Source organism: Ostrea edulis, chromosome 7 (genome assembly GCF_947568905.1).
Source record: "Ostrea edulis chromosome 7, xbOstEdul1.1, whole genome shotgun sequence".
Lineage (NCBI taxonomy): Eukaryota > Metazoa > Mollusca > Bivalvia > Ostreida > Ostreidae > Ostrea > Ostrea edulis.
The window spans coordinates 62,883,951-63,026,450 of NC_079170.1; the positions used below are offsets into that span (position 1 = coordinate 62,883,951).

General features: G+C 35.1%; 10 protein-coding genes and 1 long non-coding RNA gene across 27 annotated transcripts in view; 5 read left to right on the plus strand and 6 right to left on the minus strand.

Annotated features, from left to right (window-relative positions):
• LOC130048361 (inter-alpha-trypsin inhibitor heavy chain H3-like) overlaps window positions 1-10,512 on the plus strand; it is a 51,193-nt gene extending 40,681 nt beyond the window's left edge. The window contains exons 9-12 of the mRNA XM_056145002.1: window positions 947-1,042; window positions 1,976-2,089; window positions 6,024-6,434; window positions 9,040-10,512. Of these exons, the coding sequence (XP_056000977.1) occupies window positions 947-1,042; window positions 1,976-2,089; window positions 6,024-6,434; window positions 9,040-9,314 (896 nt within the window). The 3' untranslated portion in view covers window positions 9,315-10,512. The remainder of the gene's footprint in view (window positions 1-946; window positions 1,043-1,975; window positions 2,090-6,023; window positions 6,435-9,039) is intronic.
• A 1,842-nt stretch (window positions 10,513-12,354) lies between these two features.
• On the minus strand, window positions 12,355-17,085 carry LOC130048369 (uncharacterized). Of its 2 annotated transcripts, XM_056145016.1 has the most exons (7): window positions 16,862-17,085; window positions 15,918-16,569; window positions 15,448-15,810; window positions 14,418-14,818; window positions 14,108-14,207; window positions 13,906-13,991; window positions 12,355-13,751 (listed from the first exon to the last, which is right to left on the minus strand). In XM_056145016.1, the coding sequence occupies exons 2-7, from the start codon at window positions 16,564-16,566 to the stop codon at window positions 13,689-13,691; spliced, it is 1,662 nt and encodes a 553-aa protein (XP_056000991.1). In that variant the 5' UTR covers window positions 16,567-16,569; window positions 16,862-17,085; the 3' UTR covers window positions 12,355-13,688. The 2 variants fall into 2 exon arrangements, with proteins under 2 accessions (XP_056000991.1, XP_056000989.1); XM_056145014.1 differs by lacking the exon at window positions 16,862-17,085 and having other exon boundaries at window positions 15,918-16,805.
• Window positions 17,086-36,205: 19,120 nt separating this feature from the next.
• On the minus strand, window positions 36,206-98,932 carry LOC130048360 (IQ motif and SEC7 domain-containing protein 2-like). 14 transcript variants are annotated; one of them, XM_056144996.1, is made up of 14 exons: window positions 86,824-89,085; window positions 86,387-86,431; window positions 54,090-55,601; window positions 52,413-52,574; window positions 46,964-47,045; window positions 45,645-45,677; window positions 44,948-45,122; window positions 43,438-43,577; window positions 42,403-42,528; window positions 42,156-42,255; window positions 41,549-41,670; window positions 40,800-41,016; window positions 39,659-39,708; window positions 36,206-38,036 (listed from the first exon to the last, which is right to left on the minus strand). In XM_056144996.1, exons 2-14 carry the CDS (start codon window positions 86,404-86,406, stop codon window positions 37,821-37,823), a joined length of 2,955 nt encoding a protein of 984 aa, XP_056000971.1. In that variant the 5' UTR covers window positions 86,407-86,431; window positions 86,824-89,085; the 3' UTR covers window positions 36,206-37,820. The 14 variants fall into 14 exon arrangements, with proteins under 14 accessions (XP_056000971.1, XP_056000970.1, XP_056000962.1 ...); XM_056144995.1 differs by having other exon boundaries at window positions 86,387-86,527; XM_056144987.1 differs by lacking the exons at window positions 86,387-86,431; window positions 86,824-89,085 and adding an exon at window positions 98,420-98,932.
• On the plus strand, window positions 64,428-85,506 carry LOC130048417 (uncharacterized). Its single transcript, XR_008797201.1, has 3 exons — window positions 64,428-64,617; window positions 68,142-68,364; window positions 83,371-85,506. It is a non-coding gene; the product is annotated as an uncharacterized LOC130048417 (long non-coding RNA).
• A 9,920-nt stretch (window positions 98,933-108,852) lies between the features above and the next one.
• Window positions 108,853-125,954, plus strand: LOC130048367 (uncharacterized). Its single transcript, XM_056145012.1, has 3 exons — window positions 108,853-109,396; window positions 109,620-109,708; window positions 122,893-125,954. The coding sequence occupies exon 3, from the start codon at window positions 122,932-122,934 to the stop codon at window positions 124,939-124,941; it is 2,010 nt and encodes a 669-aa protein (XP_056000987.1). The 5' UTR covers window positions 108,853-109,396; window positions 109,620-109,708; window positions 122,893-122,931; the 3' UTR covers window positions 124,942-125,954.
• LOC130048388 (uncharacterized) lies at window positions 109,841-117,558 on the minus strand. The gene is made up of 2 exons (XM_056145044.1): window positions 117,349-117,558; window positions 109,841-115,830 (listed from the first exon to the last, which is right to left on the minus strand). The coding sequence occupies exon 2, from the start codon at window positions 115,806-115,808 to the stop codon at window positions 114,939-114,941; it is 870 nt and encodes a 289-aa protein (XP_056001019.1). The 5' UTR covers window positions 115,809-115,830; window positions 117,349-117,558; the 3' UTR covers window positions 109,841-114,938.
• Window positions 120,022-121,199, minus strand: LOC130048383 (tripartite motif-containing protein 45-like). Its single transcript, XM_056145039.1, has one exon. The coding sequence runs from the start codon at window positions 121,169-121,171 to the stop codon at window positions 120,062-120,064; it is 1,110 nt and encodes a 369-aa protein (XP_056001014.1). The 5' UTR covers window positions 121,172-121,199; the 3' UTR covers window positions 120,022-120,061.
• A 214-nt stretch (window positions 125,955-126,168) lies between the features above and the next one.
• Window positions 126,169-137,244, minus strand: LOC130048381 (uncharacterized). Its single transcript, XM_056145033.1, has 2 exons — window positions 137,153-137,244; window positions 126,169-127,957 (listed from the first exon to the last, which is right to left on the minus strand). Exon 2 carries the CDS (start codon window positions 127,702-127,704, stop codon window positions 126,514-126,516), a length of 1,191 nt encoding a protein of 396 aa, XP_056001008.1. The 5' UTR covers window positions 127,705-127,957; window positions 137,153-137,244; the 3' UTR covers window positions 126,169-126,513.
• On the minus strand, window positions 134,021-135,320 carry LOC130048384 (tripartite motif-containing protein 45-like). Its single transcript, XM_056145040.1, has one exon. It carries the CDS (start codon window positions 135,221-135,223, stop codon window positions 134,123-134,125), a length of 1,101 nt encoding a protein of 366 aa, XP_056001015.1. The 5' UTR covers window positions 135,224-135,320; the 3' UTR covers window positions 134,021-134,122.
• The window catches only part of LOC130048365 (uncharacterized), a 20,326-nt gene continuing 13,398 nt past the window's right edge, over window positions 135,573-142,500 (plus strand). The window contains exons 1-2 of one of the 3 annotated variants that reach the window (XM_056145008.1): window positions 135,587-136,139; window positions 136,975-139,089. In XM_056145008.1, the coding sequence (XP_056000983.1) occupies window positions 136,058-136,139; window positions 136,975-138,962 (2,070 nt within the window). In that variant the 5' untranslated portion in view covers window positions 135,587-136,057 and the 3' untranslated portion in view covers window positions 138,963-139,089. Of the gene's footprint in view, window positions 136,140-136,974; window positions 139,090-142,500 lie in introns of those variants that run through there. The other 2 variants (XM_056145009.1, XM_056145011.1) reach the window with 2 other exon arrangements.
• Window positions 139,904-142,500, plus strand: part of LOC130048364 (uncharacterized) — a 2,911-nt gene continuing 314 nt past the window's right edge. Inside the window, exon 1 of the mRNA XM_056145007.1 lies at window positions 139,904-142,500. This exon is cut by the window's right edge and continues 314 nt beyond it. Within this exon, the coding sequence (XP_056000982.1) occupies window positions 140,410-142,500 (2,091 nt within the window). The 5' untranslated portion in view covers window positions 139,904-140,409.

Below are 142,500 nucleotides of genomic sequence, written 5' to 3' on the forward strand. Positions count from 1 at the left end.
GGCCTCCAGGGGTATGTTGGGACCATAATAGGGACTACGGTTTTACATGCAAATATATATGGAAAGTCTTCTGATATGGACCAAGGTGACTCAGGTGAACGATGTGGCCCATGGACCTCTTGTTTTTTATCTTACATGTATAATGTTGGTGCTCCTTTTTTCTGCGTTATTCGATAATGTAGACAATACAACATAAACAAACAAATCTTAACTTAAATGAAATAATACAATGTACGTGGATCTCAATTCAATATGGAAATAGTCATAGCAAGTGGTGTCTGAAGCCTGAATATAGCTCTGCATTTAAACACCATACATTCCTAACTGTCGTGGAACGTGGTCAAAGGAGATAAGTAATTACTCAAATAATTTATTACTTGGTCCTACTGGTGTAAGGCGTTAAAATTAAAAGTATAATCGTTTCTTCGTAAGAGATACTCTATGTAAATAAAATTTATTTAGAATGGTGCGAGATATGACCGTTTTTATGTTAATGTCCTAGTGGCTTAGGGAATAGAATGTGGTAGCGAGACGCCAGTCATTATGCCATTCTTTGAATATGTCATCTAATTTATCTATTTTGCAAAAATACATGTTGTTTAAAGGCCAGGTTTTCTTTTATCATCGGAGAATTAAAAGATAATCTGTTCTTGTTGTCAATTCATTACACCTGATCGTCCAATCTCCCTCACTTGTGAATCTGTTTGAGACAGCGATATAGTTTCTACTCTGTATAACGTCTTATTTACACCACAGTTTAGTGTTCGCTATTTTCACTGAGGGCTGTAAGCGTGAAAATAGAACTGCAGAAAGTATAATGTAACTAAAACATACACGCAACAACACCGTGAAAATTATTTAGAACGACTTCAGAGCTGTGTACAATCATTCATTGTATATTTAACGCTTCTAAATGTTAAAAATGTTGTTCTCTGCATATTTTCAGCTGACTATGGGCTAAATGATAGCCCCCATTCTGTGTGGGGAAGCGCTCTAACGGGGAGCAAAGGTTTAGCTTTAGCTGGAAATTCCCCTACTTACGGTAATATCAAGTCAATGCATGCCGTAATTTACACGTAGCAATATCGTATTAAAAATCTATGCATGTGAGTTAATTAAACCTGCAAAGAAAAGTTTACATATACAAATGAGATAATCAGTATATACCAACATATATGTACAATAAAACTATCTTGAACGTGGTTTGAACATATTTTTTGCATATGAAACATACTGCTTAGTTTTGACTATGACGTCATGATACAATGTTTATTATGTCAGATACTGCTGAGGAAACGAACTATACCAACAAAATAGATAAGGTGCAGGCGCACCAGAAACGTAAATGTTTCACGTTTTTGCATACACTATATTATTTGAAACAATTTCGGGTAAAAAAGAAAAAGAATGATAATTTTGTACCCAATATCGCTATCGCTGTTCACATACCGATCCGTAACATTAAATGAACGATCGAACACTCTTGCACGGGATTTGCACAGCAATAACACCGATATGATAATGTATAATGTCATGAAAGAGTTGTCGAAATTGTAACATACCACGCGCATACAATGTACCATTGTACTAGATCGATATAGTGTAATTGATATGATAGCATGCGCTGTCCTATGACGTTATGTAGTGCACTTGCGTAATTAAAGCGCTAGGTGAACCAGCTAGTTTCGCTTTGTAATAGCTGAGAATGAGATTGTCAAAGTTATTGGTTCTATATATTTTGTATATTCTTATTCTTGCATAGAAACACCTACACCTGAGCTTCACCCACATACATAAGATGATATTTATAAACTTGTATGATACATTAATACCATTGACGATAAAAAAAAGAGAGTTTTCATAAACCTTTTGACGCAAACTCGGCATTGAATAAGTGTATTTCCTATGCGATTAGGTTACTAGACAACTATAAAGACATATCTTACTATCAGTAAACTAGACATTCTCGTTATAGTTGATAGTGATCCTCATTTCATCGTACGAGTGAAAGGGCTGAAGGATTCCGTTTGTTTTGACGTAATGGGGAACTCGGGAGATGTATACAACTTGGTGAAAGATGAGATATCAGGTACGTATTACTCATATTCAACCGAATGTAACCTGTGATGTATCGGATATATTCCACCCATACACAACCGAATGTAACCTGTGAGATATCAGATATATTCCACTCATACACAACCTAAGGTAACCTGTGAGATATCAGATATATTCCACTCATACACAACCTAAGGTAACCTGTGAGATATCAGATATATTCCACTCATACACAACCCAATGTAACCTGTGAGATATCAGATATATTCTACTCATACACAACCAAAGGTAACCTGTGAGATATCAGATATATTCCACTCGTACACAACCCACTGTAACCTGTTGCAATTATAATTTGATCACAATACATCTTGTATCATTACGTCATTATAATCATATTCTAAGAGAATGAGGGTAACAGTAATATAAGCGGTAATTGTTAACAATATCGTTTGAAATTCATTACGCGGAGTTTTTTGTTGTCCTGTATGTACTGAAAACACTGTATTCTCTAAAGCAATTATGTACTGATTCGCTGAAGAAACGTCGCACATAGAACACGCTGAAATGATTCAAATATCAATATGTGAACCATAAAGCTTACCTTAACACCTGAACCAACGACCCTGGAACCATGATTTTCGCAGTTTTGGTAGAGGTCTCCTTGTTCATTCTAAAAGTGCTAATTTTTCTCATAAACTTCTGTAATATTTATGGAAATTGAAATTTACATTCATGGACTTTCTTATATACATGGATCAATGTTATATTTTCACTTTTATGATTTCATGATAAAGTTTTTTTTAATACATGTATAGCAGCATCTGCCAGGTTTCTACTGCGATTCATGATAGTTGGCTTTTATAATTCCTTTACATCGACCAATTTGGTTTTTTGCACAGTGTTATGATTAATGATCTTTATAGATTTGTTATTTGCACATTGAAATTTCAAGTAAGTACATGGATGCTTGAAGAAGTTCAAAGTGTTTCATAAGTAGAATTATTTAGGAAAAGTATACTTGTTTTGGCAAAGTTGACGCAATTTCAATATAATGTAGGAAAATGGTATTACATACATGTATATTATATGTGACGTAGTTACGTTGCAACGTCACAAAAGAATGTACAAAATGGACAGTAATTGAAAACTATCAAAATAACATCTAGATCAAACACTACTCATTGTTAATTTTCAAGAACAAGCACATGTTTTATATTGCCTATAACACAAATTATCTTCACTGAAATTCTGTCTCATAAATAAATATTTAAGAATTTAATTAGATTTAATCATATACTGTGACATCTAATTACGACTTTGTACAGACAGATATAATTGTGTTGTACTTAGTTGGCACATATTTGAAACGTTCTGCTTAAAAAGCTGATAGAATGACTCACATTCAATTTTATTAATAATTCCTGTCTGTGGTACGTAACTTTTGATCATAACGCTGTTGTATAACAATAAAATAATCAATATGAGGATTAATCGATCACCATTCCTTAAATTCAAATAAATAAGGAAATAGATTTCAGACATGAATTTAGAATGATAAATGCTTCTTTTGCTTTCTTGGTTTTTATGTCAATTTGTATGGGTTTTTTTTTTCTTTTGTGTTAATCTACATGTATTACATTAGTTGAATACTGCGTCTCATTTAACGAAATAAATACGAATACATTCAACATATTTAGAAACTATACATTTAATGATACTCGTTAAAGATTAGCATCGTTTACAGCTTATTTTAATTAGAGATTTATTCGTTTGTTAAACGGAATATGAACGTTTTCAATAGGTACAATGAATTTATGAACAATCAGTACACTGTCTATAAGACTCTCTCCACGTTCCCTTATAGATAAGCTTTTCGCCTACGTGAGTGCAAAGTTCTTGCACTAAATGATATTCAAATTGTAGCTATTGAAACGTCATATTTAATTCAGAAATTTGGTGTGATATGAAGTACACATGCTTGATATTGCATAAGAATTCCTATCAAGATTTTCAATCAACTTGATTGCTCTTGAAACTTGACATAATACTTCTTCAGATACGTATATTGGACATGCTCATTACACCAGAATACTGCTGTGTTTAATGGCTAGTTACGTTAGCTGTGTGTACACGTACTAGGGGAATACTTTACGTTAAGGAGAACCTGATTTGATAATTACAATACACGAGCCTTTTAGTATACACCGTCAGTTCTCATTTAATTTAAACAGGGTTTTTTTTCCATATAAAAATATCTTTAATACAGTCAAAATTCTAAATCTGTTGCCAATGAAACGTGATAACAATTTTAATTTTTGATTAAATAAAACATAGTTCAATTTAGGAAGAATTTGATCAGTGTAAAGCAGCTAATCAGTACAAATTCGTTTGCATTTGTTAGTAAGCGTCGAAAGGACTAGATAGGACAAGAGGCATTTATGGCCCCCTCTTCAAATTTACTCATTCCTATTACAGTAGTAGTGCACATTGTGTATGAATAAAAAAATATATGATTTACTTTGATATCTTTAATATTGGTTGCCTAGCAACGCATTAAACATATCAACAATGAAATTGTTCATTTCCATAAATTTTTCAAATGCAAAACTGAAAGTTCAAATTTTAAAACTAGAATGATAACATTTTATCAATTTCAAATTCCATCACCTTGTATTTGAACAAAATTTAACATTTGTACATTTTTTTTAAAGTGTTGAATGCTCATATTTCCTTAGTTACCACACAAATATTCCTTAGCAACAGTTTAGATTGTGAATATATACATCTAACACATGCCATGAAATAAATTCGAAATTAATTAAAACTGATTTATTACATTTTCAACAGTGAAATGCAATGATTTATCCATTGAATAAAAATAAAATGGTATTTTATATTTTCACTAGTGAAAATAACAACTTATTGTGACGTCAGGTTAACTGAATAGCCTTTTTTAATGTAGAATGAAGTTTAGGTATGAAAGGGGCTACGGTGTAATTCAAAGGTGTGCGAACGTTTATCGGTATTCAGTATGCTACGATATACGTGTAGTGTTTATTAAAGTTTGACCAGTACATCATTGAAATTACGATGAGGATTATAAACTTTTTATTCCAATTAAGAAGAAAAGTGGAGATGGTTAAGTGAGTGATGTGACCAGTCGGCCTCGTGTTGTACGTCATGGTTTTCAGATTGCAGTTGCAAATTTAAACGTCTCTAGATTTCCATGAACCACCATGTAGACCTCGTTCAGCATTTCATGACTTTCATAGTTTGAGGAATATCTTAAAATAACCCAACTGTATTTGATTTGATAGAATCTATTTAAATATTTTAACACATTCAATCAATGACACAAATAAAGCCAAAACTTTCATTCAAGCATTTCATTCATACACTCACAGATATTTTTATTAGTACAACATTCCTGTTATTTCAATCAATGACGAATATTTATCGACAGTTCATCCTGGTACGCGTCATGATATACTAGTATTACACGCAACCTGAACCAGTGGTATATGAATTTTGTATTCTAATGAACAACCCTCACACTTTTTAGTGACTAAGCGTAGATATTTTACATTACTGTGTTCTAAAATTAATATTTGCAAGCCGATATGTTATGCATAAATCTGTGTTATTCAAGTTGTTATGAAAAATTCACAGCGTTTTGGTTTTAATTCATCATGAGATAATTAAAATTACGCATGCACACTGAATAAATCTTCTCAATGCAACAATATTTCTGAACAAAAATGAATTTTGTGCAATTATAGAAAAAGATACTCACCAAATTTATGCATTATATTGTTTTATTAGCATGCCCTAAATGGGGTATTAAAAACCATAACCAATAGAAATGTCAAAGGAATTATTCAGGATGTATATATATGTATATATTCTTCATGGTTTTTACCATAGATACTGATTTTTAAAAAAAATATTTTCTAATATTTTAGGGATTATTGTAAATGCTGAAGTTGCTGTAACGGGACATGGCACAGATAAGAATTCAACCATCACCAACCATCAAAACGGAACTCAAAAAAGGGCATCAGCGGTTAAAACCTACTTTGGAGAAATATCAATTTCTGGAGACCGTTCCGTTATAAATGTATCTCCAAGTCGTTGGAAAGTAAATGGACACATTTACAAATGGCAGCCAGCACAGACCATCACTGTTCACAAAACCAAGCTGGTCACAGACGGAACAGGGAAAATGATAGCTATAATGTTTCCTCACAAGATCACTCTGTTGATTGTTCGTCACATGAGAACAATGAAGCAGTTGAATATGGGGCAGATTCATTTCCTCGGTTTCTACATTGTCGATGACAGGGGATTTTCTTGGTATACCCATGGATTGCTAGGTACACGTATATAGATAAGTCACTCTTTGTGTTCAGTGTTTATCTAAGTTGGAAAAGTATGAGATTTTCGTTTTATCAAAATAACCAGAGTTGTGGAATCCCCCCAGTGAAATTGTTACGTATGTCATTAAAAATGGTGTAATTAGGTCAATCAAATTACACAGTAATATTTATATTCAGGACCTATGTATACTAATTCGATATAGAATGTGATTAATCAGAAACAATCATCCTTTGAAGATACGTATAAAGACTTATTCATTCTATCTACATGTATATTCGACGGTGCCCTCGTTATTTTGACAATATACAATTCCCAAAGTATAACCAATTAGTAATCTGAAAAGGTGTTAAATATTGCCTTATACCAGACAATGTTATATGACTAAAGGTTAAACCCTATTCACCAATATGTCTCACGGTTTTAAGTATATTAAAAGCATATTACCATGATAGAAAATTTGCAAAACCAAGTTATACATGTATTTTTGAGGATAGATCATGCTAGACTGCATCTTGCGTTTGTGGGAATCCATACCTAGCTAGCATTATTTTTTGGGTGTTTGGTTTGTTTGGTGTTTTTTTTGGGGGGGGGGGTCTGTTGACAAAAAAGGGTCGGTACCTATCGCCAAATTTTTCAGTGAAGCTAAAATAGGTTCTGGTGACTTTGAATTATAAGGCACTATTTTTTTGTTGAATTAACAGTGTAGTAAAATATCACTTTAAGTTTATTCCCTCATTTGTAAAATTTTAAAGCAGTGGCTGTCGTTTTACAGTAGAACAAACTCAAAGCAAGAAAAGATCTTTGAACTATAAACTATGGGCATAAGTCGTAACTTACAAAAGTAAAAAAAAAGTAACAGGGTGTAGTGAAATGGTATATCCTGAACTTCCTGCCCTGAGGAATACTCTAAATGTCCTACATCTAATCCTTTCCTAAGGAAAAAACGAGAGAGTCATTGATCCGGTACCCCACTTTATCTAATGTAAAACTTATACGGTACCAATTTTGATGCACCAGATGCACATTTCCACAAATTACGTCTCTTCAGTGATGCTCAACCGAAATGTTTGAAATCCGAAATAACAATGATGTTTTAGAGCTATTATAGGCAAAAACAGTGTGCCAAAAAAGTGGAGTCAAATTCGTTCAAGGATAAGAGCTATGCGTGAGGGAGATAATCCTTAATTTTGAAATGAATTTCTAAATGTCATTATGTATCTTTTACGCTTGTGTTATTAAAAATTTCCAATCTAGGAAGCAGGAATATGACAGAAATAACGATTAAAGAATAAAAAAATCTTCAATTATCAGAGGAAATTCTGTTTACCCTATATAGCTGATTGATTAATTGATTGGATATTGTTTAAAGTCCCTCTCGAGAATTTTTCACTCATATGGAGACGTCATCATTGCTAGTGAAGGGTTGCAAATTTTAGGCCTATACTCGGCGCTTACGGTCTTTGAGCAGGGATCAGGGATCTTTATCGTGACACGGGACCTCGGTTTTTGCAGTCTCATCCAATGGACCGCCCCATTAGTTGCCTCTTACGACAAGCAAGAGGTACTGAGGACCTATTCTAACCTGGATCCCAACGGAATTATATATCTTATTGAGTTTGCTGGTGTTCATTAGTTCTGCTCTGCGAACAAGTGAATATGCAAATATGTTCATATATAATGATTATGCTGTAAATTCAGGGCCGTAAATTAACCTTCAATTTGGAGGAGGCAGGAAATTAGGCGGGGGTTTGGGGGCCGCCCAGGCCCCCAGACGCTGAGCACATTTTGTGCACACTGAACACGTTTCGTGCAAAATCCTTGATTCTAGGGCCTTCTAAGATGTTACTTGACTAACTCATTCTAAAAGAAAGATTTGGAATGCTTATTAAGGGAGGTATCATGTTCTTAGTTATTGGAAACAATATAAATTCTAATGAACTTTAAATTTTAATTTTTTTTGGCTCAAAAGTTGGAGGAGGCAGCTACCTCCTCCGCCTCCATGTAATTTACGGCCCTGAAATTAACCTACTTTTGTGTATGCCAAAAGAATGTACGTGTATAATAGTTGGATAGAAAATGTAACGTCCCAATGCATACAATGTATATGAGAAGATTTCATCCTTAAAATGATGATGATCCTGATCGGTAATGATTTGTACCTTGTCAAATCTGCACGTTCACGGCCTTCGAGACTCCAAATTGATGCGTTATACTGGGGTATGTATGTCACGTGTTTCTGCAGGCACATATTGGACGTAACGTTACACAAGGTGATATCACAGGGCATTCATCAGTTTCGTTTAAAGTCAGTATTTCGTAAATCAGAAAAAATATGGTCGATATAACGATCTAGTTTGCCAATACGACCTGTCATTGGGTGTTTGATACCAATTGTTAGGCCGTTCTTGGCACACTGATTCTGATTACTGATTACTCCGTTTACCTGATCAAGATACGCAGGTGTGAACGGTCGACAATGGATATCTACTCCTCCTAGATACTTAATCCTACCTCTGGTATTGCCAGGGGTCTCTATTTTGTATTCCTTGTAGAAGTTGATTGTCTTCACCTTTTCACAATATTAACTGTTTCTATTTTTAGGTCAATTCATCTACAGACGAATATCTTTAGAAAAGAAGAAAAGGTCGAAGAATGGTAAAACAAGAGGCAAACTTAAAGTAGAGGGAAACACAAAGCGCATGCGCCGAGTCTCAGCTTTACTGGGCAGAAGGGTAAATTTAGCAACGAATTCATACGTGTCGTGTTGGATGGTGCAGAAGAACGGTCGCCGGCTTATTGACGGTGTGTTCACAGACTATCTTGTCAGGAATTCAACAGCTCCACAGCGAAAAAAGCGGAAACGAAGTAAAACATAGGGAAACCTCCCATTTAAATCCAGGAAATGATCCTGTGGTCACGTGATCCTAATTATATCCAGGAAATTATCCTGTGGTCACGTGTCTATTGATATGAAATGAGAAATCGGAATATTTTCAAATTTGATCCAAATTCGCAATATTCTGTACAGAGTGAAATAATAGTATTTTGAGTCAGTTTTCATAATACCAAAATTGAAACAGCTTACTAGCTATGAATGGAAAATAATACAAAATACATTTACACGTGTACATAGATATAGGGTTGATATTTTGTTAAGAGTTGAGATATATGCAGAATGTGATATACTGAATCGCATTGACTGGATCAATAGAACGAGGGAAACGCAATGCAGCAAATATCAACTATATTCATTTGTTGTATACAAGTCATTGATTTGTTTTATAAATCATATTAATGTATGTCTAATTCAAGGATTGGGAACACCTGGGGTGGTCTCCAATACGGCAACATTGTACAACATATACGTATTTAATATGATAGATTTTACCTGATAAATAATCATCCTGATGCAACAGCATGAGATGAAGATACGCATTCATTGACCATTCTCGATAACAATTCATCAACGTGTTGCATTTTCAAGGCAGACTATGCATTAATTACGAGAGTACGCTGTCATTGATTTCTGAATTTGATATCCACATAAACCTTGATTTGGAAACCACCTGTATTTTGAAAAAGAATATTTTCATACATATCATAAATTATTTGTTACTCTGCACACGTTCGTACATAGCGGAAATCGATATCATAGCATGCTCATTATGACAGTGAAAAATGTAGATATTTGTTCAATGCCCAGTCACAAAAGCTTGAGAAATATGCCTGAATCATTTAATTATGTCTTTATTCTTTACATGTTCGTTACATATGACTGTAAAGGAAACATTTGACAAATTGCTTTAATCGATGGCTCCGATTCATCGGTAGTACAAGACTTTTATCAACCTGTTCAATTAGTTTTTGCAATTTATGATGTAAAAATGTCTTCTAAGTTGGATGTGTCATATATCTGTGCAGCGAATATCAACTAGATTAAAATGATTCACATTTGATGTAAACATTTTCTACATGAGAATTTACTGAATAACGGTTCATAAAAATCACCTCATTATGCACGTCTTTGGAATTTAATGAATATCTGGAAATAAACTTTCATCATGTCATCCTTTACCTCTTCATGTTTGTGATATTTTGTGTATGAGAGTCACAAAAGATGTGCGCTGAACAACATCTAAACTGTAAACAAGTATGAGGAGGCAGTCTTCTTCTCTCTAGTCGGATTCAATGATTGAAAAAAGCCCAGTCACGTTCAAGAGCCACAAAACTATATTTATATCTACGATAATTATATCCACAAATTTGTCCCAAAAATGGAAACAAGAACTCATTTCTGTAATCCGCAGCATGGTTTTGATGTACATTCCATATGAAAGAATTAAGAAAGAAAACCATTGTGTGAATTTGTCATTTAATAAAACTAACAAATAAGTAGAAACTAAAATGGCATATTACATAATGTTACATAACATTTGGCTGGGATTAAATCACATTTACTAATACTTACAATGTACAGGTTGATAGTTGCAGTTTAAATCAGGCTGTCTAGTCTTGTGACGCACAGTAGCCCAGCCAATAAAACAGGTAAAAATGTTTAAAACACTAAATATAGCAAAAACTTTCGTGAATATAATGGTTGGTAATGTACTTTCAAAATAGAACACCTTATTTACCTTAAATCCGCACCTTTACACCTTTACCATGATGTCCATGTAATCATTGAACACAAAAAACTAGAGATGGATATAGAATGTCTCGAATGTAGGGTGTGTTGCTATCTATGCTTATAAATGACTTGCGTGTACTTGTTAACCTCAGTTTCATGAATATACTAGAACTTACAATGTTTCTCTCATAATGAGTATCACGATACCTTTGATGATGATATGCTTCATTGTTGATATTCTTCAAAATATCTACGATTCTGAACGCTGAATATAACTTCTAGAGTGTTATTGTATTATGTATTTTAGATTATCAATAATCTTACCATAATTATTATACTTTTCAACGATTTAGTCCGTCCAATTGATTAAGACCCCAATTGATTAAGTCCTTCCTGTTGATTAAGTCCTTCCAATATTGAATGTATATTCCATCGCACGTAATTTGCAGTGCAAACTTTTACAATTCCGAGTGTTTTGCGCCGTACAACTAACCGATGTTGATGTTTTATGAAACCTGCACGAAAATTACGTACTTCTTAGAATATTTGATATTTGCAAATTCCATACAAAATACGCTATGTATATCTAACGAAATTTATAATATAGAAATTTTGCCGATGAAGCAAAAATATAAATACTTCTATTTATCCATTATCAAATACAGGAAAAGTATTGAATCACGATTACACAAAATAAGACATCAGATACGATGGTGCCAATTCTGAAATAACTGAATCACGATTACACCAAATAAGACATCAGATACGATGGTGCCAATTCTGAAATAACTGCACATACAGTACTTTATAATTTTTTCCCTTGCTATAGATGATCGTTTTCTTTACAGTAGATAAATGATAACCTATTCCAATAATTTATTCTTCAAATACATCACCTTCACACTTTTATTCAGAAGCCAATGAAAAGGTGAAGATAAGAAACGGTGATCAATGTTATAACTCGTATAAGGAATATGAAATACATAGTTGGTCAAACACGGACCCCTGGACACACCGGAGGTGGGATCAGGTGCCTAAGAGCAGTAAGTATCCCCTGTCGACCGGTCACACCCGCCGTGAGCTCTACATCTTGATCAGGTATAAATGGATTAATTCGTAATTAAAATCAGTGAGCCCAGAGCGGCCTAACTATTGATATGAAACAAGTCAGACAACATTTGACCCAATAACAGATAGATTAAGGACAATTAATCACCACGCGTTCTTCCTTTGGCGATATGGCGAAGACTATGCGTTATCAATCTTAATACACAAAGACGAATATAAAATACTTGGAACAATCAATTTATTTGCTATGTTATCTAAGTGTATCACAGAAGTGTGTATGAACTATATTTACACATGATAGAACTTGGACGAGCATGACAGACGCTGTAAGTTGATAGTTTGCTAAAACCAATACTGCACATAGTACTACATGGCACTTCAACATTCATGGACATTAATTTACACATGGCTCCATGGCGTTTATGTACAGAACAGTGCCTATGTCACAAACAATGTTTTATAATTGAATAAGGATGATTTAAACATGTATAACGTGTTATGAAAATCTGTGCTATTCTAATGACTACTCTCTCCCTCTCTCTGTCTTATATACAAAATCTCCAGATACATTAACTTGTTGACAAATATAGAACAGCTTTAATACCGTACATGTTGTGGCCTGTCAAGGCTCAGAATGTAAATCACTATACAAATATGTCACAAAGACACAAAGTAGAAATCTGTTCTTTATAAAGGGTCAAGGGAATAGAAAAACGCCTTGTCTAAATATATTTTCTCAACTGACAAACATACATGATTGAGACATGAAAAATAAAAATGGATTTGGTATGTTGTATAGCAGAGTGTCAAAGATTGCAGTGGCTTCAATATTGAGTACATGTCACAATACACCAAAGGCCATTCTTGAAAATCAGACATTTTGGGAATATTGACCGATTGTGTATGTTACTCTATGGGTAATCAATCATAACAATTAGAGAAAAGAAAATTAATTGATCATAGGTTGCCAATAATGTCTTAATATATTAACCTTTTATTCTAATGATATCGTGTTCTGGTTGAGGTTTTGTCAGATAAAAACATATGGCATTTTTGATTTATAGCAATGGCCATCAGCTCGCAGAGATTGAAGTTTTTCTACTGGAGAGAAATATACTAAAAATTCAAGTATTATATAACACGTTAAACAATGAATAATTAAGCGACTATCACAGTGCAAATGTATGCAAATATTAAAACATTCAGATATGATGACATATATTAGATTAATTTACAAATTATTTACAAAAGTTATATGGATTTCTTAAATGTCACAAATTCCTCACTGCATAGTGGCTACATTTGCACTTCAGGTTTGAAATCATTTCAAATTTCTGCAGAATTGGGCCCTGGTACAGTAAATGCACGCAAACCAGAAAGCGATGGTTGCTTATAAACGTATTTCTGATCCGGTCACCAGAAATATGAAAAAGAGACAGAACTTGGCAATTGAAAAACCTCTCATTAAAAGCCAGAGGTATGAAATTCTGTGACAACCACAGCAAAATGGTATCAAATGGGAGCTTGATATCGTTCTCGTTGTCCAGGTAGTCACTCAGCCAGTCTGCGGTCCCAGGTTGTTTATTTTGGCATATGGACATTGCTTCACTATCAATATCTGGAAGAAGAAAATATTTTTATAAACACTGAACACAAGGCGTCGTAATACACTTCGAAGTAACAAACACATTCAATTGTGTTAAGAAGCAGAATGAAAGTGACATCATGTGTCATCAGGATAATGAAATTAATCAATTAATTAATTCTCATACCTCATCCATGTATCCCATATATTTCTGGTCATTGGTAAATGGGGATCCTCCGACTATTAAGTTACAGTTTGTGGTTATGATTTTACCTGCAAAATGATAAAACTAAACTTGTAAAACCCCACAAAAAGCAGTACATCTATTCCAACATAGTAACAGAAACAACGGAGACTGTACGCTATGAAATGACAGCATAACAACATACCATTTAATCCATTTGACTGGTAAAGAACCTCGTTGTTGACGATAATTGTCAGCACTTTATCTTGTAGATACATTCTTACTCTATACCAATCATAGGGGTCCTGCAAGGAGATAAGATGATATCATTATTATCAGTGTTAAGCTTGACAGTAAAAATTTCAATAAGATATATTGGTATTATGGCAAATAGATTTAACACAGAGTATTGTTTACGACAATCCTTTGTGCGGCACGAATAAAGCGTTCAATGTTATCAAAAGTACAAAAACTGCTGTTTTATAAACAATTTGAATATACACGGTATCACCTACCCTCATCGGCTTTCTATAGATATCCAATGATTTTGATTCCGTCCTGAATGTAAACTGCATGGTCTCATTGTGTGGAAAGAAATTGATTTCAATGGAGGGTGGGTGTAGCTCTTCTCTCGCTGCATGTGATTCACAACCGTTCGAAAACAGAGTGACTTTCTTTTTATTCTGAATGACTGGTTTAAAGTTGAAACTTATATAAATATTCCTTTCCAAACTATTTCCTTTAAATGACTGTAGTTCAAACGGGGTGTACACAAACAGCATGGCCTTGTTCACAGCCCCCTTGGTGTACTTAAATCGCCTGCTGTGGATTTTCCTGCCAGATATATGTTTCCCGTCTTCATCTTTCAATTCTTTATCAAGGGTCATGTTCAAAAGAGTAACACATCGTTCGTTATCTGAGAAGAAAGAATAAAACTTTAGGTTAACAATACATTTAAAACAGGTCAGTGAAGTATAAGAATACATTCAACAGTGGTAAGTCACAATGCATTGGATGAAGAGTCTAGTTAGAATCTTAACCTACTTTTGAATATAAAATATTGAAATAAATGACACAAGTGTCAATCTATTGGTGCAAATGCTGACCGCACCTGTCAGATCGCAAAACGGTGCATACATTTACTTACAAAAATAGCGAATGTCTCTTCGAGAAGAATTGTATTGACAACTTAAACTGATTTACAATCTAATACGTGAATGATAATGAATTTGAACAATCAAGTATAGAGTTTTGAAATTGACCTTAATTTCCCGTTTGGTTAGGTTAACAGCCAATTCTGTAAACCAATATATACATCTCTTAAGAAACGTGTATCACTCGGCAATACTTCTATTTATAGCTAGATCCATTCGTTTTTTACGTGGAGATTTGGACTATTCTATTTGCGATAAATTTCATAGAATTAGAATAAAAAGAGGATACACAAAATTATTTAAAGACAATTTTTGTCTTCATTTCAACGTACAAAGAAATTCAAACAGAAAAATGCGTAATCGAAACAGAAAGCAAGAAAGCAATACTCACATCGAAGAAAGCTTTTGGATGGTTTATTAACGGTTAAAATATCCTTCATGGGTTTGTTTGCATCCCAAACACATTTGCACTCTTTATCATCCCAAACCATTGACTGCGACACACATGAATCGTCCACCCAAACGCCATTTATCAAACGTTTGAACATGTTTTTGTGTTTCTCATGTTTCATCACACCAGATTTGCAACAGGAGCAATTTTCAACAGCTTCCATCACAGGCCAGTCACAACGACACCTATCCTCCCGGAAGTGAAGACCAGCTGGACATTTTATGTAGTATCCGGAGAAAGCTCCAGTCAGATAATGATACTCGTTTCTGTTTACAGGATTCGCCCGAATGTTAGCTGAACACGCTGTAATAAGAAACAACCATGATTTTAGTACGGTGACATTATTTATAATCTACAACGATCAAAGGATGGTCACCTTGTCAATAGAAAATACTTAGAAAATAACTTACGAGTGAATGTGGTTGTTGGTGGGCCATTTCCCTCTGATCCTACCGGGTCCGGTGAAGAGGAAAAAAACTGTAGGTCAGTGACTACGGACATTTCCGTTGTAGTTGTGAAAAAATCAAAACCGTCAGAAAATGGATCCTGTGTAGACACCAGCACGGGAGACATTGGTGTGGTCGTGTACTTCTCCTGGAGCGTGTTGTCTGAAGCCGCTACCTGGTTATTTTCTGATTTTAGAAATTTTCCTTTTCCAGATTTCTTTGACTTGATTGATTTCTTGCTTATAGTTTTCATTGCCTTAGAAGTTGGTTGTATTTCGTTAAAAGATGGACTTGTTTGGTCAAAGGAATTTTTGCCGGTATCCTTAGAAGTGATGGTATTAGTAACAGCAAAGTCCTCACTGCCTGTACCGGAAACACGTGTTACATCTGATTGTCCTCCTTTTGTTTTAACCACGAGGTTGTTCCCGGTAGTGTGCACGGATGGAGAGGCGCTTCCCACACTAGTGTAGATGCTGTTTCCGATGCTGTTGGTGAGAGACTGGACCGATTCATCGGCTGATATAACACCTTCCAGCTTGGACAATGACGGCGCCGAGTCACCAAGCCATATGCATAACTGACACAGGAATATGTTTAGCAATTTTAATTGCATTTTCTGTAAAATAATAATATTGATAATAATAATGGAAATAAGAATAAAATCCCTTTGGTACTGAGACAGTATATGTCTCATAGTTATATATTTGAAAAAGTTTCTGTTTGACTACAATAATAATACATTGCATAACATTTTTGGTGTATGTTTATCTTGGAGATTGTCTCTTGCATAAAACAATGCAACCAAAAATCCAAAATTTTTAAGATTTAACGCATTCAAATACATAACCTCAAAGCCCATTTAGAACGAATCGGTTTCAAGGAAAACAAACCTTTAAATCAAATCTTACCTTTTATGTTGTGCAGCGATCCAAATTCTTAGCCAATGTAAGAGGAATGCTTCTATAAGAATAAGACAGACTAGATTTGGCAATGTTCAACCTCGCAGATTAGGTAGATATATTAATCAAGAAGCAAGTCGCGGATGTTTTATATGTGTCTGAGTTGACAGCTAACGGTCATATCGCACGCTTGACTTCTTTCTCAATTTGCTCAGGTGTGACTTTTTTCGATTTTCGCACCGATCTTTGTTGTTTACCTGTCTTGATATTATTTAATCTTAATTATTCACAGGGGATATGATTCGGACTATTTTGCATTTTTGATGTAATTTTTGTATTGACGCATTATGGACAGTTTTAGGATGATGTCTTGGAGGTTCGGTGATACCTATCTATTATGTTTGGGCGTGACAATCACGATTTCATTACCAGATAGGAAATTTTCAACTTGGTCAAAATGCAACATTCCCAAAAATTAACATTTTATTTAAAACGCCTTTACATCCTGTAAAATATCTGAAATTGTTTTCAACCTCCAGTTGAACAAGTAAACACATACAAATGTAAATCTGATTTTTAAAACATTACATGTATATTACGATGTTGCTAGAAGTGGACGAATGCAGAATTTACACCAAAATAATGATTTAAAAAGTTTTATTTGGCATATCATTTGCTTATAAAATCATCACTTACACTGGAAACATTTAAAGACTTATAGAAGAGTGGAAAGAGGTTCCCCACGCATGGCGATAATTCATTGCTATAAGAACATCTGCAGTCCTTAAGATCAAAGCCTATCCATGCCGATCTTTAAGATTTAGAAGGATGCAATTTGAATAACTTGTCATCCAATAACCAATAGATAACATGTAAATATCGAATGATCGACACGATGAACGTATCCTATCCTGAGACACGCATGCATCTGTAGTTAGAAATGAATACGAAGAGAATGCACAAGTATCGTCCGATCGAAAATGAAACCAGGATTCCGTGTGATCTAGTACGATGCCAATGCAGGCGCATCAATTTTGTTTGGTGGTCCATGGAATTTTACTGCAAATACTAGCATTTCTGTTATAGCATATGAACATATTTCATCTTTGTTTTCTTTTCTTTTTAAATGTAATTTCAAACATTAACGTGCATACGAATTACTGTATAAAAATATGCTAATGTCGACTATTGTTGGTGTTTAAGAGATGAATACAAAAATCATCATTTTTTGATATAATAATTGGCATTTTCAAACTTGCATCTTAAGGGCGTGTCACAATAAAATGTTGAAGAACTTTGTGAATTCCATCATATATGCAAATGAATTTAGCAAAAAATGACCAGCAAATAGAAAATAATTAATCTTAGAAAACGCACATCGGACAAATCGCATGATGCGCACCTAATGCTCTATGCATATATCAGAAATTCGGTATGTTTCTTCAAAAATCTACATAATTTTTAAATGTAAATATCTATAAAATTACTTTGATTGACAGTCCTTCGTTATTGTTTATATTCGTTTTTCCCAATTTGGTTGGAGGTCTTAGTATTTTTAAAAACAGAAATTAAGCCAATCATGCATTGGTCAAAAAGTGAAAGAAGAGGCATTTCTCAGTCTGAGTGACGTATCACAAACGTCATTTCTGAACAATCCTTTTTGTGCAGTTTCACATGAAATAAATGATTCTACGTAATATGCATTGAAAGAATAGAGATGACTGTGAATACATTAACTTCTTGATTATATTTCTCGTGATCTAATTGATGGCGTATACACTACATACAAAACAGTCGTAAATTCGAAGTATCGATTTACTCGTTCTGTGATTTCCAGTTTAAAACAAAATTTTATTTCATAGAAACGTGTCTCGGTTTGCAATTTATCAAGCTACTGTTTAAAAAAAAAAAAACCCACTATCAACACAGAATATAATGCATGGTTATCTATAAAAAGGTTAACTATATATTCATTAGCATAACATATATGATGCAAAAGAATAGCAAGATAATGATCCCTATTTCTATTGCTTTACACAAATACACTACATCCATAATATATGTAAAAAGGATTTTTCTTTTTGGTTCATTGGTGAAAATTTGGGAAATGAATCAGAAATCAATCCATACGTCATGAAGGAGACCATGATGAATGTATGTATTTCAATGATTCCTTGTAATACGAGAATGAATGTAAGTTTAGTATTTGTAACCGTGTAACAAAACTCTGTTAACCGCTGTTTATTCATTTTATTCCACAAACTACAGAGCATCCTTGGCTTACAGCCTCACCTTGTCTGACGTACAACAAGTACGCCATGAAAGTAAATTCTTGATACTTTCGTAATTGATCTTGTTTTAAAGTCCTCACACTGCATTTGATGAAATGCAAAAGAACTGCCAATTTTACAAGGAACGTTTTCTAAAATTAGAATTGTTTCAGCATTATGAAAATGACATTTCTATACGGATTTGGAATCTAAAAATATCAGTGTTAACAATCTCCACCGAGATGGAGCGGGCAGTGCAATCACGACTTGTAGACAATCTCGATTGTCAGAACACTTCATCATCACATGTCTTTATGACCATACTGGCGAATTTGAGGTTTTCGTTAATTATTAACCCATTGCCATTAAATGATAATGCGCATGAATAATTAATTAGCGTATACACGCTGGGGTCATCCATGTCAACCGTTTTGTTTATTAAATTATACTTTCTTTTTGTCGCTTTGAATTAATAATTGTGTTCTATTTGACAGTTTTGTACTGACTTTGGGAACATCATTTTTTCTCTCTCTCTCTCTCTCTCTCTCTCTCTCTCTCTCTCTCTCTCTCTCTCTGCACAATAATTGATTAATAATTAATCCTATATCGAAAGAAAATCTTTTATGTTAACGTACTTTTTATAGTGCAAAAATCACATTATTGTGATTATTTTCAAAACAGGTCGCATTTTACATTCAGAAATTTTTTGGATCTGTTGAGTTGTGATTCGTAAAACACTTAATTATTCGTCTATCGACATGTATTTTACAGAGCACAGAGCGGTATAAACCGGCGTTACTTTACATGTGAGGAATATCCATGAGATACGCAGACACCCTTTTTCTGCCAATAGTAGTCATAATAAGTCATTTTGTTTATAAAGAAGGTGGAATCAAGGTGTGGCAAGTTCTCGTCATAATTGTGTTTCTCATCCGTAATTCGCAAACTAAAGGAGTAGCGAATATTACACATGCACAAAAATGTTTAATATTATATAACACGCGCGCCTATTCTGTAAATTCGTTTTCATTGTCTTTGCTCTTGGTGGAGTTTATTCACTGAGATTAAAACTGTTCTGAAATTTCTTCATTCGAAAAAAGGTATCCCCAAAATCTAAAAATAACTTTCGATGTTCCTATTTTGAGTTGTGTTTTTTTTTTTAAATCTAATAAATGAAGGTAAAATTGCAATTACTTTGTATTGTCCTGACTTAATTGTGACTTGTGACAGTCGACATCAATGTCAGGGAGGGACTAGTAGAACACACATCATCAGGATTTAATTTAATTCACTGATGTTGAAACTAAAACCAATTAATTTAACTTTACTGATATCTTGGGATTTCTTGGTGAGAAGAAAATCCCATAAAAGTCAGAAAAACTGGCATTTCCTATTTCATGGTAATTTAAAACAAGGACAATCCATGACCCGATTTGAGACTACTGCGAGCCTTACTAACAGTGTTTAATAGCTCTAAGAAAAATGTAATTTGTTTCTAAATGTAGAGTAGTCGTTGGTGAATTAAATCTGATTCCAATTGTTGAGATGCGGCAACCCGACAGGAAGGGAAACCTGTGTTTTATCTTTGTGGTTTACCGTTGGTATTACCACGGCTTCTCAAGGGGAAAATATGAAAATCACCATCTATTTCAGCTCTACCTTTGTTGTACGCATTGGAACTGGTATCAGCTGTGCAGTTCCCGGTGATTAGTTACCCCTCGAAGGTTGAACTTGGACGTCGATAATTAATGAATCGGTTGTCTTTTGTTTCTAGAGGGTCACTTTAATTACTATGCGACGAGAATTCAAATTAAAACAGATTTCGAAGCCCCCATGGGAAGTATCGACCGACGAACAAAATCTACCTATGACAATATCATTCATCAGAAACAATAGACTTATGGTTTCTGAACAATGAATTCTATATCAAATTTGACGTAATTATAGATTCATCGGAATTAAAGTGACGTCGTTGACAGTTGGTGTACTGAGAACACGTAGATAGATTTGTGAGATATGCATCTTTAAAATGTCATTTCTGAACAATTTTCTTTTTCATCAAACGAAAATCTCTACACGACATATATCGACGGAATGATTAGATACGATTGGAGCTAGCGTTTTCAGAACGTGTGAATCGCGCGTGCATGTGTGGTCAGTCTTTATGTATGTACATATATATGTACCCTGCTCTCCAGCCAGATGTATGGTAGCAGTGGACAGGGTGATTTTTTGGGGAGAGTGGGTATGAAACATGTGGGTAAGGGGGTATACATGAAAGTCAGATATTTCCCTTTTATGTTAATACTTATATTTCATATTGGTGTAGTTCATAAAATATGACGCTATATTACATGCAATCCATACATACTGGTCCTGGTGCACAAAACATGTTCTGAGCATATTCCCCTTTCTCGCTTTGATTTTTCTCTCATGTGGGCTAAATCCGCACCAACCAAACCCCATCAGAGTACCGTGCGAGGGGATTTAAACAATCTGTACAATTAAGAACCCTGTCTGTCCTTCTTAAAAATCTACCTATTTTTCTAGGTCATCCACCTCCCCTCTCGGCTACAGACCTTTTGCTGGACCATGCACTTCTTCAGCAACTGACCACGTGTCTTAGTTTCGTATTTGCACCTATCTATATGCTAGGCATCGTGGTGACACCTACATGTTGCATATCATTTTTTTTTTCCATTAAGCACTCAGTTACAATTGACAGGTATCCTAATATTATTGTATACATGTAATATCACATCAAATATGGAGTATTTTCATTTTTAAGAAGGTTGACAGGAGCCTGTGGTGCGAAACTGTCCCCTGCTACCTAAAGCTCCCGCCATGCTTTGTAGACGACGAAAATGAAAAGCTAAACTTTAAACCGAGCGGAAGGACATGTTACATTTTCGTTTAAAACCATTTTCTATAACGATTTCATAATTAATATATTAGTATAAATCGACTTCCTTCATTTTTCTATTGTACCAGACGTCTATTCTAATGGCTAGCGATTTCGACAGAATGAAAGTAGAATGTAAATTTCATTCATGAAGCGCGTTAACGTCTCAGTTCTTTTCAAAACATTCATTCATTTTGAAATTTATTCTATAAATATCCCATTCCTAGATTTTAGCGATTCTGACAAAGCGGCATAAAATGTTTCGATGAGAGATGAGAAACATATTCCTAATCCAGGGAATCCAGATTTTTAATCCTCACTCAATCATATTTAACGGAAATGTGATTCATATCTTCAGTTGTGTCTGATGTGTAAAATAAACACGCAGTCCACAATTTAAACACGTGTATATCTATTTTTAGCGATCTTCCTACTGATGACTAAACGAATTGGTTGACTAACATGAATTAAGTTTCTCCTTTCTTCTCCGGTCTTAGATATGATCAAATACATTTGCTCTCTTCGTAAACACTATATAGATCTTCCTTGAATGAGAGTGTTATTTTAATGTTCACCATCGATTTTCTACTATACAATTAGCAACGTGTACATACCAAATTTACTTTTATTGCTCGCTCTCGGAATTAATTAGGTTAAGAAAGAGATACATAAATCAATCTCAACGATTCAAAACTAAAAAAAGAATTTTTATTGATGTTTTAATGTATTCTTCGTGTTGTTAAAAATTCAGGTTATGTATTTCTGACACAGTCATGGTTTTGTAGCAAACTCAGCAAGTAGGTGAAAAGTGAAGATAACGAACAGGGATCAATCTCACAATTCCTATATCCTTTCGACGGTCGGAGATTTGGAGGATTGTTCTTCTGAAAGGGAGGGTTTTGGAAAATAATTATCAAAAAAATTATGAACCACTGTATCAATATACACTCTGCATCAAGGAAAAGTTTGATATTTTATGTTTAACATTCTACAGAATGAGCATTAGTGCCTAAAGGTGACCGCGTTGGGGTCACTACAACAAGAAGTATGCGTGAAAGACTTCTTTTTTCAGGGGGATTTTTTCTCTCCTTTCTAACTTCCGTTTCTTTTGTCAGCTTCTATTAAGTTTCCTCTTTCCTTTGCCGCCTAGACTGTGTGCGTGCCCGTTGAGTGGAACCTATATCAGCCCAATATTTTATTTTGAAGGGTATGGAAATCCGGGAAATGCCCTCCTGAAATTCCTATGCTTGTCACGTGTTTGAGGATCTATAAAATTAGACAGAATAAAGGCAGAACGTTTTAATTTTAACAACGGAGAGGATGCTACTCCCTCTAACGATCCAAATATGATATGATATCCCTCTCTCGGGACCAAGCGCTGGGGGTCACGATCTCTATTTCTGGTCATTACGCATTTTTTACGCTAAGACTGTGAAAAGGATAAAGAATACAAGTTATGAGTAGGGCAAACACGAACCACCGGACACACCAGAGGTAGGATCAGGTGCCTAGTAGCAGTAAGCATTTCCTATTGACCGATCACACCGTGAGCCCTATATCTCGATCTGGTAAACGGAGTAATCCGTTGTCAAAATTTGTATGTAAAGAATGGCCTAACAATTGGTATGAAACACATTAGACAGCATTCGACATTAATTCAGGGTTATATACACGGAGAGGAATGATTCTAACATCTCAACATAGCATCACTTTTCAAATATCACCAGAATTTTTTTAATTTAGATTTTTTTTTAAAAATGTATAAGTAGCAGATTGTCTGAAAATTGTTTGCATATTCAGACAACCAAAACCCTCCTTAACATGTACATACCCCCGAATTAAATATACATTTCTTTACAAACATGTTTTCACGAAAAACATGAAATTTGAGGATACTTCCCTTCAAACAATATAAGTATCTGATTTTATATCTGAAATATGATGCCATATTCTGATGTATAAAGATCTGAATTAAATATGTATATAACGTAAACGCCCGACTACTTTTTAAAGATTTTCAAAGGAAACTTGAAATTTTAAAAAGACAAATTCACTCAAAATGTCTGACTTTTCAGATATCATGCCTAGTGATATCAGCTACCTATAAATGTTGATTGGAACAACCTCAACTTTCAAATTGTATTTGAAAATCGTAAGTAGCAGAGTGTCTGCATTGAAGTAAAAAAAAATGATGAAGTTATGTTTACGACGAGGAATCACAATATGCTGTCAATCTTGCGCTTAAGTCAGATGCTAAAATCATTCCTCTTCGTGTATGAAACCCTGAAGTAATTATTTCATTAATGTAAACACAAATTTCTTTGTTGAAAACTGTAAGTAGATGCAGAATTTAATGTTTTCTCCTTTTTACCCTGAATTGAATATTTCTATAGAGTAAATACGACACCCATCGACTACAAGTGTTACATAAAGCTTGAAAACTTATTCGTATTTTGCACTGTAAGGTTAAGTAGTTGATTTAATCTAGCATGCTGTTCATATTTTGATATGAAAATGACTTATTGTCACCTAATTAAGCTTCATAGATAATTAAAAAACCCAGTAACCTGTTTCTTGTAGCTGGCTATCAGTAGTTATAACATTTATCCCTTGTAGTGGCTGGCTATCAGTAATTAAAACCTTTATCCCTTCTAGTAGCTGGCTATCAGTAATTAAAACCTTTATCCCTTCTAGTAGCTGGCTATAAGTAATTATAACCTTTATCCCTTGTAGTAACCTTTATCCTCTGTAGTAGCTGGCTATCAGTAGTTATAACATTTATCCTCTGTAGTAGCTGGCTATCAGTAGTTATAACATTTATCCTCTGTAGTAGCTGGCTATCAGTAGTTATAACCTTTATCCCTTGTAGTAGCTGGCTATCAGTAGTTATAACCTTTATCCCCTGTAGTAGCTGGCTATCAGTAATTATAACCTTTATCTCCTGTAGTAGCTGGCTATCAGTAATTATAACCTTTATCCCTTGTTGTAGCTGGCTACTAGTAGTTATAACTTGTATCCCTTGTAGTAGCTGGCTATCAGTAATTATAACCTTTATCCCCTGTAGTAGCTGGCTATCAGTAATTATAACCTTTATCCCTTGTAGTAGCTGGCTATCAGTAATTATAACCTTTATCTCCTGTAGTAGCTGGCTATCAGTAATTATAACCTTTATCTCCTGTAGTAGCTGGCTATCAGTAATTATAACCTTTATCTCCTGTAGTAGCTGGCTATCAGTAATTATAACCTTTATCCCTTGTAGTAGCTGGCTATCAGTAATTATAACCTTTATCTCCTGTAGTAGCTGGCTATCAGTAATTATAACCTTTATCCCCTGTAGTAGCTGGCTATCAGTAATTATAACCTTTATCCCTTGTTGTAGCTGGCTATCAGTAGTTATAACCTTTATCCCCTGTAGTAGCTGGCTATCAGTAATTATAACCTTTATCCCCTGTAGTAGCTGGCTACTAGCAGCTACATGTAACTTTTCCAGTTTTAAGTAGCTGGCTACTAGCAGTGCAGTAAGCAGCCAACTTTCCTCATTTTAATTTTAACTTATGAATAGTCAGTTACTAGTAGCTACTTACTATAGAAGGTAACTTATGAATAGCCAGTTATTAGTTACTATAGTAGCTAACTTTACCTACTATCATCTTTCAATCTTGCTGTCCATTCTGTATAGAGACGAGTTTAAATTGATTTTAAAAATATGTATCATGAAAATGTACAAATGTATTTCATTCGTGACTTTAAAAAACCACCTTCATATCAGAACTAAATTCAAACATGTAGATTTACGATCTTTGTAAAAGCAGACTTCACTAAACTCTAAACTTTTGTAAATCTAATTCCAAACATTAAACAACATGCTGTAATTATAATAAAGTTGACCCGCCCTAGAGTAATGTTACTTTTAACTAAATCATCTACATGTTTTGTTTTAAAGACAAACAAGAATCAGGGCTATATGTATGATAATGATATGTTGATGGCCTTTTCTAACTCGTGTGACCGTAGGAGACCTTCCTTCTGCCACTGACTTTAATGAACATGTACACATGCCCGTGATTCTGCTTACAATGAATTTCACCCTCTGACCTTTTCAGCGCTGTGATATGATTTGAAATACGATTTGATCTGAATAGTATGAGAATCTTGTGTACAGTGTTGTGTAGTGTGTTGTACAGAGGTATAAATATGGTACGGTATGTCATTTCATGCTTCTGTGTGATAAATGACTTAGGGTGTGACTTGCTGTGGTATGACAAAAATGGTATAAGATGGCAATATATGATAGAGTATGGTATGCATGTGACATGCTGTGGTGTGATATGTCATATGGTATGTGATAGTTTGCATATGTCATGGCAATATATGATATGATACATGTATAGCATGGTGTGGAATGATAAGGTATGTTTGGTGTAGAATGATGTAGTGTGCTATGGTATGTTGTGGTATATTATTTATATAATAATTTCACATTTCGTATGTTATGTCAAAGTAGTAGTCAAGATTTTGCCTAAAAGTGCACAACCCGAAGAGGGGGGGGGGGTACTTTGTGTCAAAACCCTGTTTACTATTTTGGCATAGCATACGAAAAATGTCGCATTATTATATTAATTATGCTGACTGTCAATACTGATTTCCAAATATTTACGTTTCAATGGAGCAAAGCGCGATAACTCCGTACTGAAGATAGCTCCGTTGCCTGGTGGATGACACATGATCATCAACCAACGGAGTTGTTTAACGGAAATCTCCAGTGATCCATGATCAGCGTAAGGATCATTTACAATTTTGACACTTCTATATATATGTTGAATTTTGAATTATCGTTAAATACGGTAAAGATAATAAAACAATAAAAAAAAAAATATTTAGTCCAGAAAGAAGTAGTGTGCGGTTTGAGCCAAACAAATTATGCCCGGCTTTTATGGGGAAAATCTAATTTGCGTTGGTGATATCTTCAAGAGAAAAATGTCAATTTAAAAAAGATATACGAGGAAAATATATTTCTTAAAACAGGAAGTGCATATTTAGGCATAGAATTGCATTATCCAATCCAAAATAAGCTTAGTCAACTGTAGTCCCAGTTCCATAGGTTTAAAAAGATTGTGATTTCCATCCCTTTTTTATTTAGGGTTACAAGGAGTTTCGGGTCAAAACGGGCTTAACCCCTGTGACATCAACTATAGATGTTAGATTAAAGATGCGCTCACTTGAAAAGTAAGGTATAGAAAACGAATTAAATACAAAAATTAATTATTGCTGTACAGTGTATTACGAAAAGGACTGCAATACACGGGCTAAATGGTGTCAAAAATTACACATGGAACTTATTTCACAGTACTAGTATTACAAGAGTTACAAAAGTAATAAATCGAACTAGTTTTACTCTTTGCACTCGATTTTTGCTGTTTTCAAAATCTCTTTGTATTACTTATGTTATTTAAAATGAAAATACATTATGTACAGTAATACCAATAGCTTCAGCTATAATGAACCCCGGACAATAAGAACCAGGGGAGATCACCATATGTCATAAAAAAGTTCAGTCTTGCATCCTAAATATACACCCTGTATGTATTTCCTATACGTCTACATTTTCATCCAAACTTTTTAAAACGAGGACCTGAAACCACTTATTTAAAAACGTCCTAACTTCAGAAAACCTCGGTCTTTCAATTGGCGATAGAACTTTAATTCTGTCAAAGATTATGCCAGACGATCGACTAAATATGAAGAAAAAAAACCTTCATACCTTCTCATAATGGATTAAAAGTATAAGGGAATATCAAAATCCCGTATTGGACACATTAAAACAAAATACACACCACCTATCCTTCTCTGTTTAGTAAACCAGAAGTGATTACATGAGGAATATGTCTTGGTTCCAGCTGACAAACCTTGTAACAACATAGTATTTGTTTGTAAGGCTCATTACTACAACTGTATTTTAAACGAACTTGGTATTACTTCCACTTTTGGTAATCGTACCTATACTCCAACTGCCCTTTCAAAAGACGTCATTCTTCAAAGCCATGCTTCAGTTTTAGACATTTGATATCCCATTCAATGGGTCGGATGAATATGAGTTGCTGTACCTATATTGGATTCCTAAACTTCATAAAAACCCTTAAAACAAAGATAACATTGCTGGATCCAGTATGTTCTACATATGTACCAATCCCCTATCTTTACTCCTCATGAAAACATTAAAGCTGTGAAGGAGAAACTTCAAACGTACTTTGCGACTACATATGCCAGAAGTGGTGTAAATCGAATGTGCATTCTAAAAAATTCTAAAGAACTTTTAGCTAATAAACTTGAAATCACAAAACTTTTCTCAAATCAATAACATCAAAACGTATGACTTTTCAACTCTTTACATGACCATTTCTTACGATAAATTAAAGACTAGACTTTTTGACATCACAGACAGTTGCTTCTTCAACAAAAATGGAAAACGCAAATATTCCTATCAGTCATCCAAAAAATTACTTTGTTAAACACCACTCTGATCTCTGAAGTTGAAATAAAAGATATGATGGAGCTCCTCATTGACAATATCTTCGTGGTCTTTGATGATCAGGTCTTCAAACAGTCTGTTGGAATCCCCATGGGCACGAATTGTGCTCCTTTGTTAGCTGACCTGTTTTTATATTCATATGAAGCAACATTTATTCAAAAACTTCTACGTGATAAGAAAAAATATTTTGCTGTGGCCTTCAATTCGAGATTTAGATATATAGACGATGTATTATCTATTAACAATAATAATTTGGGTGGGGGTATTTTTGCTGTTTTCCGCCACACTCAACAATTTTTCAGTTATCTGGTGGCGCCCATTTTTTATTGTTGGAAGAGAGAACCCAGATACAATGTACATGGGAAGAGACCACCGACCTTCCGAAAGTAAATTGGGAAACTTTCTCATTTACCGGCGCGAGTGGGATTCGAAATTTTCATTATTCAGGTTGATTCAATATATCCCAGTGAACTCGAAATAAAAGACACCACAGAGTCGTCCACTTCTGCTTCATACTTAGATATTTTATTGAAAGTAGATATTAACGGCCAACTAACAACTCAATTTTATGACAAACGGGATGATTTCAACTTCTCCATCGTCAACTTACTATATTTATGTAGCAATATTCCATTATCACCTGCATATAGTGTTTACATCTCTCAACTGATTCGATACGCAAGAGCTTGTTCTGCGTATGATCAGTTTTTAAACCGAAGCAGGATACTGACAAACAAGTCAATGGTGCAGAGGTTCCAAATGTCTCGTTTATAGTCAGCATTTTGCAAATTCTATGGTCGTTATAACAATCTAGTTTGCCAATACAACCTGTCATTAGGTCAAATGCTATCTGACGTGTTTCATGCCGATTGTTAGGCCATTCTTGGCACACTGATTTTGACTACGGATAACTCCGTTTACCTGATCAAGATATAGGGCTCAGGGCGAGTGTGATCGGTCGACAGAGGATGCTTAATCCTCCTATAGGCACCTGATCCCACCTCTGGTATATCCAGGGGTCCGTGTTTGCCCAACTTTTAATTTTGTATTGCTGATAGGAGTTATGAGATTGATCACTGTTCGTTATCTTCGCCTTTCATATGTACATGTAAGCCACGATCTAAACTCATGTTAAAACACATGTTTAGTTTCCTAAATAGAACACATGCATGTAGAGTTATTATGAATTTTTAATACGAAAGCAATTACATACTAAATGCATGACACATATACACTGTACGTTGACCTTTTGCATATGAGGACTATACTAGAATTTCTCTGCACAAATATGGTGATGAAATTGACATAATTATATTAACTAAGATTGATGTTCAGTCCTTGAAATGAACCTAAACTAACTGGGATATAGATGCTTGACACCATAGAATTCCTCGATTCAGATTTTCTCAAATCATATGTTAAATTCACACACAAACTTAAACACATAGCTCTCTTCTCTGTCACCCCAACGGTAGCCAAAGTTAGACCGCGATCTGATCCTGTTTGAGGCAGGGTCTCCGTTGTCACCGTCGGGGGGCGCTGCGAAGTTGAAATACGTCAGAGGGGTTCCATCGTCGTAAATCCATTGTCCTTGTTGACGATTAGCCTGAATCCAGACTTCAGAGTATCCACTGTTGTGGGAAACTGAAAGCATCAATTGACACTGAGTCGTTGATGTTTGGTTTTGAGATGATGGTGTTACATATTGACAACTACAGCAGGCCTACATTAATTTGTCAATAACGACTACGCCAAACCAATGGATGTTAAACAAAATAAGTATCTGTGAAAAAGGTGTCCTGAAGAAACCTGAAAATTTACTCGATGAAAATATTCATACACTATTTTCCGACGTAAAGAAAACCTTGTATTCAAACTCGTTTTAAGAAGCATATAACCTGACATCTGTTTGTTTTACGTCCCTTCGAGAATTTTTCACTCAAATTGAGACGTCACCAACTGTAAGTGGAAGTTCCACAAATTTAGACACAAGCACCTGAAGTATGAATACTACCGGTACTACCCCCCCCCCCTTTCTGATTTTTTTGGGCGATGATTTCTCTGAAATGTGTGGATTCCCTGTGAATCTCATCCCAATTTCGATTCATGTAATCGTTCACGCTTCTACCGGTATAATGATACCATTAAATACATATTTATTGCAGGTCGATAAATCTAACCTGTTACGTCGAACACGTGGTTGCTATTTATAGTTTGTAAAGGGATTCAGGCGTGTCATACCAGTAAGACCGGTTATGTAGAGCATAATTAGCAGGTTCTGTTTCTCAGTCATTCGAGCTCAATATATATATATATATATATATTGTTCTTATGATTTTGAATCGGGTAGTAAATATGTTCGTTTTAGACTGGTCGAATAAGAACATAAAGCCAATTTCTAATGTTGCGATCCCGTGGGAATCCGGGTTAGGATAGGTCCTCATTACCCCTTGTTTGTCGTAAGAGGCGACTAAATGGGGAGCTCCTTCGGATGAGACCGCAAAAATCGAGACCTCGTGTCACAGCAGGTGTGACACGATAAAGATCTCTCCCTGCTCAAAGGCTCAACGCGCTGAGCATAGGCCTAAATTTTGCAGCCCTTCACCGGCATTGGTGCCGTTTCCATGTGAGTGAAAACTTTTTAAGAGGGACGTTGAACAACATATACAATCAATCATCTAGTGTTGCGAGGGGTTGTTCCACTAAGCAGTGCCATTGTGGAAAATATTTGAAAAATATACTTTTTTCTTGGCGGAAATCAATTAATTCAACAATTAATGCAACATCCTACACATTTATAGTACAGGGGCCTGGTTATGGGTACACATACCCGTTAATGAGGTCTTACTGACGTGGTTAAAGACATGTAATAATAATGATGTTTGTTAATGTCAACATACAAGTTGAATGAAGAATTCTTTCTTACCCAATAGTTATATATAACAACACCCAGATTGTTTGCACAGTTCGATTCATCAGATGTCAATCGTTAGGAACGTAAGACATTTGTGTAAATAAGAATACTGACAATATCATTATTAGAAGTTCTGGCCATTTTTGTTGTTGTAGAAAACACAAACCTATAAATTGTTGGAATCTGTCTTGCTTTTCTTGCGAGTCTATGGTGACGATATTTCCCCCGTCACTCATGCAGTGTGATCTCGCCGTTAAGTAGTTAGCGGGATACCCCACATATCTCCAACAGTGGCGGGAACCAGACAGGACCACGGGGGTGTAGGCACTACCACATCTGACTGCAAGGGGAGAGAAAAGGGGTCGTGTAATGTTTGACTAAACAATTATTTCATTTCATTTTACACGTATTTACATGTCGATAATAAAAATGCTTTCTTCGGTTTGTTAAACGGGATATAAATCTCGCAAACAGTACAGAAAAAATGCCTAACCCAAGTTAATTACTTATATTTTTCGGTATTTTTAAAAATATGAATACCTTCTCGTACATATAATATATAGGGTTTTTCAAACATAACTGCTGAAAATCACCTGACCTTGATTTGCCTCCATATTTGGTAATGATTTCCATGTTTGTATATGTTAACAAACTATCCATACACTGTACAAATGTTAACGTTAGATGTTAACAAACTATCCATACACTGTACAAATGTTAACGTTAGATGTTAACAAACTATCTATACACTGTACAAATGTTAACGTTAGATGTTAACAAACTATCCATACACTGTACAAATGTTAACGTTAGATGTTAACAAACTATCCATACACTGTACAAATGTTAACGTTAGATGTTAACAAACTATCTATACACTGTACAAATGTTAACGTTAGATGTTAACAAACTATCCATACACTGTACAAATGTTAACGTTAGATGTTAACAAACTATTCATACACTGTACAAATGTTAACGTTAGATGTTAACAAACTCTTCATACACTGTACAAATGTTAACGTTAGATGTTAACAAACTATCCATACACTGTACAAATGTTAACGTTAGATGTTAACAAACTATTCATACACTGTACAAATGTTAACGTTAGATGTTAACAAACTATCCATACACTGTACAAATGTTAACGTTAGATGTTAACAAACTATCCATACACTGTACAAATGTTAACGTTAGATGTTAACAAACTATTCATACACTGTACAAATGTTAACGTTAGATGTTAACAAACTATCCATACACCGTACAAATGTTAACGTTAGATGTTAACAAACTATTCATACACTGTACAAATGTTAACGTTAGATGTTAACAAACTATCCATACACTGTACAAATGTTAACGTTAGATGTTAACAAACTATCCATACACTGTACAAATGTTAACGTTAGATGTTAACAAACTATCTATACACCGTACAAATGTTAACGTTAGATGTTAACAAACTATCCATACACTGTACAAATGTTAATGTTACATGTTAACAACGTCTGGAATAGTGATCAATATTTATACTTGATCACAATGTCAGTTTGTTGTTAGCCCGGCACACAGCATACTTGGTATTCAGGTGGGGATAGTTAGCCCAGTGTACAACATATGCGGTATTTAGTAAAAGCCATTTATCTACAGGGCGTTGGAGTAACATACATTGTATTCATTTGAAGCTAGTTAGCCCGGCGCACAATATACCCGATATTTAGTTTAGGTCAGTGTGTACCCAATATTTATTTGAGGTCAGTACATACCCGATATTTACACTGTAGTTGAGGCCAGTACTTACCCGATATTCAGTTGAGGCCAGTACGTACTCGATATTTAGTTGAGGCCAGTATTTACCCGATATTTAGTTGAGGCAGTACATACCAGATATTTAGTTGAGGCCAGTACTTACCCGGTATTTAGTTAATGCAAGTACATACTGGATATTTAGTTGCGGCCAGTACTTATACCCGGTAGTTAATTGACACAGTACATACCCGGTATTTATTTGAAGCCAATTAGCCTTGTGCACAGCATTTATCTGGTATCTACATGTGTGTGTAATTTTGTTTTAAGAAAAATACGTACACGTATTATAGCTGACTAATCCTTGGTCCGGTACAGCGCTAGCAACATTGGACGGTGGATTTTGGCAGCAGTAACACGATCGGGTCTCCCTGCTTCTACTAAAGGAATAAAAATGAACACTGTTTGACAGACACGCTGCAAAACACTGCACAGAGCTGTCCGTTTTCTGGACTTCAAGACAAGAAGTGCTAGTGGCTTCTTCGATGGTCCATTTTGCAGAGCACGTCTGAATGGAATTAGCAGTGGACAGTCCAGACAACACATTCAACAGTAGCATCCTCCATATAATCAAGGCCATGGCACCTCTCGACTCCTTAAGAAAGGATAGGTATAATGGCCACGCCTCAAATTTAGTCATTTGTAAGGTACGTTGTTTTGATGCCATGGCACCTTTAATAGTATATAATTTCATTTAATACAGTGTGTTTTCATGTTAATTGTAATTACATATACCTTCATTTAATACTGGACTTTCATTGTTTGTTTTTATGCCGGTTATAATTACATATACCTCGTTAATTAATCATAATCAATGATTTATCCTTTGTTGGCTAAGTTCAAATATTGTGTTAATTGGCGAGATGTATGAAATTTTATCTTATTGAAAACTAATGCAACGATTGGATTACATCACGGGCACATTGAACGTCTTTGGTGCCCTTGATACTCTTTTCTTGAACAATTAAGTGTTGTTAGAAATTCTTTTGAAGAAAATACAAGAGTACATTTTTGGGGTAAATTTTCTCGCAATAGATTTTTCTTATAGTACACGAGCTCGGGTCTTTAAAAGAAAATCGGGAAGGGGTCCTATATTTTTCAATATTTATATGTCCATGAATACAAAGATGTTCAGGGTGAAGTTATCAAATCCAAAACGTCCATATGGAACATGGAGCCAAGTATATGGATAGCACTTTATAAATGTTCTCGTATATCTTTTAAGAACTAAAATTTGAATGTCAGGGAATTCATACCCTGATATAGTGTACCAAATACCCGAATGAACCGAGGACTGTAATCTGTCAACGATAAGCACGAGGCTTGATATTTTAAAACTGTGCTCCATGCATATTACAATAAAATACTAGATTTATAATCAATTATCAGCGATAATTTAATCTATTTAGTATTCATTAAACATCAAAAATTGTTATATTCAACGTACAATATGTACAGTCCCGTGGGGATTCGGGTTCGAATAGGTCCTCAGTACCCCTTGCTTGTCATGAGAGGCGACTAAATGGGGTTTCTGATGAGCCTGCAAAAACCGAGGCCCCGTGTCCCAGCCTGTGTGGCACGATAATTGATCATAAACATCCCTCCCTTCTCAAAGGCCGTAAGCGCCAAGCATAGGCCTAAATTTTGTAGCCCTTCACCGGTAATGGTGATGTCTCCGTATGAGTGAAAGACGTTAAACAACATACAATTAATCAAGCAATATGTACATGATGTGCAATACATAATTTAGCGCTTTTAATATCAGATCTGACGCGATTTTGTGATATTACCTAATGTTTGTCTACGATAATTAACACATTTTAAATGAAATCTATTTAACAAAATCCGTGAGCTCTGAAAAGTCCGAAAAGAATATATATACGCAATGGGGAAAAGAAAGAGAATTCTACGAATTTACAGCGTATTGCCGTCACTGGAAGAAAGAGAGCAATATTTGTCGTACAACTGGGTTACACCAAGTCATATAATGTACGAGTTATATACTAGATAGTTGGAAGACATGTTTTAACTTTCACACACCTTAACATGGCAGAATAGTCAACTTGATGACGGAGGTCACCGACTGGAAGAAGTAAAAATGTAACTTTAACATATCATTGTTACATTCTTAAGTATAAACTATCGCATCGTAACTTCATGGTGCATATCTGCAGAGCCATTCATAACATATTTAATGATGTACGTCTCCGATTTATGCATTGCCCACCTGATGTTGTAGATATATGGATACATTCTAATTACACAAATAGAAGCAGTAGACCTACAATACAGCATCCTCACATCTTGTTTGAAATTCCATGTTGGTTCTGTTGGTTGTCCCCCACGATTATATCATGTAGTTGCGGTGTATCATTATATAGACACATGTGCACCAGTAGTGAAACATACAGGCTCTACTGTCGGGAGATATATTCTTGCATCTGTTGGTTGGTAGATATAAGGCCAACTGTTAATGATGCAAGCGAATCTGAATAATAGCAAATTTTGTCCCGAGTTTGTTTTCTTGCAAACGAATTCCATTTCTTGGCCACAAATTAAAATCTGAACTGTCCTACATTAGCCACTATATTGATGCATGTCCAATTCGTCATTCAAAATAACATGGAGCTGGGTTTCCTTGAGAAATGACTGATCTTTTTTTATCATTTCAATTACGGTATCTCCATCTCCAAGCGGGAGAGAGTTTTTTAAAAAGGTTTTCCCCATAGCCTCCTGGCAGATGCTAGAGACGTCACATGCATGCCATAGTGATTAGTGAAGGGTATTTAATTTCAAAGTAGAAATACTCTTGACGACATTACAAATTAGAAATTAAATGGGAATCTTCAAAACATCATAACCAATGGCTTGTAGCACGTACTCGTCTTCAATTCCATTAACAACACATAAACCCCAAAACACCTCCTATGTTTATATGCTGTTTTTATTTTCTCTTTGTGGGTTCCTGAAACTAACAAGAACAAATATTTCTCCATATACATGTATCTGACATTTAAAAAAAATGTTTATTGCAGATTATGACAGACAAAAAAAAATTGTACTGATAAGAGACACTAGCTCACAGTAGCCTTGGTCCTCAGTACTTCTAGTACATTATGTAACTGTGCACCATCATTAATACTGTGTAGGCTTCGTCTGGAATCAGAAATCTTAAACTGAACTAATTATACTAATCAACTAGTCTAGACACAGAACTTCACAAAATCTGCCAAACTGTTTACGGAATTTTACAAAAAAGTAGTCATTTATATATTAACCAAAAAGTGCATTATATTTCACAAATTCAGAAATATTAATTTCAAGTAAAGGTATATGATAATTAGAACTTCAATGCATTTAAATGTGCTGATTGATACATCAATATATAACTTTTAGCTTAAAGTTTAAATGTCAGGTGAAAATTCAAAGTACCTCAATACAGAAAGAAATTATTGCAATTTGCAAATTCTAGACGAGTAGGATATACAATGTACATCTATGCAAGCCATGGGCACAGATAGTGTTGTTGTTACATGTTGATTTCAGAAAACAATATTTTCCCCTATTACATACTGTTCTGTGTAGATTTCAAAAACAATATAGTTTTGTATTATGTCATAAACTTGGACACAGATATTTTTAAGAAAACAATATTTTCCCCTATTACATACTGTTCTGTGTAGATTTCAAAAACAATATAGTTTTGTATTATGTCATAAACTTGGACACAGATATTCATGAGCTTTTTAAAAAAGCATTTACTGAATTCATTAATAAAAAAATTATTTCCTAAGCAACAGAAAATCAACTGACATTAACAGTACCAATTTTTTCCTTCATAAAAAGAAGTAAGCATAAAATATACAGTGAACACTCACACCCTATGATGGATATCTACCACACCTATTTGAATTTACAATGAAATTTACATCCACAATACACACATGTACTATAAATTCTACATCACATGATTTTAATAAATAAATATTAAATGTCATTAGATTTGATGAGATTTCAATTTGTTATCACAAAGTCGATTCCAGCTATACACCGACATGCACATTGAAACACCACTATTTGGCAAAGTGAACAAACGTCAAACATGCCAACACTTTTTTCAGACTTGTGTGTAAAAGTGTTACAAAACAAGTTGTTCAATATTTCCTGCTGGATTGTGTAAAACTTTAGAATATATTATCATAGTATTCTAAAACATAACAATTTGATTACAAGTTTATTACATCATTGCACTACATGAATTCGACATGTTCCGGTATTCCCTATCTAGGACATGATTAAGTTCTTGTGACAATATTTTTTCTTTCGCATGTGACCAGCATGACATCCAGTGACCTTTCATCTTTAACCCATGAACAGGCGGTGTCCATGCTCAGTTCTGTGTTCATGATGCCAGCATCTTAGTTATTGTTGCACAGAACATATTTTTCATCCGGCCAGCAAGAATGCACAGCACTTTCCTGTCAGGCGTGCCTTGCGTTGTCACCTAGGTTACGACCTTGAGACTTTTACTGCACACCTTTTCAGACATCTGTACCCACTGGCAACCCCTTCCTGAGTGACACTGCCTGTTTCCTTCGACCTTTGACCCCTGACTGTATCGTGGGTGATCCCAGAGACTGTAGACTAATTTGGCTGGTTTTGGGGGTGGCTGGTGACCCCCGGGAATGTAGACTGGTCTGACTGTTCTGTGATGTCATGTCCCCATATACCACCACTCCCCCGGATCCTCCAGACGCCTATCAAAACAAGTAATACACATAAATATACAGGCCTAGTTTGTCCTACCAAAACAGGTGAGACACATAAATATACAGGCCTAGTTTGTCCTACCAAAACAGGTGAGACACATAAATATACAGGCCTAGTTTGTCCTACCAAAGCAGGTGAGACACATAAATATACAAATCTAGTTTGTCTGTAATATTGGAGTAAAAAAATGATGGAAGCATGAAGTAATTTGTACAGGCGTTACAATACAACACTATAATGATCATGTTAATTACAAGACAGTGTGTATGATACATGTATCGTCAGTATGTTGTAAGTTATATTTATCATTAATCACGAATGATTCTGATTGCGGCATAAGTTTAAGTGTCTTAAATTCTTATTATTTTATGAATTTTATTTGTTACTTAATACAGCATGTTTTGTATCTATATCTGGGATATTATAGGGTTATTGGAATTATATTGGTGAATATTGGCACGAGTTGGCTGTAAAAAATGCACGAGCTTGCGAGTGCATTTTGACTGCCAACGAGTGCCAATATTCACCTATATAAGTTCAATAACCCTTTTATTATATAGCTAAAGTATTTAGTTGTTACATTATATCCCTTTTCATTCAAACTGCTCCAAAATAGACGAGAATTCATCAATATTGGCAGTGTGCAATAACAGCATGCATTTCTTAACTGTTCAATATTTAACCCATCATTAATGCATGAAGCAAACTGATTTTGTAAATGGGGCATCATAATTTATGTACAGTAAAACATTTTGCTTAAGTAAATATCAAATACCGGCTCTGTCAGATTCGGAGGACCGTCGTCTGCCATTTTGGCTTGTTTACGTCATAACGGTAACGTCCATATTGAAAGCTCATACTCGGAATGTTTTGGGCGCATACAATTTACACAATGCAAAGTTAGCGTTCAATAAATCCTCAGGATATTGAACGCTAACATTCTCTAGATTTTACGCAGATTTTATATTAGACTATTTATTAGCTATATAATAAATTATTTTATTGATTTTATCTGTTACTTATACACCATGTTTTGTATCTCTATCTTGGATATAATATGAAATGCAATACCACCACAAAATTGTCAAAGTCAAAGTTATAAAAACTGTATTGGCATATCATGTTCAAATCACAATGTGCACCATGAGGTAGCCTGCGATACTCGGGCCTAGTAATTTGCATAACAGTTAATCATGCAGAAACTATCCCATCATATCCTAATAACACAAACTACAATCTATTTCTTGTTTCTAAATGTAAATTTTGACAATTCAATTTCCTTTCTTGAAAAAAAAAGCATAGACTTTTATGGTCATTTGCACATCTTAGTGGGCGACTATCATCATTACTGAACACTTTATTCATAGAATATAAATCTTTAATGTATTCAAAAATTTTAATGCAAAGGAGGCTGGTGCTCTGTTGATGTAGCTATGATAACTGCATTTTATGGTAATACTGAGCAACCTTGCTTCAGCATTTCAGATGTCAAAATTTAAATCCTGTTAATTTTCAAAAACGATGGATTTTTAGTTCACACTAAAAAAGGGGAAATTAATGTACACATGGGATAATAAGGATGAAATATATAATCCATTAATGTACCCACCACTCCACTGTCCAAAGATCCACCACTGCTACCTCTCCTCATCCCTTGACCTGTCAATCAGATGGGATCCATTAACAACTGTCGTGTAATGACTTTTTGTTCTGAATCAATATGTACAATAGTACTCGTTACAGTTAATCACGGATGAAATGAGTTGTGAAGCCCCCTTGATGGTTGTTGATTGTGGGGGGAAATGGGCTTCATTTCCTCTGCCTTCATCAACAAATCATATGAGGTTTTAAAGTATGTGTACAAGTTATCTCCCTTGTACCATGCTACACCTACACAACACCACCATCTCTAATGATCATACATCCCTCAGCAATGTCTGCTAACCTTTGTTGGTTTAAGTTTTGTAAGATTAAGCTTTAATTTCTGCATTAAAACTTTACATGTACGATTGCTCCTACTTAATTGAATTTTTACCTGGTTATGCACTTAATACCCCCCCCCCCCCCCCCTTTCCAGGCACTTGGATGAAGTTCATTTCTAAGGATAAAACTCCCCAACAGAAAATTTCTTTCATGAGCTGAGAGATGTGCAACTAAATGCTGAATTTATCAAACAGCAACTCTTCTCTACATTCTTAGAGGGCCGGGGGCAAGACAGAGAAAAATAATAGTGAACAAGCATATAAAGCACATACCAATATACTTACTGTTATAGTGTGAAATATCAAATACTAGCAAATAATGTAAATAGAAATCAAAAGTAAAGAGGGAAAATGCAAACTCCTGATGGTCTAAAGCTTTAGGGAATTCCAGTACCAGTTTATATGGTTCATTCATGCATCTAGATTTCAAGTCAACCTGTCGTGCTTCTAACCAACTTCACAAATATTTTATGATCCTAATTCAAGATATATCAGAGTAATAAAAATAAATTATCCCCTTTGAATACTGATATACAATTGTATGCAATAGCATTTATTCTGTGATACAGTTTAGAAATTGTCTAAGGTGTGAATAGATTTATTTTACAATATTGGAAAGACATCATTCACTCTGTACATTGCAAACATGCATATTTTGATTATTCAATCCATCATCCCAAGGCATTTCAATCTATCAGTACAGTCAGTCCATGCTATGGAGTTTGCAAACTCAAAAATGCAACAAAAGTAGGTCATGCGCATGCGTACCTTGACATAGATCAGTAAGAGAATTGGACAGAGGAAGTTTCTGTAAGGCGGGGCAGTCGGGGGCTGACAGCCTATTTATAGATGGATCTGATGGCTTCATGAGCTCGTACATTAATACACGCGAGTCGTCATTTGCATAATGTCTGTCGAGCGTGTTGTGATTGGCACTGTGTTTCTGCAGCTCTTCTTCTATACGTATCGTTTCCATTCCATTGGTCTAAAGAAAGAGAAGACAACGATATGAAAGTGTCATCACAAGCTCAATATTTTCCTATCTGCTGAATTAAACAAACTATCTTCATACAAAATACAATTCAAAGATAGGTTTCAAAATGATAGTAAAATGAGATTGATACATGAAACTTAACTGACCTTGTGTAAAATATTTTTAACATCATTGTACAGTGAACCTTGTCTAATCCGACATGAACTGGGAGAGATAAATTTTGTGTCGAATCAGACAAGATGCCAGATGACACAGTGTAAAGAACTTGTAAAACAAAATAATTGGGGATGAAAATCGGGTCCATGTTTACAGTGACAAGGAGTAAACAGCTATCAGATGTGGTATGACTATATTGCCTATCATCTAAATGCATTCAAGATTTTCATCAAATACATCCCTATTTTAAAACCTAGCTAGTTCCTCATTTTGAATTTTTAAACATTTCCCTTCACTAGAATTCACCATACATACATGACTAAATTGAAACATTTATCATGCTTGTTTTGGTGAACTTAATGTTTACCTCCAAAATTGCCTCCCTTAGATCATCCACAAATTTTTGTCGATCGTGGTCATTTCTAGCATTCAGCGTGATTAGTACTTTATTGTTCACACCTCCCACCAGCCGCACGCCGTACTGATAATCTGTAATAGTAACAAAATCGTGTACCATACTGAGTGATAATTAACAACAACCACAGAATATTACATTAGTATAAAACTAAGACACACTGAAGTTCATGTATTGCCTACTGTTCTTTTTTTTTTTTTTAAAGACTTTACATGATAAAGGATATACTCTGCATAATGAAAAATGTTGCACTGAACCTTCTTAAAAAAAAAAAATTATATTCAAATTCAATTCAATGACAAATTTCACTTTGAGGAAAAATAATTTGTGAAGGGAACATCATTCAAAGAAGTAAAGGGCAAGTAATGAACTACTGACCAGACATTCACACACAAAAACTTGATCCGTTACTGTACAAAATCATTTTTCAGAACGGCAATATTCTTATACATGACATTTCCAAGAAAGTCTCAATCTTTTAAAGAAAATCAATTTTGCAAATACAGAGCTACTGCTTTGCTGGATGCAGTGTAGTAAGAAGATAAAGCTGGTGACTTACGTGAGGTTTCAAACAGATAGACCTGCATGCCGCTGAGTGAGAAGGACTGTTTGTAAGAGTAGGTAATGCCCGACTTCTTCTTACTGAATATTTTCGTAATCTGAAATCAAAGAAAGTTCCCATTTACATACAGTGTATATACATTTGTCAATTAACATGAATATCTGACCTTAGCATGTATTTCACCTAGCTATCAAAAGAACAATTTTTGAAGACAGATAAGAGTTGTTCCTCTTTGTGTACTAACCAAAAGTAGGTCATTGAACAGGAAGACTTCTCGCTGATGGAGACCAATTTTCTCTTTTTTGTTCGGATCGTGGACTTCATACAAACGACAGTAACACACCAGGCGACGGTGGGGAAGAGCTAGTTGCTGGGGAAAAAAAATGACTAAAATGACTTCTGTATCACTCAAACTTTAAATTGAAATTCAGTACGTCACATCTAAACACACACTGATTAGTCATTGCACGACTCCAAAATTTGTATCCTTGTGCAATGTTGACATGAAATCTACTGCAGTTATAATCATTGTGTATGTGTATCCTGCAGAGCAGATTTCATCAACAGAGGGCATGCCAGTCTTGATTTTCTGCATGAAGACACATAAAAGTTTACTTTATAAGAAATCTAACAAAAAATGAAAGCAGCTTTGCTTAAACATGTATGTACCATAAGGTAGAAAAACAAATATAGTATGCCCTCCATTGATCGCATTTGTTGGGAAATTTGTTTCAGCAGAAGTTTCATTACTTAGTAGCTACAGCATTGGAGTAGCACCAGCTGACTGTTGTTACGAGGACAAACATTTACATGTATAATATATAATGTCGTATCAAGGATTATTGTCACCCTGTGTAGTTTTCACCTTTCTACACTTGCAGATGGCTTCACCCCATTCTAAATCTGTCCAGACACAGTTGTCTTCAAAGACAGAAAACTGTTTTGTTCAGTCTTAAATTCACCCACTGACAATCAGAATGGCCCACTGATGGGGGCGAATATATCCCTTTAACATACTGCCGAGGGTTGAACACTGGGTTAGAATATATAGAGAAATCGAACCTCTTTCACTATGGTGGAACCTCGATCGTTAGAGGGGGCAACTATATCCATATAACACAGTACTAACATACTGCCGAGGGTTGGACACTGGGTTAGAATATACATGTATAGAGAAATTGAACCTGTTTGACTAGGGTGGAACTTTAATTGTAATTGTTAGTTATTAACTAACTAGTTTCTTGCCCTTTCCCTAATTAACTGTTGTTTATCTACTTACTGGTTTCTTGCCTACCACCGTCTGCTCGACCTTCATGACCTGAGTGACATGGTCGACCCCCGCGCGGAACTCCTGGACCTGGATTCGGTTGTAGATCCCAATCAACATGTCTCGGTCCACATCTTGACCATCATCTATGTCTGGGGATCAAATCAAAACAATTTTTAAGCAAAATATTTTTAAACTGACGTATTGTTAAATGTATTTTCTCTGAAACTAACTTGTTTTGCATGTTGAAATTTACAGTTTAAATTCAAATTGATACAGACATCAGCAGATTCCTCTCACATGAACAGATGCCTTACCACTTAATTTAAAAGGTCACATTGTGTCAAACTAAATGATCTGGGTTATGTTTTAGCAAAGCTAAGGCCCTACGCTTGCAATTAGAAGCCTAATTAACAATTCGACATCAAACTGTCTCCCATGTTCAGCAGACATCTGTTATCATTAATGATGCCTATTTACAACATTGGGGATAAACCACAGCAGAGGACCTGAAGACTGGAAAACCATGCAGCACTGTGGTGAGACATGCACCACTGTACATCTCCTACACTGCACACTTCTCAAAACCTTCCAATCTGATCATTTCAAGATAAACAGATAATGCTCTAAATATGCTTTTCTATCAAGATTTCTGTCCGGATACAATTTCCAACTGAATGAAAATACAAAATAATGTATACACTGTATATATTACCCTGTACATATTCTGGTTTTGTCAACAAAGCTTGGTTATAGGATGCAGTACATTTTTAAGCATAGTTCCTAAACTCAAGGGGTGCGTTTTACAAAAGAACTTACGACAAACTTTACATACTGGAATTTTCAACTTTATTGTAAATCATTCACTCCGAATGCAATATATTTTTTAAAGAAAATATTGAAAATTCAGCCTCAGAAAAGTTTTGATTAATTCATTTAAAGTAATAACTGTGTAATACAATTTAAGCCTTGCGACTTTGTCGTAAGTTGTTGTGTAAAACAGGCCCCAGGTTTTACTTTCAATTTGACAAATTCATCTCTTTCCTGGTATTACAACTGATCTCCAAATATTCAATATTAAATAATCTTGAATTATCGTTAATAATCTTTATACAAGGTATCACCAAATACATGTATATAGACAGGCTGATGCAAACCTTCACCGACGACTTATTGTTCATCATTTATTATACGCTTATCTGTAACAGAAATTCTTCTACATTTCAATTTCAGCAACATTGGACCTATCACACATTATCTTGCTATTTCTCTTGACACTGCAATTTACCATTCTTCCCAATCTTTTCCGCACAAGATAAACTCTTACTTTCCATCACAATACCGTCATGGCGTACGTCTGTACCAGTGTACCACCCATCAAAATGGAAGACAAGCTTCAGTTCAATTCATTTTGTAGTTCATTTTGTGGTTCAATTGTTTTCGGATATGAATGCTTGCCTGATCTACGTCTGCACTACATAGAACCAAGTTCTCTTATGATACAATGGTACAAATAAATTACCTCGCAGATTCCTGATGAAATCATCTACTTTCATTTTGCGTTCGGCCTTAATGCTGGAGTTATGAGAGTCTGTGTTTAACATTATGATGGCGAATGCTAAGAGGAAGATTGTGTCCAGATTTCGGAAATTCTTGATTTGGTCAGGGTTACATGCACAGTAACGGTCAGCAAACGCCTATGAAAGAAAAACAACTACTATGGTAAATCACGATTTAAGGACATGTCCTAAATTCTGCTGTAAATCGGTATCAAATAAGCTTATAACTCTCTAGAAGACAGAGAGAAATAGCTAGAGGGGGACAGTGACTAAATATTTCCTTTGACTAAAACTTTTGTGTTTTGAGAAAGCATATCTGTGGACTTGCATACAGTAGTTTATTTTATAAAGGATAGAAATTCATACCACGAAAACATTGAATATTAGACTCCAACCAAAATTAATTACTTTACTGCAAATATTGACTGGTGAAATTAATGTCAGATTGGCAGTCCATTCTTTTTTTTTTATACACAGCATTGGATTTCATGTAATCAGCAATAAATCCTTGCAGAAAGGCCTGAACATAAAAATGAGAATGAAATGCTTTTGAGTACTTTTTTCATCATGCCTATCGACTTTTCCCTCTGCGATCTTATAATCAGCTAATTCTGTACTTTTATTAGACACACAGAGGGGGATATCTCCATTGAATTTTACCTCCATTAAACGCTCGATCTTCTGTGCTTCACCCTGAAACGAGAGAACAAATCATCAGTCACAGCTCCCCCAAAAAAACCTAAAGATAAAATTCTACACAAAATAGATAGGGAAAGTACATACAGCTTGTTTCTACACTGTTCCATCTGGCTCCAGAAGTTTATTTTAATTAAGGGGCAGATGGTATTCAGTAAAACCAGAGGTTTGCAGGAGACCTTAGTCACTGTGCAGTCTTCCTTTTTCCTTCTCTCTCTTTTTATTATCAGGAAACATCAACTTCCACTGGGTTAGAATTCATAGCTTCATCAGGAAGTGATTGTGTGGGAATTCTGATCATTTGGTTTTTTTTTTATTTTATGCCGAAAAATTAAAGTTTAAATATATCTGATTATGAAACAAAAATTAAATATTCAATCCCAAATGAAATGTTTGCTTTAAAAAAATAAGCTGTTGAATTCACGGTTTTTACAATCTACAACTTTTTTTTTCATCAAGAAGCCGGGAGAAGAGAGAGATGGATAGCTATGAAGTAGTCAGAGACTTGCGAGTCACAGAAGACACGGTCCACCTGCCAGACAGACAGCTATTACAACACAATCTAATCTACAGTCTGTCTGTCTGACAAGTGAACTCTACCGACCTCTTGACCAATCACTTTGTCAGAATTCAGTGGCCCTTATCTTATCTTAGAGGGATGCCTTCCACACTGTGAGGTGTAGCACCCACCAATATCATACCCCTGATCACCTGGTAGAGCCAGCCTCCAACACAGCATAAATCTCACTAAGATGTAATTACATTTAGCAGAAAGAGGTATATCTTCAAACATCTTGTGTAAGTAGACCCTTCCCTGTTTTCCTCCGTGACAGAATTATCACTCTCTACCCACCATATTTGTTACATCAAAGGATAGATTTCCAATCATTTGTCATCATTGATATGTTTTGTCTAATTTATGGGAGTATTTTCTTCTTCTAACAACTATGAGGAATTACAGAAATTTGTTCTAGAAAACAGAAGTATTAGAAATCTGAAAACTTATACCCAAGACTTCGCCCTCCCATATTTCAGGGAAATACCATCTACAATATGCAGAGGTGATGTATGCTAGCTGCACTAGACCAATTAATATGTCAAATCTAATCGAGAATCAAAATAAAATCTTCCTCCTACACAAGCAAGCATTTAATTTTCCATCATAATTATTATTGGTGGTGATGCCAACATAGGAATTATTAAAATCATTGTTGATGCTAATTACAAGCACATACACTACTTCCTGTGGAATTATGTCTAAAAATAGATCAAGCGACACTTACGGGCATTCTGAAGTAGGACTGGAATTTCCTGAGGGCCATGTCCACCTGGAGACCGGACAAGTCAATTTCTTGAGCAAAGTATCTGAAATAGAATGCCAAACACAATGAAAACACAAGTATGGATGAAATGTTTACTTATTGATGTCTACTGTGCTCATAATACATGTACACAAATTCAGTAATGTGCAATAGCAAATTACAAAAAAATTGTCTGCATACCATTACATATAATGAGCACAAGAGATGTTAGAAAAACAAAGTAGTTCCACCCGCCTGTGACGCCATCAGATTTTGCAAAATTAATGATTTATTCAGAATTATGCATAACAGATCGAGAAACATAAATTTTGTTGGAGTCTTTTCCAATAGTTATTGTAAAAAATCTTGTTAACCATAAAATATTTCAAAATGTTTCAAAATATTGAATCCAAGGGCAATAACTCTGTTTCCACTAAAATCTTTATCAATTAGTCCATTATGCAATAGATTCCCTTTATTTTTCACAGACGTTTATTTTTAAGACAGTTGTTATGAATACTGTTATATTGTTTTAACCAGTTTAGTGAAGTTTTCATAATGTTGTTTAAGGAAAATTGCAATTTTCTGATGTAGATATATGATTCTGTTTATGCATATCTCACATCTTAAAACGTGTGCATGATGACCTATATATTTCACTTGATAATTCATTAGTTTTTACTCCAATAAATTGAAATGAATTGACTTTTCATACTTTTGTCAAATAATAATGCAAGCATGTAGTTGATGCTTATACCTAACTCAGATTTAGATGTAATTTTTTGAGGGTGCCTTTAAAATGTCCCATTTCCTGGAACTCTCCATGCTTGTCTGTCAACAAGCTGGATTATATAGCCATGGATGCATTCTTAAATGTAATTAGTTGGACATGCATTGTGATGGCAATGTTATTGTTTAGCATGGCAATTTGATGTCATTGATAATTATTGTGAAATGAACCATACATGTACGACACATTTCAAAGTTTTTCATAGCAAAATCATGTTGGAATGAAAAATCAGTACATTAATCATGTTGGAATGAAAAATCAGTACATTTACATGCTTAAAGAGATGGGGATGAACAATTTTGATTCCATTATAAACAAATTTCATTACATCCAATAAGTTCATAATATATTTTAGAACTATAGGATATGAAAATTTACTATAAGCATGAATTCATTATAAGCGTGTTCACAGCAACCGTATTTTACTGTATAATGTTTTCGTCTTAGGATTTGCATGGGTTTATCATTATTTTCTATCTTGAACTTGGAGTAGATTAAATAGGATTGTTAAACTTTGCCATGTACTTAAACTTGGCAAGGATAATGGCACAACTGTAATACGTACACTTAGTGCGTGTGTACATCTAGACAAGTTTAATTCATAAAAATTGATTGGCTCTCATTAAAGACATTTACTTATTACATAAAGCACTACAGCTTTTCTTTCCATTCTTAAATTCTTTTTCTAGTTTATCATGGATTGGTTATCAGGGTTATTGATAAACTTAAAGCAGATCTGTATTTGAAATGATTTTATCTGGTTCCAAAAGGCTGCCAGTGAAAACATAAGATGGTTAACAGCAGATTAACACTTTCTTAGAACAGTCTCAATCCCATCAACAGAGGATTAAATTTACCCACAATCCTCTGATATATATGTATATAAATATCCTATCAAACAGATAGTGATGTTACATGATGCAGCACCACATGCAGCAATGTATGAAATCTGCACGTCAGACTGCAGATCCCAACAAAAGCTGCAGACAAATATAGATCACAATCATCTACTGCCAGCCGAGTTTCTTCCAAAGGAATCTTGCTCTGAGTTTTAATAAAATTTTACAAATTCCTTAATAACTAGGAATTCTTTTGTTACTTGGAGATATGAAAGCATGCATCATGATGTACGTATTGGCAATTTAGATCTAAAATTCTAGGAATATCAGATATTCGGACATTATCAACTCTTTAGCAGCATTTCCTGTCATGTCCAACAATGTAACTATAACCAACATCACTTTAAATCAAGAATACCAATTTCCAAATTATCCCCCTCATTACACTCTTATTCTCTACAGGACTCAGGATCTGACCTGAAGATCACCCAATTCTCCATTTAAAGCATTAATCCATGCTTAACCTGTCCCCCCATGTCATAGATGTCAATTTCTCTACCTGAAACAAACACCTGGGTTTCTTATCTCAACACCTGATCTTGCATTCAGAATCAAAACAAATTACCCGCCCCCTTTTCTCCCCTGGTTAACATTAGTGATGCACTGGGAATTAATTAGCTCCTCCATCACGAAATGCCACAAATCTCTGAGTGTCACGTCAGATGAAAGCTGTAGGTGATGCTGCCACATGCTCCCCCTAGCTGGGTGGTCAGTGCATGTAATGCTGGGGAGGGGGGGGGGGGGGCAGAATGAATTCAATCATTCTGTACCAATATGATGAAAGCTTCCCTCATTAAACCTAATTATTTGAAATCAATATCATAAATCAAAGGTGAAAATCTGCGCAGACTGTTTTCCTCTTTCTGTTCTGCTTGGGGAAAACAAAATATTTTGATTTTATATAAAACATTTATTTTTTAAGTCTCCATTCAAAACATGAAATTATCAAGGAAATAAAAAATACTGCAGGAAATGAGTGTGCATCGTTGGGCTATAAACTCAGCCCTTTTCGATAAATTTGATCACTGCAGCTGTGCACTGTAGATAAATCTTAAGACAGGAGAGGATTTAAGCTGGAGACTTTCCATTAGATTTCACTGATGATATAACATTTATCTCCCCATCTGATGTTCAAAACATATTAACTTTGCATCTCTAATCCTTGATGTTAGTTATAGATCTACGTTAACTTGGGTAACGTTCGTCGTTTTGGAGGTAATTAGGTTCGTAGCCCCCAGGAGGTGTACATAATCATGTTTTTCGACTCCTGGATATTTTCCAAGGAAAACAATAAAAATATGAAAGTATATAATATTCCACATAGATAAAGATGTTTGCAGTTAATAATTCATAATAGTGACTGCCTTCTTTAATTTCTATATCCATTCAGAAGAATTTAATTTCATAATTAAGTCTCGACATTTATGATTATAAAATTACAGACAAATGAAAATGACACTAGAAGGTCATGAAAAGATTTAAGTGAAGTGATCCTCAATCACAGACCTAGTTGACAGTGAATAAGGTCAGCAACCATGATTTCTGTCGCAGCTAAAGAGCAAATGCAAAATTGGCTGCAAATTGCTGAACATGCTAATGTTTGTGAATCGATCAGGCCACTCTGTACTTTTAGTACCTAACATGAAAACTTTAAACTAAGATTCAAGGGCCCTCTCAATGGTCCATTAAAGCTGAGGACAATAGATAAGTCCTGCTTGAGTTTTGTAAAATGTGTTCTAGTGAGATCTTCAACCAGCTTCTGGGGCTGCATCATCTACTAAAGCAAAATATTCCTGTCAGAGGAGATATTATCAATTTGGCTGCACCAGTCCCTGGTACACACAATTCCTTAACATCATCTCTTGAATATAAATTGACAAAACTGTCTAGTTGCAGAAATCAACATTTAGAAAGGAAATAAACAGTAATGCCTTTTTCTTCTTTTCAGATCAATAAGACAATTTGAAGGTGCAAGTCTCACAGGACCAAAATAGCACAGTGCCATCTGGAACCCTCAGACACTTCCTGTGAAAAAGAAATCTATTTCTGGCCATCAATAGGAATCCATTGACTTGTCCATCACTTTATCCAACATGAGACCAATTTCTCCAGTGTCCTAATTGGGTATAAATCTTTGATGCTTCTGACGTAAACTATGTCTGACTGGAATAAACCTATGTATATATTACAGTTCCTGACATTACTGGTGACTATTCCTAGTGCTAGCATAACATTTCAAAATCAAAGAATTACTTTAGATGACATTTAATCATTCTAAGAAATTGTCAATTTGTAACTCTGACTCTATGCTATCATTCACTTCAGAAGGCTATCATCCCATGGAGTGGACTGGCTGGGTGTGCAATAATACTATATTACAAGCATTATCTGCCTTTTAAGAGCCAGTTCCTACCATTGAAGTAATACTGCCAGGGAGAAAGTTAACATACATTATAAATTGTCTACATGTATGTAGATGTCATTCATATAGTACTCTGACCTGTAGTCTGAATTGTTTGTTTGCCCATCTGTTGTTAGTTGAATTTGTTTATCTGTAGATTATGTGGCCTGTTGTTAGTTGAATTACTAGAATCTGTTTCTCTGTAGATTATGTGGCCTGTTATTAGTTGAATTTGTTTATTTGTAGATTATGTGGCCTGTTATTAGTTGAATTTGTTTACCTGTAGATTATGTGGACTGTTGTTAGTTGAATTTGTTTATTTGTAGATTATGTGGACTGTTGTTAGTTGAATTTGTTTGTCTGTAGATAATGTGGCCTGTTGTTAGTTGAATTTGTTTATTTGTAGATTATGTGACCTGTTGTTAGTTGAATTTGTTTACCTGTAGATTATGTGGACTGCTGTTAATTGAATTTGTTTATTTGTAGATTATGTGGACTGTTGTTAGTTGAATTTGCTTATCTGTAGATTATGTGGTCTGCTGTTAGTTGAATTTGGTTTCCTGTAGATTATGTGGCCTATTGTCAGTTGAATATGTTTACCTACAGATTATGTGAACTGTTCTTAGTTGAATTACTAGTATCTGTTTGTCTATAGATTATGTGGCCTGTTTTTAGTTGAATTTGTTTACCTGAAGATTATGTGGACTGTTGTTAGTTGAATTTGTTTATCTGTAGATTATGTGGACTGTTGTTAGTTGAATTTGTTTACCTGTAGATTATGTGACCTGTTGTTAGTTGAATTTGTTTATTTGTAGATTATGTGACCTGTTGTTAGTTGAATTTGTTTACCTGTAGATTATGTGACCTGTTGTTAGTTGAATTTGTTTGTCTGTAGATTATGTGGACTGTTGTTAGTTGAATTACTAGTATCTGTTTGTTTATCCGAAGATTACATGACCTGCTGTTAGTTGAATCTGTTTATCTGTAGATAATGTGGCCTGTTGTTAATTGAATTTGTTTTCCTGAAAATTATGTGGCTTGTTGTTAGTTGAATTACTAGTATGAGTTTATTTATCTGTAGTTTATGTGGCCTGTTCTTAGTTGAATTACTAGTATCAGCTTGTTTATCTGCAGATCATGTGACCTGTTGTTAGTTACAGAATTGTTTGTAAACTCTGTGGATTACATATAATCTGTTAATTGATTGTTTGTTTGCCTATCTGTTCTTAGGGGATTGGTTCATTTGTCTCTCTGCTGATTACATGACCTGCCTGTTTGTCTGTCCGTGGATTAGATAGGACTTGTTGGTTGAATTTTCCTGACTCTCAGGGAGTAACTTACTCTAACACTTGTTGGTTGAATGGCTTCTGGAGGTTCCCTAGGTACTCCCCAATCATCTGCTTACTGAGTCCCTTCCTGGTGATCAGAAAATGGGCCACTTCTGACGGGGTCTCCCCAATAAAGCCATGATCACACAGGAACACAATCCCCTTCTCTGGTTTTCTGCAAGTTTTGAACATATCAATTCATGTATGTTTCATAACTACATTATGCTTGCTAATCTATATTCACAGTACAATGAAACATAGGCCATGTTGACTAATTATACATAGAATAGTACATGCAGAAAATTTTAACCAAGAGCTATATGGTTTTTATGTTTTGAGCACCAGGTGGTATCAAAATATAGCAATGTTACATAGTGATTAAAAGCATTACAATTCAGTTTGAAACATGTTCATGTAATGCCATAATATGGCATGGACATTTTGTAATAGTTGCCAAAAATCAGTAATATGAATGTCAGAGAGCAGTATGTGAGGTTCAGGGGAGTAATTAACCCATCCAGCTAATTAGTGATTGCAGACTTCTCACTGCCAAATCACTAATCTATCCAGAAACACAATGAGTGCCATGCAGTCTCCGATATATAAATGTTCTGTAACTGAATCTACCAGGAAGAAGAGGGTATCATCTGATTAAAACACCAAGCCTAATTTGGAATAAAAGGGTAACTAAATCATAGGAATATTCAAGAAAGGTTTGTTTATTTTGGATCAAATCTGACCTGAAATGCAGTACTTAGTGTTTCTGATTCCAAACTTAATTCCTAAATGTACTTTAAAAATTTAGATGTGCAGGCAAATATTATGAACTTTCAGGTTCACTTTGCTGTCATAACCCTATTTAGAACAAGGAACAATTGAAAAAAAATGGAATTTTGCAGTTTTATTGCAGAAATTTCTCATAATGAAAATCTGAGTCCCCACTCTTGTGTAACATCTGCTTGCTTGGCCCAATGCATGATGGGAAGAAGCAGCTGTTAAATAGTTTTGTATCAAACAGATTGCATGGGCTACAATAACAAACACAAATTTCTGCCTTGTTGAGTCAGAATCAATAATTCGCCATCAGTCACATGCATTTCCCACTTGTACAAATAATATTGATTCACAGATGAGCTAAACAAAGGATATGTTTGAAGAGCTGTGAATAACTTCTGAAACAAATAAAGCACCAAGGAATAGCCTATGTTATGATAAAGATTTATTAAAATTCTGCATCAGGTACAAACTATATACACTGATGCAAATAATCACAACTATTAAAGGTGCGTTTTATGGCGAACTGATGCAGACTTCATGACGTCTTCTGATTCAGTAATGATACGAAATGATTCCTCAGTCTAGTGCTCCACAAGATATTTCATATGCTGACTTGTGTCTTACATAATTTAGCCCCAAATGACATTGCATGTGTTGACAGGTGTGTGTATGATAGCTATACATCAGATTTAAAGAAGTACTTAGACTGGAAAGCAGTGTAGACTCTACTCCAACAAGTTAGAGCCTCGCTTAACATCCCTTATATATACCCTGGTAAAGCGGCACCAAGTCAAAAGTATCTCGCCGTGAACCTCTAGCATGCTGGAGTATGTAGAATCCTATCTAAGCATGTTACAATAGAATATATGTATATCTTCTCTTTCACTACAAAACATAATGTAATAGTACTTACTTATTAAACATATTGAGCCCTATCCGGTAAGTCCTTTTCCGAGACTTGTCAGATTTATGTACCACCCCATGTCCACCATGTTCTGGTGTTCCACTTAAGCGAACTTTACGCTGGTATCCTAAACTGGTCTCACTACCTAAACTAATAGTTTCTGAGCTAGGAGAACTTGAGCACTGGACCTCTAGTAGAGAGTCTGCTTCACTGATTTCGGATATATTGCTCATACGTTTTGGTTCCTGTAGTTTGTTAACACTAGCTGGTGGTGGCGGAGCTCCGTTTGTGTTAATGCCTTTACGTTTCCATATAGGTGAGGCTTCGGGAACTCTGACTGGTACCTGAGGCGGTTTTTTCCCAGATAAAGAACCAGAACTGTCATTTTTACGGAGTTTGATTTCCTGTTGCATGTAATACTTATGGGCTTGATCTGCCATTTGTTTTTGTTCAGGAGTTCGTACCGTTTCTGGCTGGATGTTGTCTATTCGGATTTGTAGATCGCCCTGGCTACCATAGGAGCCAGAGTCTGAGAAATTGGATTTATACGAATCATATGATTCACTTTTATTATTTTCTAATGTATCTGTACTTGCATTGGAATATAGCGATGAGGCGGACATTTTCTTATGATTGTAACCACCCAGGTATAACGATCCATCCGCATGACTCTGATCACTGTGAAAACTCTCTGCTAACACAATACCAGTATCTTTATTTTCCAATAGAGTTTCACAATCCAGACTGTGTGGATCTATCGTGCTGTCCACTGGCGTCGGCTGAGGAGAATCACTAGCACTGCTTTCATTCATTTCAGGACAAGAGTTTCGGTTATTATTAGTTTCGTTGGAGACAGATTTTAAGTCTTTTGGAATATCCGTTAAGTCCACCTCCTTGTGCCGTTCCAACTTTCTTTTATCAGAGGATCTTCTGAATGGTAGTTGTGAATCAAATCTAACATTTTGGTCCAAGGACATTTGTTGTCGCAGTCGGTTTTCACCGAATCGAAGTTTATCACTGTCCACTCGCTTGCCTAGAATGTCCGAGTGTCTTTGTAATTCACCATTACCTTGTAAAATTGGTGATCCACCCAAGAAATATGCATCAGCACTTACTGTGTTGCTTCTACCCAATTCTGATAAACGTTTTGAAAATCTACGTTCACCAACTGCTATTCGTAATTTCTCAAAGTTTTTGTTCATGGTATACTGGCGGAATGCCCTCTGGATAATTTTTGCGGCACGCCGCGATCGTATAGATCCACCATACTTTCTTTCTAACATTTCAACCTGCTTGTCCTGTAAGTCTTGTGACAGTTCGTAGGCCACAGACTGTGACCGAGAACGTTTTATTTCGTCTTCATTTCTTCGAAAGGACCTTTGTCGCTGACAGCGGTTGCTGTGGAGACTGGTCTGTGTGAGAAGTCTGCTGCTTCGCGGTGACTCGAGTGGTGATCCCCCCACGGAGCGAGACCGATTCTTGTTCCGCAGAAATTCCTCTCCACTATGTGAGCTAGTTACACTGAAAAACAAAGGAAAGGCAAATTAAATACATTTGCTGCAAGAATCAAAAACATCACATGTTGTTTTGTCTGCAACGATACCTAGATAACACTGCAATGACTTAAAGAAACAACTAACATGATTAATGTTTAAATAAATATGAAAATGTGTGTAGTTTCTGACTAAAATCATAAGATTAATGGATCAGAGGCCCCCCTTCAGCACACTAAAACATTACTTTCCTCTCTCTTAAAACAAATCATTTTCAACATAAAAAACCTTGTTTTGTATACGCTAACATGATACATCAATTATCGTGACAGCCAAAAAAGCTACCTACAACTGCAACACAATATAACAGCCTGAATCTGAAGAACAAAGGGAATGTTTTTTCTGCCCTTTGCTTCCACAAAAAAAAGACACTGTCATAAAAACAAAATTTGGTGTGTACACAAAAATCCAGATAGTAACTATCCAATCAATAAATGCACATGCCATTCATCTAATCAGCCAGCAATAGAAACCAGTGGACCATAGAGACTCATAGAATGGGTCATCAAAGGAGGATGGCAATGTAATCAATGGGGGTAATCAATACTTTATCATTGTATGAAGACCTCTCCAGACAAAAAAACTGAAGCCCTCCCTCTCACTAACTTGTGATACCAATCTGGAGGACAAAGACCTTTTAATTTTGATACAAATCTGGAGAATATATAACTCCAGGGCTTCAATCCTGGAAAGAAATCTGAGGTAAAAGTTCATGCATCACAAGTTGCTATATGATGCAGCAATTTGAAATTATAAAGAATCATATTTTCCATGGGGACAGCAGCCTGAGCGACTATCATCAAAGTCACTGCACATCTCTTTATGGAAAACAGATGTTGTTTAACACAACCAGACATTAAAAACCTAGCAGGTCTCCAAATCACCTTAGATTTCACCAAGATGTGCCATGCATATTTTCAAAGCAAACATGGTTTATTTTACTTTATAAATTGGCCTTACTTACACAAGTTTGTAAGGTTAGCTGTATAATATCACATAAGCATAATGAGCACCTCCCTAGAGTTTGACAGCTTTGTTAGATTCTTATGGTGTCAAGGACTGATCCATAAACAAGGAGAAAATGAAAGTGGCAATCGGTCTGGTACCTAACGATAAAACACTTAATAACATAAAGGAGAGACTTTAGACTATTGTTAACTTCCTTTGTTTTCTGTAATTGTTCAATTGATCTAATACATAACTAGATAAAAAACTCATGTTGTCAATTGACTCAATCTCATTCTGTGGTGTTGGATAAAGTACATTTAACATGCATGTATATGTATGTCATAAACAATGGATGCAAGAGGTAGAAAAAACACATGTATTTGTTATTCACAATTAAAAAAAACTTTAAAAAGTAATATTTTATACACAATATCAAGACAATTAAGCCATTATGTCAATATGGTATTAATAATGACTATAAAACAATCAGAAATTTTCTTGACATATTTCTTACAACTTCAAAGTCAGGCAAACATGATATATGATGAGCTGTTCGGTATTTTTACCTTTTCATTCAATGAAAATGTAAAAAACACATATATAAAAAACCGCAGATAACTTTAATTTACCTTAATATTTACAAATGTATTCCTCACACAGGTGTTGCAAATCTCACCGTTTCTACCTAAGCAATTGGTCTAACAAGTTTAGTATGTAAACTTCATTTATATATCATTGATTCCCACACATATGTTCCAAACACAATGTATCAACCACGCAATAGCTGAAGTAGAACAGCAATAATACACACATTAAATGTATATCCCCTTTGTAGAAAATTGGACCTTTAGCCAGAAAATGGACTGAAGTGTTTGTAACACAATGAACTCTCTTCTCCAAGACACAGGTGGTCGCTTTTCAGCTACTGAGATTTGGGATCAGTCAAATGTCAATCAAACTTTTCTGGCCACTCAAGTAGATTTAATTTTCGGTGATTAACAGAAGTTGCGTGACATATAGAATTTCAGGTGGAAATCATCCTAATGTCATATCAGGGTAAATTTAAAATTTTGTATACCCGGCATTTATCTACATAATCATATTGGTGGTCCACTGCAGAGATTTAAAGTGCTTATTATAGACAAGCACCCAAGGGGATCATCTGAGGGCCCTTATTCAGATCAGTCTGCTTAGGATAGAGGCACTAAACCATCCTTAAGTGGATTATCAGATTAGAAACTTAGACCAAATACTGGCAGTTTTTTTAAAAGCATTACTTGTACCTTTATAACCTTAATCTTAACAGATTCAATTCCCAACATTCAAGATTAAAATTGCTTATATTATAGTTTGTAATTCATTCAAATGCATCTATATACATGCATGCATTAAAAAGTTTACAATTGTGACGAATAGTTGGTACAATTTTAAAATTTCCAACGGAACACAAAGCCAGGGCTTGAAGCTAACTTTTTATGTCACCAGTCCAGCCGGACTGATGGGGTATAATTTTAACCAGTCTGCAGAAAAAATTACCAGTCCAACAGAGTTTTCCAGAAATAATCAAATATATTTTGTTGATTATCATTAAAATGAAATTTTACTCATTATGCCTTATAATGACAATATTGTAACACTTAAATGTGGGATTTATATTTACGAATCAGATTCTTCCGATTGATCGAAGCATGCCAAATGTGTATGAAATTTCATATTAAGTATATTTTCCAAAATGATGCTTTAGAAAATTAACCAGTCCCATTGGACTGACTAAAACAAATGTCGGTCAGTCCGCCAGACTTTTAGCCAGTCACAGACTGACGGACATATGTTAATTTCGAGCCCTGAAAGCCAGAAATTTTTTCAAGAGAAATAAACCCTCACAATTAAAATTTTAAACGGTATTGAGTCCAATTGAAGTGCATATGATTGACTTCTAAAGTATACCAGGGGACAGGTGGGGTGGGGTTTTTTTCTTTCAAGAATTCAGGGAAATTATGATATCTATATATATGCATGCACATACATGTACAAACTTCCGTACATATGCAATTACATAATTCTGTTTTTGCAAACTATAATGTTGTGTAACTCTTGATCTGTTGCACAACATTGTTTGTATCAACATGATCAAGTACCATCAATTTAGCGAGAACATATAATCATTAATATGTATACAGGTGTAAATTATAATCTCCCAATTCAAAAATGGAAGTATTTATATTGGTAAATACAAAATTCTGCACTTGAGTGAAGAAAAACTAAAAACAAGAAGATGGTCATGCCTTACCAGTGTGAAAAGAAATCTAAAAATCCTATCATCATCAAGCTGACCGTTGATCTTCTTAACCTATATTTCATCCAATTCAAGCCTCATTTTTTCAAATGAGTTTAATACAACATAACTGCCTGTTGATTCTGATAAACTTCAAAATGAAATCTACCAAAGATATAAAGAAGTTTTGAAAACACCAGGAGGTCTTCATCAAAAACCATATAACACCTGGGTTGCAAGGCCTGTATCTTCTGAAAATTCCTCCAGCAAAAAAACAGGGAGGGCATTTAGAGGTATATATTCAGTTGCCGTACATGCAGAGCTAACAAGAACTTTTCCACCAATGTGTATTATTATACAAAGATAGGTCTGCATTAAATGCTCATTAGTTGGTGAGTGGTCAGGAAATTGTGTGACCAATTGACCATCACATTCCAATACATAATGGGGATAAAACAAACAGAGAAGACTGGTTCAAAGTCACAGTCCAGGAATTTTGATTATCATCAGGAGAGATGTCTGCCACATGTGTATATCCTTTGTTTATAAATAAAATATATACAAATAAACAAACTATGGCCAAGGTGCACAGTATAAAGAAACCTGTTCTATGATGCCATATGCTGCTTATTTGAAATGGTCAGCCTGCAGTCAAAATTCATTAACTCATAAAAATTTATTCAATTGAACCAAATTACTGTAATATTGTTTTCATATATATCATATGTCGATAAGTGCGGAAAAACCACACACTAACTGTTTGGCATTTTGTTACACATGTACTTTTCAAATCCTTTAAGAGGCACTTAAATATGGCAAAACTTGTATGACAGCACACCACTCAGGTTACAGTCTTGGATCATTGATACTAATGTCCACATACATTTTGTTTGTTTTATTTTCATTAAAAACCAACAGGTTGTATACAGGAATTGACAACTAAATTACACTCCCCAAAGAGAGACAGGTAATCCTGTCTGCTGACCTCGCGCAATCTATTACTGTCAGCCATATATTAACATGTCAACCAGTGCACTACTTTTTTTCTGTTGTGATCTTTTAAATGACTATACCCCATGTTAAAAAAGAAAGAAAAAAAACAAGTTCAGAATATTTGGATCACTAAATGTTTCAACAAATCAAAGCTGACACTCGTAAAGCCTTCTGCTTCATCTAGACGCCCTTGGAAACTTCACAGTTTGGTGTACAGCATTAAATTGATTAGGGAAGCTGAGAAATGCTCCAGGATTTGGTGTGCTGAAGTCATGAATAAAACATTTAATAATCACATTGACCAGCCCTGCAAAACATCCAGGTATGCTTACAGAAGGCAGTGAAATCAATACATCTGATGCCTTATCAGCGCTATGTTTAGGTGCCTTTACCCTGACAACCAGGGTGTCCTCTAGTTCTACTTCTGATGTAACTCCACCCGAAGCTGAATAAATATACCACATTATGTACCCCAAAACATTTCAAAATACATAGATTCTGAATACTTTTAATCTTCTTTCAACCACCCAACATTAAGTTTGCCTATTTTAAGATCTTTCTTCTGCATTTTCACTCTGTTTGGGCAATCTCTTGAGAAGAGTATCAGAGGAAATCCTGGAAATATGTTTGTATGTTGAGGGATGAAAGGAGTTGTGTAATTAACCCACTTCACATTGGGTCTTACAAAACCACATGTCAACACAACATCAAGTTCTTGTACCCCAACACACCGTACAACTTCCTATGTCATCTTATGGGTTTAAATTTAATAATAACAACAGAAAATTGATATTTTTACATCAAAGAGATGTCTCCACCCACCGTGTTAATCACTCAGACACTACCAGCTAGAGATTGGAAAATCCAAAATTGAAGTTTTAATTGATCAGGAAATAACCGCTGCAGATCAAACAGAACATACAATAACAACCAGTACTGTTACTGAGATATTTAAAATACTGCAAGGGCGGATTCAGTAAATTTTCAAAGGAGGGGGAGGGGGATTGCATCACAATGTTTTCTGCTCTTATAAGGGACAATTTTTGTACACACTCAAACGGCACAAAATGACCCAAAAGGGACAATTTTTGTACATACTGAAACAGCACAAAATGACTATTTTGGTCCAATATAACCCATCCATCACTAAATCAGCAATGTTCTAATTCATATAGTGGAAAAAATGTATGAATTTTCCACACCTCATTGTGTCTGATTACCTTTTTTGATTATATAAAAAATTACACTCATTTTGTATAATGTATTTTGCTTACAAAATATTTCATGAAATGGAAAGAAGACTTACCATAACATATTGGAAGCCATCAAGAAATGAAATACAAACCAGTGGTCTGTACACACAACTCGATGTTAAAACACACAATAGCTGAACATCATGAGCTAACTTCCTTGTGCAATCCACATGTCATTCTGTCAAGCTTTAAAATTTTTATTTCTGTTCGCACATACACACAATGTGGAACATGGATGTCTGCATTTATTGCACAGTGTGCAGTCCAGCCAGAACACTTTAAGAGCGGATGACTAACGCAAAATTAATCCAATCAATAAAGTCCCAGAGTCAATACACACAGAAAAACCAGTAATAAATTATCTGCACTTTAGACATACCAAAGGCAAAATTTTTCCTCATGTAACCACATGCAAGCACATCATCCCTTTTAGATTGTTTCACAGCGATTTAAAGGAACTGCTCCAAAATTGATTTTCCAGCATTCATGAAAAAAATGGAGAATTGACAATGTGACTAACTCTCACAGATTTTGACACTGCATGTGATTATGTGTTCCACAAGTGATCAATGAGAAGTCTCTGCAGACTGCCTGCAGCCAGAGCCACTGTCAGCTAGGGAATGCATATACCACATGTAGAGGACACACTAGAAATTTACATCCTAATTTATTTGTAATATAGGGTATCAATAGGTATAATGTTGATTCTGATATTAGACCATAAGGGTGTCAATATAACATTAAATTTAGATCAGATCTGCTGTAGGTTCAGCTGGGAACACTATAATTCTATGTTATCATCATGCATGTGTGTGTAAAGTTTTAATTTTTGTACATTACATCATATTTTTAATGATCATATTTATTTTTATATGAGGAGACTTTTACTTGTAGAAGTAATATGCATGACCTTCAGCAGCATGAATGCAAATTAAAGAAACTCAGTTGACTAAGGTACATTATAATAGATCTGAGTAAAATAATGTCCAGAACTATTTCATTTGAAGATCCACGTCAACTGAGCTAAAATTGTTGTACATATAAATATATACACTTCTATTATAAGACTTGCGTGTATGTATATAATCAATATGATATTCATAGAATGAGGAAACAAAAACAGTCTGCCTTATAGACTACCTGACATCAAGAAAATTCACTTTTGCACAGTAATATTGATAAAAATGCACTGCAGCCTAGCTACTAAATCATGTTTAACCAAGGTCTTTGGATGTAATGATTCTAACATGAGCTGCGTATTTTAGGATTTCTCTACAGACTTGAGTTCCTTCACCTGATTCTACAGCTACAGGGAAATGTGCAAGAGATGAGTTTTAAGACTTGATGAATAGTTTTGACTATTTTCTTATTTAGTGTTTTTGCCTATGATAATTCTTTACAAATTGTAATGATAGCCATTCCTGTGAAGAATGTGCAGCAGTTGTGAACAATGCACACAGGACATGATGTTCATACAGAACTCCTTGATTATTAGTAGTAGTACATCTACTGAGTATTTTTTTTTTTTTTTTTTTTTTAATTTTAATTTTAAATTTTAATAACTCGGAATTCCAACAGAAATGAAAGTAGAATATAAAAAAACTGGGTGCTTAGAATATGCATTTCTCCAAATGAAAATGTTTGGTACATTTAAGATGGCTACAGACTCAAACAAAAGTTGGCCTATGTAATATTTTTTATGATAATTTAAAGGCTCTCCTTGATAAATTGATAGGTTATATATTTAAATATTTACATGCAATTACACTTATACATATATAAAAACAGAAAACATCAGTGTTTGTATGTATATATCAGAAAACAAAAGCATGTCTAATATTTGAAACGAATGACTAAAAGTTTCATTTCTTTGGACTAATTAAGTAGCCCCCGGAAAAATATCTGAAAAGTACATATTTTGTTATATCTCGATCTGGGTCATCTCTCCAATTTTTAAAATGAAGCAGCATGTTTCAAATTCATTGAGAGACATATCCGCTCAAAACAACTAGATCATTTTTAAACAAGGGTGAAAATTATGAGGCAAATTTTCCGTCAAATTTGTCATGTTGCTATATTCGGACACATCTTCTAGCTGGTAAAACCAAATGCATTTCAAAATACATTTACCCATTTCAAAGTCACATGGAAACCAAATAAATAATTGAAAGATGTTCCCAATTATCATTGATAAAACTTTCTCGCTCTGCTGAATCTACATCTAATGCACCCACTTTCTTTCATTATTGAAAATACATGAGGGTCATGAACTGGGACACTTCAAGCCAGCATACTTCATAAAACACATTTAAAATAAGTTCTTCATGATGAGAAGTAATTGGCAGCATGAAGCATCGCAGTAGAGATTACTCTCATGTATTTTCAAAATTGAAATCTATCACTTAAATGTCATTGGATATGTATTGTATATGACCTTCAAAGTCACTTGAGCGTATAATTGCATGTTAAGCAACCAGTTCTAGCTATCCTTAAAACTTCAATGTCAATTTCCTCTTACAGTTGGTGTTCATGCAGTGCTGCAGTATAAACTAACAATTAATTAAAGAATTTTTTTCATATACATATGGTATCTATGGACTTGGTTAGTCAATAATACATGTATTTGGATAAAATAAGGAAGAAAGCAATATTGGACAAAGACACAAGAGGCAATAATTAGTGAGGTGAATTTCCTCTTCCTTTGTCTGGGGCCAATATCACTAATAAACATGGGTTCTTGGAAAAACCAAATATATATAGGTATTCACTGTGCATTGTGAGTCTCACAATTGTTATATAAAAGCCAATTGCCTTCACTCTTGTGTATTAATTGTGATATGCACTAGCTGTGACACCTACATTCTAAATACAACAATACTGTTTTTCTGTGAAAACTAATTTAGAGAGTGCATGTTGCTACCAAGACTTTCCACTGTTGGTAGCGACAGACTTTTCAATGTTGTTATACCCAGACTTTTTACTGTTAATTGGTACCGACGGACTTTCCACTGTTGTTTTTTACCCAGACTTTTTACTGTTGGTACCGACGGACTTTCCACTGTTGCTATATACCCAGACTTTTTACTGTTGGCAACATGTAGGTATTGCATTTCTACTTACAGCATGATTTATCCAATGGAAATTGGCAACATCTCTTACTTAGAATCATTCTAGGATCCCCATGATCACTCGGAATCAGAGACTCAATGAAGTTGACAGTTGTCAAAATACATTGCAATAGGCATCACTCATTATTATGTAACTCGGTCAAGCATGCATTTTTTCTGTGTAACAGGTGCATGCAAATGGAGTAGTACATTCCTCCACTTTGTCTGCATGTTGAGCAGTTTACAGCGATGAGCATGTTGGCTATCAGAGTGACAAATTTCAATTTTGGATTCAGCTAGCGAGTCACTGTGGTTCAGATAGATCAACTGCTGATCTTGGAATGTTTCTAATGCCAGTATGAAATAACGTATACCAGTTTCCTGCTGTTCTGAGTGTCCAACCTGGCAGTGAGTGAGAATTATCTTTTATATAGGAAAGTTTTTCTATGGTATATTAGAATTTATCCTGTTAGAAAATGTCACTTTAAAAAGGAAAGGCATTAAGATGACTCCCTGCATGAACCCATACAGTTATTCAAAATATTAAATTGTAATGAAGTCTGCTCTATACTCACACATGAAGACAGTAATCTCTTTTGAAAGATGAAATATCACAATTTCCAAGGACTGTACACAAACCTTAGATTTAGCATCTGCTTTACTCAGAGAAGTTCAAACAAAAGTAAATGAAAATTTACTTCGAATTCAAACAAATTACATATCCATTTGATAGACCACTGGATAAAATCCAGACAAGTTTATAAATAAAATATACCCATTGAAAACTATGGCAGCTGACTTCACAGATGGTGGATGTTTTTAAATATTATTCTGGTCTACAGACCTTGTTATTCTACTCATTAGCCAGGGGTCAGAAATTTACATCCTGCTATTAATGTTAACTGATGATCAGTAAATTGACTGCAATAACCTAGGGGAGGGCAGGAGTTTTGAACAGGTGGCTATTTCACTGATGTCACAATATTGAAGACATATTACATATTGCTTATAAACATTGGATGTAAAACTTTCATCTCCACATACACTATTTGACCAAGACCAGCAGTAGATGAAAACAATTTTAGTTATGTTTGCTGCTCTCAACATTTGACCAACTTTCAAGTAGCGTATATACTTAAAACAACTAAAGGATGCCACTATAGGATCAGAAGACATCAGGCATTACAGCACGCTGGCCCCGAGTGCACATTGAGTATCTGTGCACTCTCTCCAACAAACACGGAGAAATACCAAGATATAGTCTGATCACACTCCTTAGTACTCACAAAATGCTAGTGGTTAACCGAAGGTGGTCAAACAAAGTTACGGGGCTGAACGCTATTTGTAACATGTCGACATGTGACACAATACATACTGGACTTCAGTACTGGGTGTATGCTATTTGTAATAATAACATTCATGTCGACATGTGACACACTACACCCTGGACTCCAGCACTGGGTGTATGCTATTTGTAATAATAACATTCATGTCGACATGTGACACACTACACCCTGGACTCCAGTACTGGGTGTATGCTATTTGTAATAATAACATTCATGTCGACATGTGACACACTACACCCTGGACTCCAGCACTGGGTGTATGCTATTTGTAATAATAACATTCATGTCGACATGTGACACACTACACCCTGGACTTCAGCACTGGGTGTACACTGCAGTACATTCTTATTTTGTACAATGAGGAGTCATATTTTCATCACAATAGTTTAACATGTCAGAACTCAGTTTTGCTGACCAACATCAAATCAGACTTTGTATAATATCTTAATTCAATCATATCACTATTATTTACATCCCTATCAGTGATTAAGTGTACATTATATCCACATACATGTATATAAGATACAATATTGTTGTACTAGTCGCTACATTTAGATCTGAACCAGCTCTCGGAGTCTCCATCCACTTCAGAAGCCTCGTGTACATTACACATTACTTACATGTATTATTAGATTCACACTTACGAAATGCTTAATTCACGTGTAACCCCAAACATCACTTCAGTTCAACCCCATTACAATCAATATTGAACACATCCACAGCCCTTCGTACTTGACCACTCTTACCAACTATGAGACCTTCGTGATCTTCCTCTTTCCTCCATCTCCATTTCTGTCATAGTTGTCATTTTGGGTCGTCACAAAAAATCTCTCCAGTCTGTCGTGAAAAGGTCGTCCTGAGTGATTTCCTTCCGAAACTTCCTCCCTAGATGACTAACACAGTATTATCCACATTCACAACAAGTACTTCAAATTGGAAAACAGTGAGAAAACACTCATCAATGCCGAGTCAATTTCACAAAATCCGCCTCCCCAAAAAACTTTTATGAAGTCATGATCAAGTTTGTGTCACCCAACAAAGGCGGATTATACTGTCAAGTAATCCGAATAGACTGCAGGATGTTGCATTTCACTCAGATTTAGTCAAATATGTTACATTGTCGAATCAAAAGAATTATGGGTCAACCGTCTTTTAAGAAAACCCCTTTCCAAAGAGCAGAACAATGCCTTTAGAAGATTTACCACATACTTGTATACTGTCAGTGAATATAAACCTCCCCTATCTTGTTACAGCCATTATCATTGTATTTTCTTCCTTCTGAACCAATATCTTAATATCATTGTATCACAATGTCTTACAGAACAATAATTCTATAGGAGTTGTCTCCCATTTCAGTGAGTATCTCACTCACTGTTTTCTGTCTGAATTCACGTTAACTTGTGTCTAATTCACAGGATTAACTTAATTCATTAATTATAATCATGGTACCTCACCGCAGAACTAACTGTAAATGTTATGTACAGATGCATAAATGAACAAAAAATTAAATCTATCTTAATCTAGAAACAAACCACCCTACCCTTATACAGCCTAACATGAATTAAAGCTCTCACATGTATACCATGCGCTGCGACATTAATATTTGACCAGAACTAATCAATGACTATAATCAATCATATGCATTTCAAATTAGGTTGCCTGCCCATAATACCTCTAGTCATAATGAGCAAATTAAAAACCTAATTGCCTAATGTAAACCATTCTCCTCTACTAAAAGTGGGTATGTAACAAAATAAACGAGCATCAATAATCTTCTCCAATACAAACAGCCAAGACATCAGGACTTTTACTGCACAGGTTACTGAACTCGATAATGGCCGCCACACTGATCATGGTATTTGTGGCTATAGATAGCTCTGAAGGTTTCATATGAAAACTTTACTTTATGAAATAAACGTGTCAAAATACAGTCATGAACATAATCCTTCATAATATCTTTTATGTGTGACCGTTGAAACGAGCGAAGACCCTATAAACATCTTGCTTCATGACATTTGATCTGCCTATTCATTTAATGCTGGAAATATAATGCACACACAAAAGTATGAGGAATTAAAAACGTTTGTGGTACTTTCCAAACAAGTTATTCATTTCATACAGTGTATATGGGGTTGTCAGTAGAGTATATACCGCAGTGACAGCCACAATTTTTCCAGATTCAAGAAGCCAAATGTATTTCTTCATAATGAATTGGCCTGATGAGGATTAAATCTTTCTTTCACAATCAAATTAGTTCTGAATCAGCAATATAATTATATGTTCTGATTGAAAGTTAAAAAGTTGTGAACGCATACACGCTGACAAATTTAGAACACATACTAATGCACTGAGATTTTCGAATCTCATCAGCATGAAAACAGTTTTTTGCGATATACACCTTTACCACAATCATAACAAGAACACAGAGATAATGAGGCAGCCACATTTGCTTAAATCTAAGTGAATTAAACACGATTTCTTGTATAAAGTGAATAACACATGCTTTCTTTAGGAGATAGTTGATAGAAGCGGTTAGCCACATTTTCAATTAACAAGTACATTAATGCATTTATCTTTTGACATCAGAATGCTGGCCTATTTTCTGGAACCTTACAAGTTCTGATCAAACACATCCAACGCAATTTGTCCTGATGAAAGCAGGAAGCCTAGCTGACTCTGATTCCAGAAAACCCAACATGTTCAGCATACTCGCATTCCTCATAGTTGTGTGCAAGCCTTATACTTACAGAGAGTTTCCAGCTATAGCCTCCCCCTGACCTCCCCTCCTCAAACAGTGATGGATTAACAAGTAAGGCAAAACCGAGGTGAACTAAAATTCCAGGTCACTAATTTATCAATTTCTAACTTATACTAAGCTTATAAATCCATGAACAAAAATAGATTTTGAATTAACCATTTGGTACAAATATCAACATGAAATAAGAGCATTCTCTCAAAATAGATTTCTCCTGAGGGAGGAAATTTTGATCCTGTTATGAAGTTGGCAATGTCTGATAAATAATCTTAGAACAAAAAAGCCAAATATAAATAAAATGTATAAACATTCCCTGGAAAACTTCTCAGGAAACAATGGGTATCATTCATCAATGAATCATTTTGAAACTGAGCAACTGATTTTATCTTCTCAGAGCTTGGAAACTTAAATTACTTCAAGGTGAGCTTCCCTTTGGAAACATACATATATTCACCATTCTAGAAGAAATTAATTCTTTAATCATAATTATTCTCTCTCTCTCTCTCTCTCTCTCTCTCTCTCTCTCTCTCTCTCTGAGATCCAATGTGATTTATAATTATAATTACATGTATATAAATACTACCATCCAAACTCCCAGACTGACACTACTATATATAATAATTTAAGTCTCTATAAATATAATTAATATAGGTCATGATAGAACAATTTCTGGACGCATCATTAGATAATGCAGGCACATCAGGAAAAAAAAATCCAGAAAGCAAGATGTGTGCTTATATAATTCCATATGGATATAGTTATTAGTAATTATTATGGATTATGCTGTTATAATTAGTATTAATTACCATGGTTACACTGTAAATCAGTAATTATTAAAGCATACAATAAATCAATCAGTATATCATTCATTAGGAGTACAGTAATTAGTATGGATACCATAAATCAGGAATTATGATTGGTTGATGGTTTGTTTTATGTTCACTGCTATTGAGACATTACCAGCTGTGGGTGAAGTACCACAAATTTAGACCTACGCTTAGCACTAGGGGGGGGGGGGGGGGGGGCCGTAGCAGTGCTGGTTCTCTACCGTGACAACGACTGCAGCTGCATGTCCAGACCTCTGTTTTTAAGATCATATTCTAAAGACCCGTGATTCTCACTATATACTAGATGTAGAGCGTTTGGCAAAGAAGCAGTCAATACCTATGTTGCGGTTTGATGCAGTCATGGCACGGGCGGGGATCGAACTCCCGACCTCCCAGTTATATGAAGCGAACACTTTAACACTGAGCTACATGTCAGGGATACAATAAATCAGTAATTATTGTGGATCCTGGATATCACTATACATTTCAGTAATAACGAAACAGTTATGACTGTCACTGAGGGTTTGTACCGAGTTGGAAACAGTTTTGACTGTCACTGAGGGTTTGTACCGAGTTGGAAACAGTTATGTCTGTCACTGAGGGTTTGTACCGAGTTGGAAACAGTTATGACTGTCACTGAGGGTTTGTACCGAGTTGGAAACAGTTATGACTGTCACTGAGGGTTTGTACCGAGTTGGAAACAGTTATGACTGTCACTGAGGGTTTGTACCGAGTTGGAAACAGTTATGACTGTCACTGAGGGTTTGTACCGAGTTGGAAACAGTTATGACTGTCACTGAGGGTTTGTACCGAGTTGGAAACAGTTTTGACTGTCACTGAGGGTTTGTACCGAGTTGGAAACAGTTATGTCTGTCACTGAGGGTTTGTACCGAGTTGGAAACAGTTATGACTGTCACTGAGGGTTTGTACCGAGTTGGAAACAGTTATGACTGTCACTGAGGGTTTGTACCGAGTTGGAAACAGTTATGACTGTCACTGAGGGTTTGTACCGAGTTGGAAACAGTTATGACTGTCACTGAAAGTTCGTGCTGAGTTGGAAACAATATTAACTGTCACTGAGGGTTTGTACCGAGTTGGACTATAACTAACTACAACTTCCAAGACCCTCCCCCACTTACAGTGATACAAGACAATTTCCAGTCATTAATTGCATTTGATAGATGCAAATAAAAACAGAAGCCGGGCTGTCAGTATACTACAAAACGGTGGTCTGTCTGAAGATTTATTAATGAGCAAAACAAATTCCAGCCATGGCGAGTTATTATACAGTGATAACCTTGCACATCCATCATCTACTAGCCTGGTGCTGCGAGCAGACATTGAACCCAGCACCCAATACACAACATTTAAGTTCACAATATCAAGAATTTATATAAATCAATAAATTGATAAATTACTGAAGATCACTTTTATTTTGTGAGTCACAGACTTTATTCTCGTATGGATACATTATGATGTATTTATTCATGAGACAAAACTTTTGCGAATCATTATATTTATTGATTATTAAAGTCTTTTATGTGTAAGAGTTTATCACAAGAACGAAATTTGTGTGATAAGGACAAGTCTCGCGAAATTACATAAATGTGTAAATAATGTTCTCGCGAATTATTAAATGAGATTTACAGTAATCTTTGCATGCAAATTTCCTACCTCGACTAAATGTAACAAAATTTGTGTGTATAATAATCAAAGTTCAAAGTACGTAATACAAATCTTTCAGGAAGTCAAAAACTTGCAGGTCTTTGTGGGATGAATCCAATTTTGATTAAAAAGCATGGGAACCCATTTGGATACTGTGTTTAAGATCAATAAATCTTTTACACATCTAACTGCATGGTGCTATAGGTAAAATGAAGGACTCGTGAAGTTAGAGGATGGTCATCAGGGTTCGAAATTAACTTTTTCAAGCACTAGTCCGTACGGACTAGTGACTATTGATGTTTACTAGTCCGCAAAGCATTTCACTAGTCCGTCCAGTATATCATATTAAATGATCTTCATTTTATTCAATAGTATTTAATCAAACCAAACACATCACAGTCAGTTCCAGCAATTCAGTTTCTGACACCTACAGAAGAAAAAAGACCACCATACTTTATTTTGCATTGAAGATCTTCAGAAACATACAGTAACCTCTTGGAACTTAATACTTTTATAAACGTCCATAAGTGCGTTCGAGATCGACATTCCCGTTGTTTTCGTGCTCAGTTCTTAGAGTCACAGGAGTTCGAAATTTTATCAAATAAGTCAATAAAATTCACTTGATTGACCAAACGAGCTGTAGTGTTACAAACTCCTGTGTTAGAGTCGGGAATGACGAGATCATGTGCGCACAAACGTGCATGTTCTTCGACCACACTACTTGCAGTTCTGCACCTCAAACCCATTCTCGTTGTACTAGGCATTCAGAAATGGCAGGAATTTGTGCTCATGCGAAGAACGGCGGTTTCGAACGCACTCCATGTGTTTGGAAAATCGGGAGTCATTGCCACGCAAACACTTAACCATGCAGTTTATCGACCATAAGTTCAAACATCTAAGAGACTCAGACAAATCTTGCTAAACTCTTAACCAATTCAAGATTGATTTCTGGATTTTCACTAGTCCGCACGGACTAGTGCTATAGAGAGTTTACTAGTCCGACACGCTTTTTACTAGTCTCGGACTTACGGACATGAGTTAATTTCGAACCCTGGTCATTAAGCACCAGCAATTTATAAACTGAAATTCTACAATTCCCTTGATTGAATCAATAATTGTTCTGCCATACCGTAATTATTTAAGAACCCTCAATTTAATACATAATGCATTAACTTACAATGGCTATTACAATTTAAGCAGCTATCTTTACATATCATACACTTTAATAATTAAAGATAAACAGGAAATTGAATGTAATACTATCATTATTGTTAGTCACAAATACAAGGCATACATGACTTCAGCAATAGAGTTTTAGGAAACCTGTAGTTGTGATTGAGAGGCATTTAGTAAAATGGATAATATTCTAAATCCATACTTCAATGATGAAGCTTGAAGAATTGAAAATGGTATTTCACCCCAAGATATAATTTGTGCCCTAATCATAAATGAAGCTATAATTATGATAATAAAATGATTTAGAAAATAACTATCTCTTTCAATATTCTAATGCTTTAACATTAAACTAAAAAACTATAGTCTACAAGCCATGGATTTATATTAAACAAAATTTTAGGTTTTCTATTTAGAGACTAGAGCTACAGAAAATGCAGACAATTCTCTACTGAGCCATGTTTCAATGCTCTGTCAATTTTTCCTGTTTCAAACCAGTATGCTGCGATGGATCTCCGCTGAGAAGAAAATTAAATAAGGATGTGTTTTGTAAGCATTATACAAGAATCTTTAACATTTATTTCATTTCCCTCAGGTGTACCAGTTTGTTCTTAATTTAAAACATTATTATGCATACCAGTTTCATTTGAAGTCTTATGTCATCTGTTTATATCTAATCTTACTCTACATTACATGTCCAATTAACTCAGAATATTCAAAGCCTTCACGTGCTTCTAATGATTAATTTTACCCGAAATTGCATAGAATCCATTGCAATCTTATCAAACTTCATTTAAAAGTTATTAAATTCCTTAACTTTCTCCTCGTTTGCCATCAATTAATGATCAGCAGGATCATTGTAGCTCATTAATTATCTGTGTTTGTATTTCTGATTCACCAGCTGATAATCTTAATAATCTTACACAATCTAATAATGAAATGAATATGTATATAAATGACCCTTTTATCAGGGATTTTGTTAATTCATAGAAGTTATCCAATTTTCAGAAAATCAGCATGATTATTAACATTGTAACATGACACATATCAAATACCAATCTTTCCTCATTTCCAAATTCAAGTCAGTTTCCCCATAATATCTGTACATATGTGATCCAATCATCTCATGCTGGGATTTGAATATTCATATAAGTTTTAAATTACATATTCAAATTTAACACAAATTGGATGAAAACTCTATGTCATTCACATAACTCAAACTTTCTCTATACATGATATATTTACATATACCTACATTTTCTTAAATCCAAGTTTTAGGAACAAAGCATTCATTTTCATAATCCTGAATAACAGCAGAAAAATTAATCAGTTTAGCACACCATACTCCCAAATGCTGGTATATATAGTCCTGTGCTTCACCACAATGTTAATAATTAGTGTTAAACACAGGTCTCCATCATTAGCTTTTGTACATTGAAAACTCATGAAGGGCTCTCCAACCAGAGGGTGAATGACTCAAACAACTTGATATAGGTACTTCAACAACATTAATTTCCTCAACACTTCTAAAACCTAGAGATCAATCCTAATAATTCATAAGGACTTCACAATGGTATTTACTTAAGATTTATTGTTTGCAAAACTGGCAAAAACAAATTGCAAACCTTATATACGAACAAATCTTCCCTGTTTTACAATTTTATCGAATGTTAAAAATCCTGACCAGGCAGTTTTTAAAAAATAAACATTTCCATCACAGAAAATTCTTCAATACCCGAGTTTGATTATCAAGAAATTAAACATGCTTTCATTAGCAACAAAATCTCTACTTTAATTATAATTGATAATCACTTTACTTTCAGAATATCTTTAAAAAATTAGAAAACAGCAAAAATTTCAGGATTTCAAATGACAACAGTTGCCTACCCTGTTAAGCAGTAGACGACATCCCAATAGGGATTCCAGTTTTACACAGTGCTTCGATTCTCCCTGCCTGCTGTAGACTGATTTTACCTGCCTCCCAAACCTGCACCTCACGGTATGCAGGAGAGCTCTTCTGTTGATATCTAGCTATAGGTGTATACAGATTCCGTACAATCAATTCTCTATTGTTAACTTCCAGAAAACTGACAGCAGGCTACACAGATTGCAGGCACATACTGACAAAAAATATCTGCCACAACACTTCCCTTCAATTCTGCTTTTATTCTATGTTTCTTCTCATTCAGAATTAGAATTTGAAACAATTATTCTGTATATTGAAAAAAAAAATCAAAATTGTTATTTCAGCATACACATTTAAAACCTCTGCATTTAATGCTAAGGATGACATATGAAAGAAAATTAAATATGTAGAAATCTTACAGATGCAGAATTAAAATGACATTTCAGATGACAATTTTTGAAATAAAATCATTAATGGACTTGGAAGATCTAGAAATTGGTAGGTGGATAAAAAAAAATCTGATAACTATGCAAACAAAGTATCTGCATTTATATTGAGTCTCTATATACAGTGGCGAATCACATGACTTTAGCAAGACCTACTACCCAGAAAAATGACGATGAAAGTCAACACAAGGGAAAATTCAAACAAATAAGTAACACCTTTATCAATAACGAATGGTCACATAAGTTATATCAACATTTGAAGGATTTTCTCAGGATCAAATCTATACTAAAATGGTCGTAATCTATGTGCGATAGAAGCAGGGAACATTGACTTAGTTTTTGGGGTCGGAAAGTTTTTGACCGAAAACAAAAAACTGTGTCGATGTTCTCTGCTTCTATCACACGACACAGTATTAATGAACTACCATTTTAGTATAGATTTGTTCCTAAAATAATCCTTCAAATGTTGATAAAATTTAAGTTATGTGACAATTCGTTATTGATAAGGGTGCTGCTTACTCATTTTGACTTTCGTCAAAGTTACGTGATTTGCCACCGTGATACATGCAAGTGTAATTATGACTCAAAACCTTAATGGTCACTAGAATATGCACATTTTTCGTCTTTTAAGAAATCCTTGCATTAGCTATATTTGATACTTCATACTAAATGAAAGATATATTGGTAATATGTTTTACAGTGTGACCTTTGAGACGAGCGAAGACCCATAATATCTTGCAACACGACTTAATGTATTTTTAAATCTGCCTAATATTTATTAATGCTGGAAATATAAAGCTGTCGATGAAAACAGTGCATTAATTGTGACGTCATATTAGCTGCGATGTTTTTTGTTTTGTTTTTTTTCCTTTCAAACCAAGCAATATAAACAAAATGTACGAAGGTATGAGAAAGCTACTTTCCAACCAATTCATGTATTTTATTTACGGGGTTGTCAATGAAGTATACTGCAGTGACGGCAACATTTTTCCGGAAGCATTATGGGTAGTCCCCATCATTTTTCAGCCAATGAAGAGCAAATCACATACGCGATCAACTCACATGTGGAATCATGGAGCTTCGCTCGTAGTGTCACTTTGTGACGCAAGCTTCGCTTTCTATAACTAAATTAATTCAGAATTCTTTCATCATATCACAGCGAAATACAATTTTCTATTTGAGATCTAAAACGACAAATGATTTTTACAGTTTTCAAAGAGTGCTCATCGTTCATTATACGGTAATCATGCAAACAAATTGCATATTTGATGTCCACTAGTAAAGATTTTCTAAACTAAGCTCCACCCTGGGATCTGAAACCTGAACCATATATTTCACAATGATCATTATAATCATAGATTGATGCAAATAGCAGTAAAGAAGACTTTCTATTACATTTTCGATACATAATATACACTGTATGTGACCAATCTAGCTTTACCCTGGTACCTATAAGAACCCCGGGGTCATGAATTTCACAGCTTTTGGTACAGGATTCAATCCTCATCATAATCATGCATTAAGCAATAGTTTGCCTCCTTGATGTCCAAAAGTAAAGAAGATTTTTCTATGATATTATGCATTTTTAACCAACTTAGCCCCACTCCAGTGCCTGAACCCAATTAAGGGTCAGGAGTTTCACAGTTTTGGTATGACACTCATTGTTCATTATAATTACACCAATTAACAGTTTGATTTGTTGATGTCCAGAAGTAAAGAAGATTTTCTAAGAAATAATACATTCACCAACTTTACACTCCACACCCAGACCCCATTGGGGTCATGTATTTCACAGTTTTCAGAGGGTTCTTTGCTTATTATATTCATGCTTATACATGTACTTTGATTGCTTAATGTGCAGAAGTAAAGAAAGAGTTAGATTTTTGAAGATTACATTAATTTTGATGGTTTTAGACAAACCCCTCAAGCCCAGGGCAGAGGCAGAGTCCATGAAATTCACAATTTTCTCCAACTTTTTTTCCCCTTGACCCAAAGATGTTATATGCCAAATTTGGTTAAAATTGGGTCTGTAATTCCTGAGAAGCTCAAAACGTTCAAAAGTTTACATCCGAGGCCTTACAATGGATAAAAACAGACAGCAAAAGGTCACCTGGGTGTCTCGATTAATATCCTTGTTAATCAAGCTACATTGCAATTTCTAAGCAGTACCTTAAAACCTCAAGTACAAAATGAATTTTATAAAATGCGAGCAACTATACCTGAAAATATCTCAAATCTCTCAAATGAAGTTCTTAAAATGTCAGCGTCCTTTGGAGAAGACATTCCTCGCTCCTTTAATTTACATGACATTAAAAAGATGTGGTCTTTTTGGTTTGGGGAGGAGTGTCTGGCGATAAATTCTGATTGGTCGTCCAGCTGGGTTGATCCCTATAATTAATCCCCACAATTCCTACCCAGCATTAACATGTCACTTAATTAGTGGTCTCTGATGTGACTCTACCATAGCTTGCAACAGGGTGTTGAATAACAGATCTTTCATTTCCTACATTCTCACCCACTTACAGTCCCCCTGTTGACACCCTGAAGACATTTTACTGATGAAAAGCAAAACCTGTCTGGAGGAAATTCCCTCAATAGACATACCTTACACCCTGCTGATGCAAGTACCTGTCCCATACAGGTGTTGACAGATCAAAGGCAGCAAATCAACTTCACACCTAGTCCACAAGCATAAACAAATTGTTCTCACAAATTTAAAAGACAAATATCTTCTTCTCATAAATTTCCAAATTTTCGGTAAACCAAGTTTTACTTCAAAATGAAAATACAGAAATCAGCCCACTTTCAACCTGATCTGGAATCAGCTGACAGTTTGAGTACATGGTATGTGCACCTCGATGAATCAATGATATCAATATTTACCTGTATTGAACTCATTGGCATGTATAACCTCTGGATAGGTGTGAGGTGTTTGCACAATATTAATCATCTTGTTCATGCTGAGTGATTGATCCACAGATATAGTAAATTGTTTACACTATTAGGCACATTGACCTGTAAGTTTATCTATAGTAACATCTCCATGCATGCATGTCCTGTATCAACACATGGATTGACATGGGTGCTACTTAGATTACCAACAATTACAATTACACCAATCTATAAATAGAACACCATACAATATCTTTATCTATAGATTTTACACTTCATCTATTTGCATTTAAATTTCAAAATTTGAGTTAAAAAAGTGCTTGACCCCTAGAAAGAGCAAACCACATTGCACCTTAAAATGGAAATACCGTATTTCTAAAAACTCGGTCAATCAGGGGATGGGTGCATTGCCCTCAGGATGAAACACAATGACTTCTGTTGGGATAGGTAGATATGCTATTCCCTCCCTCCCCCTTTCAGAGTGAGTCACTCTCACCCAGGATCAGACAACTGAGACACAGCTAGGTAGGGGTGGGTGGTGTTTTTATCTCTATTTCCGGTTGTTCTGTGAAAATTCTGTCAAGCAGTCTGAACAAAACAATAGAACTCTGAGCAATAGTGATTTGAGTTTAGGTTCTTAGACAAAGGCTTTTAAATCAATATTTCCTGATTGTGTGATATGCTGATTGGCATAGAAGAATTATGTACTACATATCAACAAGAGGCCTGTAGGCCTTATCGGTCACCTCAGTATTAGTTACAAGTTTCAAAAGCCTCAAGGGCTATGAAATCTAAGATGATTTCCCTGTTCTGCATATCTAAGGTAAATTCTAATATTCAGCAGCAATATAAAACAAGATGTGTTCTATCAAAAAACAAAATGACACCAAGACTGCCCATACTGATGAAAGACTTTACATAATATAATATACATGCATGATATATTAACACTGAAGGACTCCAGTCACAATTTTGGTACATACACCTTTCTGCTTTTCCTAAATATCAGCAAATTAAATTAGAGAGGTAATGTTCCAAATGATACAGAAATTTAATCACTGTAATCATTTTGGTCCATCATCACGTACCAAAACCCCTACACCTGGGATAAAAAAAAAAGTAGAATTTGAAGTTTGGTGCATGGCTACCTGCCCCTTCTAAATATCCATTCTGTTTCAATGTTTTTTAAATGTTTTAAATATAAACACTATATGCAAAGCCCTTCCTGCTCTAAATGACCACTTATTTCGTTTTTCTTACAGATGTGTTGTTGTACAGAAGAATATTTTTGAAAATTTGTACATTTTTGACAGTTTTTTCCCACTGTCCCTAAGGCCCGGGGGAGGGGGGGGGGGGGGGTCGGGTCAGGAGTGCTGAAATCTAAAATTACAACTTATGTCCCCCTTGTCCTAAAGATGCTTCTTACCAAATTTGAAAAGCATTGGAAAGTTATCGAGAAGTTAAAAAAAAGTTTAATAAACAGATGACAACAGATACATACATGTACATACCAATAGCAATCAGACTACACTAGGTCACCTAAGTGACAGAGATCACCTAATAAAATGACCAGATAAAATATCACCTCCTACAGAAACTAGGGAGTCACTTTAATCAAAGTCTGAGGATACCTCCTCTGCAGATCAACCACACATCCAAAGGAAGATAACTCAATATGTCTGACAGAAACAATTTGGCTTACCGTTTGATTTTCTCCATGTATCTTGTATGAGACCAAAACATGAAAGCCATGTCCGATTACTTTACCAAATTATCCACCTCTTAAATCCTGATCCAGCTTTATTTTTGTGATCTGAGAGAATTATCCCTGTGAAATGGTCCTCACATAAAATCTCTCTGCCTATCCATCACATCATCTGTAAGGTCATGTAAATTCATTATACATCAGATCTGGTACAACATGACATTACTGATCCATCACAGTCCTCAGGTACACATCCAAGGTACGTCCCAAGTACTGGCATTTCTCATCACTGAAAATATACTACAGGTAACATGTATTATACATGTATGTCCAACCATTTTCCAGCCATGAACCTGGGACACATGATGCAATGAGACCCACACATCTGTCTTGAGCTTTATGTAGAAAAACCCTCCATCTGTCTTTGATCACACCCGATCCTAATGTCTCTGTGTGCTCAGGATGCCCTGTGTAATTTCTCCCTGTCCTATCCAGTGTTAGACAGGGGGGAGACTGTGACAATACCTCACAGTGTGTTGTAGATCAGTGGAGGTTGCTGGAAGACAATTACGATTCTAACCTGAATGTTAATGTTTGCCTTGATTACTGGCAGGTGGAAATGAAGCCCACAGATAAGCCATTATCACCAACCTGTTGACACTCAGCCAAAAGATGAATGGGAGTTATTCCCCTTGATGCAGTATATAATTTTGGTCCAATTTTAACCTTTAATTGCAGATGTATAAAAAAAAATATAGTATTAATATACACGGGAAAGCATTATTTGCAGGATAAATCAGAAGCATTTTGGCTTTAAAGACAAGTTCATAATGATATAATAACTCAGGTCCACTCAGGGTCAGCAAAGAGGACATCAGTGATACTGGATGATGTTGATACAGTCAGACTTTGTCATTGGATGATGTTGACAGACAGACTTTGTAATGAGATCAGTAGTATTGGATGATGTTGACAGTGTGCAAAACTAACTTTAAAGTCCTATAGACTTTCGGTCATGATAGTCATTTTATTTCCTATAGACCACAACAAATTCCTATAGACCAAAATTTAACAGTGCAATATTCATTGTTATTAAAAAATAAATAATTGACACAAATTCAGTTTAGCAATTTGTTCATAGTTTAACTATCGGTATATTCTTTTTCAATTGCGTGCATGGCAAGCTTTTTTAGAATTTCGTTTTCTTTTTCATTTAGTGCCAGCTCAGTTTCACTGTCTGATTCTTCATCTACTACGTTTCGTTTTCTCATGATTTTCTGCGACTTTAGCCTTGCTGGAACTTGTACTGACCGTTTTTATTTAATTCAAGTGCGTGCATCTTCCACATATTTTTAAAACCATTAAAAAGGACATTCCAAATTTGCACAAAAATGGCGTACATTGAAGTAAATATCAAATTGCCTTGTTAAAAATGGAAAAATCTGATCATTTTATTACAGCTAAGGAGTGAACAGAAGCATCAGTGTACTACATATAAACTGGTCCCGCTTCTCATATATGTTCAATAAGCAGCAGAGAACCAGTTATTTACTCAGAATTCCTATAGACAAGTCGCTCTATAGCTATTTTGATCGTTATAGATCAACTCGATTTTCTATAGACATTGTCTATCGGTCCATAAGTTTGTTTCGCACACTGTGTTGATACAGACTTTGTAATGAGATCAGTAGTATTGGATGATGTTGACAGACTTTGTAATGAGATCAGTAGTATTGGATGATGTTGACAGACTTTGTAATGAGATCAGTAGTATTGGATGATGTTGACAGACTTTGTAATGAGATCAGTAGTATTGGATGATGTTGACAGACTTTGTAATGAGATCAGTAGTATTGGATGATGTTGACAGACTTTGTAATGAGATCAGTAGTATTGGATGATGTTGACAGACTTTGTACTGAGATCAGTAGTATTGGATGATGTTGATATAGACAGACTTTGTAATGAATATGTTCACTTTGGAGATTAAATTTAATTTTGTGAATAATCTGTTGTCATTAGTACGGTACAAGTCTCACATTGCAGTGGTTTTGAAACATATCCCACAATTTTTTTTCCGAGCACATTAAACCAGTATTATGTACATTAAAATCCTCTTTTTCACCTTTAATTTTGTGAGCTAGTGTAGCTGTGCTGAAAATATCATTGTAATATCAGTCTGTAGAGTGTCTACACACTTGTTACTGAAAATCTGTATAATTATCCAACTACTTTATTTGACAGTAGCTGAGAACCTAGAGCATAAATAACTGAATTCATTATACATGCTTTACACTCATATCACCTTGTTCATGCATAATGAATCACGTCCTACCTACTAGCAAAAGTTAATCAAAACCTCCTCTAAGTTTTGTCGACTCATCAAAATCATATCTATATATTTTCTGGAGCATGTATAGAGTGGTCTCCCTTTTAATAGTGGTGTTTTCCCTGTCTGTCTTGGGACTGTCACTCCCTTACTAGCGGGGATCTTATAATTTACTATATAAAGACACATATTAATACAGTTTAAAATGCCACACAGAGAAAGGACGACTTAATCAGGTGGCCTTACAATGCATGGTAGTTACTGTGCAGTAAGCATGCACATCTACATACACACAAATGAACAAGTAATTTAAAAAATCTAAAATACATGTATACACACATGTACTTTGTGTCTAACTGCAGAATTCAAATCTGACACTTAAGGACTCAATAAGCAATACTAATTCTAACACTGCTGTCCTACCCTGAATCGCTGAGGTTTGTCTCCCTGCGCACTCCTCCCTCTGAACTATCAGAATTTTTTGGCTTTTCCTCGAAGTGGATGTTAGCTTCTGTAACAACTCTGCCATCATTGGCTGGAGCTGGACATTTGACCGGGGATCCCACTGGACTTAACTCTGTTATTTCAGACTCAAGTTCACCTGCCACTGAGCTGGCTTCTGCACCAAGTCCTTGTGGATTCTGCAATTTTCTTGGCCGCCTTCTTCCACAAAAGCATCTCAGAATGAAACCAGGAACCCAACCAAATCCCATATCACCACAAAAAAGTTCCTCCAAATCACAAAACTTTTCCACACAATCGCTACTAACAAATTTAATTCTGTAAGATGTAGTCACAAATCGAACTTCTGCAATGATAAGGAGTTCTGCAGCACACTGCTCTATTGACCTCAGTGATTGTGTTTCCAGTGTGTTTGTTACATAACCTTTTCTCTAATGAATCTGTATCTTAATTAGGCTTCCATTGAAATTCCCTCATATTTTATCGAATCAACAACAGAAGCCATTGCAGAAGACACTGGGGAATGATACCAAGAAACAGTTTGGTGTTCTAGAATTCCATCTGCCTTGGAAGACAAGGGAAAACTTTTACCACCTGCCAAGGTTCCAAACAAAAATGGCACAGAATCCACTTTTTAAAAATTATCATGCAGAGCGTAAAAACTTAACAAGACGTTTTTGTCAATGTTATTGTTCAATCTCTAGTAAAATATCAGTTCTCCTGTCAGTATAATGAATGACAATCCATCACTCAGGAGATGTTCATGTGTGGCAATTAACTTTTTTCCCCTAATTTCAGACCTAATCAAGTTCAAATATTAGTACACCAAGATTTCACCACAGAGAATCTCTTCGGCACCCAGAATTAAAATCCTCCAATTCTTCAAATGTTATCAGGACAAAAGAAAAGCTTTTTCATCTGACCAATGTATCCAGTGCATCTTACCAATTATCTAAAGCACTGAAATCAACTCTCTTTTTTGAGTACATCCAAAATATATCTCCTTTAGCTCTGTCAGAAGGTGCAAATGCCGAATGTCTTTCAGCAGACCTTCAGCTCAATGCTCTACATATAGACATCCAATCTCCGATGTAAGTCTCTTCCATCCAGATTCTTCTTTACACCTGTCAGTCCATGCTGGGAATTTATCTCGATGCTTAGACACGTACCTGGAAAATCCGATCAGAGCTTGGGGTCTACTGAAGGTAATCATCATTGACCAGGGAGATTCCACTTCAAAGATCATTAATAAGCAGAAGAAAACCAATTAGTTATAAACTTGTACTTTGAACAATTACCTGAGAATAGGTGAAAGTTTAGAGAATGCATGCTATCTGCAGAGTAATAAATGAAACTCAAAGAGAGAGAGAGAGAGAGAGAGAGAGAGAGAGAGAGAGAGAGAGAGAGAGAGAGGGGGGGTTATTAAATGTAGAACACAGATAAAGGGAGTGAACTCTAAAATCTTCATGAAGCATTTAAAATTCAGCTAGCAGTTTATAAGCACAGCTTGATGATATCATCAAAATATTATTTGACTGAGAATTCTTTTAACACACCAGGTTTTTTTTTTCCCCATTATGTTTTGTGTTTTAATGATTAATCGACTATCATTTTTTCATGCAAGATTGATATCAGTTCCTTGGTTTTATTTTCAGAGGTTCCTGTAGACTTCAAACATCTGATATTGGTACACAACCATGCGTGGCATCCGCAGAACAGAATCATCTCCGCGATAATCTCCCTGTCTGCTGAAGTGAGTCTGATGTCATTCATACGATTACATAACAGAAACGCCCTCAATGTGTTTCTGCCTGCAGAAGTATGGATTACTTTGAACTTTTTAATAATACAGTAATATAGTTTAAGGCAACAAATGAATGAGCTAGCATTGAAAAGATAATACACTGTAAATATACCTTGGAATAATTTTCAACCGAAAAATGCATGGTCCCAATTAACCATTCAACCAAACTAATAACAAAGAATTTGTCCCAAAATATCAAAGAATTTATTAAACCTGTTAAATAAGAATTATAATGCAATGTCTTGCAGTCTGCATTTTTAATGAGCTATTTGCACTGAGGTTTGAGGCAGTGAAATGAGATAGTATTAACAAAATAGAAAACTTTCCATTAATTGTGATGTCACAACACATATCACACAAAAACATAACATATCAAGTGTAAACATTTCATAAAACAAAAAGAGCAAAACTCAATGAAATATTAAGACACAAACATCAAGAAAAATGTAATATTGCATTAGTATAGGAAAAGCTATCTTCTCATTTGTTTTTTTGCGACCATTAATGCTGATGTAATGGTCGTAAATATCCGTTTTACTGGCTCCCACAACATGTCCCTGGTAAAACTCAGTTTGTGATCATTAAATCAGCATTAACGGTCACAAATAACTAATGTGAAGACGGTTATTCCCTAACTTAATGACCAACATTTTGTACGTTGATGCTGAAATGCTGTAGCTGATTTTTCAATAAATCTCTTCCATTTAGTATTGATTGAAACAATAGTTCGGAGTCATCAATATGTAGGAATGTGTAAGGGGGGGGGGGGTCAATTTCATAATAATTTGGAGAGAAGCTTGATAGTAGCCATACATAGTTTAAACATCAAATATTGTATACAATTAAAGGAAAGTTAATCACTTGACCATGATAATGCTATTTTATCAACATTATTTTCTATACAAGTAATTCAAACAAATTATTGCAAACATTTAAATTTGATATGAAGTAAATCTAAATGTAAGAATTAATCTGATGAAGGCTACATTGAGCTTTTTATGGCTGATATGCAGCAATACAGTACTTCAACAGACTATATATAACATATTGACATTTATTACATAATCCTGTTCTTACAAAGTTTGAAAACCCCACTACAGAACTTCCCAAACTAGATTATATATTGACACAAGCACTTTAACAGATCTAGTATCAGAAACATATTTCCTTGGGTCAAGTTTTCCCAGAGATGTTGTTAGATAGCCATGAAGTACATGGTCATAATTTCTACCAACAAGATACAATCAGCCTTTTATAAAAGTGGACAAACTAACTTTGATCTGTAATTTGGGGCTAACCATTATTTCTCATCAAAACTCCTGTGTGAGTCTCCCTGATGTCTGAAATCTTAATTACAGAGTTCAATTCTACTTACATACGTCACCCAGAGATTGTTTGATCTGTTTTGATGAACAGATAAAGGGATTTTTGTGTAAGCATCAAATGGACATGATGAAAGTGAACTGGTCAATATACAGCCAAAACTTAAGATCAATGATCATTTAAAATCAGTGGCCTTAATAACGAATTTAAAAACATTTCGGTAAAGCTAGTCTATATATATTCAAATCGCATGTGTAAACACGCAAACTCTGATTAAAAAAATATATAAATGAGAAATTCTACCCAAACTACCAAGTCATATAATGATATACATATATCACCTTTTAAACTACTGTATTGACGTTTGGTGTGAAATTTTACACCTCCCTTTAACCTGCCATTCTGATGGGTGTTTTTCATTGTTCTAGATCTGCACAGAACTTACTTCACACTAGACAGAATGTTTGTAAAAACAGCAGACCTCCCTCTGTGTTAATTTTCTTTTTATAAAAATCTGTTACAGGTTGTTAACTGAAAAAGTAAACAAGGTTTCAAGCAGTCGCTAAGATAACCTCAAAGGAATATTGTGTTTATAAATATCTTACAGTTCTACTGGCTCAAATACTACATGTTATGTGTATATTAAAAAAGATTCTGAAGTTTTCTATTCCGTGTGTGAAATTTGAAATAACAACAGGTCTTTTCAAAGTCAAATATCCAATTGAATCATGTTAAAAGTTTTACAATAGCAGACTTTTCAGTCCAAGTCTTTTAGGATTCCGACCATTGTACGTAGCAGTTTTACCATTTACCTGAGAGATGCAAGCTTTCCATAATATATTAAGGACTGTGTATTGATCATGAATATATATATATCCCATACATTTTATGAGTATCATATGATACCTGACTACAAAACTTTCATTTTTACATTATAGACAGAAACTCGTCTTTTGGATATGACCTTTAAATCAAAGGTTCCATGTCATGATAGGCCGTACTGTGACATAGCGTTCACCAACAGTTACTACTATCTGCAGCATCAAGCAAGGATCAAAATTTGTGGCACTTCACTATAACTGCACATCCATGGTTGTAAGTGAAAAAATTTCGAACATGACGTAAACCAGCATACAAAGTATTCCTACTGACCGTTACACCCTCAATGATAATAAGAATTCTTTTTTCCATCTGAGTCTGCAATATGTTTTATTTGGCTTTAGTAGACTAACTAAAAATGTTTTTGGGACCCATTAAGCTACACATATAATCCTTAAAAGATAATTATTCTAGTAACTCTCTTCATTGTTACTATACAAGGAATCACATGCACATGATTATATACTTATGTGTTATATTATATATATGACAATACATAAGGTCTCCCACAGCACAAGGGTACCGCTGTCCTGGTATTTCCTCCCATGCTATGACAATGCTGGCGTCATAAAATTTATACCTGTGTCACATGGACCCAATCAACCAATACACATTATCTGTATGCTCATACACACAATTTCATAAAATCTTACGGGATTACTTACCCTGTGATACAGATATACATCTCTCCAGGATTCAGTTCTTAATGGCTATAAAGATAAAAAATTCCTATGTCCATCAAAATTCACAGGATCAAGTCCTCCGGAGACAATTTCTGACGACCACACTGCATCATATGGCTTCCACTAGAAATATTGATTTAGTTGACACGAGTAAAATATATTATTGCACTGAATCAATCTGCTGTGTGCAAATCAATTCCTGGCCTTCAGATCGTATCCTTGATCATTCCAAGAGTTCTATTCAATGCTGCTTATAAATTTTACATAATATCAATCTTGCATCAAGTTTTCTACAGAGTTCACAATATACTAACACACATTGGTATTAAAAATAAATCTTTCAAAATAGAAAAATTGGCAAAGCGTTATTTTGGATATTAGCAGATAAGGAGGGAAGCCCTCCATCAAAAACCACTCACATCCAATCAAATCCAATAAATCTACCAAATAAGCCTTTCTGTTCAGAAGAGTTCCTCTGAGTGTTACAGCACTATTACACAAGGGAGACAATCCATGTAAGCTGATGTGCCCTGGAGGATCCACAACAAATATTCAGCATGGATCAGTTAATCAAATAGAGACTGCAGTAAGCAGGGAAGGCTTTTAAGGTGATCCTGAGGGAATAGTAACTCCACTGCGTAAATGAAGGGAAAGTCTAAACATCACTCAACAAGTAAGAACAAGAATGACTTCATCCTCATCTTCAGAGAATTGATGACTTCTGCTCCTAGCCATGACAGTTACCTGGCTTGATTTCTTCCCCATTCCAAAGCAAATTTATCTCACAAACAATACACATGATTATTTTTTGATAAGCGTTACATCAGCTAGCTCAGCCGCACGAGGGTTTCAGATAAGTCAGTGGATGTTTATTGTCCTGTCACTAGATAGTCCATATAATGACTCTGGATTTGCTGACCAAACACAGTATGACCTTGGCAGTATTCCCAAATTTCACTGTGACACTATCAATAATTCCTTGTTAATTCATTTATCTCTGTATTTATCTGTTAATCTATCTATCTATCACGCCTAGGTCTGAATGATTTCCTAGTTCTTTCTGACTTGGGTAAAGAAATCCAACTGGACAGCACATTGATTTCTTCCCTCCTCAATTTATCTCTCTAGTCACCCTCTGTTTATTTTTTCCCTGTGTCAATTTATGAAACATCTGTCATCCTCCAAACTAACCTCTAGTCTGCCTCACACCTGCTCCATATTTCACCATTGTTTTCTCAGAAGGTAAACACAGCTGAGTAGATCCTAACTCCACTGAGAAATGCCACAATTATTACCAATCATACTGCAACTTTAGCAAACATCACTGGCTACACAATGATCTCTTTGTTGTCCAATTGTTAGCCTCTAAACACATTCTCCCAATACACAGTTAACAACATAAAGGGCAAAAGGTTTAAAAATGCTTTAGATTTACCCCTCTCTGAATGGACATCAAAGTAGGGGGGGAGGTACCTCAAAAATGCTCCAGCTTCATTTATTCTAGGAATCTGAGACTGGCCTCCTCTTTGTGGTAAATGTCAATAAGTTCTCTTGTCTTATCAGTGAAAGGTTTATAAAGGTCTTTGTTTATTGTTCCTACACCTGGGAAAAGAACCCCACACTGCCCGCGATGCTTGCTCACACATATATCTAATTTATTTCCCTCAAAATATAAACTATCCCTTCACCAAACAGTATCTAATGACACTTTTCTTTGTAAAATTCACTCCAAAATTGCATACACCCTATCTGGTTTTATGAAACTTTATATGACCAAAGTAAACATAACTCACGACATCCTTTCAAACATCAACAACTTGGGTCTCTCGATATCTCTTTTTTGTGTTTTTGGAGTTTCTTTATCCAATTTATGAAATTGTTAGAACTCCTTTGCAGACATCTGTCACTTTCCTTTGTAATTATTTCTCCAGAATCAGAAAGTCTGCAAACCTCATGCCAACACATCAGCCCCCTGCCAGGGTGAGCAGTTAAAAAATCATCAATTTCCCTCCTCCAAATCAACACTGACCAGTCTTTATGGTAACATTCACAAGTCTGTCACAAGCTATCCAACATCACTCTAACGATCTGGTCAGTTTTATGATTGCTCAACTAGCTACATTTAATGATCAGCACATAAAGGTGGAGACTAGTATGTCCAGTCACAACAGCTGGTCTAATGGTCATTACACCTAACTCTGACCCCTGACCAATGCATCATCAACTGATATCTTCCTCATTATATCTCTGGACTCAAACAATATTTCCTTTCCAAACATTTATATTTAACCTTACAATATCTTTTCTTCTTACTACAGCCCTCCTTGAAGAGACAACCTAACAGACAACTAATTATTCAAAAACATATTCTTTCCTTTAAACAGGATTCTGAAATTCAAACCTGTACACAATATATCCATCTGAAGAGAATTAAAGTCCATCTGTCGACTTTAATTTACAATTGCTACATAAAATTGCAGATCATCGTCACTCAGCCCCATATATGTATGATAATCCAGAACGACTGAGGAATTTGATACATGTATTTCTTGTTTGAATTTCACATCCAAAACTGGCAAGCTTTCAACCAGCCAGCATTAAACCACACTTTCGGCAAACATCTTATGTCATCTTCAGCTTTATGTGGATTTCTACAACTGTTCAAATCAATCACGAGACACCTAAGGGTATTAATGAATGCATGCATGTAGATTTCCTACCCATTTAAACTCTACCTTTCCTTTCAAAATCGGCCTATAACTTGTATCTCCAAATATCTAATGCCTACGCACAGAAACTGCTTTGTCATTAAGTGAAACACTATTTCCATTCTTCTGGTCTCTGAAGCTGACAAAGAATTTTCATTAATCAACCACAAATCTAACAAAAGTGACCTGCATATTTGTATGCAATGAAATGCAAATTCTGAAATCTGGCAAGTCCTTGGAATGTGTAATCAATATTTTTGGCACTTGTGTCTATACAAAAGCTGAATTATAACTTCATTTGTACACGTAATTAGCAGGGTATTGTTAATGACCCATGTGGATTTGTCTTTTCCTCCAATGAATATGTACTGATAGACCCTGTGCAAGCACCCCGGATTCAGAGATGAGGAAACTTATAATTTTGTTCAGTATCTAGAAATCAATGAAAACTGGGCAGAAACACAATTGATAAAAACTTCACGATTTTAGAACATGAAATGACATTTAGATAACCCTTAAGAGTCTGATGGATTTTTTATCCCTATGGATTGGAATCTGAATCTAAATAAAAAAGATAAGATATTAGCATTGATTTTCAAATAACTAAAGTAAATATATAATCAATTTATACAATTAATCGGAAGCAAAACCTGTGGTGTGATGTCTGAAGAATTGATTGTAAAACCCACCCACAATTCATACAAAATGAAATTAGAAAGCAAGTCTTCCATTGTTAATCCAATTATCACACTGTCAAACTAGGCAAATTATAAATTATTGCCAAAATACAGAGTGACCTTCCATTGTTGTTACCCACATTGTTCTCTATTGGGGAGAATTATAAAGGAAAATCCGAAAGCACACTCAAAGAAACTCCAGATGGGAAGGCTGATATGTATGTAAAGACAATGACAAAAAACTTTCTTATCTAAAGTCGTCATCTGCAAACATTCTTCTGTCATTTATTTTTGTATTGATTAATGGGCTTATTCACATTTATCAGGGTTTTAAAAAACAAATCTACAAGTTTTCATTGTAACAGGAAATAGTCATTGAGGCATTCTGGAGTGTGCCAAGGGGAGTAACTCTTATCAATTTAATGAGCTTGGGAATACAGGCTACAACAGAAATAATCCTTATCATAGTTATGAAGGAAATTATACACTAAATTCCTGTTGTTTAGTAATCTATATGCAATCTGAACACGGAAAAATTAGCTGAACACCCACATGTGTATGTCAGGCATGTGACATATCATTCATAACAAATATATTTATTATATGTATATCATTATCAGTTAAAAGATAATAGACATGTAACATCATCATATTATAAATGTTTATAAATTCTTATCATTATCTCAGTAATTTATACACTGCAGGCAGTAGTTATAAGTATGCCCCCACCCACCCCCACCCCCATCTATTATGAGGTTTCAAAGTATGACAGCAAGCACAAACTTTTCCAATTATTCAGCCTTAAGTCCCCCAAAATTAATATCTTACTATCTCTTACATAAAATGTACTGTGAAGTGGCAACCCTTTAATAAAATGTGATTGTCTAACCTTTGCAAAAAGTTCAACATATAAATATTTCACATGTATAATCATATCAGATAACCCTTCAAAGTATATACACAGATAGACGTGGAAATCATTTAAAATATTGCAGATATGATTGCAGCCTGACCCTATACAATGTACTCGGCCTTAAAACTTCAATGCTGGCCCTTGAGATAAAAGAGATTTTATCCCAATACACAGAATATTTCAGTAAGGTCTCCTTACACCCCGTGACAGCGTAACAAAAGGGATTTCTGTCAATACTCCTGTAAGCCCTCTGTTATCCGATATTGTTTCTTGCCATCAGCTATTTTCTGTATATATGTGTAGTCTACAGGTCCACAATGACTAATTTAAATATTCAACAAAAACATTGTCCTCAAATCTTCAGTAAGCTGTAACTGCACTGTGTGAAAATGGAATTATATGAAGGGTGTTTTAAGATCTGAAATTTAAAATCCAGTCAGTGGGGACAGCACTGATCTGTAACATTTAATCGGTTGTTACTGAAGTCACCATTGATCTGTAACATTTAATCGGTTGTTACTGAAGTCACCATGCTATTGATAAATTTCCTTGTATGTTTACTTCATCTGATTCAACTTTTTCTTTCTCTCCTCCCTGTCTCTGTATAATGGGAGAAATGCTGAAACTGTTCATTCTCCTCAGGGAGGGGAGGGATAAGTAAACTGTAGATGCATTCTGTATAATTAATTGGGAAAGCTCTATTATTAAATAACAACAAATTGAAAATTGATTAGTGATTAGGGAAAAATTGGAAGATTAATGATCATTTAATTTTTGTTCAGAGTGGCTCCACTGTGGGGCCAACTCATCAACACTGGATTATGGGGAAATGAGCAGAATTAGAAAGAGGAGAATATTAATACAACTAATTTATCAAAATTCTGATTCTATCAAAGATCCCAACATGAATAAATGGCTTAATTTATAAAGCACTGACATTTTGAATTCTGACTTTATATCTCCCTGTCTCATTTAAACATAATTTCTAGTTGTGCCCAATAAAGAAGACCTGCACAGGTATACGTAGACACAATGTGTTATTCCTAACAGTCATTAAGTACAAAAACATGTTATCATTCTCATGACACAGTGTTTCACAGACAAAAACTTACATTGGTAGACAAAGTAAAAAAACAAAAGAATTGGCCCAATAAAAACTTCATAGTTATACATAATATTCTTTTCAAAGAGCAAGGCCAGGCATCATGATCAGTAAGCTATAGTGTTTTATCCATTGGCAACATCTTTTACCTAAACCATTAGGACATGTCTTGGTGTGCCATGAAATAAGGCTGAATGATCAATAAAGCACAGCATTCACTAGACTCCCTATAAAAGACAACACTATCGTTTTGCAGAGACACAAACCTGGCATCCAAATTGCAATACAGTATCATATGTACATCTTATTGATCTAGAAGCCTGTAATTAGAGATGTGCACCCAAACCAAGCAATTAATGAAGGCAACAAGACAAATGGCACATCCCCGGATCCCCAACAGACAGACAGACAGACAGAAAATCAATACGGGATAACTGGGTCTTTATAATATTACTCTTATATAAATACATTAACACTATGCAATCTAATACCAGTTTCATATCAGTTGTTTGGCTTTAGTCAGAAACTGTACAATACATTTTGAAGAAAATCATGAATTTGATAACACAAATACATATTGTAGTTCAATCAATGAACTTTTATAATTTCTACAATTAAGAGATGTCTTTTCTGGATCCCAAAACATTACAAGGATCCCAAAACATTACAAGCAGTTGCTCTCTCTTTTTATCCATATCTGGAATCACTTGGTGTTTGAGAGTTCTTTAATAGTAGTCTATCTGGAATTGATTAATGTTTGAGAATTCTAATAATGATAGTCTAATCTAGAATTAATGACTTAAGCATTTGAGAATTCTAATAATAATAGTCTATCAGGAATCAATTAATGTTTGAGAATTCCAATAAGAATAGTGTATCTGGAATCCTAGATCTTCAGGGTTTTTTTTACCTTAAATCTATTTGGAATCCCTTAAACATTCTGTCTATCTGGAATACATGCGCCTAGGCCCTACATCTCCAGACCTACCTGGAATCATTGACCATTAGACATATCTAGAATCCCTTGGGCATTTTTTATACCTGGAATCCCTTGATCTCTAACCCTATCTGGAATCCCTTGATCTCTAACCCTATCTGGAATCCCTTGACCATAAAACCTATAAGGAATCCTTTGACAATTAGACATATCAGGAATCCCTTGGACAATGTGTATACCTGGAATAGCTTAATCTCTAACCCTATCTGGAATCCCTTGACCATAAAACCTATAAGGAATCTTTGACAATTAGACCTATCTGGAATATCTTGAACTGATGCACCTTAAGCTGGATTTCCTTGGCCTTTTGTATACCAGTATCTGGAACACTATAATCCTTTTAAACATTTCTAAAATCAAATGTACAAAACAATACATGTATGGAAGTTTATCAATTATAAAAGTCTTTAACATCCTTTAGTTTTTATCCATGTCTTCAGAACTTGAAAATAAATGTCAGATCAATATTATTTGACCTAGTTATGCATCCAGACAAGCTGAAACACATGCACGTTGATAACATTTAGCTTCATTAATTCCATGCTGCAACCCAATGCCTCCTCTCTGAGTTCAGTATCACATCACCTACCTACACTAATCAATCATGATAATGAGTAATTAATCTGTGTTAATTCTCTCTCTCTTGGGCTCAGTACAAGAGCCTATTTGTCTCAAAGAAATGCTAAATGTGCTCTTAATTTAACTACTTCAAAGAATGTAATAGTGATACCTGCAAGGTAGGCAAGTGAAATGCAATATATTGTATAGAGTGTTATGCCAAAACAGATTGTATGTATATTTTAATGCAGGAACAAGCACAAACACATGTTTCAGGAAAACTGGTGACAATTATGTCAAAGTTGACAATCAAAATGTTTCCAATGGTGGTTCCATTCATCCTAAAACACCAAAGGAACCCAAGCAAAACACTGCTACTGTTTGTTTACTTTTGTAAATGAACATTTAATCTCCTAATCTCTGGTGTGTGTAGATACTGGATTAGTTCAGCAGGAATTGAATTTAATGTCTGCTTCTAGACCAATGAGTTTCATTATTAAAACACTAGCTTTTGTTTAATTGGCAAAATATCTTAGTCTCCTATATAACTAATGCAGAATGTTAAATTGTGAAGCATTCTATCAGATTTCTAAGTATCATGGTTGAATTCGCACTAGGCAAATGAAGTTCACAAGTTATGCCATTCTAAAAAAAATTGCAGTTTTGACTGAAGTCTCATTGACTGTCATGTGATGACCTTGCGTTGCTTCCAGCATTAAGTCATATGTGTAACTGCACGTTTCAGTGTTGTGTTGTGGTTTAAGGGGTAAGATCAAAAGTTCAATGTCAGACAAAAAACTAAATTTGTATAGTATAGCTAGTTCTCATCAGACTTAACACCTTTTCTATACTGTTTTATTCATAATTTATGCAAAATTACACACAGTCTTAAATGTCAATTCAAACGAACATGTACATTCAAAAAGTTAAGTATGTTCCAGAACAATTGTATGATTAATTTCCGACAACAGAAACTTTTAAGGGAGATTTTAGCAATCTCCCCAACAACTTGAATTTAGATTTTTATCCCACATTGATCTTTTGATCTGCCTTCCAGAAATTAGCTACTGGTCAAAGATCTAAAAATCCGGAGTCTGGGGCAAACTAATTCTAATGGTTTCACATCAAGTTCATCAGCTTTCTGAAATAAGGTACATGATGGACCACATAATTGCAGTGCAATTCAGAGGCTGAAAAGTTTGTCTTAACTGTAGCACACATGCGAAACTTTTGTACATATATTTTTGAATTTATATATAAGTCTTTGATTTCAGTCACCTATCTATGTAAAAGCTCTGTATGTTCACTGATGGAGGCTAACATTCGTTTGATCAAGGAGATGTGGTTTGTACCATGGTGTGATAATTCAGGACATGATCTGAACATTAAAAATTACCTGTGAAGATCAAAATCTATGCAAGATGAAAGAATTGCAATTCTAATAAAAAAAAAAACTGAGACAGACCTAAGAGCCCAAGTGCACAAAAGTTAATCTAACTAACTGTTAATTCTTACATTCATATGAGAAAAGTTAATCTAACTAACTGTTAATTCTTACATTCATATGAGAAAAGTTATTCTAACTAACTGTTAATTCTTACATTAATATGAGAAAAGTTAGTGAAGTTGAACTGACAGTTGATTTATAAGTATAGCAAATTAATTGTTTCTTAAATTAAGTTAATTGACATTTGTGCAACTGGGTCCTGTGAGTTGCTAATTCACACCATGTTTAAATGGAGGAGTCAACAGATTTTTTTTATACATATCTGATATTGCGCAAGTGCATCTGACCACTTATTTGCACACCATTTAGGACCGAGCACTGCTGCATAGTCTTGTGACCCTGATGCATCAGTTTGCAAATTTAAATGTTCCGAAGACAGCCATTCCTTATCTAAGAAAACTGACTTGCCATTGAAGTGTTCAAAAAAATCTAACCTGGTAGCTAAGTCAGCTCTAGCTTCCATATCTATCTTGATTCTTAAAGATTCTGGGACAGTGATATATAAAAATACTGTGAAATATCCCAAGACCTCTGTCGTGCAAAGAAAAAGTATCACTGTAAATCAGAGGTTCTAAGAGTGGACCTGTAGCTCTCCAGTATATATCCCAATTTTTCTTCCCAGTTTTGCAGCTATAGAAAAATAGTTGCTTGCATACATAAAATCAAAACTTTATTTTAGTGGCAGACACTGGTTTCGCTTTAGATTTACTAGTTGGTTTTTTTTTTTTAATTTCAAGAGTCAGATATATATCATTTCAGGCGTGAATTGAATCTCCAGACCCATGTATTCAGGTGCACCCTGACACAATTGCAGCAAGCATTTTATTTCTTTTCAACAACAAAAAACCCTGCAACACATTTGCAGTAATGTACTTGATTGCATGTATGTTAGCTATTTAAATTTCAATTTTCTGAATTTGGTATGAACATGACTGCATTATATAATTATCATACCATTAAAATACAATCTAAAAATGTTTCATTATGACAGCGAGACATTTAATGAAAATAGATTTTTGTTCACATGTCAAACTCAATTTAAATAAAATCAGATCCTATGATCCGCTCATCTACTATAATTCAGGGTTCGAAATTAACTCATGTCCGTAAGTCCGAGACTAGTAAAAAACGTGTCGGACTAGTGAACCCTCTATAGCACTAGTCCGTACGGACTAGTGAAAATCCGGAAATCAATCTTGAATTGGTAAATATTTTTAGCAATATTTGTCTAAGTCTCTTAGATGTTTGAACTTATGGTTGATTACCTGCATGGTCAAGTGTTTGCATGACTAAGACAGTCTGATCTTCCAAACAAATGGAGTGCGTTCTTCGAACGTGCACAAATTGTCAAATTCCTGCCGATTCCGAACACCGAGTACACATCATAAGAACGTGTTCTAGGTTCAAAAATTGCAAATAGTGTGGTTTGAGAACATGCACGTTTATGCACACATGTTCTCGTCATTCGCGAATCGCGACTCTAACACAGTAGTTCATAACACTATAGCTCATGACTTGGTCAATCGAGTGAATTTTATTGACTTTATTGATAAAATTTCGAACTCCTGTGACTCTAAGATCTGAGCACCAAAACAACAGGAACGTCGATCTCGAACGCACTTATGGACGTTTATAAAAGGATTAACTTGGAGGTTAATATTGTATGCTTCTGAAGATTTTGAATGTGAAATAAAATATGGTGGTCTCTTTTTCTTCTGTAGGTGTCAGAAACTGAATTGTTTGCAACTGTGATGTGTTTGGTTTGATTAAAATGAAGATCATTTTATGATATACTGGACGGACTAGTGAAATGCTTTGTGGACTAGTGAACATCAATAGTGACTAGTCCGTACGGACTAGTGCTTGAAAAAGTTAATTTCGAACCCTGTAATTGCTACACATAGGAAAAGGAATTCATAGAAAGGAAGTCGGAATATGTGTAGCGATAGTAGATGAGCGGATCATAGGATCTAATTCAATCTGACTAAAGTACAGACCTATATTATTATTACTATATATATATAAAGGTCTGTACTTTAGTCAGATTGGATCTAATTTTAATTACATTGATGTCAGACTGTAGCTGCAAACATGTAGCCCTCTCCGATTTTGTTTTATTTTGACTCCCACCCCCTCCCCCCAAAAAAGTCAGAGAGGGCTACTTTATTACAGCTAGCCATACTGGTATTATGAAAATTTGTTGTGGTCATTAGTAAAGTACAGTATTTTGTTGTCCACATCAATTAACATCACTGTCAAGGAAATTCACATCATTCAGGAGTCAATGCTGACATAAAAGATCAGACCATTCAACCAGATTAATGAAAACATGTACACATTTACTAGTTTAGATTTTATTCCTTGACCACTTAAAGAATTTAATGACACTGACAACTGTTGGAAACATTTTTGTCTTTCTTCTCTCTTCTCTCTTTCTCAAAGAATTCCATTCATGGTACTAAGAAGTTGTGTTGGTCAACTAAGGAAGATTGTGACTAGAAATGATCCAATATGACTTGGACTTCCTGTACAGCAAGTCCACTACATTATATAATTGTAAATCATAGGGAGTGAGCCTCAGCGTGATTTTACTAATTGGCATCCACGACTTATTTGACAGAGCAGTAACAGCAGCATCTGTCACGAGAGTACGGATTAGGATGTCCTTCTGTCATGTACTAGAAGTTAGTCAGTTACCGTATAGTGAAATCATCATCAGTATTGACCACATGATGTGTTGTACGGAGAGTCTAAAAATTATTTTCTATAGTATATATAGATGTATGCAACCTGAAAAACACTTCTAAGTGCAAACACACAGATATATTAATACAGTAATACATTGCACTTACTAGGAAAAATAAAGAATGAATATTACCTAACAAAGAAATGGACAGATGAATTAGCATAATAAGTCTGTACTTTTTGGTACAAGCTATCTTGCAATATAAACCTAATTAATTAACTTTCCTCTTCTGGATGACAAGAGTAATCAAAAGCCTCGGTACACTTGTACATATCTGTCATTTTGGCTCCAACAACTTACGGAAACTTTATGTACAGGAAAATTGGTTTATCTCTCGTGCCACAAAGGCCTACATAATTTCTGATACTGAAGTTTCTGTTTGTACACTAATGAAAAAGATTTCATGTCCTGATAAAGGGGGAGGAAAACATTAATTGAACAGATGCTCTTCTATCACGCACCATTGTTAGTTTCAAATGAGATATATATCTGTTTGAGGATTTCCTATCATCATTGGTAATTATTGGACTAGAAATTAGTTACAGTCCAAAATGTACATTATACAGATGTGAACCACCCTTTCAGAAATTGAGCAGATAAATATAAAAAAAACTTTCTGATACCATTTTATCATCCTCCCTCGAAAAATATTTAAAACCACAGATAAAAAGGTACCATGACTAACATTTACTATAGCAGGGGAAAACCCACACATGTGTAGATGTGTCATTGCAATGTCATCCTACCTGGGGTTATCGCCATATCCATCACATAAAACCACACCTCTGAACGGACAAACAAACTTACCTGTCCTCCCTCGGGAGTTTCAGACTGTTTGTTTGCAGCTCATTATTCTCTTTCTTGAGATCCTCAATTTCTTGGGTCAAGACTTGAATCTGGGTCCTCTGTTTAATGATTTCCAAATCCCTCTCCTCCAGCAACGCTAACAGAGCATTTTGGGGCAGGTGCCCGTACAAAACGATGGGGTCGATCGTTTCCCCCATGACCTTACAGACCAGGAGTACCGACCATGGGAAAACTCGTCCAGGCCTCCAAATCATTGACAGCCATGTTAAAATCCGTTATATTCTCCCCTGTGTCAAATCTAAACCAACTCCAATGAACAGGATAAAAAAAATCGATGACACGATTCCTTGTGCGTTTTGACTCGCTCAAAGATCCAAAGTTATCATGAAATATTTTTTCACATCTGCTTCTTGTGATAAAATCGCAAACTGTGTTTTTTGCGCTTTTACTGTTACACCTTCACGTTTCTCAAGTTTATCTTTCGATGTCCGGAAGTTGATACCTTGTGACGTCACGTGGTCAAGTCGGGTTAAATATCGCGCTATTAGGCGGATCATAAAATTACCCTCGGTTGTAGGCCTAGCAGAAACTAGTTATAAACAGTTTTTAGAAACAATAGATGAATTAGATTTCTTAATTATCTTTTTTGTATAACATATTGGGTCAATTTAAACGCTTTAGATAATCTAAGCCATTCTTTATCTGAGATATCCACAAGAATACTTCGGCTTACCAGAGATGCTGAGCGATGTCTCTGGGATCTCGACTATGTTATTCACAGTCTGTAACGTTTAATTCATGATTTGTGATTCAACTTGCTAGGTTTCTATTTTTATTCAACTCTCCCTTAGTATTATGAAAACAAAAGTATGTAGGCTAGGCTTGCTTTTTATTTTTTATTCATTTATTTTTATGAACACAGGAAAGTCTAGATAGATATATATGTTAATCAAGCTGTGTTTACTTTACATTTTCAAAAACAACTTAACATAGAGACTTTAAAAGCACGTTAAAAATGTCAAATTCAAATAGGTCGCCTTTGCGTCACGGTGCTGTTAGGGACGAGGTCTGACAAAATAATTAATTCACATAGTTTTTACCAAGAACCCCTCCCCCCCCCCACACCCCACCCGCTACCCCCTTAAAACTAAATATGATGAATGTTGAAACTAATTGATTAACAAGTAAAAACATACCGATATAAATAACACTCGTTATACCTTTTCTATTGTTTATTCAGTCACAAATGAAAAGGTACATTAAAACTAGTAAATGTTCATTAAAATGTATTATTATGTGGTTTTTAACAGAGATATGTCTTTTTTTCTTTTTCCACTGAAGTGTAATCGATATCGGGTGACAGATATACTTACGGGAGTTTTTAACTTTTAACACATACCCCCACCCCCCTAACTATTTGAATTTAGATTTTTACCCGACATCGATCTTTTGATCTCACCCCTTATTGAAAAATTATAGAACTACGTACTAAAATAACAGTTAGACCTACATGTTCACCACTAGTGATTGACGAGTTTTAATTCATTCATTTCGTTTTTTATTTATTCATTATTTTTATTATCATCATTATCATAAAAATAATTATACCTAAACAATACTTTTTGAAATCATGCAAATTTATGCTTGAAATGATATAAATTTAATTCATTAATGAAGAATAATGATAGGTATACATGTCTAACTTGTGAAATACAAAAGGTTGATATATGCATGGCTGCTGAATTTTTCTATGACTATACAATGTAGATCTATATGTTTCTCTCTTGCATACATATAGATGTAAAATTTATCGGCCCCGAAAAATCAAAAGCTAGCTGTCCAAAGGACAAAACGATCCGAGGCCATGGCTTATAGCAGGGACACCTCCCGAAGTTGGTTTCATTCTATAAAATTTCATGCAGTTGGAAAATACTTGATATAAGACGACTAGCGGAAGAAACTGACAAGTGCTTGGGTTCAGGACATCTACACCCCCCCCCCTCCCCCCGCATCCCACACACCCCAATAATGTGAGTTAAAATAACTCAAAAATAATTAAGCCCATACCCCTTAAAAATACCCTAACTGGATATCATATGCAAAAACATTGTTCACATGCATGAGGGACTTTCATCAATTAAAACTGAACAATTAAATCAACTCATGTAGGTTATTCGGGGTGGATGAGGTCGGAAGGGGGGGGGGGGTGTCCTGATTCCTGTACACTTGTATTCGGAAGGAAAGTTTTGGGGTGAAGTCCATGATCAAGGGAAAATATCTTGATCTGCTCATGAAAGTTCACTTCGTGTATGGATACTGTTTAAAGTCAATTACAAAATACATGTTATAAATCTTTTAAGGATTTAACATCGTCCAGAGAGAGAGTCAATTACAAAATACATATTGTAAATCTTTTAAGGATTTAACATCGTCCATACACACACACACACAGAGAGAGAGAGAGAGAGAGAGAGAGAGAGAGAGAGAGAGAGAGAGAGAGAGAGAGAGAGAGAGAGATTGACACAGTTTCCGTGCGTGAGTAAAGGAAAGAGGTTTTTTTCAACATGTACAAGTAATATATGTATAAATATCTAAACACGGAACTACAGATTGTTTCAATACATGCATATATGTACCTTTTTACCTCGTCATCCTACAGTTTAATGTATCAATTCACTGAAGTATGTCGGATGGTAGTACAGATGAAGGTCAATCAACCCCATTGTACATATATTCTCGAGGCTTTTGATAAAGTTTGCCATGCATGGCTTATTTATTTTTATATAAGAAACATGAACGGTATCATTTGTTTGAAAGTTTTTACCAATGGTTTCAGGGTTCTCTTGGAAACTATTTATATTATGCTATATGGTGGCGGATCCAGAATTTCTGAATAGCAGTAAAAGCCCGGTGATCTGGGGGCTGCCTTGAAGCCCCTAGTGGGTCCAAGGGCGAAGCCCCCGAAGTTGAGTTCTGAGAAAACAAGACGCATATATATTTTAATGGTTTTTTTTTTTATTTTACAAATTTCTACAAAGAATGGTCCATACTTGTGATAATACTACCGAATATATGTCAATTAAAAGGACCGGGGCGCGACGGCGCTGGATCCGCCACTGCTATTGATCGAACTCATATATAATTATATGAAGATTTGCCACTGTCTGGAGTTTGCATCCCAAAGCTTTGTGCTGGGTACAGAGCGTCTTTTAGTTTTGATTTATGTAAATGTTGTTGCGGAAGATATTTTATCTTTATTCGTGAACGCTATGCTGACAACAGTTCTATCTGTGAAACATTCGACTGGTGATTTGAAAAAAAGTAGTTATAAATTATTTATGTACTGTTATATATATACATGTTCATCTGTACGTCTACTGTACTGTTATATATATGTACATCTGTACGTTTACTGTACTGTTATATATGTATATATATGTACATCTGTACGTCTACTGTACTGTTAAATATATATATATATATATATATATATATATATATATATATATATATATATATATATGTACATCTGTACATCTACTGTACTGCTATATACATGTACATCTGTACATCTACTGTACTGTTATATATATGTACATCTGTACGTTTACTGTACTGTTATATATGTATATATATATGTACATCTGTACGTCTACTGTACTGTTATATATATATATCTGTACATCTACTGTACTGCTATATACATGTACATCTGTACGTTTACTGTACTGTTATATATATATGTACATCTGTATATCTACTGTACTGTTATATACATGTACATCTGTACGTCTACTGTACTGTTATATATATACATGTACATCTAAATGTGTACAGTATTGTTATATATATACATGTACATCTAAACGTGTACAGTACATGCAGTGTACTTTGCCGGCAGCATCCACGTTCAATATAGGGACAGTATTCGAATAATGTAGGCGAGCAAAAGGAAAGTATAGAGAGGACTTGATCTCAACTGAAATGTGTGTATTGATGCCGCGTCTACTTTTATTTCATAACAAAAATACCCTTTTTCAAAATGATATCTTCAATTCCAATATGTGATATTACCTACTCATTTCGAATAGGCACATTATATCATTTATTCAAACAGGTGATAATACTCATCCCGGGGTCTGCGTTTGCCCTACCGGTACTCTTAATTTTGAATTCTTGATACTTAGTTATGAGATTTATCACTGTTCGTTATCTTCAATTTTTCGTTCACACTACATTTAAAATAACAAGTGCTCCCTCAACTATATGGTTGTCGCCTATTAATCTCGATCACCATGTTTCAATTATATCTGTCATTGTCGGAAATTTTCATCAAATTCAGTGATCGCACTCCATTCTATCAATTTTGTAAAATAGTGATGTAATCAACATCGTCATTTTAAATAGGGAGAATTGTTCTTTAATTGCTTTCTGGGAATTAAACTTTTGCGCGCATGAATATTGCATAGGAATTTGTGTGGGTCTCTTCACGCGTCTCCATCCTCGTATGGTTTGAAATGACTTATGTCCCATATTGATTGATTGTGTATTGTTTAACAGAACCCGCTCGAGAATTCTCACTCATGTGGAGACGTCACCAATGCCGATGAAGGACTGCAAAATTTAGGCCTATGCTCGGCGCTTGCGGATTTTGAGAAGGGAGGGATCTTTATCAAGCCACACCTGCTGTGACACGGGACCTCGTTTTTTTTACGGTCTCCGAAGGACCTCCCCATTTACTAGTAGTCGCCTCTTTCGACAAGCAAGGGGTACTGCGGAACTATTCTAACCCGGGTCCAAAACCTTCTCCAAACAATATAATGCTGCATTCAAACGCATGTGAAATTTAAATCGAAGCTTATATTTCACAAATTATAATTAGAGGAGTTGAAGGTTTAGACACGCCTGAGTCTGTGCATATAGTATATAAATGAATATACAAATTCAATGAACCGTGCAAATTTAGTGAAAATAAATCAATATCAAATTAAACAAAACAGCGATCTTACTTTGAAATATACAGCAATGTTGTTTTTCTTTGGATGTTCCAGGAGTACCCTCTGTACTTTGATTAAAATTTCATTGCAATGCTTCTTGTTGTGTTAATAAAAGAGGGACCACTTGATAAGATGATAGCATTAAATCAAATAGCTACATGTAATATCTGTCATTTTTAATGAGATGAAATTTATTTAGTAAAATGACAAATTTGTTAAAAGGTGGGTTTTTTTTAAAGAATAAAATATAACTTCTAAAGTAAAAGTAACAATAAATCAAAAGGTCTTGTCATTTATTTCTCCGATAGTGAAAAAATAATCATTGCTTTTTTTTTTCTTTTTTTTTATCGTGTATTGTTTCTTTAAACCAGAAACCATGATTTGCCTTAAATTTGAAACTTTTAGAGGGGGTGCGCCCCCTTAAATCTGCCACTGATAATGATTATGAATTTACAAGTATTCCACACCACACCTACTAATGCGCGAAATCCGACTCTGATCCAGGACCTCTCCTCTCTTGCATATTAAAACCAGACTCATTAGCATGGGTACTTTACTTCCAAAATATTACCATTTCAATTTGATATATTTTTTTGTTCGTTATGCTTCATTTATGTAGATTTGAATTCGTATCGCTTTATACAGGCAACTAACCATCATAGGATACCCATGACTGATCTCGTCCTCTACTCAACCATGTCCATAACATATCATAGCAGGCCCATAGCTGAAGGTACATAAACATTGCCTCTATTTCATATCACAAGACAAAATTTGGCACGAAAATATACTATGTCCATAGCAATATGTCAGACATTGGCACTATACGATACATGTATCAAACACCATAAGCATATGCTAAAGTTTAGCCTAAACTTAGGAACTACATGTATGTCATATAATGTAAACTTAAACTTTGGTACTTTCCGATCATATCATGTGCACAAATGCATAGCAATAGGCTAAACATGGGCATTACATCAGATCAATAGTCTAGTCAATCTAGCAAATCACCTCAAAGTAATTGCAACAGAAACAAACTCGACGGAATTTAATAAACAAAAGCGTGGTTAACAACATACAAAAAATCGGACAAAATCGGACAATGGGAAATATTTAAAATTTAGACTTAATTGTTATAGTAAACCATCGATATTTTGTGGTGTTTACGGCACGCCGTACACGTAAAGGGGAGTAACTTAACTGTGACAGTCATCAGAATAAAGTTATACACAACGATCTAAAGTGCATGTAATAAAAAACGCGATTAAACAGCTTAACAGTTGTATTAAAAAGGTGATTTTAAGACTTTCTATATACATACAATATTGCTCAGCATCTCATATTCTTTGCCGACTTCCATTCCCGGGGAACTTTCGCGAATAAAGCTTCAAATTATTTTGTTTGACCCTCTACTGAATTAATTTTAATTTTAAAACACAATATTTACTTTAGAAGTTATGAATAATCAATTATAAATGAAATCTTAAAGAATTAGTGTCACATTTACAAGGGGGAATTACGGTTGTTAAAAAAGAAAGTATGGAACGCCATTCGGGTTAAAAATTTCAGTTATTTTGTATCTTCATCATTTGAGCAAGCGTTTTGTATTAAAAACTTTTATAAAACTAAGTAAGTAAAGTATATTTGCTTTTCTTTTTCAAATTCAGGTTTGGGGAGTCATTCATGGGTAATAATAATGATAATAAAACATTGATAATATAAATAATAAAAATCAATGTAAGTAAACACTTGCGCATAGTATCATGATTTGATGTAAAATCGAGTAGTTACTCTTTCTAATTAGTCTTGGGCTCACGACCTGCGGAACCACATTTCCTAGCAGCATGCGAACAGCGCGCTAGACCGCCCGGCCATCTTTTCAAGACAAAACTTGTTTTCGATGACGATGGAATTCTCGCCACGCTGGCACACGATCATTGAGAATGGAAATGGGATACAGTTATTTATCGTAAATTTTAGAGGATCATACAAAATGCACATTGTGTTTGAAATGTCTATATATAAAGCACAGAAATAGCAACGAACTTTGAAATAAACATAACTGCCCTAAGGGACGAAATCAATGTCGGATGAAAATTTAAATTCAATTAGTTAGGGGGAGGGGAATAAAAACTCCCGCAAGTTTCTGTCATCCGACATCGATTACACTTTAGTGGAAAAAGGAAAAAGACAAGCGACTGTTGAATACCACATAATATTTAAAACATATTAATGAACATTTAATAGATTTAATGTAGACTTTCATTTGTGAATAAACAGTAGAAAAGGTATACGGAGGTATACAGAGTGTTATTTATAATCGTACGTTTCTTTTCTTGTTATTCGATTAGTTTCAACATTTGTCATATTAAGTTTTAAAGGGGGGGGGGGGGAGTTCTTGGTGAAAACTATGTGAACTTAGTTTTTTGTGAGACATTGAATTTTTGATCTTGCCCCTAAGTGAAGATTATCGTTAAAACCAGACGTCTTTTTAGGAAACGAAGTTTGTCAATCCTTGCCCTTTCTACATGCATTCACAGGATGCGACACAACGTCAAGACTGTTCGGCATCGGAACAGGTCCTGTATAGTCAAAATGTAGACAAATCGCGAAAAAATTCTGTATATGATTAGTTTTTAAATGGAGGCAGGCTACTGACAAACAAGTTGATGGTGAATGGGTTTCAACTGTTTCGTTTAAAGTCAGCATTTCGCATATGGTCGTTATAACAATCTACTTTGCCAATACAACCTATCATTGGATCAAATCTGTCTGACTTGTTTCATATAGATTGTTAGGCGGCCGTTTTTGGCACAATGATATTAAATAAGGGTAACTCCGTTTGCCTTATTAAGATATAGAGCTCACGGCGGGTGTAACCGGTCAACAGGGGGTGCTTACTCCTTATAGCCCATAGGCACCTGATCCCACTTCTGGTATATCCAGGGGTCCGCGTTTGCCCACCTCTCTATTTTGTATTGCTTATAGGAGTTACGAGATGGATCACTGTTCGTTATCTTCACCTTCCTATATGAGGATTTCATAGAGAAAAAGATATATTCTGGTGTCGATGTCATATCGACTTTGTACGATGGAATACCATAGAGACACTTATAGGAGATTTGCTTTGTGAAGAATTGTCTAACACAATATCATTTTTATAAGTTCAGTCATTGCCACCAACTACTAACTACAGCTGCAGAAAAGGAGCACTGCAAGACTTTTTTAAGTCATAGAGTGGACTAAAGAAATGATTAATTTGGATCCTTCAAATTGGGGCTTATCACTGCTTTCAGCAATTCTTGTATCCGTTACAACTAAATAATACAAGTCGCGCCAGATAAACTTTTGAACGTTTTTAGCTGTAAATGCAAGGCAAATTGTGACACTAGCCGTTGTACTTGTAAAAACATGGACTGAACTGTACTGCAATTACTCAAATGATCACTTATATAATTATCAGGCACGTAGCAATAATAGCTCTACACCTTTTATCATTACATGTAAAGTTGATAAATCTTTACGTACAGAGGTCGATTTTTAGACAGATTGGTTGCCCTCCCTCCTTTTTTTTTTTTTTTTTTTTTTTTTTTTTAAAAATAGCATTGTCGTGAACTGTACACAGAGGAAGTGTAAAATTGAACTGAGAGAACAACCTTAGCCCCCCCACCCCCCCCACCATACACACCATCAAGGATTTTTATAACTTTGGATTAAAATTTACTTGTCAATTTTCAGGCAATATTGTGAAATTATCTTCACATCCCCCCCCTTTTTTTTTTTACGATGCTGCGTGCCTGATTCATTTTGCTTTTAATTCTACCGGTATGTGTCCATTGTTTTTAAAACGGATTACTCCTGAAATTGTCGGTATTAATTGCAAAATAATTTGGATAGAACTAAACATCAAATACGGCTATAACCCCCCCCCCCCCCCTCTCTCTCTCTCTCCCAAACTCTAGAACTTGACGAAGTGCACGTATTAAAGATTTCTTTATAAAATCGAAGAAACTGAACCTTGTTTCGTCATAGATGTAGTACAAACTGTTAAAACTCAGCTTAATAAAGAATTTGGTAACGTAAGCTTTACTATACACTGTTTGTTTTAAAATACTACATGTATTTATGTGAAACATAGGACCGGAGTGGTAAACGCGCCTCCAACTTCCGATGTAAGGGGAGTAACTGCAAAAATGTAGGTCATCTTTTACAGACCATTTTTGAAGGGGCACTTGTTTTGTGTTAACAGTTTATTTTAATGTATAAATCTTCATGTGGTAACTCATATATGCCTAACGGACAGAAAAAAGTATTTTCTTCCAAAATCCAGTTTTTAACGATTTTTGTTGGAAAATGAAGATTTCAGCCCAAAATTCGGCAAGGGAAAATAAATTTTGGTGCAGAAAAGTTTAGTTGTGCATTTGGATGTTTTATTCTTAAATTTATAAGATCAATGTCATCTCTTCTATAAAACAGTCATTTCCTATCATTTCTATTTTTTCACTATTTTTGTTTTAGAAAAAGGTAGGTTTTCCTACCTAAAATGATATTTTTCATATATATTGCCAATAATCTATATATCTTACTTGTTGAGCAGTTTTTAAAATAAATCCTAACTTCAATTTTTTATTGGTAGACTAAAATGTATGACAAAATGTGGGTTTTCTTCTTAAAATTTCTATCTTTAACAATTATATTCAAAAAAGCGAGATTTTACCCAAAAATTACAGTCAAGGAAAGAATATATTCTGCTGTAAAAAATTAATCGAACATTTCCAGGTTGAAATTTGAGATATGAAACTTATTTCTACTGTATGTTACATAAAATGGACATTTTCTTCAATTTCCAGTTTTTAGCGATTTTCATGAAAAAAACACATCCTTTTACCCCAAAATTCCAATTTTCCCATGGAAATACAAAAGCCGATTTTTAATATGTTGTTCGCATGTGTTTTCTTGCATGAATAATCAAAATTTCATTTGTGTTGCAATTAGTTTGAGGTTTTGCTCATTTTTGAGCTAGATTGACTAGACTACAAGCCCAAAGTAGAAGTTCAAAGAAGTAGGGACGGTTTCTACAGTCATCTGGCCCAGAAAATAGATGATTTCAGTAGGAGTCCCAAAATGTGGCATTCAAATAAGGAATGTATAAGCAAATTCAAACTACGTTTAATTTGATTCAAAATTGCTTTCTTTTATATGACAGGAGCGTGAAGTTTGCATAAAATTGCCAAAAGATGCAAAAATCAATGAAAAATTTCTTAAATTCAGGGGGTTTTCCTTTCAGGAAACATACAGCCCATGCGTTGAGCAAATTTATATTCAAATACATTTTTCATCCTCTCTTAATACACAATATATATTAATTTCATTTTGCTCAACGGATGGGCACACCTTTTCCTAAGCAATAATGTGGATGAAATTTAAGTTATCAAGCTCTTTTTGAAAAAAGGCGGGAAAAACTCTTATTCATGACATAATAATGCTATAGAATAAGAAATAACTTTGATTTAAGTTGAGATAGTATACTTGGCATGTATTTAACTTATTCAAAACACAGATCAAGCTTGATTCAAGATACATTTAAATCAGAGAATATTTTTGGGCCTTTTTATGTACACAATCGTACTTTGTTCTTTTGGCACTAGTGCATAGCAGTAAGCTTAACTTAGAGACATCATCATATCATGTCCAAAGCATAGTCAAACTTTGCACTACATCAGATGTGTATTATGCCCAAAGCATATCAAGTCAGACTTTGCAGGTGACTTTGTCCATATTACGTTGTAATGGACAAAACTATGGAATTACATGATAGGTCAAACATATGATGTCTATAGCAGCCATGATGTCTACAACAACAGGCCAGACTTCGGCCCATCATATTATGTCCAAAGCAGAGGCCAAAATGTTTCGGCATAATGTCCTGTATGTCAAACCTGAGACTAGATCATTACTTCATTATCGAAGACCAAAGGTACTGCAACAATTAATACACAAGTAAAACTGCTTCAATATGTCAATAATCTTCATCTTTTGTATGCATGTATGTTAACTTAAAGTGCAGTATATACCAATTTTCCTCCTAACATTTATGAGCTTCATCGCTGAGCCACATAATTTCTCATTAAAGCATGCAATCCAATCATCAAAATCAGAATTAAGCCATGGTCTTGTAAAATAGTTCTCTTGCTTTGAAGTTGTACACATCTAAAACCAAGTCAAGAAAAGTCTGACAAAAGGATGCCAAGCTCCAAAACTGTAGCTCTCAGGAAACAGATTGACAGAGGTAAACCAGTTATCCATTTCCTTTTAGTCATAGATATAACTACATTATTTGGCACTTATTGATGTATTAAGTTTGTTATCATCCTGTACTTGATAAAACAGCATTTCCACACAGAGAGATTATAACAACAAACAGATTTTGGTTTCTTTTTTTCTTTCTTGACAATTTACAACAAGAACAGTAACAGAAACAATAACTAATAAAAACAAAAATGCCTTGATGCCTTCTTCTATCTGGTGAAACGTAAGGAAAATAAATTATAAAAAAAATGTAACAAAATACTCATACCTTATTAATCTCTAATGAACATTACCACACTAATCACACACAAAAGATAAAAAACAAAACCTGGTTTCAAAATGTTGGTTGGTTTTCGTGTTGCATACATAGTAAAATTAGTTAAAATCGTACAAGCAAAATTTGAGTACAAGTGGCAGAATTCTGCCGACAAAGACAATGTTAATGGTGTTCCAGAAGCATTTTTGTTCAATATACAGCTCATTGTGAAGAGAAGACAAAGTTAAATATGCATGACCTGGATACGATGACCATACCCTAACTATATGGAACAATCTGAGCACGGACATCCAGATACTCTGGCCGTGACACACAGAGATATTTTGACCTGTAAGACCATTTACTTTGATCATGTTCATTATATAGCTGAAATAATTTGTCATACACCAAGCTTAGAATAACAAAAACTACTGGCTGAATTCACATGCATTGAGAGTGTTACATAAATATGTATAAATCATGATCAAAATGGATTTGTAAAACATACGACTTAAACTGGTTCTGCATAAACAATGCAATCAGACACATATATTTACATTTTCAATGCTTTTATCTTTGATATCTCTACAAATTGTATCGATAGTCATTTCCTCATGAATGCATTGCAGTTGTAAACAATGCATGTATGAAAGAAGAATGTAAATAAAAACAAGATGTGTTTGTGAAACACAAATGCCCCCGATAATGGCCAATTCCGAAGATGGCCAAGGTCACAAGGACAAATGTCTTACCAGTAGAAAGATCTTGTCACAAGAAATGCTCATGTACAATAAGAAAGCTCTAATATTTACCATTTAGAAGTAATGACCAATGTAATTTTTTTTAAAAGTAGGTTAAGTGTCAAGGTCAAAAGGTTTAGTACCAACGGAAAGGTCTTGTCACAAGGAATGCTCATGTGAAATATCAAAGCTCTATAACTTACTGTTCAAAAGTTATAAGCAAGGTTAGTTTTCAAAAAGTAGGTCAAACTCCAAGATCAAAGGGTCAAAAATGTTGGTACCCATGGAAAGGTCTTGTTACAAGGAATACTCATGTGAAATATCAAAGCTCTATTACTTACTGTTCAAAAGTTATAAGCAAGATTAAAGTTTTCAAAAAGTTGGTCAAACTAAGGTCAAAGGATCAAAAATGTTGGTACCAACAGAAAGGTCTTGTCAAAAGGAATACTCATGTGAAATATCAAAGCTCTATCATTTACTGTTCAAAAGTTATTAGCAAGGTTAAAGTTTTCAAAAAGTAGGTCAAACTCCAAGGTCAAAGGGTAAAAAATGATGGTACCCACGGAAAGGTCTTGTCACAAGGAATACTCATGTGAAATATCAAAGCTCTATCACTTACTCTTCAAAAGTTATTAGCAAGGTTAAAGTTTTCAAAAAGTAGGTCAAACTCCAAGGTCAAAGGGTAAAAAATGAGGGTACCCACGGAAAGGTCTTGTCACAAGGAACACTCATGTGAAATATCAAAGCTCTATCACTTACTGTTCAAAAGTTATCAGCAGGGTTAAAGTTTCAGACAGAATTACAGAATGACAGACAGGACAAAAACAATATGGCCCCCCGATCTTCGGGGCATAAATATAACAAGCTTCATGAAGTATGCAAGCTTAAATCGTTGCTGTTCATATCTCATTCTGAAAGTATTGTATAGCAATACACTTCCCCTACTGGCTCCGTGTCAAGTCCTTTGCACAAAGTTCCATAAATTTCATAAAAATGTGAAAATATTTAAAAGTTACAGCAGCGAACCAAATTTCATCTTCCTAAATCAAAGCATAATGGAAAAAGTCCAGAAAGCTTAAGTTGTGACAGACGGAAGAACAGACAGACAGATGGAGTACAAACAAGTAGTTTTCCTTTCAGCTTTTCCAGTAGGGGACCAAAAATAGAGCAGTTTAGTGTCAATATGACAAATTGTAGATTCTCAGTCTAAAGCGATACTCATTCATATGCACCTACTGTAAATTTCTAATTAATTCACCAGAAGCCTTTATTTCTCACTATTTAAATCCCTAAGCACTCATGATTTTAAGTTCCCAGAAATTGTAAGTAAGGAATCCGCAATGTTACAATGGATTTTATGCGACGTCTCCATATGAGTGAAATATTCTCGAGAGGGACGTTAAACAATATTAAATCAATCAATCAATGTTACAATGGATTTTATGAGAAAACATACAAAAAATCTGAATAAAAACAACCAACTTTTCTAAAAGAGCACCTTGCCCATAAATTAAGTATGAGCTGGACCATGTACATGTGTTTACACTAAATCGCACAACTGCTCTAAATTCAATATTTAAAAATGTAGCATATGTTCAGTTGCTAGTAGACAGAAAATAAGGCATTCCTTCAAGTACAAATACAATATTTCACATTACACATTCAGTTCCATATTTGGCATTCGGTATTTTCTCAACTTTGCTTAGGAAAAAACATCTCTCCCTTAATAACGGGATTGATGTGAATAAATGATTTTGCACATTTTATAAATATACATATATGGCACAATACTGTGTAAACAAGATCTACATTCATGACTAGTAATAATGAAAATCAATTCCTTAAAAGAATCTCGAGATTCAAGCCCCAGGAAGACAGGATTGATTTAGGGGTACAACAGTGAATTTATAGAGCCCCCCCCCGACAAGTTTACTACTCCCTAGACAGTAGCTATAACCGAGACACAACCAAAGCATATAATACATGTAGCTGACGAACAGAGTTGTTACTGTTGAGGGGGCAATAAGCTAGTTACTGGTTCAAATTACAATACCCAGTTAGTAAGACTTGGTCAACTGGTTCAATACCCAGTAAATAAGATTTTATCAAACTATCAATTAAACAACAAAATAGCAGAAACATGACCTTCTGCTAAGGGAGTCAATCAAATGGGGCAATTTTCAGTAGATGTCATAAATGATAACTCGGGAGGAAAAGGCCTGTGTGAAATCCTATGTCTGGTAAACAGTTTCAAGACTATCTGCCCTTGAAGCTTTTTACTAGCTGATGAAATAGCTGATTTTTTTTATACAGAAATACTTCAATATTGCACTTTGTAGTTAAAGAATGATAACTCTAACAGCAAAAAACATATCCGCTCCTAATGCTGCAAGCACCAAAATTTTATATGAACATGAAAATTACTTGAAAATATGTGACAGTTCCAAAATGAATATATAATACAAGTATAATGCAAACTTGCATCATATAAAGAAATAAGAATAACATCACAAGAGACTAAAGAGCCTTAACTGTCATTTTTCTGATCACAAATAACATGCTAATATCTAACAAATACTAAGCTGCAGCCCAGATAAATATTTCTTTGTGCAAAGTATGGGGTAGATGTTCAGGAGTAAAGATCATTTCTAAACAATTTAAGATGACACCATATAATATATGTATCTTTAGTTCACAAAAGCCACATCATGGGGCTTGGAACAAATAATCAGGGTTATGAATTTCACAATTTTAGGGGCAGCCCCTTATGTTCATTTTAACTAATGCATCTAGCTTGTGTGCTGGATGTTCAGAGTTGATGAGGAAGATATCTAAAGATTAAATACATTTTCTCTATGCGACCTCCTTCACCGAGATCTGAACCCCTAGTCCATGGACCAAGGAATTCATCATTTTAGTTGCAGCCTTAATACTCATTATCACTACACACAGAGTTCTTATGTCTGATATTCAGGAGTGAAGATTTCTACAGATTGAAAATACTGCATTTTCACCGAGTGATCCTTATAGCCGTGCCCTGGAGCCTGAACCCCTCCCATGGTCATCAATCTCACTATTTTAATGGAGGACTCAATGCTCAGTAAAACTTTGCATCTACCGTTAGTTTATTCCTTAGATGTTCGGAAATACAAAAGATTATATCTAAAACAATGTATTTTACTGCATGATTCATATAACCCTATCCTGCTTGAGCCTCTGATCTAGGGGCCTTACTTTCACAAGATTTAAAAGAGCCCTCCATGCTCAATATAACTGCATGTACTGCGGAATTATTAGAATTCGTGGTGGCTCAATTTTCATGGAATTCGTGGGTACTCCTCACCCACGAATTTACATCATCAACGAATAAAGAATCATAATTACATTCCAGAGTTATCTTTCTTACAAATATATAAATTCACAAAATTATGTCCCCACGAACCCGTAAAAATTTCAGCAATCCATCATGAAAATTGCCCCCCCCCCCCCCCCCCCCCCCCCCGAATTAAAATGATTCTACAGTAGTTCGTTTCCCAGATGTTCAGGAATAAAAAAAAATCAATGCAGTTTTACTGTGATGAATACTGTCCTACCCTTGAGCCCGAGCCCAGGGGCAATGCATTTCACAATTGTTAAAGTTTTCTAGTTCAGTATAATGATGTACCTTGTTTTAGTACCAGATGCCCAGGAGTAAAAATTTTTTTTTTTTTAAAGATTGTACTATTTATTGATATTTAAACCCTACATGTATCCCTAAGACTTCAAAATGGGAGGGTCACAAAATTCAAAAATACTTGTTTCCTACCCCATAAGATGCTGCACAGCAATTTTGGTGAACATTCGTCAGTTTCATAGATGAACTAAAAAAAATGTTCCTAAGTTAACAACACACTGCAATGAACGACCACAGACAGCAGGAAGTTAGGAACTCAGCTGAGTAACTCAGGTGACCCAATAATAAGAGAAGGACAAGGGAAAAAAAATTCAATATGAACCCATTTGCAGTGCTTTACGTATGGATTTTAATTTTGTGATGTGCTGGTATCATTGCAAGCCAAAGTGTAAGGTACATATGTACCATGTAGGAATATAAAAGCAATTCACTCTTGTTGCACCTATCGATTCCAAATTACCCATGGACCCCATGCGATTTTCCATGCATAAATAAATTGATTTACATCAATATATTAAAATTTGGAACTTATAAGAAAATTTTATGTGTGGGTACCACGTTTTCCCTGGGTACACATTTTCTGTAACCTCAGCACCAGCTGTTTACACACAGGGGGGAATGGAGTGCCATCTCTCAGGTGTAGAATGGCTTTCTGAATAAAGTTGTATGTGTGGCTTAGTGTTCTTGGATACTGCATGTTGAAGACCCAGTATGCGGAAAACAGTGTTCCCAATGCAATTGTGAACTCCTCGAATTCTTGGACCACTTCCTCTTCAACAATCAAAACAAATTCATCACTTCGGAATATGGATCCCTTCGAGATGAGAATAGGGACGATCTTTCCCCTGGGGTCTACTTCATCGTCTGTTCCGATTTCTCTCACCATCTCCATGAGATTTTCCTTCAGCAGCAGTGGGATCAGGCAGAGCGCCGTTACCATGTCCCAGTACTGTTTTAGCGCCACATTCTGCTGTTTCACTGATTCAGCGCGCTTTAGAATGCTTCCCGATCCGGGGGTCTGATGTCCTAAACTAATGATTGTTGAAGCATATTTTACACAGTATTCCTGAATCAGGTGATCGATGTCCATACCAGTTATCCTCTGAAACTCTGCCAGCATTTGCCTCCCTTTGAAGAGCTGTGGAAAGTGCTCTTTCAGTACAATAATCGCTGGCATTTCCTCTGTGACAAATGCACGTCTTCCTTCAAAAGTGTCATCCAAGTACTTGTTTATTTCTTCCTCCGTCTGTTGATTGGATGAACTCGAGTCGCCCTTTTCAGTAGTTTTCTGCTTTTTCTCCTGCGAGCCCAGTAGTTCAGACTTAGCCACTTCCTTGGCAACTTCAGTTGATGAGCCTGGCACCACCTCGGCTGTCATCATGGCAGCTTTACGCTTGGATTTCTGCGACATGTTCGATTTGTAGCTCTGTATTCTACAAGAAAATAAAATGTATCAATAAATACATTTCATGTCTCCCCATGTCATGTATTCACATTGAACTTATTTTAAAACAAATATGTTTTTCGCCAGTTTTTATAATTGGGAAAAGTGCAAGTTAAATTGGGAAAAAATTGGTATTTTTTGGCAGGGGAAAGGGCTGATATTCGGACCTAAAATGGGTCTAAAAAATCACTGTATAATCATGTACGTATACCACATGCATCGATGCAGTTTGTTTACAATTTCAAAATATTACTTTCACATTTATATTACATGCATGTGTAGTGGTCAGACGGTTTCGATCGCTGGTGGCGAGATAGCTCAGTTGGTAGAGTACCTGACTAGAGATTCAAGGGCCCCAGTTTCTAATCTTAGTCTGGTCCATTGCATTTTCTCCCTCCCTGTTATATTTGGTGCCTTAGACCAGCCCTGGAACTGACAGGTAAAAATGCCTGTATGGGGATAAAGATACTGGATTGATGTCTTCAAAGACATTTAACAAGAGAGGAATGAGGCTGTCAGGTGGGTTTGATTACTGGTGGTGAAGATAGCTCAGTTGGTAGAGCACCTGACTGGACATTCTGAGGGCCCGGATTTGAATTTCGGTCAGGTCCGTTGCGTCTTTTACCTTCTTGTTACACATGTAATTGCAGCCTTACATCTAGACAGTCTGGATTGCTTAACATTATGGAACATGGTGGTACATTACATATACTAATTATTGGACGCTATTTTGTCCCTCATGCAGGTAACAACAATAAGTACAGGCCAAGCCTTATGAATCTTACTGAACCCGTTTGTAATAAATGTATCAAATTGAAAATCGAGGCAATGAATCAAGCGCTCATATTGAACAGTATAAGATATTTCAGTGAATCATTTCAGCCCTACTGCTCTAGTGCCATTTTTAAAATGTTGAAACAATTATTTTCTAAATGAATGTATGTGTTCCTAATAAATCAAAATCTTGATAAAGTAATCAAATGTAATCATTAAGAAACACTAATCGTAATTAAATTAAATCTACTATCCAAAAGTTGAAAAGAGAAGTCATTCAATCATAATCATGAAATTTCACAGTAATGTCTGGCTACGATAACAGTGTCACAGTACCAAAGTTTGCATAGTCCAGCTACGATATCTACATACGTAGAGGACCTTATGGATCACTGGACAGAGTACATATTAGGAGAAACCTGCTCATTTACCACATGATAAGGCACATGTATGCACGGGCACTGGAAGTTAATGTAAATATATAGGCCTAGTATGTGCATGTATAAAAAAGGGGTTTTTATACATGCACAAACTATATTTCCAGTGCCCGTGCATGTACATATTTAGCCTTACAAATAAATAAATAAAATCAATCTCGCAATAAAACTATTTCTGATGTCCTTTGTCCGAACTAAACAATGCGACAACGCATTATTATTTATGATTCAGATTGCACAAGCAGACACTCAATACGGGTGTCGAGATTTGCTAGAGAACTAATCAAGCGTATCACCTGTCAGTCTGCAATAATAAGCAATGTTTTGTATATCCACTCGTGTTTTTCTGAGAATATATCCTTTGATACCGAGCTGTTGTATGTTAAATTGCATCTGACGCAGTTGTCTTTCAAGCTTTACTCGGCCATTTTTCATCGGATTCTGAAACATTTTCTTGCTCCGTTACACGTGGGTGGTTTCATGGTCTCAACCGAGCGAGATTTTTCGACCCGGATAAAACGGAAAACGAAGATATTTCTTTTAGAAAATTTTAGAGATGCTCCAAAGATTCGTTTCTCATGAAAAAAGCTACATTTGAATTGAATGAAATTTCCTCTCTATATGTAGCTCTCGGTATAAATAACATTATGTATATTTCTGCTCTCAAAGATGATCTACTTCACTAGGCCTTATAGTTTAAAAATACTTTTAACCTCATGCAAATGAATGATGTCACAAAGGTCATGCTGTTTAAAGTAGATTCTGTGGAAAAATTGACGAAAATATACAAAAATGTACTTAATTCGATGGAAATAAATGATATGTCCTACACTGAAAAGTATTTTTTTGAAAAGGTATAGATTTATGGAAACCAATTTGGTCGTTTTAAAGAGAGCATACATACTTGTAAAAGACGGAAGTCAAAACATATGCGGTTACTCGTGAAAATGAAGAAATTGATAAATACATAAATATTTTAACATGATATGCGTAGGTCGGAGAAGTTTTGGACTTTCGAAAGGGGGCGGGGGTCCAAATATGGCATTGCTTTCATCTGCATCGCGCTTGTTGCAAACTAGTTTGATCCGAGGTTTTTAAAGTACATGTACCACCTATATCTGCGCAACTAGCATACATCTAGTTTATATTTTTTTTAAAAATACATAATATCTAAATAAAAACAATAAAATATTTTCTGTGTTGTTTCATCAGGTGATGAAGGCAGCAATCATTGCAGAGGAAAAATTGCATACATGTAACTCAAATTTCACTGGTCAACATCAGTCAATATTGCAAAGAGAAATTATTCATTCATTTGTATTGATCTGCGATAAAAAATAATTAATATTAAAGTTTAATTAGTACATCAAAAGAAGCATCAGTATATTCCCAATTTTAAATGGAACAATATTAGTACCACTGATTTAATGACAGCACTTTTGCAAAGGTGGGAACACATTCCGTCCTGATTTGATTTTACACAAACAAAATAACCAGTTGTGCATGTTTGATTTGTTTGAAATGTGAAAAATTCAAAATTGCAATTAACTTAATTGATGAATCCCTATTAATGCATTAGATTAGTGTTTGGAATGGTGCATACATTTTTATGGACCACAGACAATTGTATCGCTTGGGTTCGAATTTACTATTATCTGGTATACTCTTTAATAGGAAATTTGAACGCAAGCGACATATTTCCCTGTGATACGGACATGTCATATAATTTCTTGATTTAGTAGACAAACAAGGCATTATTGTGAACATTGAACCACGTGGTGCATATAATCCAGAAATACGTATAGAAAAAGCTACACAAGTTGTAGTATGATAAAAACATCACACAGCCGACTGAGTATATACTCGACTAGTTTTTATTGATATTTCGGTGCTTTAGATATGTTTCATTTAGAAAAGGAAACTAACACTACAACTAAACTACAAAAGCTGATAACAAACAAAACGTCTACATATCAAAATTATCTAGTGTAATACTGAATATGTGGCAAAAGAAAAGTCTGTTCTAATCGTCAACACTCATCTCAGTCTCCTTTTCTATTTAGTTTTCTTTTCTATGTAAATATTCTGTTGTCCTGAGGAAGGGACAGGCCGTCCCGGGAAATATTTAGTCATATTTAGTGCCTTTTATATCCTTTTTCATTTGACCTCGTATCTACTATTAGATCAGACACTTTGGATGTTGAGTGTTGTTGGATTTTAGCGCATATATATAATTATATACAATGTATAAATATATATATATATATATATATATATATATATATATAGTGGGATAAATCTCCGATATAATCTTCTAGAGTGCTCGATGTGGCCTCACGGAGCTACATAAATTGATGATCAAATGGAGTTCAATCACATAAATGTTATGTGATTGAACTCCATTTGATCATCAATTTATATATATATATATATATATATATATATATATATATATATATATATATATGATTGAATGTAGCAAATCAAGTCTGCTCTGTTAAAGTAAAAAAAAAAGTGTGATCGAATTAGATTGCTCTTACTATTCTTAACTTAAAGCATTACGTATATTACAACTAGGGCATACATAAAAGTATCTCCTTGAAAAGCTGGATCTCTTTGCAGTATGAAGGTAAAAAAAAAAATGGAATGATTGGTGTGATCCACACAATACAAATAAGCAGGCAGTATATTTCGTAACATTAATACACAGGTAATCAATCCCTATAATTTAGGGCGGAAGTATTTCATAGCACTTAACTTGAGGGCGTTCTAATCTGTTATCATTGTCTTCAGTCAATGACTCCTGTTTCTTGATTTCTTCACTTGACTTATTCATCCGATTTTTGACAACTGCACACCGTACAACGGAAAGTCCTACATACCTGGTGCAGTGCTCTTGAGAAGAATCTATATATTTTTCATCCTTTCCAGGTACATATACAGGTATCAAATACACATAATTTTATTCAAAATAAAGTATTTTTAACATTGTATTGGGGGGGGGGGGGATTAATCGTCCGCTACCGACACTAGGTGGCCGAGAGAAGTGCAGTTTACACAATCTTCAAAGTCTTTGTCAATGTTAACCTGCACGTCAATGGTCATCGGATTTTTTTCAATCTCCTCTATTTTGTCTTTTGTCTCATCTCTGAGTTTAGAAACTTTCGGTATTAGGGTCAACAACTGGATATTGGTGCATTTCGCCTCCGCCAATTTCAAAAGATTCTCACAGTTTGATATCATGCGGCGCATATTCAGGAGGCATTCTTTCCGCTCCCGTATCTTTTTCAAGTTGTCATCACGTACTTGCGACAGTTTTTCAAGGAACTCGGATTTCATGTTATCTACATGACCGAGACTCTTACTACTGAATTCTTGAATCTGTTGTCGCCGTGTCTCGTTTTGTGTCTTTAAGCCGCTGCACGCGGAGTTCAAGTCTTCTACCCTTGAGTCAATTTTCTGAATAAGATTTTCCATTTTCTGTCCAAATTCACCGATGACTGTAAGATTTTTAGGATCTTTCACAGCATCTAGGAAAGTGACCACGTTTTTGCATTGGCCATGGACCTCTGTTTTGCATATTGCACAGCAGACGACATCATGGTCATGGCAAAACATTTCAAGTGATTTGCCAGGATGGACGTCGCAGACGTACATTGACGTCACTACCTCAACATCATTAACTGTCTCGATCGGTGCAATTCTGTGATCAGTTAGAATGGGAAGTGAAGTGTGAAACTCCCCACACGCTCCGCAGAGAGCTGCATCACATGTATAGCACCAATATCTTGTAGTCTCCATTCTACCACGATTGGTACAAGGGTTGCAAACAAACAGCTTCTTCTCCAGCCGTTGCTGGTCAATCAGCATTGCTATCAGACAATTGGTTGGCAGTCGATTGGAAACATCCTCTGGTCTGGTGCGATGAAAATCTTTGACCACGTTAAAGTGGCGACACACTGGACAAGGAAACCCTCTGGAACCTTCCTGAACTTGAGTAGAAATGTAATCTGAGAGACATTTCTTGCAAAATGTATGCAGACAGATGAGATATTTAGGATCTTTGAATGTTTCCAGACAAATGGAGCAGTTAGTTAAATCCGAACCCTCCAAGGACATGACTGTAGCGTGATTGTGTCTGATTTATCACCAAACTCTGTAAAGAAAATATGCGTAGACTCTTACAAACACATTTCTCCAAATTCGTTTTAAAATGTTATGATAAATATTCAGATTTGATTGGCTGAGTAGTCTATTTCTTATATCAGTTATTGTTTAGTAGGCGAGCATTGAACCATTAAAACGTAGGATACATATGGACGAGAACACAGTTACTTAATTTTTTTTAAACATTGCACATGTATGCATTTTGAAATATGTTTTCACGCGCGGGAAGTTATGTACGATTACGAATGTATTAAAAAGAACCGGGTAGATCCAATACACACACACATTAACTACAAATACACGGAATATAAACCTGTCCAACATATATCCAGTGATATCGTATGCTGTTCTAGTGGTTGTAAAAAGTCATGCTGTTTCAAATAACCTGGTCTACACATCCATGAGTTCATTTACCCTAACCCACGGATACTCTTTAGCCTTACCTTAAGACAGGTATTATAACACCTTGATCGTGCAGCAGGTGTAACGGAGGAGTGGAAATGACTGCGATGTTATACTCCCCCAAGTTTTTGAACGTATGGGTGAAATTTTGATTCAGGTCAGTAACTCGGTCAAATTGCACATGCGTTTTACACAAAAGGCGCACCGAAGAGTGGGCTGTAGGGCTCTTTACAACTTTTTAAAAGATGGAAAGGTTAGTTCAAAGATAGTCTTCTTTCACGTTGTTAAGATCTAAATTCTATTGCTAGAATTACGTCAGTACATAAATAATATATTCACTATACGTGTGTAATCATGTAGTTTTTTGAATTGATGAGGTGTATATACACATTTTTGAACTACATGTAATTGATGTTGTAGTATGATAGACGAATGGCCCTAGGCAGGGTCATTGGAACTATATCTTGATGACATTTTGGGCTGATGATGTTTTATCAAATTAATTGATTATTTATTGCCATTATTTGTATTCATAATAATAAACAATGTCCCTGTACGATTATCACAGCGCAACCGCCAACATTTTTGAAATATCCGCTTCTGGTCTTACGTCCTTCTGCTAAGAGACGCAACTCGAACATTATAGTTATAGCGTTCATGTATATTCCTTGTTCTGGGCTGCACATGTAGTACCATTTGATTGATTGATTATGTAGTAAAGTAAGATTAATCATGCCACTTTCACATCATAAAACAGAGGTTTAGTCGAATGTTGCTTAAAATATTGTATTTTGTGTTTGATTTGAATACGCCTTTCACAATCCTCACACCATAGTAATTAACGTGCGTATGATTGGTCCTACTTTACTACAATTATTTGGGGTTTATACGCTTTTTGGTAATATTTCAGTTATTTAACAGGGGAATTTGATTCTAATGCTCTGTAATGATTGTGAATAAAAGAAAATTATAATAAATAAGAATTTACAATGCTGTTGTATTATAGCACAATACTTCGCTGTTATCTGTTATTCATCGTAGAACCTTGTAATCTATCCGCATTTCAATTCCATAGGTTTATGAAATACGATTCCTTTCGTGGTTTGAGATGTTTGTAATTCTGATGTCCTTTGTGTATTGAATATAGCTTAAAATTATGATTAACACATTTACCAAAGGATTTGCAACATGGTGAACATTGGTTTGTGAGAGATATAGTGATAGACACGAAATCTTAACAGTTCAAATGTATGTATTTACCTTTTTTGCAGGTGCGGGTAATTGAGCCTGACGGGGAAATAAAGTAGGTAATGGAGAATTTGGACATAACACGAAATTGTTGTACTGACCCGAAACCGGATCAAAGAAACAAAACTGTCTTACAATGTGCGCTTTGCCAGGCGATTCTTCGAGCTCCACGAACACTGAATTGTTTCCATTCCATGTGCGAGGATTGCCTATCATCTTGCGTGCTGGAGGAGGACGGACGTTTGGTGGTTGTATGCCCTAAATGTACATACAAGTCAACTACAGAAAAACCAGCAGAAACAATCAGTAATCCTGATACTTTCTCATCATCACCGGTGATGCTAACGTTACTGGATCATGAAGACCTTGAGGGAAATAAAGCTTGCACGTCTTGTCATAACCGCTCAAAGACCACACCGTCTGCTTACTGGTGTTTTGAGTGTCTTGCGTACCTCTGCGAACAGTGCTTTTTGTTTCACTCGTCCCTGTCATATTTGGCAAAGCATCACACATATAGCAGGAAAGAAGTAGAAAATACACCTATATTACTGTCCATGGCTAGGGAAATTTGCCCAAGACATGGAGAGAAATTTACCAGATTTTGTGACGTAGAGAAAGAAGTGTGTTGCAACACGTGTGTAGCGGATTCCCACATGGGTCTATGTCTCGGAGCTCATGAAATTATTAACTGTTTTGAAGACGTTCAGTCTGATTTCACACATTTGAAAACATCGATCAAAGATCAGCTAAGTGAATTAGACGAACTACTGACTGAACAAAACAAAGCAGAATTGAAGTTAGAGAAATTTTGTCTTGTAAAACAAGGAACGATCCATTCCTTGACAGATAAGATCGGTACTAATGTTCATCATCGAACGCAAACTCTAGTGGAAGTTTCAAACCAATACTCGCAGAAAAACCTCCAAGAATATGAAGACAATTTGAGATTATTGAGAGACAGACACAGTTTACTAACAAAATGCCTCCAAACCACATCAAAATCACAGTTTGGATATGCAGTCAGACTATTATTACAGAAAAAGAATATAGAATCAATGACAATGGAAGTTGAAAAGTTTGTTGATGAAGTCAAAGTTGCCACATCTCCTGTGCCTGTTGTACGATTTTGTTCGTCTCTCACCAACTTACGCAAGAAGCAGTCCTTCGGTTCTATAGCTACATCTTCTACATGTAGTTCAAAACCTGTGCTTGGATTAAACTACAAAGTAGAAAAAGCAAGATCAACAGAATTATTGCAACAAGATGAAAAACTCGCTCTTTCGCATTCACTTGAATTCGGCGGAAATGCATTTACACTTTCCAGGACAATTCAAACCGAGAACAAATTTTCTCACGTCACAGGCTGTGACTGGCTATCGGAAACCAAAATCATTATCGTTGATTCAAGAGAAAAGTCAAATTCACTCGCTCAAATCTTTGACACATCAAGCGGAAAACGAATACTGGAGATTCAGTTAAAGGACAAAGCATATGACGTCACCACGCTTCCTAACCAAGAAGTCGCCATCACATTTCCAAAGGCACGATATGTTGGCTTCTTCAATTGCCAAAATGGCCGCCACGAGGAAGATCTTGACATGGGCATGGATTGTTACGGAATCAGTCGTCTTGACGACGGTCATATCGTAGTCGGAGGAGAAGAATATATCTTGATTCTTGACCATGACTTTAATGAAATCAGAACTCTCCACGTCAGAGGAGAAAGCATTCGATACATCTGGACCAGCAACATCGACTTTATCTTTTACAGCGACTTAACAACAAACACGGTCTATAGCATGTCTGGTAACGGGGGTGCCAGGTATAAATACAGACCGAATAAGATCCAGGCTCCAGCGGGCCTTATCGGGGACACAAACAAAGGGAATCTTTATGTTTGCGAGAAAGGATCGAAGTATCTCCATATTGTGAATAAAAAAGGGAAATATGTGAAACGCGTTGACGTCGGACAATCACCTACCGCTATAGCAATGTCGAAAGACTTGAACAAGATATGTATCGCAAGAGGCGGTCGTCATAATGAGCATGTGGTGGATATCTATCATTTGTAACATCGGTATTATGAATGAGGCGATTTTCATAACGAACACATGATCGATGTCTATCGTATCATCGTTATGTCGTCAGTATGTGAACAAGATGAATATCGATCATTTTCAACGGAAAGCCGTCTATATCTATCATATAGAACGGAAACGTGGTGGATATCTATCATATATAACGCAAACGTGGCGAATATATATAATAAATAATGGAAACACGGTGTATATTTATTATATATAACGGAAACGTGGTGCACGAATATATATCATATACATGTATAACGGAAACGCGGTGTATATTTATCACATATAATGCAAACATGTGTACATCTATCGTTTATAATGGAAAATTTCATGGTGTATATCCATCGTTTTACAAGTACTATATCCATGGAATGTAGGTCTTTGTTATGTTAAAACATCGGCCTTCATACCCAATTCGGCAAATTATTTGCGGCGGGAAGAATATTGCGAAAACTTAAAATGCAGTGTACAGTATTTTATATTGAAATCTGATAATGAAGCGTTGTTTTGAATTTTTTAAATTGAAGTGGAGGAAGTTAATTTTGCGAAACAACAGTAACCGTGACAACGCAACGTTATTCAAAATAATGATCGCACTAGATAGGCGACTTGCTATTGTGCTTACACAATGGTTTTAAAAAAGTGCACGCCTTTTGATAAAGAATTATTGAGTGGGGAGTAAATAACATAAAAGAATTGCGTCTAATCTAAAATTCTTCCTCATACCCAATTTCTTTTTGTGTGTGTGTGTGTGCTACGGAAATATATTTCTAGATATTTTAAAAAGAGTAGATAACGAAAAATTGCAATAAGGAAGTCTGAAATATTCCACTGTTTTAGTGCGTCTATGATTAAGCTAGAATTCAAATGAAATGGCTATAATTACATGTATACACTGTACTAATTGCTTTGTTGTATTTATGCTTGATATGAGATAAAATAAAACGAACTAGCGTTATCAGAATTCTTCTCGCTAGTGATTTCATCAATGTAGAGCTTAGTCTGAACAAGACCTGCTGAGGCTTCTCACTAGTGATTTCATCAATGTATAGCTTAGTCTGAACAAGACCTGCTGAGACTTCTCACTAGTGAGTTCATCAATGTAGAGCTTAGTCTGAACCAGACCTACTGAGGCTTTAGGGTATCCAAAATTTAATCCTTTTCTTGGAATTAGACTACTTAAACAAGAGAATAAATGTCCACAACTTCATAATCGTTAGGCATTAAGGAAGTAGAATTTTATTCATGGCAAAATTAATTCTATCTTTTCTTTAAATTGATTAAAAGAACGAACTTCTGGAGTGATTTGTTGTAAATTATATTTCATAATCGGACAGTTCATCCATGCCCTACAAAGTTAAAGTCAGTCCGATTTTTATACTAAACACAGTCGCATGGAAATAGTCTTCGGAAAACATCAAGGATCGATAGTAATGATGCCCATTATCAGGTTTCCTTGGTAAATTCTACTGGTAAACATAAAACCATGCGTCCTTTATGGTAGTTCTATTTTTTAAAACGCAAATATCCAAAGAAATCTTTTGTTGAAATTCAAAATCATCTATTATACTGATATACAGTTACCTCGTTGATAGAACCTTGTCCAACAAAGAGACTGTAATCGTCATCCACACAAAGTCCTTGCGGACAATGTTCTTGTTGATTTAAAATCAGAAACAAGAACTGACCATCCTGATCCAAGAGGTGGACATCTTTGCAGTGTCCGTCACAGACCATGATGTGTCTGTGAATATCAGTGCATATTCCATAAGGAATAAACTTTGGTTTCTGACCTTTGTAGTTAAAGCGAAACTTTCCCGCCTTATTCACGACAATAACAGCTTCCTTTGCGCTATCTGAAGTACAGATATCTCCATTGACACTTTCCGTGAGGTAATTCGGACGTTCGTATAAACTCTGGTGTAGGTACGTCTTATGAATGCTGTGTATTTTTGTCCCTTCTTCTGAATATCTGATGATTTTTCCTTGGTTGCCTTTCATCATGCCAACCAATATCTCTCCATTGATACGAGAGAAGTGGATACTAAGAGGCGTCCAACTGCCAGTGCTGGTGAATTGGATTGTCTCTCCATCATGGACCATGTTAATAACTTTCAGTTGTTGATCAGTGTACAGTAAGTCTCCGTTCTTTGTTACTGTATGAAAACCACGTTCTCCATAGTTTGCTTTGATAGTCTTAAGCACGTTTCCTTCCGTATCAATCTGTACTAGAGAACCCCATAAGTCGCTCACCCACATTTGGTTGGCATTTTCCAGGGAAATATGTAGAACATTTTCAATGTTTGACACATTGATTCTTTTGTTGAGAGTACACCGATACATTACTTCGTTCGATCGCGACAATTTGAAATCATTTTCGGTGTGTTTTCCTTGTTTTGGAGAGGACATACCATCAAAAGAAGCTTTTCGTTCTGCTGTTTTCTTTTTTGACATCTTTGGATTGTCGTTTCCCGGGATAATGATAGATCCCAAGAGATTTGCGATCTCTGTCTTGTCGGCGTGACCAGGAATATACTCCGGAAGCTGGGGATTGGCTGCTTCAGGTACATCTCTTATATTCATTGTTTCTTTGTACAATGAAATAAATTCTGATAGTTTTTTTGAAGATACGTGTGCTTCATACTTTTCAACAAAGCCGTTCAGATATAAGACATGTGCATCAATAGCATTACCTTGAGTTTCGACATCATGCAACAAATTTTGTTCAATTTTGTCCAATTGCTCCATATTTTGTAGCACTGTTGTGTTGACGATTTGCTTGATTTCGGACGCCTTCTCGATAATGGACGTTTTGATATTGGTAATGATCTCCTTCACTTTCCCCAAATCTGTAGTTGTTTTGCTTTGTTGCGCATTCGAAATCGGTAGCAGGTGTTCTTTAATTCTTGAAATTCTTTCGGAGCATAGATCGAATTTTTCAGCGTAAATTGTTTTTAGACTTACAAATTCATGACCTTTGTGTTCAGGATTAGCAGCGCATCTGAAACAAAGAGGAATCAGACATGTATCGCAGCAGGAAATGACGACATTCGAAGGATGAACGTTACAATTTTCTGTAGGGAAAGTTACAGGCTGCTGCTGATGAATCGACAAGATCTCATGATGAAGGAAATCTAGAGACTTTAAATGATTTTCTTTACACTTTTCACACAATTGCATATGACAGGGGTTGCAATAATACTGCGAAATATCAGTGCAGTTACTGCATTCCTTGTCATTTGGAACTCCAGGATGTGAACTCATTGTTGTTTAACTGAAAAAAGAAGATTTCTCAGACTTTTACCACGATTCTTGCAAACGAAAATATCATTTTGTCACTTATATGTAACTTCCCTCCCACAAGTTAATATTGAGAATAATGCAAGGTGAAGATAACGAACAGTGATCATAGAAATATACGTATGAATAAATATAGCTCATATACTGAAAGACTTATAAAAATAAAGGTAATAAAATTTCAATGAAGACATACTTAGGTAATAAAATTTCAATTAAGACACACTTACCTCAACAACACGCCCTTTTGTGTGGAAGGTAATGTTATAACAATAAAAGAAAAAATGTTTCCCTATCCTTGGTGCAATAATGTAAATGATTTGCTACATTGACTCTAGGTTATACTTGTCGTCATAAATAGCATTTCTGACATTTAAAGAGGTATAGCGCATTTGCTGACGAAAAGGCCGACTCAGAAATCTAAATTGAAAACACCGGTTTCCAATAATAGACTGGCGTGTTATATGTAAATATAAGGCCAACGTTTTTGATGTTTCGTTAACCAAGATAAATAACTGCCGCAGTTTATCATTACTGACATTTATTTGAGTCATTCTTTAATCAATAAACCATTTTCCTATTTGGAATGATGAACAGTACAATATTTTCATAGGTGCATTCATATTACACAACAACCCTTTTACATATGACATTACTTAACTGACTGTCTTTTTCTGACATGACTGCAGCACCTTTGATAGATTTCATCAGTTTATTTGCCTTTGGTTGATAATTCGAGTGTTTAGCTTTGCCTAAATATCATATGACAGTTGCTACATGAGTTTTTATATTTACTCTTGAGAAGTCAAACTGTATAACACTTCTTTTCCTCCCTTGACCTATTTTTACTTATTATATGCTGTGCATTTGTGCCGTTTTTTTTTGGTAGTATTTGTTTAGCTTTTCGTCAGCCACATTACATTTGAAAATCCTGTGCACACAGGAACATGATAGTGTAAACAAATGAAACTACAATGATCTCGATATTAATTCCTTTACTTTAAGTCGTAACTTGCAAATATGGAAGTTATGATGAAAATGATTAATATTTGTTATAATATATATGTCACATTTATAACACACACACCCCTCAAGAAAACGACCCCAAAAATGAAAAGCAAAAAAAAAAAAAAAAAAAAAAAAAAAAAAACAGATTGGGAAAATATATTGCACTTGAACTCGGAATGTATGGTTTAAGTGTTAGTTTACCGAGCATCTAAACCACTAGGCCACCCACGCATGTAAGTTTAAATGTTTAACGTTTGACAGGCTGCTATATCTCAAGGTAAATTTTGAGAACGTGATTTTCATATATTCATTTTCAACAAGAGGGCCACCTTAAACCAAATTTCCTCAAATGGACTTGTGTACATTCATACTCAAGTAAAACAATTTCGGTGTTTTATTTCTGGTTTAGGATGGCCTTTTGCAACAGTTTGCAATTTTTTAGGCCCATTACGTTACATCTACTATATACTCTATATGATCACAGTGATGTTTATGCTCATCAAATAAAGATACTATCAACATATAGATATCTTTATTAAGTAATTTGGGTAAACAGAAGTATAAACTGACATTGTATAGCAGAATATTTGTAAAAAAAAAAATGATATTCAAGAAAAAAGTATTTATGTAGGCGAAATTGCATACCAAGTGCGCTATACTCCTTTTTAAATGTCATTGGAACCTCCGAAGACATTCATAATTTGCAAAGTTACTAAAATGTATAATTGATTATTCATGGATAATGAAACAAATTATTGTAGTGATAATCATTAATGGTCAGCCATAGAACGATATAAAATGTTTGACATCTCTCGTGTCTAAAGAGAGTTTACATGAAATTTATTGTTACAATTTGTCAAATCACGGATGGAACACTCGTAGCGTATATAAAAACCTTCCATAGGGAAGGACATGTAAATAAGCTGCGCTGCTGGAGGTTTGATGAATTTAAAAAAAAAAAACCCCAAATGGTGTGATCAGTAGGTAACAGAGAGTTCCAATGGTGTGTAAAATGTTTTAAAATATGGTTGTGCATTGTATATACGTACTGTGTTCGATATTCAATAGATCTAGCAGGAAGTGCAACAATAATGAGATCAACAGAAGTATTACTGTCTGAAGTATTAAGACTTTCGTGTATGATATTTGAAAAAAAGTTATTTCTTCTCCGCGTTGTCAATCTTCCTCGCACTTTGAGTATTATACAGTTTATATATTCTACTGATTTCATACAAGGAGCTTCTCTTTGCTTCCTTCTAATATGGCATACAAAAGACCGTCTTCGTGGTGTCAGATAAAAGGGTAGGCTTAATATGATCAAAAGCCGATATATGGTTGAAATATCGCCACTTTGGCTTAAAATGCCAAAGAAAGAAAGAAGCAAAACAAATAATTAAATTCTGCTGATTAGAAATTGAAAAGAAAAACAATGAAAACAAAATCATGACCAGCTCAACGGGAAACTGAACTTAGTATAAAGAAAGGATAGTGAATAATTATCTATTTAAACTGTAAGTGCCATGATTTTGATAATCTTTGAAAGTATTCCAAAATATGTGTTATACCCTGGCTATTATGGAGGTATTTCTGTAACAATGTACACTTTGAACTTTTTCAATATGATTTTATTCTTTGTATTTTGCCTTTTTCGTTGATATATAAAATGATGAGGGTGAAAGGGATGGAATAGCATCAATTCATGCTTGTGAAGTTCAATGAACATTACTGTTACTATTGTACCGTAAGAAACAACGATAAGTTTATAGGCCTTAAAGGCCACTTGTATATACGTGCACTGTAGCATGAAAAGGTTAAGATAATGATCAGTGATCAACCTCACAATTCCTATAAGCAATAGAAATAGTGAGCTGGGCAAACACGGACCCCTGGACACACCAGAGGTGGGATCAGGTGCCTAGAAGTAAGCATGCCCTGTCGAAGCGCGACCGTGAGCCTTATAACTTGATCAGTTAAACGGAGTAATAATTAGTCAGAATCAATGTGCCGTATCTGAAAGGAGAAAAATGATCTAGAAGTGTAAGAAATTCAATACAATAAACAGAAAACACTATAAGTCATTTTCACATGAAATTGATATAGGAAATTTCGCATGTGATATGTAACGAGAAAAATCTCTTACATCAAAGTAACATATGTAGTATAATGCGTTATAGAAGTATTCAAAACAGGTTAAATACTCTGTATTATCTATGAAGTTACCCTAGAATGGACTAACACTCCCAAGGGCTATCAAAACTGGGTCAGCACAACGTCATCACTCGACCAAAAACAGATTTTGAAAATGAGTGCCAGTGTCTCATACACATGTACTACTTTTTGCCTATATTAGCAAGTGACGAGCTCGTTACAATGATTACACATGTGAGTCTCGTGATTGCTTTTCACCAGCTGAAAAATGATAGGGATTACCCATAGTACTCTCAATCAAAACTCGACATTGTACATGTATGTCGAATGTGCGAGACATCCGAGGAGTTCCGATTGAAAGTGCTATGAAAGAAAGTCACCGTCACTTCGGTATTTCCTCGAAAACCCCATAGAAAAAATGAATTGTTTGAAAAGTACCACACCTATTTTTGATAAGCCGATAGGTTTTCTCATACCTTCATTCGTTTGTCGTTGCTGACAATTGCGTGATTTAAGGTGGGTCCTTAGTCCTGAATTTTTGGGGTTTAGGTAGCATTTTTTTGTTTGGAATCAATAGATTAACATTCAGAGTAATGAAAAAAGGCAAATTAGTTAAGGATTTCCACATTAATTTTCATTACAGTCACTACTGAAGTCATGTACCCCTATGTAGATTTTTATGAAATTCATTGGAAACAGTTATCTGTTGTTATTTTAAAATGAAAAAAGAAATAATAATTTAAATTTCATTTATTTATCAGGAAACATGTCAATAACTAAAACACATGTCATTTTCAATATGTTCATCAAGTTTTAGTATAATAAGTGCAAAATTATTGAATTAGCCTTATTCTCCAAAATGTTAAAAAACAAACTAATATGGACACAACTTCCTTATAGCATGGTCTACATATCATTTTTTCTGTTTATATTAGTAGATGTACATCTGTTATAGTTATTTATAAAAAAAAAATCCATACCTTTCCTTAATAATTTCAAATCTATAGCTTCCAGAGTATGTATACCCCAATAAAAAACCTAAGTCTGGCACCATACAGCTGAGCTATTCAAAACCACTGATGGATTAAAATTTTATGTAATTACATGAAAAGACACAGATAATAATTCCTTATCACCTTGGTAAAATGTTTGTGAAAAATATAGGAAATCTATTGCATAATGGACTTGATAAATAATTTAATGAAAACAGAGTTATTGTCCTTGGATTCAATATTTTGAAACACATTATTGACTATTCAAATATAACTAAGACTTTTGAAATATTTTATGGCTAACAAGATTTTTTACAATAACTATTGAAAAAGACTCCAACAAAATTTATGTTCCAGTCATTAAATTATTGAATTTGGAAAATCTTATGACGTCACAGGAGTGTGGAACTACGTTAAACATCGAAGCTAGATATGACGTTACAACACACTGCTTACGTCAACAGCATTTCTTCCCCAGTTAAATGAATGGGCAGATCAAATGTCTAAAGTCTTATTACATGATATCAAGAGTCTTCGCTCGTCTCAACCATTTTCTGCAGATGTTTCTTCCTTGCCCAGCTATGTGCATGTACAGAAGTTGAAGAGATGGATGATGTTGAATATCTATCCCACAGTTTTATTTACGGAGGGGGTATAAATACGTTTGATTTCCTTAGAATTATTTCTTTAAACATATACATTCATAGCAGGATTACTGATAATATTCACAAAGTCTTGTGTTCCTTATTCAACAAACTCGTTGATTTCATATCTTATAAAGTTGTGATGATATCATAACGTTACCGTATTAACAAACAAAAACCCCAAACAACCTGCGACATTCATCAAAGAAGAAAGTGAGACAGTACCGAGTTTTGTCCTTTGTGGCTCAAGTCCTTACCGATTTTTTAATGCAAAGAAAAACAAAAAAAAAATGTTGAGGAATTACATGTAGTTCTATTTCAAAACAAGTAATATTTTAAAATAACTGATTTCAATAGAATTGTAGTAAACTGTCAATCCATTTGGGCCTGACCATTGGTTCAGGGGCAATGGATTTCAATATTTGGTAGAGGGATCCATGTTTTTCATAACCATCCATAAAAAATTCATTTTTACAATATAAGTTATCCATCCTAGCACCAGTACCTCTGAAACACGGGCAATGGAATTCAGGTTTCTCGCAGAAGCATCCATGCTCATCATGACTAAACATACATTTTATCTGCTAGATGTCCCTGATTGAAATATTACATAAGATTTTAAGGTATGACCCTGCCCTAGCACCATATCCCTGACCCAGTGACTATGAATTATAAAATTTAAGTAAAAAAAATGCTCTCTTCATTACCACCATGTACCAAGTTTGATATCCAGGAGTCAAGAAGAACGCTTTTATAATGTGATCCATAAAGCCTCACCCTACCCTAGCACAATATCCCTTGACCCAGGGACAATGCATTTTAAGATTTCCCTAGAGGCATCCTTGTTCACCATGAATATACGGTACATGCAGTTTGTCTGCTTGATGACCCTGGGTGATGAGGATTTTAGATTATTTGTGCTGGGTCAGCTGAATGATTCAGGTGACTTTAAAGGAAGAAAAAACTTTGGTAAGATGGCCCTGTACATTATATTTTAATTGCTGTCATGAAAAAAAACCCAATAAGAGATAAGTTATCTTTTTCCAAATTTCTTATCACGCTTATGACAAATGAATTTTATGAATGTTCAAGTTTTCCTAAAGATTCTATGTTTGCACATTGTTCTATTGTTTCATTTATCCGGACTTCTGTATCTAGTGTAATAGGGTTTTTCTTTATTTCATCCAGCTTGCCTCGACTTTCATCTCTGAGTTTCTCTATTTTTGGTATCAATGATAACATCTGCACTTTGGTGCATTTCACTTCGGCAGCCTGAAGAAGATTGGCACAATGCGAAATCATGATTTGCATGTTGATAAGAACTTTTCTGCGTTCCTGAATGATTTTCATTTTTGTTTCACGGTCTTCTGAAACCTTTGTTTCAAATTCGGTTTTTAATTTGTCCATATGTCTTATTACTTTATCGCTGAATTCCTGGATTTCTTCTCTACGAATTTCACTTCCTTTCTCTAGCTTTTCAGAATCTTTAGTGAAGGCTTCAACCTTAGAATCAATTTCTCCAATCAACTTTTTAATTTCATCGACAACATTGTCAGTGTCTTTTGCGTCTTTCGATCCTTTTGCAGCGTCTTGAAGTGTTAGAACCGTTTCACATTTTCTATGATTCACCATTGTGCATGTGGCACAACAAGCGACGTCATGATCTTGACAGAACATTTCTAGTTTTTTATCGGGATGGACTTCACAAACATCATGAGCAGTGAAGACAAGAAAAGTAGAATCTTCCGAATCGTCGATGGGGCCAATTCTATGATCGGCTAGAATAGGCAAAGACTTATGGAATTCTCCACATGCCACACAGAGAGCAACGCTACATGAGTAACACCAAAACTGACCACTTTCATTTTTACCTCTTTTAGCACAAGAATGGCATACCATTTCTTTCCTTTCCAGTTCATGCTTATCAAGCAAAGTCATAATTAGATGGTTGATGGGAAAACCAGACGCCACTTGTTTCGCGGATGTGTCGTCCGATATCTGTGCTCGGTTGAATGAACGGCACGTAGGACACAAAAATCCTCCTTCATCCTTCTTATAGAATGCAGCAATGTAATCCTGCAGGCACTCCTGACAATACGTGTGTAGACAGGGGAGATAACGAGGTCTGTTGAAGTGCTCAAGGCATATTGGACAAACGATCAGTTCCTGACAGCTCATGATTGTTATTCTGTTCGTCCGCGCAGGAGGAAGTTGGCTTTTATATTTGAATTATAGATAACTATTTTTTCCCCGAATAGTAAAAATCACTAAAACTCCATATTGGCTTTATTACACGTAAAAACGGATATCTCCTATTTGAAAAAATCCCGAATTCATATCTATGATACATTATCCATGTCAGAAATCTTTCCCTTACATCAAACTGTTTTATTTGTACAGTACGATTATTCAGGGTCAAGGATGTGACGTAGTTTGTTTACAAACGGCAAAACGAAAGTAGCTATGCGACCCGGAGTTAATCGCTATTTCTTGTTAGTTTTTTTCCTGATATTTTACTACGCGAAATGCAAGCTCTGAACCAGGCACAAATCATGTATACTCTCGCCGAGAAAAAGTACGAAAATAAACATCCACAATGGTTAAGAATGAAAGGAATGTCACGTTATCTGTGGCACGTGATATTTCCAAATTGTACTTGAATACATTCGTGCACAGTTTGATTGATTATTTTTGCAAAGTGAGATACTTTTGAACCTACCAGTTAGTCTTTGTTTACAAGTTAATTCATTTGTGTCTCCAGGTAACAGTCTACTTAAATGTTACATTGAAGATCATTCTTGTGGAACGTATCGACGCAGTATGTGTTGATAGACAACATGGCAGGTAATGATGAGTTATAGTGTTTTAAATTCCACAGAATAACATCTAATCGTTGGCGATTAACCGTTATAATTTACTAGATTGTCATCGATATCGCGGTCATTTTTGTTTTGGAAACTATCAGGAAAGAAGTATCATTTTATACACCACATAACAGTTGGTATCTATGGAATGTATATAGATATACCAGGTTTCAACATTATTTTTGAGCATTCATGTTCGTCCTGTCCGTGGCTGTGCACAGTTTCGGCTGGTAAATACCAAATGATAAATACATGTAACTGAAAATGCTATTTATGTGAAATTAGTATACACGTGTTTATGCTACAAATCCACACACAGTGTGGTAATCACGCTTTTGTTTGGAGAAAAGTATTGACTAGTCAATACAAAGCTTACTACAATGTAGATCATAATTACTATACTATGCTTACAAAACCAAGAATGATACTTACATGTATCAACACTCATTACTTACAATAATTACGCATTGGGCAGTTTGGAATTTGCAATTTGCCAATTCACCGCTCATTATATAGATTCCTTGGAATGTTCAATCCTATCCGTCATGTTCAATACTTGGGATGTAACATATCATTTTTACTATTTTATGATTGTTCATGTATTTGACTTGTTCGTTAATAATTGTCTTCCAAATCAAATCTTCAAAGAACACTTCTGACTATGACTGATATTGTGCTCAGATCGGTATCATTTAGGGTAGATGCAAACATTTGTCACTACATTTATACAATGAATATATATATATATACAAGCTTTATGTGAGTTTTAACCGATGACTCTTCACATTCTGTCGCTTTTCTTTTATTTCAAAATGTCTTCATAGGCGGGTAAGCCTCATGTTTTGTTACTTCTTTGTAATATATGAACATTTCACTATTTTCTATCATATGTCTATACCCGATTCATAATAGCTTGGTGATTATTTATGGAGAAGGTGTTTGTCTAATCATTTTCTTCATTGAATAAGATATTCATATATTTGACTAACTCAGTCGTCATCATTTGAATGTATGTTTTAGCTGTTATTATGCTTTTACTAATGCAACTAACTTATTTTCTAACAGAGATATGCAGCGATGAAGCGAGCGCTTCAGCAGAAGTTGAAACATTCACACACGCAGATATCAAGGAAAAGAAAATTGAAGAAGTGAATGCTAATCTGCACTGCAGTGTATGCAAAGCAAATTTAAATGAACCCGTGACACTTCAATGCTTGCATTCTATCTGCAGAAAATGTCTTACCCAAGTACTTGGTTCGAATGTAACGGCTGATACCGTATTAGATGTTAACGTAACCCCATTGATATGTCAGGATTGTGGTTATTCAACGTCCTTGGAATATAATCGGAAGAAAACAGAAGTTGTGGAAAATATAGCACAATACCTAACACCTCCCCAAGTTATCCTAACCCTCCTCGACTGTTACGAAGAGAAGCAACAGATAGTATGCATATCATGCAAGAATCAAGGAAAGACAATCACACCAACATTTTGGTGTTTTGATTGCATTGTTTACCTTTGTGAAGAATGTGTTTTATTCCATTCATCTCTGCCAGTTTTGAAAAAGCACAAAATTTATCGAAGAGATGAAATGACAGGAGTTCCTTTCTTGTTTTCTAAGGCAAGAGAAATATGTGACAAACATGGCTTACGCCTGAAAAGATTATGTGAGGAAAACCAATCCACGTGTTGTGATACTTGTATCGCGACAGAGCATACGAACGCTTGCAGCTCTCAACACGAAATTATGTCAGATGTTTCACATTTGGTAGACCCCAAACTTTCTGCTCTGAAAACCTCAGTCAGAGCAGTAATCCATGAATTAAACTTGCAAATTGAAGAAACATGCCAAATTGAATCCAATACTGGGGAAATATATCTTGGATATACTACATTGATTAATGAATCATACAGTAATGCGAGAAAAAACATTCTTGAGAAAATGGATTTATTACTTGCAGAATTATACAAGGCTGTAGATTCGAATCTGGAAGACATGAAGTTAAAAACAAATGCATTGCAACAGAGGAAATCTGTTTTACAAAATGCTTTGACAATAGTGTCCATTTCTTGTTCCGGATCAGAAATACGTTCATTCCTTGAGAAAAAGAAAGTGAGGAAGACTATTTCTGAGGTGCAAGAAGCTACCAGAAATCTAAAGCAGGTCCCAATCCAAGATTTTTCTCCCGTTTTCAAAGTTTCTCTACAAAACATGTGCACTTTGAAAGAATTTGGGCATGTCAGAAAATCACAACCTGCTATGAAAGTGAGGTCATTTCCGTTTGGGAGTTATATGTTTTCATTGTTTACAACGATAGACGTGGAGACGGGATATTCTCATGTAACAGGATGTGATTGGTTATCTGAGAACGAACTGATAATTGTTGATGGTAGCAGAAATCCGGAGGTTCGAATATATAGCATGAAAGATGGCAGTTTAAGCAGAAAAGCTTCGCTTGAAAATAAACCATTTGATATAGCTGTTGTCAGTCGTCAAAAATGTGTCATTACTTTTCCAAAAGAAAAGAAAATAATGGCTTACAATCCTTTAGATTTGTCCAAGATAGAGAATATCGATGTATCTTTCTCTTGCTTTGGAATATATCATTTGAATTTCGGAATGACCATTGCTGTAGGCGGAAAGAATATGGTGCTTTACAACAGGGAGTTTGAAGTGAGCAAGCTCCTAGATGTTCCAGGAGAAAATATAAGATATGTTTGCCCCCATTCTAACAATCTTGTATTTTACAGCGAACTACAAGCTAATAATGTTCACAGCGTGGTCGGTAATGGCGACGAACGTTTCAAATACCACAACAGTGATATGAAAGGTGCAGCGGGGCTACTTCTTGATGAAAATAAAAACATATACGTTTGTGAGAAGGGTTCAAAATATATCCATGTCTTAAATAAGAAGGGCATATTCATTGATAAATTTGATGTTGGAGACACCCCATCAACATTATCAATTTCCCCAAATAAAAGTAGAATATGCATAATTAGAGCGGGGCACAAGACAAAAAATGTGGCAGATATTTACATTGCAACTTAGACTCCATATCTATTTCTTGATGGATTTTCACTCCAATCAAGCGCTATCATTTTATAACTTGAGCCCTTCACTGGTGATTATATGATACATCTGTATAACTGTATAATAAAAGCTTTAATGCCACCACGGCTGCATCTGCATTATTTAGACTTTGACAATACCTACTATGGAAAACTTATACGGTACCAATTTTGATTCACCAAATGCGCATTTCGACAAATAATGTCTCTTCAGTGATGCTCAACCGAAATGTTTGAAATCCGAAATAACAATGAAGTTTTAGAGCTATTATAGGGAAAAACAGTGTGCCAAAAAAAGTGTAGTCCAATTCGTCTAAGGATAAGAGCTAAGCGTGAGGAAGATAATCCTTAATTTTGAAATGAATTTCTAAATTTTATAACAGGAATTAAATATACATCCGTTATAATATGTAATAGAGGTACATGTATATGCAGACAGGTGTACGTGTGAATGTTTTTTGTGAATAAAATCTATTCAATTACTACTGGTATTTGTGATTGTATTTGATGTGACAACTACATCATGTGCCTTTCCCATGTTTATTTGCTGATGTAGTCAGAAAAGCATCAATGATTCAAGTCTTCTGAATTGTGAATTGACACAAATATAAAAAAGAATAAATCTGACTTAGACAAAAGTCATGGAAAAGATTTATACAAAATATTGAAGTCAACGATGTACAATCTACATTTCAATATTGGCACTATTCCTTATCCATATTATTTAAGCCATACATGTATGCTAAAAACTCTTACCTTCACCAAACCTTACCATGACATGACTTTAACATTGACTCTAACTACACTGCATAAAGTATTAATCTATAACAAAAGTTATATGAACTGGACTAAGTGCCGTCAGTTTACGTTAGGAACACGAGTGACGGTCACCAGTGGAGGCGTTGTACACTTACTGGGAATTATTCAGGAGGTGAACAAGAACGAAGTATTATTTTAATTTGTTATAAGGGTTAAAGTCGCTACTGTAAACGGTATATCAGAGTCCAGGTTATAAATATATCATGTATGTGGACATCGCAATGTCGACGATTTAAACGATGTGGATCACGACGACCTTCCAATATGTAGAATGTAAACATGATATTCTGTCGAGATTGTGGGCACATATTTAGAAGTACAAATGGTATTTGTCAGTTAATATTGGTAGAGCAAACATCTGGTTTAGAAACTTCTAGGATGCTTTATCGTGACAAATATCATGCAACTCTGTCATGACTCGTGCATCTAATCTACTATATCTTATGTTTACGTAGTACAAATGTAAATCGTATGCACATGACTCTGATAAAGCCCGGTTGACACAAAAATAGATAGATAGAATAGATAGAATGTTACAAAGTTTATTTTTTGTATAACATATTGACGTGTCTAGCAAACATAATACACGTGAAGAAACTCCTGCAACCATGTCCGACGTTTTGAAATGTGTATACTGTAAAATGGTTCTGGTTGAGCCGATGACGCTGATTTGCTTACATTCTCTGTGCAAGAAGTGTTTTATAAAGATGAACAAAGAACAGCAAGAGGGATTTGACAAGGAAAGTTGTAAATCAGCTCTGCAATGTCCAGCTTGTGAATACGTATCGTCCTTAGAAATTACTGCAGATGATGTGATTAAAGATAAAAATCGATCACTCGTAGCACCCCAAGTTCTTCTAACTTTGCTTGATTACGAGATGGAAAGAAGAGATCCTCAATGTATTCCTTGCAAGAATCGAGGAAAATTCAGTGCTTCGATATTTTGGTGTTTTGATTGTGCCATGTACCTTTGTGAGGAATGCCTTCGATTTCATTCTTCCTTACCTTTTCTGGAAAAACACAAAACTTACCGTAGAGAAGAAATGAGCGAATATGTACGTCTCTTCTCATCTGCAAGAGAACTCTGTGAGAAGCATGGCTTGCGCTTTACTAGGTTCTGCAAAGTAAAGGAATCTGTATGTTGTGATGGATGCATTTCCTCTGATCATATGGACATTTGTTCAGGCAAACATACAGAAATACCAGGTACTATTTCAAGCCTTGTTGACTCAAAATTATCCGCGCTAAAACATTCAATCACAACATTAAAAGAGGAAATAGACAGCGAGGTTAAGCTAACTTCTGATACCGAACATGAAACGGATGGATTTTTTCAAGACAAAATGAGAAATCCTGGTGAAATAGTAGTAAGAATTAGGAGTCGCTTGTTGGAAAAAACAGACACTTTGCTGGCAGAATCCTATAAGATTGCATTTTATCAGTTGCAAGAAGTTGAGTCAAAGATTACAAGTTTCATTCAAAAGAAGTACGTTCTAGAAAATGCGTTGTCAATCATTTCAGCTTTGCGGTTAGGATCAGAAGTAAGATTCTTTCTTGAGAAAAAGAAAGTAAATAACATCATCACAGATGCGAGGGGTCTTATCGCAAACCATGTGCGAGTAGAAATAAAAAATCCTTCAATTTCCTTTGACGGGTGGCTGGAAAGAGCATGCAATTTAGCAGAATTTGGAACCATTAATAAAATGCAGAATGCTCGAGGGTCGGATACAGAGAATAGCTGCAACAAACCCATCAAAGATCACATCGAGAGTAAGCCAAACAATATTACCCGATGGGAAAGTGAGCTCAACATTTCGCAACCGAGAAGTACACAAAAATTTGGGATGAATGAAGGAAACCGTTGTTTCAGTGAAATGAATTTGAGTTCCATCGTTCCGAATGATGTTGACATTCCTTGTGTGAGGACATTTATGTTCGATTGTAAGACATTTTCCCTGTCGAGAACGATAAAAGTAGAAGATTGGCGTTCTCATATTACAGGGTGCGCTTGGAAATCTGAGAATGAAATAATTATCGTTGACCAGAAAGCGAAAGGCAAACCAGATGTCCGAATATACAATACAGACGATGGTACTCTGAAATATACAATTCCATTGCGAGAAAAGCCATATGATGTAGCTGTTCTTCCTGAAAATCAGTTCGTGATGACGTTCCCAAACAAACAGGAAATCAGTCTATTTACATTTGGCGATTGCACTTCAAAAAGAGACATTGATGTTGATATAAATTGCTATGGTGTGACTCATTGTCCAAATGGAACGATCATAGTTTCAGGCGAGACGTACTTAGTTTTCTACGACAAGTATTTTTATGAAACCAAAAGGATAATTGTAAATGGAGAAGGAATTCGATATGTTCATGCATACAATAACAACCTGATTTTCTACAGCGAGATGGAAGGCAAGAATGTTTGCAGCGTAATTGGAAATGGTGATACTCGATTTAGGTATCATGATGACGAAATGAAGGGTCCAGCTGGCCTTATTCTGGATGTCAACAAAAATGTGTATGTGTGTGAAAAAGGGTCACGGTTTCTTCACGTTTTAAACAAAAGTGGAATCTTCGTAGAAAAGTTCGAAGTTGGTGGAAATCCTACAGCATTGTCACTTTCGGAGGACAGAAAAAAGATTTGCATTATTCGCGGAGGACGGAAAAATATCAATGTGGCAGATATATAC

Coding starts and splice junctions, on each gene's coding strand:
- LOC130048369 (XM_056145014.1), bottom strand. CDS start 16,647: ATGAGACATATACTGTCTCAGTACCAAAGGGATTTTATTCTTATTTCC. Junction 14,819..15,447: donor ATCCAAAAGCTTTCTTCGAT/GTGAGTATTGCT, acceptor CTTTCTTCTCAG/ATAACGAACGATGTGTTACT. Junction 13,752..13,905: donor ATATGGGATACATGGATGAG/GTATGAGAATTA, acceptor TTCTTCTTCCAG/ATATTGATAGTGAAGCAATG.
- LOC130048360 (XM_056144987.1), bottom strand. CDS start 98,673: ATGATTTGGAGGCCTGGACGAGTTTTCCCATGGTCGGTACTCCTGGTC. Junction 45,123..45,644: donor AGATCGAGCGTTTAATGGAG/GTAAAATTCAAT, acceptor TTTCTTTCATAG/GCGTTTGCTGACCGTTACTG. Junction 41,671..42,155: donor CTATCTGTTTGAAACCTCAC/GTAAGTCACCAG, acceptor TTACTATTACAG/ATTATCAGTACGGCGTGCGG.
- LOC130048388 (XM_056145044.1), bottom strand. CDS start 115,808: ATGTCGCAGAAATCCAAGCGTAAAGCTGCCATGATGACAGCCGAGGTG.
- LOC130048383 (XM_056145039.1), bottom strand. CDS start 121,171: ATGTCCTTGGAGGGTTCGGATTTAACTAACTGCTCCATTTGTCTGGAA.
- LOC130048367 (XM_056145012.1), top strand. CDS start 122,932: ATGGAGAATTTGGACATAACACGAAATTGTTGTACTGACCCGAAACCG.
- LOC130048381 (XM_056145033.1), bottom strand. CDS start 127,704: ATGGAGCAATTGGACAAAATTGAACAAAATTTGTTGCATGATGTCGAA.
- LOC130048384 (XM_056145040.1), bottom strand. CDS start 135,223: ATGAGCTGTCAGGAACTGATCGTTTGTCCAATATGCCTTGAGCACTTC.